Genomic DNA, 144179 nt, shown 5'->3' with positions numbered 1-144179 from the left:
AATTAAAAAATATACTTTAATAATAAAAAATTTATAAGATCTAATATTATTTTAATAAAGATAATTTATGATATTTATAAAATATAAAATTATATAATTTATTAATTTAAGTTATATCTCATGTAGTACCTGTTACAATTAGGGAGATACGTTTTTTTTTTTTTTCACTATATAAATGTTTATTAGGTCCTTTTGTGACTTTGATGAAATTAATAAAAGTTAAATTTTGTAGTACACTTTTTTTTTATTAATTTTATTAACTAATTTTGAAATGTATTTTCAAGGCTTTTTTTTTACATAAAATTATAAACATATGTTTTAAAATAATAAAAATCTATATATGAAAATTGAAGATATACTATTATTTTAATTAAAATAAAAATTTTAAAATATAAATAAATTAATATCTTAAAAATATAACAAATTAAATATCTTAAATTAATAAATTATATAATTTTATATTTTATTTATATATCATATAATTTTATGATTTTAAGTTCGTTAATTTATTAATAAATGAAATATTCACTTCTTCCCCAATTTTTTATTTTTTTCTTCTCCCACCCATTTTTCTTCGAAACTTTTTTCCTCTATTTTTTCCTTTCTTTTCCTCCACCATACCCGACTTCCAGAAAGATCCAAACTCGACTTCCTTTCCTTATCCCTTTTTATCTCATCTTCCTCTCATTCTTCATTTTTTCCACTTTATTTTCTTTTTCTTTTTATTATTATTATTATTTAAAAAAGCCATCAATCGCACACCCCCACCGGCAGGACCATCGGCTAGTCGCCGTTGAGGAGCCACTATCAGTCGATGACCTCTTCCTCTTTTCTCTCATTCCCTCGCTTTCCCATCACACCCATTTTATTATTATTATTATTTATTTTTCTTGATTTGATTTTAATAATAATTGTTGTTTGTGATATTTGAATTATTGAATTAATATGAAATTTGATCTAATTTATTGTTGGCTAATTAATTTAAAATTTGTTAATTTGGGCTAGATTAATTGATAATTTATATGGATGTACTCATTTGAATTATTTAATTTTAACATAATATAATATTGTGGTATATTTTGGATGTGGGTTTATATATTAAATTAGATTGATTTTGGTTATGGATTTAGGTTTGCATATTAAATTGGGTTTGGATTATGAGATATTAAATTTAGACCTAATGAGATTTATTTTAATTTATCATGTTTTGAGTTTTATTAATTAAGCTTATATTTTGGCTATTAATTTGTAACTTTAGGCCCATCTTGATTAACGAAATTTGTTGGACTAATTTGAAATTTGAATTTGGACTTAAATATTTATTTTGAATTTTATACATTTCTAAATATTTACATTTGAGTTATTTTTGTTTTTACATTGGTTCATTTCGTAATTCTGTTGGCTGAGTACGGATTTATGACATATGAAGTACGAAATTTCATGAAAGAAAGTAAAAATAAAAAAGTTGTAAGAAAACATTGAACTTGTTGTAAGCTTATTTTGGTACATGTTTTATTTCTCACTATTATTTAATTTTATTTTTATTAGTTTCTGTAAATATTTATTTATATATATTTATTAAATGTGTACAGAATTGAATATTGAACAAATAAAAAATTTTGTTTAAATAAGAGAGATAATTCAATAAATATGTTTTAATAAAATAATAATTTTAAAATATTCTTTTTAATAAAAGAAATTTTTTTTATTAAAAGAAAATCAGAAAAATGTTTTTAGAAAAAAAAATTGTTTTTAATAATAATTGTCCAAAAATTGTTTTGTAAATAAAGTTGTCCCAAAAATTAATTTTTAATTAAAAATTCTTTTGCAAATAAAGTTATATATATTTTTAATAATTTGTATAAGTCGCTTTTCTTAAATGAAAACAAATTGAAATAATTTTGTAAATAAAATTGTAAAAATTCATTCTTTTCTAGTAAAAGCAAGTAAAAATCATTTTTGTACCCAAATTAAAATTTGTAATAAATCTTTTTAATACAATAAGTGTAAATAACTTTTTTATTTATTTCAATAAATCATTTTGCATAATTCTCTTATTATTTATTTTGTGTATTCTTTTAATTAGATTTTATAATTATTTTTGTCTATATTGATTTTCACCATGACTTGTATATACTCATTTGCATGATTATTTTTCTTGATATTCATAATTAATTAATTAATTATCACGATTCCTTTAATTCGTTTAGTAGAAGTTGTACGTATACGGGCTTAGAGGGGTGCTATGGTTCATCACCGTACCTTCCCACTAGGTAACCTGGCTCCCGAACCTAGATTCGGTTTTTCACATACCTGTTTTTCCTTCAGGAGTTACACTTAGGGTTTTTATTTCTTATTTTGTTTTTCCCTTTAAAAATAAAATAAAAATAAGTGGCGACTCCACTATTTTTTAAAAAATCATATTTTTCATCAAATAAATAAAAAACGAGTCTCGCCGTCGAGTGGGAACGCACATGAAAAATGCGGGGTCTACAATCGAATATTGAATTGAAAATGTTATCGATTCAAGATTCACTAGTTGAATCGATAATCGAAACGGTGACGTCATAAATATATAATATATATTTTATTAAAATTAAAAATACTTTTAAAATATGTAAAGTATATATAATTAAAATTTAACAATATTTGTAATATTATTTATTCATTTTTATATAAATGTATTAATATTTTAAATTTATTAAAAATATATATACAATATTTAAATATAAAAATATATTGAAAATGAAAAAAAAATTGAATTATGTAATGATATATATATATATCCTAAGTAGCAGTATGCCTAGGAGCGCGAGCCCTGCCGGTTGAGCCGTTGTTAGCCATGGATAGGCGTTTGTTAGGCTGTAAGAGGGTTGTGGTGACGTCTCATAAGGTTTGTCAATCTGCTATTAGGCTCTAGATCAAAACCCTAAAATGAGTTCAATTTTCAGAACCATGTCTAGGAGATCTAGTGATTCTCATGATACTGTTGTAAACAGTGAAGAGATCAATTATCCTAAGATCCAAAATGATTTAGATGATTGGAAGTTACCTAAGGTGTCTAATCAAGAAATTTATAAGAAATGAACCTTTAAGTTCTTCACAGATTATACCATCAAGACCTCTGAAATGTCAGTCAGCTTGGAACAAGATGACCAAGTCATAAGACTTCTAGATAACAGATCCATTGAAAAACATAAGAGAGATGACTATAATTTCATACACTTTGGTATGATTCAAGTAGCAGTTAAGTCTTTGACAATATTAGGTTTAAACACCTCTATTGTCATATGTTTAAGGGATAATAGGCATCTCGAATATCGAGATTCTATTATAAGCGCAGTCCAAGCTGGATTGAATGATGGCCTAGTTTATTTCTAGTGTTATCCTAACTTCACAGTTAGAATAAGAGATGCAGACATCTTAGATTCCGTTGTCCTGCATATTAAGACCCATGGCTTTAAGATCAAACCAGGAAACAGTCCTGTTTCAATCATAACCAGGTTTGCCTATAAGAGCATGAACACAAGCGTTGGATCTGGGGCTCTTTACACCAGTCCTAAATGTGAGACCACTTACTTTCACTCAGATATGCTAGATAAGTCAGATTTCATCATCCCCAAGAAGATATTGTGGAAAGATGTTGAGTTTCCTGAAAATTGGCATTTTGCTAATGTTGTTCCAACCATTGCACAATGATCTGAAAGTATTGAACAAATTGTTCAATATCCTGATGGAGGAGGAGAACTGGTTTTCTCCAACTCTTTCAGACATTCTAGCAGCCCTAGAGTTTCTGTTTATGAACCCTCTAGAGCTTCAAGCTCTTCCATCCTAGTTAGAACCACTAGGGAAGAAGAAGGTTCCAGCTCAGGAAATCCTAAGAATATTAAGCTAACAGGTGTCACAGTCACACCAACGTGGCTAGGCCATTTTACACTGAGAAAAATGAGTCTACTCAGGAATCCCAACAAGATGAGTCTCCTGTAATGTCTCCTACCTATTCCCAGATGATTAACACAATAAGCCTAAGTGATGAGGACTTTGAGATCAACAAGGATCTCTTAAGAAATGACTTCTATTCTGATGACAATAAGCAAAGAAATGATTGGTTCTTTAGCACTATCCCTAAAGTCATTAGAGCCATTCACCAAGAAGAATTCTATGCCTACTTAGGACAAGAAAAGAAAAATATTAAGTTTTGGATTTGGTTTGAACTCTTCAAACAAGAGGATTATCCAGATTATCCTTATAAGCGTGTTAATAACACTAAGAGCACTGATAAAATTGAGTCCTTTGGATTTTCTAAGGGATTCTAGGAAAATCCCCAAATCAACCAGGCTTTTGTTGATAGGATTAATCAGAAGATTAAGGATAATCTTGTTGCCCCTTTGACTGTTCAACCTCATAAGAGAATCAATATGGTTAAAGGTGATATTAGTTCAGAAGAAGAAGCTGATGAACTAATTAAAATGTTTGAGGAACCCCATAATCAAATTATTTCAAAAGATATTAACAATTTAGAAACCTTTAAGACTAGGAATTACTATCCTAGACCTACATTTCCTGACATGCAGTTTGAGGAAAGAAATCAGTATACTCAAGCCTCATACACCAGTGGTACTATCTATGAATGGAACATAGACGGTATGACCGAGTATAACATACTCACTAAGCTTCAAGAAATGACCATGGTAAGTACAGCCTATAAGTTAAACAATAGACTGCCAAATCATGCTATAGCTCAGACCATTGTTGCTGGGTTTACAGGTCATCTTAAGGGTTGGTGGGATAATTATCTCACTTTTGATGATAGAAATAGTATCCTTAAAGCCTATAGGATTAATGAGAATAGTGAAGTTGTTAAGGACGAAGATGGCCAAGATATAGAGGATGCAGTGGCTACTCTAATCTACTCAATATCCAAGCACTTCATTGGAGATCCTACAAAAATTAAGGATAAAACTGCAGATCTCTTGACCAACCTTAAGTGTCCCAAAATTCATGATTTTAGGTGGTATAAGGAAGTCTTCCTAACCAAAGTCATGCTAAGATCAGATTGTAACCAGTCTTTTTGGAAAGAAAAATTCATCTCAGGATTACCCAAGCTTTTCTCTGAGAGAATTAGGATCAAAATAAGGGAACAATATAATGGTCAAATCCCTTATGATAAGCTAACCTATGGTGAGATTATAAGCATTGTCACAACTGAAGGGATTAAGTTGTGCAATGACTTCAAGCTTAAGCAACAAATGAAGAATGAACAAAAAATCTACAAGAATGAATTTGGATCATTCTGTAGCTAGTTTGGTTTCAGCCAAAAAGAAACTATGCCTCCCTCTAAGCAAAAATCAAGTAGGAAGCCTAGCAAAGATAAGTTTTACCACAGTAAGAGAGGTACCCATGACAACTATAGGATGAATGATACTAAGCAGTCAAGACACTTCCAAAGAAGGGTCAACAAAGATACCCAGAAAAAGGTAGAAACTCCTTTAGATGTCAAGCCAATTATCTGTTTTAAATGTGGCAAAGTTGGCCATTATAAAAAAGATTGTAGAGTTAAGCAAAAGATTAATAACTTAAGTGTCTCAGATGACCTAAAAAATATGTTTTGTAAGGTAATGTTAAACTCCACAGATTTTGAATCAAGGACTGATTCAGATAATGAAGATGACATTAATCAACTAGACAGTAGTGGTGAAGTTTCTAGCCAATCTTCTAGTGACCAAGCAGAATGTATTAAAGGTAATTGTAATTGTCGTCCTAAAACTATAAATGTCATAAGCCAAGATCAAGAATTTATCCTAGATACTTTAAGAAAAGTTGAAGATGAAAAGACTAAGCAAAATCTTTATGAAGTTTTTAAGAAATCTGTTGTTAAGGTAGAAGCCAAGAAGACTGTAAATCCTTATAACCTTAATGATATCTTAAATAGGTTTGACCAACAGTCTCCCAAGGAAATTAGCATTAAGGAACTTCATGATGAAGTTAGGCAGTATAAAAAGGAGATTAAGGGATTAAGACAATTCATAGATTTAGGTCTCTCTGATCTCCAAGAACAAATCAATAGAATTGTCAACCAAAGAAACCTTATGGATATTCCAGAATCTTCTCATGTTAATGATAATGAGATAGATACTTTTTTGAATACTATGAGTAGGGTTATCTTCCAGAGGTGGGAAGTCTCCCTTACTATAGTAGTCAAAGATAAATTTGTCCTTGATATTATTGCTTTGATTGATTTAGGAGCAGTTGAAAATTGCCTTCAAGAAGGTCTTGTACCTATTCCTTTATGTGAAGAGACTAGTCAATCTCTATTTGGAGCCAATGGCAAAAGACTTGCCATTAAGTATAAATTAACAGATGTTCATATCTGTAACCATGACATCTGTATTAAGCAAACCTTTATCCTTGTTAAGGATCTTAAGGAAAAAACCCTTCTAGGAATACCCTTCTTAAGCTCTATTTATCCCTTGTGGGTAGATAATCAAGGTATAAGAACAAAGCTTTTTGATAAAGAAATTCTTTTTGAATTTGCTAATCCTGTTGAAAACATCACTCTTTGTGATCAAGAAATTAATCTTGTTAGAATAGATGATCCACCTAAGATATTAGGTACCTAATTCATTCATAATCTCATTATAAATGATATTTTAAGCATTTCTTTATGCATTTCAAAATTTCAAACTGATATTTTGAACCAAGGAATTTTAAAAGTTGTTTTCACATCTGAGAAAACAATTAAGTATATAGCTTTTAAGTATAACTTAACTGATTGGATTATTTTAAACCCTAATTTTCAAATTAAGTTTATTAAAGGAAAAAGTTCAATTCCTAATCACTCAACTCGTGGAATTTGCAGGGTTCACGAGACCATGGCCCCTAAAAAGAATACCCAAGCTCCTAACCAGAAAACCCAACCCAGTCAAACTCCTTCTCCCCATAAAATGCTATGGAGCCAACAAGTTGAAGAAGAAGAAGCAAGGCTTCATTCTTCTAACCCTATGCCTAACAAGATGATGACCTTGTACTATGATCATTCTAATCCAGCTAATCCAGTCAAGGCCACCCAGTACCCAGTCATTTCAGGGTCCCAGACCTTCAAGCAAGTCACTAAGCCTAATCCCTCTCAAAAGGAATTAGCATCAAGCTCCTCTTTTTCAAACAAACAAATTGTGGTGGCTGCTAATCCCACGCCTCTTTCAACAAAATCAAGATATTGGCAAAATGATTTAAATCAATCTCTTTTGGTTATAGAAAGAGAATTTTTCTCTGAAAACCCCAGAGAGATTGCTATAAAAGCTTTTCAAGAAAATTTTCATTATCCCTCTGGTGATATTTTAAAAACAAGAGAGTTTTATGAAGCAGTCTTTACAGAAACTAGTTCTGTTAAAATTAAACATAATGCTGACAAATTCAGCAATATGGGTTTGACATTCTCCACCTACCATATCTATAAGATTCTTACTGTCAAGCAATGGGGTGGAAATCCTAATCTTTCAAGGGAATTTTCTGAACCATCAAAGCCAAGGTTTTTTAATTATTGGGATTATCAGAGAGCATGGTTTAATGATTTTTTGATCCAGAATAGGGACTTCCATCATTCATGGATGTTCTATTTTCCATCTAAGAATCAGCTTTCCTCTTTCCCATTTTGGTTCTACAGTTGGTGGACTTATTATGGTCTGACTATTAAGATTCTTCCTAAGCCCATCCTGGATGGCTTTCAGCTATTCAGAAGTTCTTTTGATATCCCCAGAGAACTTTCAGCTTTTCCCCATTTACTATTCTTCTTCAGCAAATTTGGCCTTGCTTGGATAGTCCAGTGAGACTATATTATCATTACAGATGAATCAACAACCTTTCCATATCTGGGAAGGACTTTTAAAACTAAATGGTGGGATGCCTTGAAAAATGATGCATCTATTGATGCAGTTAAGCAGTACTTCCTTAAGAACCCCACACAAGTCTCAGCCAGTGATGATATGTCTCAGTTTCTCCTCAAAAAGCAACAGTTACAAGCCATGCTCGCAACAACTAAGACCCCTTAAGATTTCCAGAAAATCCTTGAAGAAGGAAGCTCAAGCTTCTTCCAAGAAAATTCTTATGCAGAGTCTAATGATTCAACAAGCTACCTTCCAGACAATGGTGATGACTGTGAAGGAATCCTTCCTCTAATAAGAAGATCTAAGTAATCATCAGCCTTATGTCTTCTATCAAGAATATTTTACAAGCTTTGCAGTTTCTGCACCAAAAGCAGCAAGCATGTGACTACACAGTCTAAAGCAGCCTGTCAGAAGTCTTCTCAGTCGAAAGTAGGTTTTTCAGTGGATTTCGGTAGAAAAGTGAATTTTACTATTCACTATTCATGCACGAGATTACTATTCATCTTTTTGCCTATTTAAGGAGACTTGATCTCCATTTGTAAGCACGAATAATTTTATGCTCTCCCTTCTCTCTTCTTTCTCTCTCATCATGTAAGCCTTTCAAGCCCCAAGCTTTCCTCCCATTGTAAGATATTTATCCTTATGTATCTATGTTTTATGATTTACCTCCTATGATGGATGGTCTTTAAATTATGTAAATTTTCAAGTTTATTTTAAGTTTACCTCCTATCATGGATGGTTTATATATATCTATATATATATATATCTATATTATTTTTTAAAATAGCCTATGTAGTTGTTCGTTTCTACACAAGTAAAGGCATAGTACAGTGAGAAGATTATTCTATTGTAAACTTAAGGTTTATCGTTGTTCAAGCTCCCTTGTTGTAACAACAAAATTGATTTTTTCTTTAAAGCCCTTCACATTGATCTCACATCGAAAATGAGAGGAAAAATGAAGAGCTTTATATACCTCTTTCCATTTAACACAAATCAAACGGGCCATGGAGCTCAATATTAGGCCAGAATTGTTCATTTTGCAAGAATAGGAGTGGGTTGTGAGGGGGAATTTTGGCCCATTTTGCCAAAAAAAGAACATGTAAAAGGTGATGTCTTGACCCATCCGATTCTGCAAGAACCGCGTGAGCCCGGTTCACCAAAGTGCTTGAAAAAATGGTACAATATCTTTGATGGACGGGTCAAAAGGGGAACCACCTCAGTTTTTAAAACACAACTTTTAATTTATGAAAAATACAAAGCATTTTCACCTTTACCACCAAACCATTTTTCTTCTAACACGGTTTCCTTCCATTACCCTTTCACACGACAGGCCCCCGGAAATAACATATCATGCCAATAGGTGTTGGGAGAAGCAAACCCCACAATGCATTTTCTTTCAACTGATCTACTGGTCTAACGCGGTTTCCTTCTTTACTTCTATCCTTTGTTCTGCATTCCTTCTGCTTCTCCTACTACAAGAAGCGGAAACACTTATTTTTCCAGAATAAAACTGTAAGTTTTGGTTGAGGACTGAATTTATTTATTATCCCTCAGTCTCTTGGTCGGATCTCACAAGTAAAGGCATAGCACAGTGAGAAGATTATTCTATTGTAAACTTGAGGTTTACCGTTGTTCAAGCTCCCTTGTTGTAACAACAAACTTGATTTTTTTTTTAAAGCCCTTCACATTGATCTCACATCGAAAATGAGAGGAAAAATGAAGAGTTTTATATACCTCTTTCCATTCAACTCAAATCAAATGGGCCATGGGGCTCAATATTAGGCCATAATTCTCCATTTTGCAAGAATAGAAGTGGGCGGGCTGTGAGGGGGAACTTTGACCCATTTTGCCAAAAAAAGAACAGGTAAAAGGTGATGTCTTGACCCATCCGATTCTTCAACAACCGAGTGAGCTCGGTTCATCGGTCGAAGTGTCTGAACCAATGGTACAATATCTCAACGGGTACCACCCGGTGGTACAATACCTTCATTAAATTTATTAGATTTAGGCCCCACACATCCATTAAATTTATTTAATTTATTATTTCTTTAATTTTATATTACGTTTTCACCCTTAAATTAGATTTAGGCCATACACATCCATTAAATTTATTTAATTTATTATTTCTTTATTTTTAAATTACGTTTTCACCCCTAAATTAGATTTAGGCGCCACACATCCATCCAACCACGTTTAAGTCTTCAGGCATCATCAGGCATCATATTGTATGTAACCCTTAATTCCACCTTGGCTTACACATTAAGGATTTATGGATGCAAGGTACGAATCGGTGAGACATCTTTCAAGTCATGATGTTGCCAGGGAGCATGTGGCTTCAAAAGCAAAAGGCAACTGAGTGGAGGCACTTTCAAAGTAAACTACTTTTAATTTATGAAAAATACAAAGCATTTTCACCTTTACCACCAAACCATTTTTCTTCTAAGCCAACTTGACCGTTTTCTATTTTCTTTTTCTTTTTTTTTTTTTGTATTTTTTATTCTCTCTTGGCAGATTAACCCACTTCTGTAGTTGGTTTTACCTCTATTCTCATTTATATTAATTAATATATTTAATACAATACATCTAATTATAATTTTTTTTAAAGGAAATTGATATAAAACAAATAAATATTATCAAAAGATACAACTCAGAGTGTAGATGATGCTTATTGTTATTATTTTATTTTATGTTTGATTTGTCTTTGCATTAGTGATTCCACTAGCTAACACTGTAGGATGGATGCTATTGAATTAATATATTTGACATCTACTTTACAATTATTAAGTGGTGGGTGATTCTATTTTTTCTTAACTCTTTTGTTTCTTTCTGTCTTTCTATTTTTTTTTTTTTTGCTTTTTCTTATTTTTTTTCTCTTTTCATTTTTAAATTGAAGGTGGTCATTAGTGTTTTAAAAATCGAACCGATCATTGAATAAAAAAAATTATCATTTCACGGTTTAATAGTCAGACCGATTATTAAATCATAATTAAACCATTGACTTTATAAATATATAATTTATATATTTTTAAAATTAAAAATAATTATAAAAATTTTAATATATATATATATATATATATATATATATAAATTAAAAATTAATGATATTTATTTTTTATTTTTGATATTATCAAATTAAATCATACGTATAAATATATTAATATTTTAAATTTTATTAAATAAAATATATATATAATATTTAAATATATATTAGTATGTCATGAATCATAAATTAAAAGTAAAATTCAAGTTTATTATAACTATCAAATTCAAAATTCAAAAGTAAAATAAGATAAATCATTTTTCTTAATAACAAGCACATTCAAATACTATATATATTTATATCTTATACATTGAGAGTTAAATTAAGGGTTTGAATTTTCATATTATTATTAAATTCATGCTAAAATAATATTTCTTTTAACATCACATGAATCATAAATTAAAATAAAAATAACATGAAAATTAAGATTGGAGTTTATTATAGATTTCAAATTCATGCTTTAAAATAAATATTGAAATGGATCATTTTCTTTTAATAATAATCAATCATACTAAAACAATATTTTATTTCTTCAATGTCCCATAAACCATGAATAAAAATAGAATATTTAGGTCATTACAACTATTAAAACACACATTTTATAACATGAAATGAATTAATCTTTTAACAAGTATACAATTTATTTAAGTTCATAAAATATATATATATATATATATATATATATATCGGTCAAATGAGACCTTAACTTCCTTATAGGCACTTTAGGAAGATTCTACAACCCTGAAGAGTTTTTTATAAATTAAAAATAATCTAGAAATTCTTACATTAGTCTACATATAAAAATATGTACAAGATGACTTTTCTAAAAACACCTTATATTTAATCTCTTAACCAAGTGTAGTGATGAATGATATCTCTAACCTTTTTTTAAAAGCTCCCATACTCTTTCACCTTGTAGCTAAGTACAAGTGTTTTATGGGATCTCTATCTCTAGAAGCTTCATACCTCTTGTATAAACCCATGTGTGGGTTATTTGAAGCATTTTTGTCACGCTTCATGCTACAGCTCTATCTTTTGAGCTACCTAGACTGTCCCAGAACTGATCAACCAAATTACACACTCGTACCAGCCCATAACCCTATTACCCTAGATACATATAGCTGTAAAATATAACCTTGCAACAAGCCATGCGACCGCCAGTTTTGGCTGCCCATGACCACCTCTACACGCATACCATCAGCCGCCCTAGCAACCTTTCATATCAAACCCACTACCCTAGCATTCTGGCTACACTGCGTTAGCCATCCTCCAGCTGTTCTTCATTGCTTTTCTTCTGCCGAAACTCCATCCTAAGACCACCTAGACACAGCTCCCATCAGTTGTCTTTCCCTGCTATAGCCATACTCTTTTGGGCTGCCAAAGTTACACCAACCCGTCTACCAGCTGCCTTACCCACTGCATGCAAGCCATCAAACACCCCATACCCATCTTCTTCTCCTCCTCATGCACCTCGCTGGAGTTGTCTTCAGGTTCAGTTTTCCTCCTCACGTGCCTTTCCGAAGCTGTCTTCAGGTTCAGAGCTCCTACCTCAGCCCCGAACGCCTCTCCACACTGCCGACGATAACTAACACGTTGTCCTCTTCAACCGCGCACCATTAGCAGCTCCACCGAAACCCATTTCCAATGTGTTTACCAATAATACCACGTCTCCGTTCTGGTTCTGTCCAGATGTCGACGAAGATCTGTACAACCACTAGCTTGCGGCCTGGCCATGAAACGACGTAGTGGCTCTTAGCGTCGAGCGTTCTCATTTCTGGGGTGCAGGGGCCGCGCATACTGTCACCTCTTTTTATTGCATTGTAGTTTATATTTTGATTGGCATTCCTAAGTTACAAAAATGTCACACCGTAAAGAAATGGGCCATTTTCAAGAGGTGTATGTTAATTATTCGTTACTATTTTATTAAGTTTCAGGTCCTTTTCTTTCTTGATATCTCTAAGTTTTGGGGGTATTATGCATTCTAAGTATCATAGAAGTAGCTGAGGGGCGGGAGAATTGGTTGTAGTTAAGGCCTGTTTGGCCGGAAAATAGGTGGTGCCGGTTTTTGAGAAACATGATGTTTGCATTGAGTTGAAGTAGTGAGGTCACGTGAGGGGATCACCGACCTGTTTTCGAGGGGTTTCCAGAGGCGGTATAAAAACAGGAGAAACCGCCTCTGTTAAGAGTAGCGATTCTTTTTGACTGTGAGATTCTTCATTTCTTTTGAGAAAAGGGAGAGAGAAGGAAAGCTTAGAGTTTCGGGAGAAGGAAGTGGAGATTGAGAGCTCCAGCAGAAATTGTCATGCCATGGGGCTTAAGGCTATAGGATTTTGCATACTGCATCTTCTTTTCAGGTTCTAATTTCTTTAAATTTCTTCATGAATTCACGAAAATCAAGCATATGATTCTCTGTTTTTATGGTTCTTGTTTTTTTTTTTTTTTTGGAATTTTGGAATGAATTTTTGTGTGGTCTCTGTATTTTCTACCTTGATTCTGGTCATTTCTGTAGGATTCTAAGCTGTTATTTCTAGTAATCCTTATATGTCGATTTGGATCAGATTATTGGAAAGCAGATGATTGTATTTTGTTCGTTTATTTTATGATCGTTGCCTTGGAACACAGATGATTTTTTGCGGTCTCTGTTTTTCTATGATGAACTTGATCATTTCTTTTCTGGTGATTCTTTTTCTAATAACTAGATCAGCCTATTTTGAGGTTTTATTGATTGCGTTTGTTCGTTCATTATGATCTGTATTGCTCTGATAATCTTGAAACATTAGGATTTAATTATTTGTGGATTCTATTTTTTTTTGCACATTCTTATCACTCTTTTGGAACCTTGAAACATTATTTTTGACAAAGTTTTCATTGATTCCAAATTGTTTCTTTTGAGTTTCAGTTCGTTGAGAGCTGATTTAGGCAGTTTAGAATCCAGGATTGAGAAACTTTTTGATCGTCTGTAGCAGCTTAATTAAATTATATATTAGGTTCGTGATTTTCTTTAAATTCTTGTTAATTTCGAAAATACCTGGATTACTGTTATGAAATAATGGCTGTCGTGGTGAATCATACACAATTGGTTATAGTAATAGTGCTTTTTAGTTGCTTTTAATGGTGGGTAATGGTGTTTTAAATGGAATAAAATAATTTCAATGTGAATAAAGTTGCCATCCACGAATGAATGATATTGTGCCTAAATTTTTAAACATCCATGAATATTAGTGCTTGTATTTTAATTATATATTTATGTAGTTGTTCATGATGTAAATGGTCACATGCTTAAAATATTATGTGTTAATGACCCTGCTTAATAATCTTGTGTGGAATGCATGTTGTATATGTAATGACATTGTTGGTTGTGTACTAATTTTTTTGTTTTATGGAAGGGCTTAATAAATTAATAAATTATAAAGGTACGTTCTCCATTTTTTGTGATTATTGCTTATTGAATGTGCATGTTTTGATATATATATTTTAATCCAAAGTATCCATTGATTTACTTATTAATTTTTATAATTCTCTCAATTTATTTAATAGAGATCTAACTTTTAGTTTAGACGAGTGTTACGGTTCTTCACTGGATTTAATTTAGTTTTCATGGATTTGTCATTTTTTTTAAGAGTTACATCTAAGGTTTATCTTTCTTATTTTATTTGTATTTTAAAAAATAAAATAAAAATAAGTGACGATTCTAATATTTATAAATTTGTTTCGTACGGAAGTGAAATGCAGGAAATATCGACCACATCTAATAAGAAGAAGTGCCCACCTCGTAGTCCACTAGGGTATCTGTAGCAACTATGGTAGCATGTAAGGCTTCCATGCCTTGCCGTGTAGGTTTGGCTTAAGCCCACCTTGTAGGTCAAACATGAAGTTGAAGAGTTTACCTTTGTCGTGCATTTTTCTGATGCCGACTATCAAAAAACATTTTAAACTATTCCCAAAATGCCCAGAGGAAACATCACAATTTCACTTGAATGCATAATGATTTTTTTATTATGATATATATGTAAGTTTAAATTCCACTTGAATAGTCCATGTAAAGCTTCTTCCTCTTCAAGGGAAATTACCAATATACCAAAATATCACACTTAAATTTTAACCAAGTCGAGTTGGGCCACACGCTACCCATGAGTGTGAACCCGGGTGTTGTGTGTTGACTAAATGTAATAGCAATGTGTTGGTGGATGTTGTAAGCCTTCACCATACATAAGTAAAGTTAACCTTCTACTCTCTCGATTCTATTCACTTGTTTTCCTACTCTTTTTTTTTTCTTTTTCTTGACAAATAATGCCAAAAATGATGCTTGACATATTTTAGAACCAAGTACTTAATTTAATGTTGATACTAAAGATTCTAAATGTTAAAAATATTATTTCAGCTTAACAGATAAATATAATTTGCTTGTTGGATTAAGAAAATTGGAGATCTCAAAAATAATTTAATTATTTCGGTATAATAAATTAGTATTAATTATATAGCTGGACATACTCCCCAAAAGGCAAAAACATGAGTTAAAAATACATGATGATTTAAACAGTTTTATATTAAATTTTATTATTTTTCCACTTTATTTACTTCTCACAGTCATTACCCTTTCACACGGCATGCCCACAGAAATTACGCATCATGTCCAAAGTTGTTAGAAGCAAACCCCACAAAGCATTTACTTTCAACTGACCTACTGGTCTAGCGCGGTTTCAATCTCTACTGTTCTAACGCGGTTTCCTTCTCTGCTGGTCTAACGCGGTTTCCTTCCATTACCCTTTCACGCGGCAGGCCCCCAGAGATTACGTATCACGCCAATAGGTGTTGGGAGAAGCAAACCCCACAAAGCATTTCTTTCAACTGATCTACTGGTCTAACGCGGTTTCCTTCTTTACTTCTATCCTTTGTTCTGCATTCCTTCTGCTTCTCCTACTACAAGAAGCGGAAACACTTATTTTTCCAGAATAATACTGTAAGTTTTGGTTGAGGACTGAATTTATTTATTATCCCTCAGTCTCTTGGTCGGATCTCACAGTGTATTCTTCGATTTTTGCTATTTTTCATGTCTGTTGATGATACAAACAGCTAACACTCCTCCTACACAATCCAGGCAGCAGAAGCACTTCTTTGCCCAAAATACTCCAAGTTTTGCTGTGAGACTTGGCTCCAATTACATCAACAAGATCACCATCACTTGTCACTGTGTTTGGTTATTATTATTGGTTATTCTCTTGTTCAGATTTCTCACAGCTGTATTCTTCAATTATAGCTATGGTTTCATTTCAGATTTGCAATTAAGCAAATTTAGCTTTATTATTCAATTGTAGTTTATAACATTATCTCTCAGAATTTCTGTCGTTTGTTGATGGAGTTTTTGGAATTGTATAAATCAATTATGGACTTTTCTTTCCTACAGGATAATTTAGAATTCAGGACTCATATCTCAGACTTTGGGTCTCTAGTACTGCTGCAATGGCTTTTGCTTCTTCTTTCTTCTTCCTCAAGGGAGCTATGATGTGTTCTTGAGCTTTAGAGGAGAAGACACCCGCAATAACTTCACTGCCCATCTCTGTCAAGAGTTGCGCACTAAAGGAATCAACACTTTCAGAGATGATGACAAGCTTGAGAGAGGCTGGGTCATATCTCCTGCCCTTGTTACAGCTATTGAGAACTCCATGTTTTCCATCATTGTTTTATCAGAAAATTATGCATCTTCTAAATGGTGTCTGGAGGAGCTTGCAAAGATACTAGAGTGCATGAAAACCAGGGACAGAGGGTTCTCCCAATTTTCTATAATGTGGATCCCTCAGATGTGAGAAATCATAGGGGAAAATTTGGAGCAGCCTTAGCTGAACATGAGAAGAATTTGACAGAGAATATGGAGAGGGTGCAGATTTGGAAGGATGCTCTCACTCAAGTTGCAAATTTATCTGGTTGGGAATCAAGGAATAAGTAATTATCTAAAGCCTTTCACTCTTATTTTTATTTTTAATTTTTAGCATTTCCAATTTAATGCTCTTATTATTAATTCATCTAATATTTATTAAAATACAAAGGGTATAAGAATTCCATTTAATATTAATTATCCGATTTAAGGACCATGTTTATAGAATTCATAACTTTTTTATTAGTCTTTTGTAACCTTAGTGATAAGATCAACTATATCGGACAAATCTTCTCCTATTTGTTTTATTTTTATTATCTTTCTATGGCACTTAGACTTATTATGTGTTTATGCTTCAAATATGGCAGGAATGAGCTTCTACTAATCAAGGAAATCGTTAAGCATGTTTTCAATAAATTGATAAATATATGTAGTGGTGATACTGAGAAACTGGTTGGAATAGATGCTCGCATACAAGAAATAAAAATGCGATTATGTTTGGAATCGGATGATGTTGGTATGATAGGAATTTGGGGCATGGCGGAATAGGGAAAACAACCCTTGCTAGAGCTCTTTACAACGAAATCTCAAGACAATTGAAGCACACTCTTTTTTGGAAGATGTTGGAAAGTTTGGTAATAAGGTTTAATCAAATTACAACAAATATTTCTTTCTATCTATTGGAGGAAAAAGATCTAAATACAAAGGATCACATCTATAAAGGCTAGACTCCATTCAAAAAAGGCCCTTGTTGTTCTCGACAATGTGAATGATCCAAAATATTGGAATGCTTAGTTGGAAATTGGGATTGGTTTGGTCGAGGAAGCAGAATTATTATAACGGCTAGAGATAAATATTTGTTAATTTCACATGGTGTCTTTTGTTATGAGTTCCAGAATTTAATTATGATGAAGCTTATGAGTTCATTAAACGTCATTCGTTAAAACATGAACTTCTGATTGTGATTCTTGGAGCTTTCTACAAATGATAGATTATGCTCAAGCCTTCCGTTGGCTCTTAAAATTTTATTCTCTTTATTTGGCATGAGCAAAAAAGAACGGAGAAATCAGTTGACAAATTGAAAAGTACTCTTCATAAGAAAATTGAGGAAGTACTTAGAATCAGTTAGATGGGTTAGATGATAAAGAAAGAATATATTTTGGATATTGCATGTTTCTTTAAAGGAGAAGATCAAGATTATGTAATTGAAATATTGGACGGTTGTGGCTTTTTCCCATATGTGGAATAAGGACTCTCATTGATAAATGTTTGATAAGTATTTATGGAAATAAGTTTCAGATGCATGACTTAATACAAGAAATGGGTATGGACATTGTTCGCCAACAATCTCAAGAGCTCGGCAAACGTAGCAGATTGTGGTTCCATGAAGATATCTCTAATGTATTGAAAAAAAATACGGTAAGAGAAAAAGGAATGTGAAATTTATTTTATTTATCAAAGTTTAAGATTATAAATTAATGATTATTTTGGCTTAAGTGATCGTATGTGGATAAAATTATAGAAATTTGTATGCACTTTGCATGCTTTTAACTTAAATCTCTTTCTTGATTTGTAGGGAAGTGAAAAAATTGAAGGCATATTCCTCAATTCGTTTCATTTACAAGAGACAATAGACTTTACCACACAAGCCTTTGCAAGGATGAGTAAACTTAGATTGCTCAAAGTCTATCAATCTAACAAAATTTCAAAACTTTGAAGTTACCTTTAAGGAGGATTGTAAAGTTCGTTTCTCTTCGAATTTTAAATTTTGTTTTGATGAATTGAGGTACTTAGATTTGTATGGATACTCCTTGAAATCATTGCCTAATGATTTCAATGCAAAGAATCTTGTTCACCTCAGCATGCCTTGTAGCCGCATTGAACAACTTTGGAAAGGAATCAAGGTATGATTCTGATCTACTCATGTCATTTTTCTTTAAAGAGTGTATAATGTGTATGAAAGCTAATTTTAAGTCAAATCTCTTTTATGGCAGGTTCTTGAAAAGTTGAAATGCATGGATCTTAGTCACTCTAAGTACTTAATAGAAACCCCAAATCTCTCAAGAGTCACCAACCTGGAACGGTTAGTTTTAGAAGATTGTGTGTCTCTATGTAAGGTTCACCCATCACTTAAGATTTGAAGAATCTCAATTTTTGAGTTTGAAAAACTGGCAAATGTGCTCAAGAGTCTTCCAACTGGCCCTTATGACTTGAAATCCCTTGACAACATTGATTCTTTTCTGCTCCTCAAAAATTTGAACAATTTCCGGAGAAACTTTGGGAAATTAGAATGTTAAAGAACTTTAGCAGATGGAAACTGCACTAAGAGAACTACCCTCACTCTTTGTCTTCGTGAGAAACCTTGAGATATTATCTTTGAGGATGTAAGGGACCACCATCTGCCTCATGGTTGTTTCCAAGAAGAAGTTCCAATTCCACTGGTTTCATATTGCATAATTTGTCAGGCTTATGCTCTTTAAGAAAGCTAGACCTAAGCTACTGCAATTTGTCAGATGAAACAAACCTTAGTAGTCTTGTTTTCTTATCTTCATTGAAGTTTATATTTATGTGGGAACAACTTTGTTACGTTGCCCAAAACCTCAGTCGACTTTCACGCTTGGCAGTTGTTTGGTTGGAAAATTGCACAAGACTTCAAGAAACTGCCAGATCTCCCATCAAACATTGTTCAATGGAATGCAAAAAATTGCACATCATTGAAAAATGTCTCGGTTCCGAAATGTCCAGTCATTCCCTTCTAAAGGAATCGCTAATCAATGGGTAAATTTCCTCTATATCCCATATATCACAATTTAATTATAGAAAATGTTTATTTGTATATCATAACTGTACTCATCTTAAAATGGTTTTGTTAAAGTATTGAAATGCATGGACGCAATTTCTCATGTTTCCTCAATTTTTTTTTTACTTTTTGTTATCAGTTTAGAAAATATGCCTGTTTTGTAGAAGGAAGTTAAGATTTAGGTTGAGAAAAGAGTGTATTCAAATGATACTTCATTTAACTTAATTTGTGATAGAGGCAAAATAAATGTTTAATGAAGGGAAGCAATTTCTATCTCTCAACCCCTGATCATTTTCATTCTACAGTATTGAAATCTTCGACGTTTTGGATTAGAAATTTGACTCCTGGGAGTAGACTACCAGATTGGATAAGGTATCAGAGCTCAGGGAAGGAAGTAATAGCAGAGCTACCTCCAAATTGGTTTAATTCCAACTTCCTGGGTTTTTGGTTTGCAGCCGTCGTTCCCAATTTTAGTACCCTTCTTGGTTCTGGACACTGGGTAGACTGTTCCTTGTCCCTTTCAAGATCCAGTGACTTTACTCACGGCTTCACAGTCCTTCCTTATTCGTCTTTTGCGTGGTTAAATCGTCACATGCTAATGTTGGATCACGTACAACTGCTTTATGTACCACTTTCTTCCTTCAGCGATTGGGGTCACATCAATTGGCATCAAGTGACTCATATCAAGGCATCGTTCGGCCAATTTCTTGGCTAAAGCTTAAGCGGTATGGAATTGGTCTGGCGTTACAGTAATGAAGATGTGAATCACAAAACCCCCCAATGATCCAATTCGGCTCTATTTCCTCTGCTTCCTCTCTTCCTCCTAATAAGTCAACAGTTGTCCTTACAGAAATCCATGATGAGGAACCCAGTGGAAGTGTTGATGGCTCGGAATTGGATAATTCTGGGTACTATACTGCTGACGAGGGGGAACCAGCTGAAACTGCTTGCTCTAAGGATCCGTCTGAATCAGAGATGCAGCCACAGAAACGCTTGAAATGCAGCCATTTTCAGGACATCCCTTGACGAGGAGGAACCGGCAAGGAAAATGCGTGATATGCACCCAAATCTTCCCATAACATCTCTTGGTGAGTTGTTCGTTATTCAAGGATGAAGAATTTTGCTGAAAATATTAGACGAACGATTAAAATAACTGAGAAGGATTCACACTCTTTGATATATTTTCTGCTATGGTAATATATACAGGTGCTGGAAACAAATTACTTTGGCAGTGCAGATTCTGGTTTGCTGGAACTGGAAATTATTCTGGCTGTGCACTGATTCTGATTTGCTGGAAATTATGATGGCAGAGTTTTGGGACAAAATAGTATTTTCTTGTAAAAGAATATAAGTTTTGTCCCATTGCAAAATTTATGTTCAAAGTGGCCTTTTTATTGACACTGGGTATAATTTTATTTTATTTTTTTTTCAAAATTTAAGTTGAAGCATCAATTGGCTGATGCATCATTTATTTTTTTTACTTTAAAATTTATTTAAAAATATATGCTTTAATAATATAAAGTTTATAGGATTTAATATTATTTTAATAAAGATAATTTATGATATTTTTAAAATATAAGTTTATATAATTTATTAATTTAAGTTATGTCACATGCAGTATAGATATGTTTTTTTTTTTTTTTTTTCACTATATAAATGTTTGTTAGGTTTTTTTTGTGACTTTGATGAAACTATTAAAAGATAAATTTTGTAGTAGACTTTTGGTATTTTTTTTTACATAAAATTATAAACATACATTTTAAAATAATGAAAAATCTATATATGAAAATTTAAGATAATTGAAAGATAAAATTTTTAATATACAAATAAATTAATATCTTAAAAGTACAACAAATTAAATATTTTAAATTAATCAATTATATAATTTTATATTTTATTTATATATCATATAATTTTATATGATTTAAGTTGGTTAATTTATTAATAATTAAAGTATTTATTTATTATTATATTTATCAATTTATCTTTATTGAAATAATATTAGATCGTTACGTTTAAATATAAAATTTTTATTATTAAAGTATATATTTTTAATTTCAACAATAATTTATAATTTTATATTTTTAATTAAATTTTAAATTTAAAAATAAAAATAAAAAACAAAAAACTAAACCCCAATTGGCAATTGAGATTTCAGTTAAAAAATGAAATCTTAATTGTCAATTGAAATTTTAATTAAAAAATGAAATTTCAATTAACAATTGAGGTTTTAGTTTAAAAATAAAGTCTCAATTGCCAATTGAGGCTTCAACTTAAATCTTGAAAAAAAAATATGTCTTGGTGGTAAACAAAAAGGCTATTTTGAACATAAGTTTTACAATGAAATTAACCGATAATTCATATAACCATAAGACATAATATCATAACATTTTCAAATATCCAAATCCTAAAAATTCATACTCGTTAACAAGTTTTGCTCCATCTTTGCTTTTTCATTGCAAAAGTCAGACCACAAACATCATGTTATAATTTTAACCAAATAGAAGTAAGTGAGGTTAAGCTAGAGGGCTGAGATCAAGTAGGGATGATAGTAGTGTCGGGTTGGAAGTGATTCATCACAACCCTACCCTATTTATTCATAACTATTTTTATCACAACAAAAAAAAAAGAACAAAAGAGATGAAAAATTATACGGGGGAGGGGGGCATGTGCACTTAATTTTAATTATGTTTTATCTCTTTTGCACCTTTTAGATATGGTAAATATAAAAGAAAAAAAAAAATCTTAACCTCTATCTTCTTTTCTTTTCTAGGACCAATTTGAAAGAAAGAAAATAAAAGGAAAAAAAATATAAATTTATCCTCTTATTTAGTTGTCTAAAGAAAAGTTCAAAAGTTATTGGGAAAAATTTATTCAAGAATGTATTTTTTTGGGATTTTCTTCATCTTTTTTTAAAGGAAAATCTTTTATCATTTTCTGCAATTTTTCCTTGATATTTTTCCTTATCATTGTCTACAATATTCGGACATAAAAAACATAGAAATTATTCTCCTTAGAATTTTCATTTTTTTTCCTTAATTATTACTTTCTAAGAAGTAAACATACCTTAGACAAATTTATATAATACATATAATTTCAATTACATGGTTTTTGGATTAAAAACTTAAAAAGTATTTTCATTCTTATTACTTTCAAAAAATCGAACATATCGTAAGTGTTTATTTTGTAAAATAATTTTTTTTCCTTTTTCCTTTTTCAACACGTTACTCCCACTTTCATTTTTCAACACATTCTCTTGGTTGTTTTTTCCTCACTTTCTTTCTTTTGTTTTCTCATCCTCCAGATTTCACACACAACTCACTCTCGGATCTTCACACATAACATTACACACATCACACACTCCTCTCCACAGTACAAATGCACCATTTTTTTTTTATTTTGTTTTATTTTTCATCTTTCATTTTCCACCAACTATTTATATATTCAATCTTTACACACAACACTGCAAACATCGACCCTCTTTCCACTGCAAATGCATCTTTTATTATTATTTTATTTATTTTTCCATTGTTAAAGACATTTTCTAATAGACTATTTTTATTTTATTTTATTTATTTATTTATATATTTTTCATCATATTTCCATAAATTCAACACTTTCTTTTATTTTCTTTTTTCTTTTTTCTTTTTAATTTTATTTCATCTAAGATTTATGATTTTTTTTATTTTTTTATTTCATTGTTTAGATTTACTCATTTAAATATTTCAAACTCCCCATTTTCTATTAATAAATCAAACTACATTTATAAATTTTCAGTTTTTGATAAAAAAAAAATTATGAATATAAAATACTAATATAAAGATTAAAATCTTATTTGGAAATTTGATTTCAAACCATAAACCCCTAAATCTTCAATCCTATGTTGCTTTATGTTCTTTAATCATTTGATCTTTATGTAAAAGAGGTTTTCGTAAAGAGAAGATAAAAAATATCTAATTTAAATCTAAATATTTTAAATACAAAAACACTTTTTTACCAATGTTTTTAGAACCAAGTCGAACATTGAATCGAAAATGTTTTCGGTTTATGATTCACTAGTCGAACTAGTGACGTCATAAATATATAATTATATTTTATTAAAATTTAAAATAATTTTAAATATAAATATATATAATTAAATTTAATAATATTTGTAACATTATTTATTATTTTTATATAAATGTATTAATATTTTAAATTTATTATATATATATATATATAATATTTAAATATAAAAATAAAAATGAAAAAAAAAAAAATAATAAAAATAAAAATATTGAAAATGAAAAAAATTGTATTAAATATGAAACATATTGAAAATGAAAAAAAAAAGGAATATATATATATATATATATATATAATATAATTATATATATAATATATATATATATATTATTTTTGAATAGCCTATGTGGTTGTTCTTGTTAGGTTTCTACACAAGTAAAGGCATAGCACAATGAGAATATATATATTATTTTTTGAAATAGCCTATGTAGTTGTTCCTTTTTTGGTTTTTACACAAGTAAAGGCATAACACAGTGAGAAGATTATTCTATTGTAAACTTGAGGTTTACTGTTGTTCAAGCTCCCTTGTTGTAACAAACAAAATTGATTTTTTCTTTAAAGCCCTTCACATTGATCTCACATCGAAATGAGAGGAAAAATGAAGAGCTTTATATACCTCTTTCCATTCAACTCAAATCAAATGGGCCATGGGGCTCAATATTAGGCCATAATTGTCCATTTTGCAAGAATAGGAGTGGGCTGTGAGGGGGAATTTTGGCCCATTTTGCCAAGAAAAGAACAGGTAAAAGGTGATGTCGTGACCCACCGAGTGAGCCCGGTTCACCGGTCGAAGTGCCCCCAGAAATTACGTATCATGCCAATACGTGTTGGGAGAAGCAAACCCCACAAAGCATTTTCTTTCAACTGATCTACTGGTCTTTCCTTCTTTACTTCTATCCTTTGTTCTGCATTCCTTCTGCTTCTCCTACTACAGGAAGCGGAAACACTTATTTTTCCAGAATAATACTGTAAGTTTTGGTTGAGGACTGAATTTATTTATTATCCCTCAGTCTCTTGGTCGGATCTCACAGGTGTATTCTTCAATTTTTGCTATTTTTTCATGTCTGTTGATGATACAAACAGCTAACACTCCTCGTACACAATCCAGGCAGCAGAAGCACTTCTTTGCCCAAAATACTCCAAGTTTTGTTGTGAGACTTGGCTCCAATTACATCAACAACATCACCATCGTTTGTCACTGTGTTTGGTTATTATTATTGGTTATTCTCTTGTTCTGATTTCTCACAGCTGTATTCTTCAATTATAGCTATGGTTTCATTTCAGATTTGCAATTAAGCAAATTTAGCTTTATTATTCATTTGTAGTTTATAACACGCAAAGAGTTAACATTATCTCTCAGAATTTCTGTCGTTTTGTTGGAGTTTTTGGAATTGTATAAATCAATTATGGAACTTTTTCTTTCCTACAGGATAATTTAGAATTCAGGACTCATATCTCAGACTTTGGGTCTCTAGTACTGCTGCAATGGCTTTTGCTTCCTCTTCTTCTTCTTCTTCTTCTCAAGGGAGCTATGATGTGTTCTTGAGCTTTAGAGGAGAAGACACCCGCAATAACTTCACTGCCCATCTGTATCAGGAGTTGCGCACTAAAGGAATCAACACTTTCATAGATGATGACAAGCTTGAGAGAGGCCGGGTCATATCTCCTGCCCTTGTTACAGCAATTGAGAACTCCATGTTTTCCATCATTGTTTTATCAGAAAATTATGCATCTTCTAAATGGTGTCTGGAGGAGCTTGCAAAGATACTGGAGTGCATGAAAACCAGAGGACAGAGGGTTCTCCCAATTTTCTATAATGTGGATCCCTCAGATGTGAAAAAACAGAGGGGAAAATTTGGAGAAGCCTTAGCTAAACATGAAGAGAATTTGGAGAATTTGGAGAGGGTGCAGATTTGGAAGGATGCTCTCACTCAAGTTGCAAACTTATCTGGTTGGGATTCAAGGAATAAGTAATTATCTAAAGCCTTTTCACTCTTATTTTAATTTTTAATTTTTAGCATTTCCAATTTAATGTTAATATTAATTCGTCTAATATTTATTAAAGTACAAATGGTATAAGAATTCCATGTTAATATTAATTATCCGATTAAAGGATCATGTTTATAGAGTTCAAAACTTTTTTATTAGTCTTCTATAACCTTAGTTATAAGACCAACTATATCTTGACAAATCTTCTCCTATTTTGTTTTATTTTTATCATCTTTCTATGGACGACTTATTATGTATTTATGTTTCAAATATGGTAGGAATGAGCCTCTACTAATCAAGGAAATCGTTAAGCATATTTTGAATAAATTGTTAAATATATGCGTTGGTGATACTGATAAACTAGTTGGAATAAATGCTCGCATACGAAAAATAAAAATGCGATTATCTTTGGAATCAGATGACGTTTGTATGATAGGAATTTGGGGCATGGGCGGAATAGGGAAAACAACTGTTGCTAGAGCTCTTTACAACAAAATCTCAAGACAATTTGAAGCACACTCTTTTTTGGAAGATGTTGGAAAGGTTTTGGTTAATAAGGGTTTAATCAAATTACAACAAAAATTTCTTTCTCAACTATTGGAGGAAGAAAATCGAAATATGAAAGGACTCACATCTATAAAGGCTAGACTCCATTCAAAAAAGGTTCTTATTGTTCTCGACAATGTGAATGATTCAAGAATATTGGAATGCTTAATTGGAAATCGGGATTGGTTTGGTCGAGGAAGTAGAATTATTATAACGACTAGAGATAAATGTTTGTTAATTTCACATGGAGTCAATTATTATGAGGTTGAGAAATTCAATCATGACGAAGCCTATGAGTTCATTAGACATCATTCGTTAAAACATGAACTTCCTATTGGTGATTTCTTGGAGCTTTCAAAAGAAATGATAGATTATGCTCAAGGCCTTCCGTTGGCTCTTAAAGTTTTATGTTCTTCTTTATTTGGCATGAACAAAAAAGAATGGAGAAATCAGTTAGACAAATTGAAAAGTACTCTTAATAAGAAAATTGAGGAAGTACTTAGAATCAGTTATGATAGGTTAGATGATAAAGAAAAGAATATATTTTTGGACATTGCATGTTTCTTTAAAGAAGAAGATAAAGATTATGTAATTCAAATATTGGACGGTTGTGGCTTTTTCCCATTATGTGGAATAAGAACTCTCATTGATAAATCCTTGATAAGTATTTATGAGAATAAGCTTGAGATGCATGACTCAATACAAGCATTGGGTATGGAAATTGTTCGCCAACAATATCTTCAAGAGCTCGACAAATGTAGCAGATTGTGGTTCCATGAAGATATCTCTGATGTATTGAAAAAAAATACAGTAAGAGAAAAAGGAATATGAAATTTATTTTATTTAGCAAAGTTTAAGATTATAAATTAATGATTATTTCGGCTTAAGTGGTCATATGTGGATAAAATTATAGAAATTTTTATGCACTTTGCATGCTTTTAACTTAATCTCTTTCTTGATTTGTAGGGAAGTGAAAAAATTGAAGGCATATTCCTCAACTTGTTTCATTTACAAGAGACAATAGACTTTACCACACAAGCCTTTGCAAGGATGAGTAAATTTAGATTGCTCAAAGTCTATCAATCTAAAAAAATTTCAAGAAACTCTGAAGATACCTTTAAGAAGGAGAATTTTAAAGTTCGTTTCTCTTCGAATTTTAAATTTTGTTACGATGAATTGAGGTACTTAGATTTGTATGGACACTCCTTGAAATCATTGCCTAATGATTTCAATGCAAAGAATCTTGTTCACCTCAACATGCCTTGTAGCCACATTAAACAACTTTGGAAAGGAATCAAGGTAAGATTATGATCTACTCATGTTATTTTCTTTGAAGTGTGTATAATGTGTATGAAAGCTAATTTTAAGTCAAATCTCTTTTATGGCAGGTTCTTGAAAAGTTGAAATGCATGGATCTTAGTCACTCTAAGTACTTAATAGAAACCCCAAATCTCTCAAGAGTCACCAACCTGGAACGGTTAGTTTTAGAAGATTGTGTGTCTCTATGTAAGGTTCACCCATCACTTAGAGATTTGAAGAATCTCAAATTTTTGAGTTTGAAAAACTGCAAAATGCTCAAGAGTCTTCCAAGCAGCCCTTATGACTTGAAATCCCTTGAAACATTGATTCTTTCGGGCTGCTCAAAATTTGAACAATTTCTGGAGAACTTTGGGAACTTAGAAATGTTAAAGGAACTTTATGCAGATGGAACTGCACTAAGAGAACTACCTTACTCTTTTTCTTCGTTGAAAAACCTTGAGATATTATCTTTTGAGGGATGTAAGGGACCACCATCTGCCTCATGGTTGTTGCCAAGAAGAAGTTCCAATTCCACTGGTTTCATATTGCATAATTTGTCAGGCTTATGCTCTTTAAGATGGCTATACCTAAGAGACTGCAATTTGTCAGATGAAACAAACCTTAGTAGTCTTGGCTTCTTATCTTCATTGGAACGTTTATTTTTGGAAGGGAACAACTTTGTTACGTTGCCCAACATCAGTCGACTTTCCCGCTTGGAACTTCTTGGGTTGGCAAATTGTACAAGACTTAAAGAACTGCCAGATCTCCCACCAAACATTCTTGATGTGGATTTAAAATATTGCACATCATTGAAAATATCTTGCACCAAATACTCAAGTCATTGTTTCCAAAGATCAGGTTGGGGTATCCCAAATCAAAGGTAACTTTCCTTTATAACCCATATATCACAATTTTAATTATAAAAAAGTTTATTTTGTATATCGGAACGGTACTCATCTTAAAAAAAGGATTTTGTAATAAGTTTTATGGTTTATTTTTATAATTCATGTCATTTTTTTTTTTACTTTTTGTTATCAGTTTAGAAAATATGCCTGTTTTGTAGAAGGAAGTTAAGATTTAGGTTGAGAAAAGAGTGTATTCAAATGATACTTCATTTAACTTAATTTGTGATAGAGGCAAAATAAATGTTTAATGAAGGAAGATAGGAAGTGAGCAATTTCTCTCTCAACGCCCTGATCATTTTCATTCTACAGGAACGCACCGTTGAGGCATTTCAAGTGAGGATTCCTGGGAGTAGACTACCAGATTGGATAAGGTATCAGAGCTCAGGGAGGGAAGTAATAGCAGAGCTACCTCCAAATTGGTTTAATTCCAACTTCCTGGGTTTTGGGTTTTCTTTCGTCGTTGTTCCCGAGATTAGTTCTTATTTTTCCCTTATTCCTACATACAACGTACAGTGTTTGTTGTCCTATTCACGATCCAGTCACTTTACTCATGACTTCCTAGTCATGCCTCGTGCGTGGAACGATATTTCCATGATAAAGTCGGATCACGTATCCCTGCTTTTTGTACCACTTTCTTCCTTCAGCAATCCGTGTCTATGGGATCACATCAATTGGCATCAAGTGACTCGTATCAGGGCATCGTTCGGTGTAATTTCTGGGAGCTTTGCTAAAGCTAAGCGGTATGGAATTGGTCTGGTGTACAGTAATGAAGATGTGAATCACAACAACCCCCCAATGATCCAATTCGGCTCTATCTCCTCTCCTTCCTCTCCTCCTAATAGGTCAACTGTTGTCCTTACAGAAATCCATGAGGAGGAACCCAGTGGAAGTGTTGATGGCTCGGAATTGGATAATTCTGGGTACTATACTGCTGACGAGGGGGAACCAGCTGAAACTGCTTGCTCTAAGGATCCGTCTGAATCAGAGATGCAGCCACAGAAACGCTTGAAATGCAGCCATTTTCAGGACATCCCTTGACGAGGAGGAACCGGCCAGGAAAATGCGTGATATGCACCCAAATCTTCCCATAACATCTCTTGGCGAGTTGTTCATTATTCAAGGATGAAGAATTTTGCTGAAAATATTAGAAGAACGATTAAAATAACTGAGAAGGATTCACACTTTTTGATTTATTTTCTGCTATGGTAATATATACAGGTGCTGGAAACAAATTATTGTGGTTTGCTGGAACCGGAAGATATTCTGGTAGTGCTGATTCTGTTTTGCTGGAAAATATTCTGGTAATGCTGATTCTGGTTTGCTGGAACTGGAAAATTTTCTGGACTGATTCTGGTTTGTTAGAAATTATTATTGCAGCGTGGTAGTTTTGGTATCTCATCAAAGGACCACCCTTATTCGAATATTCTTAATGTAAGGATGGAGTCAGATCATATGTGGCTGTTTTATGTGTCACTTCCCCACTTCATTTGGAATATCCAGCTATGGTTGTTTTAGGAAAGGCAATCAAGGGGTGTGGAAGAATCACAAGCATGTGACTATGTTCTTACAGAAGAAACCCAGTGAGAGTGGGAGCTCTAATATTGATGGCTTGGAATGAGAAAATCCTGATTACCATACTCCTTATGAGGGAGAATCCAGTGCAACTAGCTGCCCATGTTGAGATGTGGCCAGAGTAACTCTTGGAATGCAGGCATTATCAGGACAATCCTTGATGAGGAGGAACCTGAAGAAAGGCATGATATGCATCCAAATCTTCCCATACCATCTCTTGGTGGGTTGTGTGTTTTTCTTCTTTTCTTTTCTAGTTTTACTTCTTAATTTGATTGAGTTGCTTGGCTTATGTAAATGACTTAAGATCATTTAGAACCGTTTAATCATTCTAGAATACTAGATTTACTGGTAGCTTCCAACAACTGTCAAAGAAAAAGATACGCTATTATCATTTTATGTCCATTTGAAAGGTCTGTGTCTGGGTTGATCATCTTCAGTAGATATGCCAATGCCTTCAAATTGACTTATACTAACTTGTTGCGGGATTCCTGCAAGGTTAGTTAATTCAGCAATGAAACTAACTGGTTTGATGAATTGATGAGGATGACTATTCTAGTGGAGGTGGCTGCTCTAGTGAAGGAGCAGAAATCAATTGAATTGGGCAATTGGTCCAATTATTCTTTCTTTTAGTTTCTTTTTTTCCTCTTACAATCCCAACTTCTCACCGATAATCCAAACTCATCCTTTATAATCCCAAATCATTCGACCATGTAAAAGTTGGTACAATCATGGTTTGAAATGTTACTAAACACGGATATATCGGTACTTGGAATTTACGGATATATCGAAAATATCGGTTGATATTTTAACAAAAATACCAGTGATGCTAAAATTATTTAAAATTCATGGAAATATTTAGAAAAACTCTAAAAAAATGATAAAATAAGTAAAAATATACATATTAAAGTTATTTTGTAAGTGTAATTAACATAGATATGGTTAAGGAGAAAAAAATCAATATGCAAGGATTATTGGTATTAATATATAATCTATTATTTATCTTATCAAAATATTAGAACTTTATTATTATTTTATATTTTAGTTTTTTTTAATTGCTTCTTATTTGGCCTATAGCTTACTTTGGAGCTCTTTGATCTAGATTTTCATATTGGAGAATCATTGAAAGCCCACTTGCAATTAGAATTTTGATCAACCTAGCTATTATCACCACATAATATTGTTATTCATTGATGTTAGGAAACTCAATTGGGTAAGGTTCTAGATGGATGCTTATGGAGATTATTGACCATTAAGGCGGGCTGGTCAATTAGACAGTCTAGCGGGATTAAGGGATGCTTAAGACCTTAATTATCTTCAAGGTTCTCGAGTCAAGGTCTTCATCATCTTCAAACTATTTTAGGGTATGGCGTATAATGCATGATCTAGGTGAGAAAATGACAGGCTTGGACCATGATTGAAGATGACATTAATAGGCCACGTTAGGTTTTTTTTTTTCAAACATTTACATGTAAATTTTCTAAATGGTGACCTTTTCCCCTTTTCCCGTTCCTAGTTTCTTGACACAGTCAATGTTTCATATGTTTTATTCAATGGTGGCTCTGACTTTTCAATTTTACAATGGGATTGCTTAAGTATACATAAAGTTTCAAAATGCTGACTTTTCAAAGATATTAAAAGACTTAAACGCTACAACTTTTGTCTAGAATTGTTGGCAATATATATATATATATATATATATATATATATATATATATATATATATATATATATATATATATAATTTCTCTTCATTTCATTGAAGAAATTCGGCCCATATATAGCCTGTAGGATAAGCTATGTTGCCCTTTATTGGAATTGAGAAATTTTTTTCTTATAGCCATCAAAATCATGTTAAGTACATAAGAGGAGAAACTTATGATTTGCTTATGAGTGTATGGTCTCCTTATAGGGCTACCTTTCATGTCAGGAAAATTCTAATCTAGTCACTCAACTATGGGGATTACACCGATCCTTGAGTCTAGTGAATTTGCATATTAAATATAACCTTTAAGATACTTTGGACCACAACGTATAATTGAGGTTGACAATGAAATGCCAGGCTTGGACCGTTATCAGTTTGGTATGTAGAACAGGATCAACAGAATAAAAATGGAAATTATATAATAGAAAAATAAAAATCCTTAGAAACGTGTATTTTGTTTTTAGTTTATGAAAATAAATATTTTTATTCTCATTTCTAATATGATATATGAACAAAAATTGAAATGTACTTGTGGTTTTCGTTCTCTTTTCCACCATTCCAAAGGTAAGAAAAAAAAAAAAAAAACATTCTTTGATATATTCTTGTTTCGCCTTCTAATGACCCTTCATAGTATCCTTCAGAATTTCCTCTATTTGTTTTTACAAACACAAAATGTTAGGATGAAGGGAACCAGTTAGACCATCCCCTTTCTAATGGTTAACTTAATAATGGAAGATCGAAAGAATTAATATATTTAGATCGATGATGGCGTTCACATGCCTACAGAAGAGGATTGTTTTTGATTTGTAGCTCTTCGTTAGTGAAATCATGTCTCCTGGATTGCTATCCATTACTGACGGTGTGAATGGCCAACCAGTATGTAATTAATGCACTAATTCCATTATATTTTTTTCTTCAAATGATTTAACATCTTTTTCTTTGTATAATCATAATCCAAAATTCGTCACTTCTGGCCTCATGAAATTTTTTTATTCAATTTACGATAAAAAGACAAAGTTATGATAAATATTTCCAAGTTCAAGCAAAAAACTCTTACCCCTCTTATTGGAGTACCAATAATTTGGTCATTTGGATGATGAGTGATATTATCTCTATTCTTTTGAAAGATTTTTATTTTTTTGCTCACTTTATTGTAGAGTTTTTTTTTCCCTTTATTTAAATATAATCAATCATTTGACTTTATGAATGTAAGTTGCTATAGAGGTTATTCATCATGGTGTCCTCAAGTGATGTCGTAGAAGGTCCGACTCACTAGAGACCATCTAGGGAAAGGATCAACCTAGGTGGTATTTCACTTTTAAGCAAATGCCCTTTAGGGTTTAGGTCGATGTTGACTATTCAGAAGGAGTTACCTTAGGGAGATACTCAACATGGTACCCTTAGGTTAATGCCCTTGAGAGTTTAGATGGTTAAGACATTTCTAAGCAACATGATACCCTTAGGAATTTTATAGTTAACTATTTCTTACTCTCCTTTGAAGGCTCAAAGTTGTTACATGGTCAACCCAAGATGACACAAGTATAGAAAAATTCGAGGAAAACTAATTTCATTAAACCATGGCATAAAGTCGATTTTAAGTTTTTAATGAAGGTAATTTTTTAATTAGTTAAATTAAAAACTAGACAAGTGCTCAAATGCTCAAACTTGGCACTCAAGCATTGTGCTCAAGCTTTTTTTTTTAAGCGCTTAAGCGTTTGAAGAAATTTTTTCTAAATTTTATATCCTAAATATTTGTTTTAATTCTTTCCAATTTATTTTTTAAATAGTTTTTGGATACTTTAGTATATGTCCATTAGATTTTCATCCTTATAAATACTATGCCTAAAAATCTATGATCTTAACATAAATTTCATGAAAAGATTAATCAGTCTTTCCCTCGTCCCAAAAGCTCTCAATTTTTTTAGGATTCTCATTCTTAAGTTTATGAGAGAGGACTGTATTTCCTTAAATGTTAAGGTACCCACTAGGGGCACATAAGGTGTTATGCCACAAACATGAAAACTAGTTTTAGTATTGGAAAGTAAGACTTAGCGGTAGCATCTATCAAGTAATATGTATATTTTTTTCTCGATAGTGGATTTGTGTTCTATGGTCTTTGACCCTATGATTTTTTTACATCTGTAAAGTCTTTAGAAGACTTTGTGAGTGACTTTCAATGTAAAATTGTTATGCCATGTACGATTGATTTCTTTTTTCTTCTTTTATAATTGTAAAAAAAATACAAATTACAAATTTGGAGTTAAAAGAACTAAATACCACTAGATGCACATGCGGTTCTACATCGTGAACATGAAGACTAGTAAGGTATTGGGGAGTAAGACTTAGAGATAACATCTACCAAGTAATATGGATGCTTTTCTTTTGATAGTAGATTTGTGCTTTATAGTATTTGATCTTGTGATTTTTTTACATCCACAAAACCTTTGGAAGACTTTGTGGGTGACTTTCCATGTAAAATCATTATATCATGTGCAATTGATTTATATTCTTCTTCTATAATTGTTAAAATAAAAATTACAAATTAAAAATTTGGAGTTAAAAGGACTAAATATCTATTCACGCAACCCCTCCAAGTATTCCATACGTAATGTCTACAACTTTCAAATATCATTAAAATATTCTATCAATGAATCATAAATCAATGTAATTATATTGTGAAGACACATTAAGCTACTCTTTGAACACTTTCACAACTTTCAAAAAAATACTAACTCTTGGCTTGTAGCTCAATTGATGGTTGGAGACTTGATAAACTTTATTTCAATTCTATAGTGGTATGTTTGATTATTTCTTTTTGAAAATTTATATAAGAATGTATCATGAATTATACAAAGAAAGAAGTAAAAAATATCCTAAAATTATGAAAATAAATATTATTTCCTAAATTAAGATAATAATATATTATTAATATTTGATTACTCTTGATTTATGGAAATATTGATTAGAGTAGATTCTTATCATTGTGTGCTTGATTCAATGTATCTCCTTCCATTATGTGTCCTACCATTAATCTATATCCTATCATTCTATGTCCTACCATTCTATATGTGTCCCGTGTCCTCTTTTATTCTTTCCTTTAATATGCCCCCTCAAATGGGAGTACGAATGAAAATGGATGTCCAACTTGTTTCGAAATATGGTGAAGACATCCTTTGGCAAAGGCTTGATATAAATATCAAATTCTTCATTTTTTATTTTTTATTTTTGTTGAGAATGATAACATGTAAGAAGGGTGAAGCTTCTTCCTCTCAAATTGAACATTTCTACCACCTCAAACATTTTGACCATGACAAGCTATGTTGTCTAAATAAAAACTTATGCATACTCTAAGAACATTTTCTATGCTCGTTTTTAGTAGTGAATGATTGTTTACATATTTGACGAGCTACTTGACTTGACTAAAGTAACCTTAAGGTGATTTAGTAAGCATAGTAAGTGGACAAAAAAAAATTCATATTTTTTATTCTAACTCATATGCGAATAGACAAACTTTGTGTGAGCCATGGTAATAATTATTTTATGGAAAATTGACAATGTGGCAGTAGCTATGTGGAGAAGTTAGAAAGCAAGTTGTAGAACTCTATTATAATAGAGTTCATTATTTTTTGTTTATTGGGGGTTTATCTGAGAGACTTGTAATTGAGCAACATATAAGCTCATTTTGGATGGTTTTTTTATAGAGTGATATAGAATATTGAAAAACCTCAAGAGAATTTTTTGAGGATTTGAAGAGAGAAAATTTGAGTGTGCTAGTTGGGGAAAATCTAACTTGTTTGGGAAAAATTTCTTGGAAAAATTGTTGTGTTCATTCTTGTAATCCTTTTGGTAGTGGAACAAGATTGCTAGTGGAACTCCCATGAATGTAGGATCATTGATCTCGAGCCACGTTAAATTTTGCCTATGAATGTATTAATGATACAATGAAAATTGTTCATCTTTGTTCTTTGTTCATAATTAGTATCAAAGCTGAGTTATTGTCTTCAAGATGAGTGTATCCAAGTTCAAGATGAAGATGTTCATCAGGAAAGGTGACTTTAGCTATGGCGTAAGATAATGAAAGCTATCCTTGTGCAACAAAAGGTGGTAGTGGCTCTTGAAAGTAAGAAAAATCTCCCTATAATAACGTTTGATGTTGAGAAAAAAAGAGTTACTAGAAATGACGTATAGTACAATCATTTCGTACTTGAGCGACAATGTAGTGAGGCAAGTAGATAAAACAACAATAATTGGAATTTGGTTAAGATAAGAAAGTCTTTAATGAATAGAATCTTTCATAAGATTAAACCCTTTGGGTTCAAGATGCAAGATGAAATAAGTCTTGATAAGAATCTTGATGAGTTCAATAAGATAGTGATTGATTTGAAAAATATAGGAAAAAAAAAGTGGATGATGTGAACCAAGTAGTTATTCTATAGTCAACTAAAAGACACTATCAAATGCAGTAAAGATTCACTTACCATGGAAAAATTGGAACCGGTGATTAGATCGAAAGTTTGGAACTACGGGTTGAAAAGAAGAATAGTACTGCTAGAAGTAGTAATGAAGGTCTAAATGTTGAAGGCAAATCTAAAAAAGGAGAAAACTACAAGAATAGAGGAAAACCATAATCAAAGTCAAAGAAAGTTGATAAGTCAAAGTTGAGATGTCATTATTGCAAGAAATTTGGGTATTTTAGATAAGAATGTCTTGAAAGAATGAAGTAGCATAATGAAAAAAAGGGACAAAAAATGGAGATGTTTTTGTTACATCTTATTAGTATGAATCAATTGAAGTTTTGGTGCATTCAATTGCAAAAACTAAAAAAGAATGGATTTTAGACTCAGGTTGCTCCTTTCATATGAGTCCTAATTAAGATTGGTTTCATACATTTGAATAAATCGATGAAGGGATAGTATTGCTTAGAAATATTAAGGCTTATAAGATTATGGGCATTGGCTCAAGGAATATCAAAATGTTTGATGGTTGTGATTGGTTTCCGAAAGAAGTGAGGTACATTATTAAGAAGAGAGTTAATCTCACTTGGAAGGCTAGATTCAATATACTAATCGTTAAGATTGAAAATGGTTTTTTGAAAGTAGTTAAAGGTGCAACGATTATTATGAAGGGATCAAATAATCTATATTCGGTTATTGGTGAAACTATTATTGAATTTTATAGTTGTTGTATTAGAAAAGAGAAGTAATAAGACAAAATTATGGCATAGGAGACTAGGTTATATTAGTGAAGGGGGTTTAAATGTGTTGTATAAACAAGGACTATTTGTAAAGAACAAGATCAGTGACCTAGACTTTTGTCAATCATGCGTGTGTGGGGAAAGTTGTAGGGTTAAGTTCAATAGATTAGTTCATACAACTAAAGAAATCCTTGATTATGTGCATGTTGGTCTATGGGGCCATCAAAAGTTCCATCACATGGTAGGGAAAGGTATTTTTTTGTCTATAGTGGATGATTTCTTTAGGAAACTCTAGATATACATATTAAAGATCAAAGATGAAGTTTTTGACTAATTCAAATTATAGAAAGCCATGGTGGAAAAACAAACAAACAAACAAAAAGGTCAAGAAGTTTAGAACTAATAATGGACTTGAATTTTATTCTGACATGTTTGGGCAATGTTGTGGAAATGAAGGATTAGCAAGGCGCAAAACTAATGTGAACACTCCATTAGGAACCTTGGACCGCTTTATTCTCATACCCTAGATCAAATAGGTAGATGCAAATCTACCCTAAGCTTCTCTAGAAACTAATCTAAGCAGAAACATGGTTTTTGAAAAACCATTTAAATTAATAAAACATGAGAAGAAACATTCATAGCCGGATCTAAATGTTCTTATATTAGTTTTTTGTGGTGAAAAAGAAGCTTAAAGAGTCTAGAGGTCTTGTACATCCAAAATCTTCCACTCAATGACTTGAACCACGATCTTAGCACTCCAATATGTGGGCTTTAAAAAGGAGGATTCCTAAGCTCTCTCTTTCTCTCTCATTCTTTGAATGTGGAAGACAACTACCAAAAGCCTTGGAAACCCCTTACCCCTAAGGAGGTATTTATAGGGTTCCTTTATTGGGTTGAAGTGACTTAAGTCCATCAAGGCTTAGGTCACTTAATTTAACCTAAAACGGGTCCTAATTGATTAATTAATCACACATGGTCATTTAATTAATCAATTAGTTCAATCTAGAGACTTTATTCACTATTCCCTATGCAACCTTACATAATTGCCAAAACGCCTTTACATAAAAGTGAACCTAGAGCCAATTCAACCTTAAAAAAACCTTGTCATCATGGAATACGAGTTCAGAGCAAGGACCATTAGGACCCATAGAAGTATTGACTCCCTCAAAATCCAGTTCTGAAGTTGATTCAATATTCCACTAAAGATAGTTAATTGCATTCTATGTAAATAACAATAAGACGAAGCTTGAGTTTGTAACCTATAATCTACTACATGCAAATTCTCCATGAACTAGTATTCGTACTCTAACAAGGTAATGTTATCACTTATCAAAATTACCTCTTCAATCCTTGAATTACATATCTTACTTATTATATAACTAATTAACATATTTTAACTTTAAGAAACATATGTTAAATTTCCACTAAAAGAAATATTATGTCTATACTTTTTTTTATCACATATTTTTTGGATCATCCAATGGGACACACTGTCTCAATCCATGAGATATTATTGTGTCTCTATTGAGAATCCTTATTGTCACTAGTCTCCATTAATAATGACCTAATCTATAGGGATATATGACCATATATGGTCTCTCACCCATAGGTCAAAGCCTCTTATTAACTTTGGCACAAGTTCAATATCCTTTTAAAGTTGAGAGTCCATGCAATACAGTAACTTGGTGGATCATAACAAATGATTGTCTTACGTCATGATTCACCTTATGTCCTATCTAGTTTGCATCACATACACTAATGCACTCATCATAGGAAAACCATCCCAATAGCCAAGTCAAGGCATCCCCCCAATTAGGAGGTAGTGCACTACAGTCTTAGATAGATTGTCAAAATCCATGAATCGACTGTGAACTACTCATCACTCTACAAGGAATCCATAACTTAGATCTTTTGTGCAACTCTTAATGCATTCAAATAATGTACAATGCAAGTGATGTGCGGCGTTTATGTTCAAATAACTAATTAATGCAAAATGGAATAAAATAGGAAAACCAATAAACATAAATAAATAAATTTATAAGAGAATTTTTATCTATTACATCATGTCATGTTTTTTAAGGCTCAATTCCAACACACTCCATAAGAGAATAGTCTTGCAGAACAAGTGAGTAGAACCATTCTTAAAAGAGTGAGGTGTATGTTAGTAATAGCTAGGCTACTAAGACAATTTTAGGCAAAAGTTGTTATGACAACTAGCTATTTCATAAACAAGTGTCTTTCTATAGCAATTAGACTAAAAACTCCTCAAGAAATGTGGTATAATGAATTGTCTGATTACTTTAATTTGAGGGTATTTGGTCGTACAACATGAGTTCATGCAAGGCAACACAAGCTTGAGCCTTGTGTAAGGAAATGCTTGTTTCTTGCATACCCAAAAGGGGTGAAAGGGTTCAAATTATAGTGCATAGAACCTAGTTAGAAAAATTGTTTAATTACTAAGGATATGGTGTTTTGTAAAAATGAATTCCCTAATTTGAAATCAAAAAATGCACCTAAGATAATCGATTCAAGAAGGAATGACAATTTTGAAATTTGAGGTGGAGTCCTTATGAGCTAAAAATTATTGAAATTGAATTAGGGACTAAGGAAACTATTGGAAATCAAATTGAACAAACTTTGGAAGACATTAATTATGGAAATCAACAAAGAAGCAATGGTAACTATCAATTGGCAAGAAACCAAGTTAAAAGAATTATAAGACCACCAAACAAGTATGAATATGCTAATATTACAACATTGGACTTGGCAACAACTAGTCATACGATGTATCATGAACCTAAAGCTTACTCTCAAGTTGTGATGTGTGATGAGAGTGATAACTGGAAGGTTGCTATGAAAGAGAAGATTGATTCATTACACAAGAATAATAATCAGGTTATTGTTGATGAACCGAAAGGTAAGATACTTGTTGATTGCAAATGGATCTATAAGCATAAAAAAAATTCGAAGGATAAAGAAAGCAAGGTATAAAGTCAAATTGATTACAAAAAGTTTCACACAGAAAGTGAGTGAAGATTATAATGAAATCTTCACACTCATAGTGAACCACATTTCTATAATAATTCAACTTGTTATGGTTGTAGAATTTGACATGGAAATGGATCAAATGGATTTAAAAATAGTTTTCTTGCATGGAACCATTGAAGAAACCATCTACATGAAGCAACCTAAAGGCTTTGAGGATAGTAGGAGAGAGATCAAGTATGTCTTTCGAATAAGGCATTGTATGGCTTGAAACAATCTCCTAAACAATGGTATAAACATTTTGATGACTTCATACCTCAAAATGGATTTGACAAAAACAAGTTTGACAGTTATATTTATGTGAAGAAGAAGTCTAAAATGATGGAAATTTACTTGTTATTATATGTGGATGATGTGTTACTAGTCAATAGGGATGGAGTTGGAATTGAAAGACGTGAAAGTTAGTTCAACAACATGTTTGAAATGGAAGATTTAGGTCCTGCAAAGAAAATCCTCGAAATGGAAATATTAAAGAATAAACAAGATGGAACTTTATTTTTATCTCAAGAAGGATATATTAAAATGGAACTTGATAGGTTAGGAATAACAAATGCAAAACCTATAATTACTCCTATAGATCAACACTGCAAGCTCATAATAATAAGGCCTGAAGAAAAAGAAGAAAAAAACTGAAAAAAAGAAGTTTGTTCCTTGTTCAAATGAAGTGGGTAGCATTATGTATGCTATAGTTTGCAGCATACCAAATTTGGCATATGTTGCTAGAGTAATTAGCATGTTTATGTCTAAACCAAGAAGAGGGCATTGAGAAGCTATCAAATGGGTTATTAGGTACTTGAAGAGGCCTACTAGAGTTGATTTATTATTTGGAAAGAGTAAAAAAAAGTGTGGAATGAGGCATTGGATATGTAGATCTAATTATGCAAGGTATTTAGATAGTAGTAAGTCCTTGATTGGTTATGTATTTGAATTATTTGAAGTGCAGTGAGTTGGAAAGTCAATCTTCAACATGTAGTTGCATCGTCTTCAATGGAAGTAGAGTATATAGCTATGATTGAAGTAGTTAAGGAAACTTTATGGATTGAAGGCATGCTAAATAAGTTAGGGATGAGGCAAGAAGTTCTAACGGTTCATTGTGACAACAAAAGTGCTATACATTTGACCAAAAATCAAATGTTTCATGAAAGAACTAAACACATTGATGTGAGATTGAATTTTGTGAAAAACATTCTTACAAAGGGTGAGATTCAAGTGGTAAAAATTCACATTGAAGATAACCTAGTTGATATGCTCACTAAACCAATTATAGTGTCCAAGTTCAAGCATTGCTTGGATTTGGTCCAAGTCAAAAACTTGTGAGGTCCCTTTAAGGACATGGAGTGTAGCAATCTTAGTACAACTAGATTCAAAACCAAGGTGGAGGATTGTGAGTTATGGTTATAATTCTATTATGAAAAAGTGATGATGTGGCAACAACTATGTGGAAAAATTAAAAAGCAAGTTGTAAAACTCTGTTATAACAAAGTTAGTTATTTTTCTATTAGTTAAGGATTTGTCTGAGAGATTTGTAATTGAGTAATATATAAGCTCATTTGGGTGGGTTTTTTTTTTCATAAAAATATAGAATCTTAAAAATCCTTGAGAGAATTTTCTAAGAATTTGAAGAGAAAAGATTTGAGTGAAATAGGTGGGGAAAATCTGACTTGTTTGGGAAAACTTTCTTGGAAAAGTTGTATTCATCTTCTAATTCTTTTGGTTATAGAATAAGACTGTTGTTGGGATGTAGGCTCATTAATGTCGAACCACGTAAAATCTTGTTTGTGAATGTGTTAATGATACAATAATTTGTGTTAATGTTATATTGACCTTTGTTATTAATATATGGATTGTTGTTGAATATTCGTGCAGGATATTCTTGGAGAGGTCTTGGTTGAAGATTGTTCATCTTTGTTTTTTGTTCACACTTTGTCTTCGTCTAAAATTGGTCTTTGATTACAACAAGATTGTCACATATATTATAAGTCTTTTAAATATTCTTCAAGAGATCATGATTGACCCTCTCCCATTTCTTTCTTTTTTTAGTCATCAACATATTTTTCACATATTTTTCAGTTTTCTTTTTCAACTATACGTAACAAGGAGCAATTGATCTTTAAAAAGGTTCATACCTCATATATCATATTAACACCAAAGATTATATTTAAAAACACCTTCTTTCATTGTTCCAGGAACTCATGAAATGATAAATATGTCATTGTGGATTGATAACTAATCCGAATAGGACTTTTACTTCCCTCAACATCCTTAATTCCTTCAACAAGTTTTTCTTCACCCAAGAAATATTGAAGAAAACCAATGCCATGAACTAAGGGGATGATTTGATTTCACCACAGTATGGAATTTGTGATGTTTATGTTAATTGAAATCAACCTAAAAAGAACACTAGTGGAAGGCTAAAATATTGAGGATGATTTTTTTTGTTTTAAAAAAAAAAGGTAGACATGGTTTCTAAGGGTTGAGTCTTTTATGGCATTCAACTACTTTTGGGGAATATCAAGTTTGATAATTTTGTAATGGAAGTGATGTATTTTATTATTTCTTAAATTAAGAAAATAAAATATTATTAATATTTAATTTCTTTTGATTTATAAATATTGACTAAAGCAAATTCTTATCTATATATCTCCTATTATTCTTTGTCCTATCATTGTGTATCTTAATAATTCTGTGTGTATGTTTCTTCATTTATTTATTTTTCCCTTAATTGATTTTACCCATTAAGTAACAATATTTTATTTATTTATGGATAACTTCATGGCTTAACATGATATTTTAATGTCAAATTATGATAGGTTTTAGATTTTCATTACATGCTTAATATATATTTTTAATGAATATCTAATCATTTAAGTTTTTGAGTTGGTAAGATAGAATACTTTGAATTAGTTAAGAATTCTAAAGTATTTTCATTTATAACGATTTGTTATCAAGAGATTCAATAATTAGTAGGTAAAATTATACATCACATTAAAAGGTATGTATATATATCATATATAGAAAAATACCTTTGAAGAACTCATTTTCTTTTTAAAAAAAAATGGGAGATAGAAAATCCAGATGGTTGTTTTAAAAATAATAATTAATTCTTAGTTTAATGAAAAATATTGAAAAGAATAAAAAGTAAAAAATAAAAAAAGAATTGTAGGGGATGATAATAAAGATGAAAATATGGGTTTTTTTCGGATGTATCGATGATTTGATTTTACGGATATATTAGGGTATATCGAAAAATATCGATGAAAATTTTGATATAAAGTATTGGTGACATAAATATTGATCAAAATTTATAAAATACTAGAAAAAAAAACTTGAAAAAATGACATAAGAAATAATAATAGACATATTAAGATTTCATTGTTGAAGAAATTCATACATGCATAATATAATTTATAATATTCAACAATAATGTTTATAACTTGAAAGTGTATTTTATACACATCTACCTAATTTAGATATATACAACCACGTAGACGAAATGATAATACATATATAAATATTTTTTTATTAAAATGTTGATAATATTATTTATTAATTTATATTTATTTTATAGTTTGTAATAATTAAAATAATTTATTTATAATAATTTGATTCTAATTAATTTATGATATTTATATACAAAAAAACATATATTAATTTAAAAATCTATAATTTATAATATATATGTATATATAAGTATTAAAGATATTAAATTTTTGAAGGGGAAAATTGAAATGCAATCCCACATCGGAATCAAATAGCACCCAAAATGGTGAGAAGCGGCAAGCAGCACTCATGTGACTAGCGCGTGCAGCGTGCTGGGCTGCCTATGACCACGGCCCACAAACCAATTTTAAGCAACACTCATTTGACCAGTGCGTGCGGCGTGTCAAAGAGGACTGTGATCTGGGCCCACAAACCAATTTTCTGAAAATTCTGTGAGGTGGCGCCGACATGCCTCGAAATGTCGAGAAATATCGCTCTATTGCTGATAAAGAATTGAATGAAAGAACCGCGTACAGAATAAGATATTAACAATTGGCCTTCAGTCACATGTCCTCGCGCGTGCCACTCACACACTTTCTGGAACAAATATTATTAGTAAGAAAATACTATCATTTTCCATAATTTTCATTTTTTTTTCCTATGGTACAACGTAATTGCTTGGTTCCAATAAAAAATAGTCACGACCAAACAAAAAAAAAAAAAAAATCATTTTATTAATATTTACCAAATAATACAAAAAAATAAAATTAAATGTTTAATTTACTTTTGTTAATTAAAAAATAGATTTCATTTAAAAAATTTTAAAAATAAAAAATTACATTGAAGTGTAAATTGCTTTTGTTATTCTCCGTTTTACCACATAGTAAAAAAAAAGTTAAATTTATATTGAATGCTTCTCTATAATTTTATAAAATTAAATTTATATTAAATTTATTTTTTAAATAAACACGTTCTATAATTTTTATATTAATCATTTATCAAAAAAATTAAATTTATACCAAAAGTATCTCTTGAAGAAAAACTTTTTAATATAAATTTAATTTTATAGAATTGTGAAATGTGTAGAAATTTTTAATATAAATTTAATTTTTTTTGAATATATATTATTGATATAAAAATGATAATAGATGTTTTTTTAAGAGACATTTATGAGAGTGTCGTAGATTTAGAAATATTTTTGTATTTTAAAAAATTAATCTTAAATTGACCGTACAATTATCAAAAATCCCCCCAAATGGTGAGCACCGGCGACCAGCACTCATGTGACTAGCGAGTGCAGCGTTCTGGCCCTGCGTGTGATCAGGGCCCACAAACCAATTTTAGGCAACACTCATGTGACCAGCGCGCGTGCAGCGTGTCAAAGCGGACTGTGTCTGGGCCCACAAACCAAATTTCTGAATATTCTGTGAGGTGGCGCCGACACGCCTCGAAATGTCGAGAAATATCGCTCTATTGTCGATAAAGAATTGGATGAAAGAAACGCGTACAGAATAAGATATTAACAATTGGCCTTCAGTCGCATGTCCTCGCGCGTGCCACTCACACACTTTCTGGAACAAATGTTATTACTTATTAGTAAGAAAATATTATCATTTTCCATAATTTTCATTTTTTTTTCTATGGTACAACGTAATTGCTTGGTTCCAATAACAAAAATGGTCACGACCAAACAAACAAACAAAAAAAATCTTATTTTATTAATATTGACCAAATAATACAATTTTTTTTTAATGTGTAATTTACTTTTGTTAATTAAAAAAATAGATTTCATTTAATTTTTTTTAAAAATAAAAAATTATGACTAGACTAAAGAGTGATGAAATGTACACATCATATTTATTTTGAATAATTTTCTTAAAAAAATATTTTTTTTATGACTTGTTCTAAAAAGTGTTCCCACTTAGAAAGTATCAAATTATGGTATCGATCATATGATTGTATAAAGATGAAAATGACTTACCATATTGATCACACTGCTTTTTGTTTACATTTCTAATGAACCATTCATATGGGTCACATTATTTAGGATTACTTTACCACATGCTTTATATATTATATATACATTTTATGTGTGAACCAATTTAAAGCAAATTAAATAAATTGACTTTTGTCTTATGAGAAACAATCAATGTGTGTCATTAACCTTTCCCAATGCATCTTTCTCCATTTTTGAGGAATCCTCTTTCCCACACCTAATTAAATGTGGGTATTATGTATTTTTTTATGAACTTTTTTTTTATTGATTTATTCTATATGGAATTTTAAAAACACATTGAAACCTCCTACCATCTCAAAAAGTTTAAGTTTAAAATTTGTTTATATGTATATATAACAAGAAAATTTGAATTTGATTAATTTAACTTATAATATTTTAGAACGATTAGAAAATTATAAAAATGAAACCACTCATTTTGAACAATAAAGAGTGATCAATCAAGTCGATGAGTTTTGCAACAAGTCTTACAAAGAGTTTTATGAACTATCAATAGTTGTTTGAATAAAGAATTATATTTACGTATTATCAGTGCTAGTATTGACATGTTTGAGTTTATGAAATAAATATAAATAATTGATTAGTTTTTACTATCGTAGACATTATTTTTTTCCTTTTCAAAAAAGAATTAATAAATATTCATAAAAACCGTTCGAACTGATGAAATTAGTATTATTATTTGTGATTACATTTAACAATATAATACAGAAGTAAAGATTGTAAATATTGGTATCCTACTTCAAGTAGGACATAACATTACCCGTATTTATGGTCATGATGAAGTAATGGTAGGTGAATGAGTTGAATTTGAAAAATGTACAAATACAATATGCATTGGTTTGAATATATACATGGTTGTTGAGGGAAAAGACAGGTGGTCATGCACATTGATGGTATTAAAGAAGTTTGGCAAGCAAAGAATGGATCGTTTCAACATCAATCCTTTGTTCCTTTCACACTAATTCTTGTATATATTAATTCATTGGCATTTCCAAAGATGTCACTGACAGTTTGTATGCCAGTTCCCAAAACTTTGCTCTCTTAGGAACCAACCTTTTGGCATAGCCATTTGTAACGTGTCTTCAATCTAAAGCCAAGCACAAGCAGTTGGGTAGATAGATCTCTAAAAGAGTGGCTATTCTAAAGTATGTTTCACATCATCTAGAATCATTCATGGGGCTCTCATAAATCTTTATTTGTATACTTTTGATAGCAATTTTCTATAGGTGGGTGTGGGGTTGAATTTGGATTTGAGGATTTGTATGTCATCCTCAAATGTCAACCCTAAAATTCAAATTCCTTGACAATTATTTTTATGGTTAATATAGTTTGAGAAGCAATTCTTTAACAACTATTTTTATGGCTGATGTAGTTTGGAAAAAAAAAAAAAAATGAGAGGAAATGTGAAGAGAACGAGGAATTAAGGAAAGAAATTCAGACAGAATAAGATGGGTAAAAGTAAGATATTAACGATCAATGTTTATCCTAAAATTATGTGTATCATAACTCTATTTACTTGAATTAAGAAACATTTATCCTATAGAGTCAATAAATCGGAGATGATTTGAAAGAGTGACAAGTATTTCTTAATACTTCAAAACATTTTTTTCAAAAGCATTTTCCTTATAATAATTATTCATTGGAAAATATAGAAAATTCTAACTTTATTATTACTTTGTCAAAGCATTCAAATGAAATGTAGATGTCATTGCATATTTAAAGAAATTGTAATATTGAAAAATAAGAATATTTAAATTAATGTAATGTTCCAAGATGTGAATATTCTATTTGGGTTCTATTTGAAAGCCATTTCCATATAATTGAGAAAACAACCAAAAAGTCAAAGTTTTGTCTAAGAGATAGTTCCATTTTCAATTGGTTGTTCGTGGGAAAAGACAAAAAAAACTAATTGAAGCTTTCATAATCACTAAACAACTTTCCCATGCAAAAGATCAAATTTCAAATGAATCAAAATTGAAATACTCATTCTTTCTCACCTTTCTTATATGTTTCCATTGAGAATGCCAAGGTGCCATGAATTTTATGGCAATCTAAAAACTTAAATACATAGTTGGGTGGGTAGCAAGAAGAACATTCTAAAGTCATGGTTGTTTGATATCCCTTGGGAGTAAGCAAATTGGTATGGGGTTCCTAATGAATTTGAGGTTGAATTAGGGTTGGGAAAGTTGGAGAATTGAAATTGCATAGAAGGTTCTTAACAAATCATATCATAAATGTACATGGTCTATAAAGCAAATCGAAGATTCCTACCCTAATGACATCATTTAATTTGGAAAAGGATTTAGAATAATAAGTCTTAATTGCTCATCACAATGGAAAAGGTACTTTAGAAGACCTTGTATAAGAAATTTTGAGCTTTATTAACTCAGAAACTCAAGAAATCTTGTTCAAAATTTTAAATTTTTGGTGCAAAATATTAGGGTTTTTTTTTAACTAATATTTTAACAATACTATTAAAAGGAAACTAATAGCATAAAAAAATAGGAACTGATCATGTTTGTCATACGATTAGGTGAATCATACCCTAACTAATTTAAATTAATGAATCACAATTCCTATCACAAATAGGGATGATAAAAAGACAGATTACCCTCACCCTAACTAGTCTCATTTATTCAAAATAATTTTCATCTTTATCTCATTTAAAAAATTAAATGAGATGGGGTGGATGAGATAGATATGCAAATTTCTCATACCCACCTTTCAAGGGTATCAATACTATCACATGAATTGCAAATACATGAATGTGATGCACCAAAAAATTTATTATTCCTAATCAAATCGGCAATAAAACTACTTTGCCTAATCAATTTATTTAAATTCCAAACTTGTCCCATTAAAAATGGGGTAGGACAAGTATCCAAAAAAACTCATCAAATTACCATCCCTAATCACAAAGTCAAATTAAGAAATTAATCCCTATATTATAACATACTTTGAAATTGGATGCAAATCATATCTACCTAATACTAAATTACATAATGCATGATGCAATTGTTTTTCTAATCTTAATTGGCCTATCAATAAATTATAAGTTGATGACCCAATGTTATGCCAAACAATCATTAAGGAAAAAAATTACTAGAACTATCAAATCTAAATTTTATTTTTCATAATTATGTGTTTGGGAAAGTGATTAGTAGATGTTGTTGTTAAAGAAAAAAAATTTAAATGTTTATTTTTTAATTTTCTTATAAACTTTATTAGTGGAGGCATTAGAATGAAGATATAAAGCCATGGCATTTATAAAATAGTAAAATACTATTTTGTATAGATTGGACTTTGGCAAAGCCAAAAGTGGGCAGACCAATTTTCCCATAAAAGAAAGAATCACTAAGTCAAATATTATGTCTTGGTCTTTCTTGGTAATGAGTAATTAATCAACCTTAATAGAGAAATTTCCCATGCAAAAGAACAAAGCTTCACGTGGATCAATTCAACAATCATGCTTTCTCACTTTTTTAGGTATGTCTCCTTTGACAATTTTGCCCATGGGGTTCCATTGATCATACACCAACTTCTGCAAATTAAGTCATTTGCCACAAATTTTGAATCAAAGCCAACCGCATGCCTCATATTATTTAAAATCATTCATGTATAGATGTTTGGTAGAAAAAAAGGAGAAAATAAATTCAAATTCAATATTTCTTTCTTTTATTATTAATTATATTTATTTTCCTATTCTATTTTGTATAAACTTAAAAATTAATTTTTAATATCTTTATAATAAATCAAATAAAAAATGGTAACTATCAATTGGACAAACTTTGGAAGACATTGATTTTGGAAATCAACAAAGGAGCAATGATAACTATCAATTGGCAAGAAACCAAGTTAAAAGAATTATTAGACCACCAAATAAGTAAGGATATGTTGATATTACAACATTTGCCTTGGTAGTAGCTAGTCATATGATGTATCATGAACTTGAAACTTACCCTCAAGTTGTGATGTGTGATGAGAGTGATAAATGGAAGGTTGCTATGAAGGAGGAGATTGATTCATTACACAAGAATAATACTTAGGTTATTATTGATAAACCAAAAGGTAAGAAACTTGTTGATTGCAAATAGATCTATAAGCATAAAAAAGAAATTACAAGGGTAGAGAAAGCAAGGTATAAAGTCAGATGGTCGCTCACACAAAAAGAGGGTGAAGATAATAATAAAATCTTGTTACTTGTAGTGAAGCACAGTTCCATAAGAATTCTTCTACTCGTTATGGTTGTAGAATTTGATATGGAAATGGATCAAATGGATGTAAAAACAGTTTTCTTGCATGGAACCATTGAAGAAATTGTCTACATGAAGAGACCTAAAGGCTTTGAGGATACTAGGAAGAGAGATCCGGTATGTCTTTTGAAAAAGGCATTGTATGGCTTGAAACAATCTCCTAAACAATGGTATAAATGTTTTGATGACTTCATACCTAAAAATGGATTTGAAAAAAGCAAAGTTTGATAGTTGTATTTATGTGAAAATCAAATTTGAAATGATGGAAATTTACTTGTTATAAGTGGATGATATGTTACTGGTCAACAGGGATGGAGTTGAAATTGAAAGAGTTAAAATTTAGCTCAAGAATAGGTTTGAAATGAAACATTTAGGTCTAGCAAAGAAAATCCTTAGAATGGAAATATCCAGGAATAGGCGAGATGGAATTTTACTTTTGTCTCAAGAAGGATATATCAAAAGGGCACTTGATATGTTTGGTATAATAGATGCAAAACCTATAAGTACTCTTATAGCTCAACACTTCAAGCTTAGAATAATAAGGCCCGAAGAAAATAAAGAATAAGCTATAAAAATGAAGTTTATTCCTTATTCAAATGTAGTGGGTAGCATTATGTATGCTATAGTTTGCAACATACCAAATTTGGCATATGTTGCTAGTGTAATAAGCGTGTTTATGTCTAAACCAAGAAGAGAACATTGAAAAGCTATCAAATGGACTATTAGGTACTTGAAGAGGCCTACTAGAGTTGATTTATTATTTGGAAAGAGTAAAAAGAGTGTGGAATGAGGTGTTGGATATGTAAATTTTAACTATGTTAAGATGTTTAGATAGTAGGAAGTCCTTGATTGGTTATGGATTTGAATTATTTGAAGTGCAATGAGTTGGAAAGTCAAAACTTCAACATATAGTTGCATCGTCTTCAATGGAAGTAGAGTGTATAGTTATGACTAAAGCAGTTAAGGAAGCTTTATGAATTCAAGGCATGTTGAATAAGTTAGGGATGAGGCGGGATGTTCTAATGGTTCATTGTGACAACCAAAGTGCTATACATTTGACCAAAAATCAAATGTTTCATGAAAGAACTAAACACATTGATGTGAGATTGCATTTTGTGAGAAAAATTCTTACAAACGACAAGATTCAAGTGGCAAAAATTCACATTGAAGATAACCTAGCCGATATGCTCACTAAACCAGTTATAGTGGCTAAGTTCAAGCATTGCTTGGATTTGGTCCAAGTCAAAAACTTGTGAGGTCCCTTCAAGGAGATGGAGTGTAGCAAGCTCAGTACAACTAGATTCAAAACCAAGGTGGAGAATTGTGAGCTATGGTTATGATTCTATTATTAAAAAATGATGATGTGGCAGCAACTATGTGGAGAAGTTAGAAAGCAAGTTGTAGAACTCTGTTTTAACATAGATAGTTATTTTTCTATTAGTTGGAAGGTTAATATATAAGCTCATTTGGGTGGGTTTGTTCATAAAAATATAGAATCTTAAAAAACCTTGAGAGAATATTTTGGGAATTTGAAGAGAAGATCTAAGTGAACTAGCTGGGGAAAATCCAACTTGTTTAAGAAAACTTTCTTGGAAAAATTGTCGTATTCATCTTCTAATTCTTTTGGTTATAAAATAAGATTGTTGTTGGAATTCCCATGGATGTAGGCTCATTAATGACAAACCATGTGAAATCTTGTTTGTGAATGTGTTAATGATACAATAATTTGTCTTAATGTTGTATTGACCTTTATTGTTAATATATTGATTGTTGTTGAATATTTGTGGAGAACATTCTTGGAGAGGTCTTGGTTAAAGATTGTTCATCTTTGTTCACACTTTGTCTTCATTTAAAATTGGTCTTTGATTACAACAAGATTATCACATATATTTTTAAAGTCTTTTAAATATTTCTCAAGAGATCATGACTAGCCCTTTCCTTTTCCCCTCTTTTTTTTAGTCATCAACATATTTTTCAAGTTTTTTTTTTTCAACTATAACAAGGAGCAATTGCTCTTCAAAAGAAGTTCATACCTCATATATCATATTAACACCGAAGATCATATTTAAAACATATTCTTTCATTGTTCCAAGAACTCATGAAGTGATAAATATGTCATTGTCAATTGATAATGGATCCGGATAGGACTTTTGTTTTCCTTATCATGCTTAATTTCTTCAACCAGTTTTTCTTCACCCAAAAGATATTGGAGAAAATATATGTTATGAAGTAAGGGGATGATTTGATTTCACTACTGGACGAAATTCATGGTGTTTAGGTTAATTGAAATCAAACTAAAAAGAACACTGATGGAAGGCTAGAACATTGAGGATGATTTTATTATTATTATTATTATTATTAGGTTAAGTCTTTTATAGCATTCTACCACTTTTGGAGAATATCAAGTTTTAGAATTTTGCAATGGAAGAGATGTATTTTATTATTTCTTAAATTAAGAAAATAAAATAATATTAATATTTAATTACTCTTGATTTATGGAAATATTGACCGGAGCATAACCTAATCTATGTGTCTCCTATGATTCTTTGTCTTATCATTGTGTATCTTATCATTTGTGTGTCATGTGTCTTCGTTTTTTTTTTCTCCTTGATAGATTTTGCCCATTAAGTAACTATGGATTACTGCATAGCTTAACATGATATTTTAATATCACTTTATGATAGGTTTTAGATTTTCATTACATGCTTGATATATATTTTTAATGAATATCTAATCATTTAAGTTTTTGAGTTGGTAATATAGAATACTTTGAATTACTTAAGAAGTCTAAATTGTTTTCATTTATAACAATTTGTTATCAAGAAATTCAATAATTAGCTTGTAAAATTATATATCACCTTAAAAGGTATATATATATAGATAAACACATTTGAGTTACGTTTGGTTGATAGAATAGGATAAGATATAATATATATATCCTAAGATATCATATCCCATTGGATAGAGTATGCATATCTTATGGACATAATATTTTAAGGTAACATATTTAATGAGATATGTTATATCATATTTATATTTAATTTGTGAAATAAATAAAAAAAATAATATGAAATATATATTATTTTCAATGTTTAAAATAAAAATTATATCATAATCAAATATTTTTTATTTAAAAAAATGAAAATTTTGTTATATTTAATAATATTCATGATTAAAATATTTAAACTTTACAAATAATTTTTTTTATATTATGTTATTTAATATACAAAAATAATTTATATATTATATATTAATATTATTTTATAGATAATTTTTTAGTTTTTCTTTTTTAATCATAAAATTAATTTATAATAAAAAAATTATTTTGTAAAATGAGTATATTAAAAAATAAAAAATTGATAAAAAATGAATTTTTGATACATGAGATATGTATATTTCATATTTTACCATGAGATTAACATATCCTATGTGAAAGAGATGAAAAAAAAAGGGCAGATGATATATCCCAATACTTATTATATCCTATGGTTGAACATAAGATAAATAATGAAAATATCGGTTTTTACGAATATATCGATTATTTGATTTTACAAATATACCCGGATAAATCGAAAAATGTCGATGAAAATTTTGACATAAAATATCAGTGATATAAATATTGATCAAAATTTATGAAAACACTAGAAAAAAAACTTGAAAAATGATATAAGAAATAATAACAAACATATTAAGGTTGTTTTGTTGAAGAAATTGATACATACATAATATAATTTATAATATTCAACAATAATATTTATAACTTGAAGATATATTTTATACACATCTATTTAATTTAGATATATACAACGACTTTATAAACGTTTTTTATTAAAATATTGATAATATTATTATTAATTTATATTTATTTTGTATTCAGTTATTATAGAAATACATGATAATTAAAATTAATTTATTTATACTAATTTGATTCTAATTAATTTGTGATATTTATATAAAAAAAAACATAAATTAATTTATAAAAGTATTAAGACATTAAATTTTTGAAGGTGAAAATTGAAATGCAATCCCACATCGGAATCAAATAGCACCCAAAACAGTGACAAGCGGCAAGCAGCGCTCATGCGACCAGCGCGTGCAGCGTGCTGGGGCAGACGGCGGAGGTCAAAGCTGCCTGTGACCAGGGCCCACCAACCAAATTTAAGCAACACTCATGTGACCAGCGCGTGCGACGTGTAAAAGGGAAATGTGACTGGGCCCCGCAAACCAAATTTCTGAAAATCAGAAGGAAAAAATCGGTGACGTGGCGCCGACATGCCTTATAATAAATTATTTTTTTATGACTTGTTCTAAAAGGTGTTCCCACTTAGAAAGTATCAAATTATGATATTGACCATATGATTGTATAAAGTTGAAAATGACTTTGCCACATGCTTTATATTTTATATATACATTTTATGTGTGAACCAATTTAAATCAAACTAAATAAATTGACTTTTGTCTTATGAGAAACATTAATCAATATGTGTCATTAACATTTCCCAATGCATGTTTCTCCACTTTTGAGGAATCCTCTTTCCCACATCTAATTAAATGTGGGTTATTTTATTATTATTATTATTATTATTATTATTATTGAAAAAGGATTAGTAAGATGACAAAATGTTTGAATTATTTTCTTTTCTATTTTTCTTATTCTTTGTTAATATAATATTTTATGTGATCCAAAGCATTTTTATAAATCTTTTAGGCTATGTTTGTTCTCAAAAAATTTGAAGCAAAATATGAGGGAAAGAAATAGAAAGAAAAAATGTAGGAAAAAAAATTAATTCAATAAATTATTTTTATATGTTTCTTTAAAGTCATTTTACTTATTTCACTTTATTATATAAAGATTAAATAATTTAAAAATATATAAATTTTAATTATATTTGATTTTCTTTTGTATTTTTAATAGTAAAAGCAATCATGAAAAAAATCATTTTTCTTAATTTTTTTTTACTTTCCGAGAACGAAACAAAGTCTTAAGATTTATAATAAGATCTTATTTCTTTCTCTTTAATTTCGTAGTTTACAATCTTCTAACCAAAATGCATGGCTAAAAAACAACATTTCCTCAAAGCATTTTGTATTTTTTATGTACTTTTTTTATTAATTTATTCTATATGAAATTTTAAACACTAGAACTTCCAACCATCTGAAAAAGTTTATTCGAGAAAAATTAAATTTGATTAATTCAACTTATAATACTTTGAAATAACTAGAAAATTATAAAAATGAAACCACTTATTTTGAACAACAAAGAACGATTAATTAAGTTTGGCACCAAACTTTGCAACAGGCCTTATAAGGAGTTTTAGCAATTATCAATAGTTATTTGAACAAAGAATTATATTTACGTATTATTGCTGCTAATATTGATATGCTTATGTCAATGAAAAAAATAAGAAATAATTGATTAGTCCTTATTAGTGCAGACATTATTTTTTTTCTTTTAAAAAAAGAATTAATGAATATTCATGGAAACTATTAGAGCCAATGAAATTAATATTATTATCCGTGAATGCATTAAATAATATATAGAAAGTAAAGATTGTAAATATTAGTACCGTACATCAAATAGGTTATGTAATAGATACAGGTGAATGAGCAGAATTTGAAAAAGGTACAAATACAATATGCATTGCTTTGAGATATATGTATATGTATATGTATGTATGTATACGTATATGTATATGTATATATATATATGGGGTTGTTGAGGTGAAAGACAGGTGGCCATGTACATTGATAGTTATTAAAGAAGTTTGGCAAGCAAAGAATGGATCATTTTGAACATCTGTTCCTTTCACAATAATTCTTGTATATATTAAGATGTCACTGGCATTTTGTATGCCAGTTCCCAAAACTTTGCTCTCTTAGGAACCAACCTTTCGGCATAGCCATTTGTACCATATCTTCAATCTAAAGCCAGGCACATGCAGTTGGGTAGATAGATCTATAAAAGAGTGGCAATTCTAAAGTATGTTTCACATCATCTAGAATCATTCATGGGGCTCTCATAATTCTTTATTTGTATGCTTATGATAGCAATTTTCAATAGGTCGGTTGTGGGCCGGGGTTGAATTTGGATTTGAGGATTTGAATTTCAACCCTTGAATTCAAATTCTTTGACAACTATTTTTATGGCCGATATAGTTTGAGAAAAAAGGTAGGAGAGGAAAGGAGAAGCAAACAAGGAAATAAATTCACGATAAAATAAGATAAATAAAAGTAAGACATTAACTATTTATGTTTACCCTTAAATTATGTGTATCATAATTCTATTTATTTGGATTTAAAAACATTTATCTCGTAAAATCAATAAATTGGAGATGATTTGAAAGAGTTACAAACATTTCTCAATACTTGAAACGTTTTTTTGGTACCGAAAACATTTTCCTTATAATAATTATTCATTGAAAAATGTAGAAAATTCTAAGTCATAATTACTTTGTGAAAGCATTCAAATGAAATGTAAATGTCATTGTATAAAGAAATTATAATATTGAAAAATAATAATATTTAAAGTAACGTAATGTTCTAAGGTGTGAGTGTTCTATTTGGATTCTATTTGAAAACCATTTCCATATAATTGAAAAAACAACCAAAAAGTCAAGTTTTGTCTAGGAGATTGTTCCATTTTCAATTGGTTGTTCATGGGAAAAGACAAAAATGCTAGTTGAAGCTTTCATCATCACTAACAACTTTCCCATGCAAAAGATCAAATTTCAAATGAATCAAAATTCAAATACTCATGCTTTCTCACCCTTCTTATATGTTTCCATTGAGAATGCCTAAGCTGCCATGAATTTTATGGCAATCTAGAAACTTAAATGCATAGTTGGGTAGGTAGCAAGAAGAACATTCTAAAGTCATGGTCGCTTCGTATTCTTTGGAAGCAAGCAAATTAGGGTTGGGAAAGTTGGGGGAATTGAAATTGCATAGAAGGTTCTTAACAAATCATATGGTAAAGGTACACGATAAAGCAAATAGAAGATTCCTACCCTAATGAAATCATTTAATTTGGAAAAGGATTTAGAATAATAAGTTTTAATTGCTCATTACAATGGAAAAGGTACTTTAGAAAACCTTGTTTAAGAAATTTTGAGCTTTATTATTAACTTAGAAACTTGAGAAATTGTGTCCAAATTTTTAAATTTTGGTGGAAAATATTGGGTTTTTTTAAACTAATATTTTAACAATACTTTTAAAAAGAAAATGATAGCATTAAAAAAAAATTAGGAACTGATCATGTTTGTCATACAATTAGTTGAATCATATATTAATTAATTTAAATTAATGAATCATGATTCCTACCAGAAATAGGGATTACAACGGGGTGAGTCACCCCCATCCCAACTTATTTTATTTATTCAAAATAATTTTCATCTTTGTCTCATTTAAAAAATTAAACAAGATGAGGTAGGTGGGATAAGTATGCGAATTTTTTTACTACCAGAAATAGGGATGGCAATGGGGTGAGTCACCCCCATCCCAACTTATTTTATTTATTCAAAATAATTTTCATCTCTGTCTCATTTAAAAAATTAAACGAGATGAGGTAGGTGGGATCAGTATGCAATAGACAACTATATGCAAATATATATTAAACTAATATAAAAATAATTACATATAATGTAAAAGAGTAAGGAAGGGAGAATGCAAACACAAGATTTTTATGATGGTTCAGCGCAACCCGACCCACATCCACTCTTCTCTACCTTCAATCCCAAGCTTAAGTTTCCACTATTTCAAGACTTCCAAACCAAGCTTTCAAGCAATACAATTGGATTATGGTTCTATTCCACCTTTTTGGACTTTTAACTCCAAGCACCCTTTTCAAACCTTAAGAGATACCTCACTCTTGAATAACCCCTCAAGTGATACCCCACATTTAAGAATCCTTAATTGATACCTCACACTTAGATTCTTCCTCTCAAATATTTACAAATGAAAATAGTAAATGATCTCACAAAATTCCAGTACAAAACTTTAAGGCTCAAATGATATAAGAAAACTGGGATTGAAAAGTGCACTAATGATATGTAAGTTTTAGAACAATGGTGTACTAAAAAATACTCTCCCAAAGCTTAAATATATTTAAGAAAAGTTTAGGAAGGTTAAGCACATGAAAAAATAAAGATTAAAGTCTTTTTATAGAGGAAAACAACCAAACTAGCCGTTGGGGATTAAACCGGTCGAGCTGGAGGTCGACGGTGACTAGCTGTTAGCATTTAATGTTTGGTAGGTACCCTTTGGACCTCGACTGCCCCTTGATCGAACCTCGATCGGTTGAAGCTCAACTTCGACCGGTTGACGCTCAACTTCGACCGGTTGAGGTTCAACTTCAACCGATTGAGGTTCAACTTTAACTGGTTGAGTTTCAACCTTAACTGGTTGAACAATCGTTGTGGAAGATAGATAAAGTTTTTTGTAACCCCTCGACTGGTTAAGGTGGGGGTCAACCGGTTCCTCATCTGGTTCAATCGGTTGAGCTGTTTTTTGCCCGAATATTCTCCTATGGTTATGGTAGTAGTTAGGGCCGAAATAGATGAACTAAAAGTTTGAATTGGCTTATTCCATACCGGTTTAGGGTTGTGTATTCAATTTCGAGTATTGTTTTCTCAATAATCTTTGATAGTTCCTTAAAAAGGATTTTAAAACCATATTTACATCGATCATATATCGCATGCCATATAAAAAACTTTTCGCATCTTTTTTTCTTGCATGTAAACTAGTCGACATGAAACTCGCTAGTGTGGATCCCATAATGGGGAACTATCCTTTTCAACTTAAAACCTTTTAAACAAAATTGGAAAGCATTTGACACAAGGTTTTAGTTGAAAACATGAAATCATCCAATTTTAAAAAATTTAAAACAAAATAACTCTTGAATGATTTTGATGCATAAGTAAATGATGTAATGCATAAAAAACCTAGTGCACCAACAACCTTACAAAAAGATCCTATAAAGCTTAGGTCTTGAAAATAACTTCTCTTTAAGACCTTTTTCTTCATATTGATTTCTCTTTTGCTTGATTTTATCTTTGTAATTGCCACATTGAAAATCTTCTTGTCTAATCACACTTGAAATATAATCATTAGTTTCAAACCTTATTTTGTTATCATCAAAATCAAGATTAATCAAACATTGGTTTCACAATATCTACCTATTACTAAATTACATCATGCATGATGCAATTGTTTTTCTAATCTTAATTGGTCTATCAATAAATTATATGTTGATGATCTAATGTTTTGCTAAACAATCATAAAGGAAAAAAATTACTAGAACTATCAAATCTAAATTTTATTTTTCATAATTATGTGTTTGGGGACGTGATTAGCATATGTTGTTGTTAAAGAAAAAAATTCAAATATTTATTTTTTAATTTTCTTATAAACCTTATTAATGGAGGCATTAGAATGAAGATATAAAGCCATGACATTTATAAAATAATAAAATACTATTTTGTATAGATTGGACTTTGGCAAAGCCAAAAGTGGGCGGGCCAATTTTCCTATAAAAGAAAGAAGCACTAAGTCAAATATTATGTCTTGGTCTTTCTTGGTAATGAGTAATTAATCAACCTTAATATAGAAATTTACCATGCAAAAGAACAAAGTTTCACATGGACCAATTCAACAATCATGCTTTCTTACCTTTTTGGTATGTCTCCTTTGACAATTTTGCATGTGGGTTCCATTGATTCTACACCAACTTCGCCACACAAATTTTGAATCAAAGCCAACCACATGCCTCATATCATTTAGAATAATTCATTTATAGATGTTTGGTAGAAAAAAAATAAGAAAATAAATTCAAATTCAAATTTTTTTTTCTTTTATTATTTTATATTTTTTCCTCTTTTATTTTGTATGAACTTAAAAATTAATTTTTAATATTTTTATAATAAATCAAATAAAAAATGGAAAATAAAAACTAACCCAATAAAATCCTTTTTTTTGGAAACAAATAAAAACTCTTAAATCCACATTAATATATAGAGAAAAGAGGAAAAAATTTCCACAAATTTCAATCTAAAATGCTTAAAAAAATGTATTAATTTTAAAAATGAATCTTCTAGAAGAATGTATATATATTTAAAAGAAAACAATCACATAAAAAATAAGACCTTGGTGACCTTTGTTTGCATTCCAATTAGGTGTACCATAATCTAATGACTCAAATCAAGAAAATCTCTCCCCATTACAAAGTCATGAAACTACCTAGGTGCACATCTCATCTCTCTCGCTCTCTCTCTCCATCTCTCTCCATCTCTCCCTCCTCTCTCTCTCTCTCTCTCTCTCTCTCTATATATATTATATATATATATATATATTATTGTTTTGGCTTAATATGTTGTGATTATTGAGAACATGTGAGGACAAGTAAATATGGATAGATTTTTTCAATATGAAAAAGGACCACCATGTTGGTTTTTGTCTTCTATTAAGTATGGTTCCCTTTGGACTTGGTCTGGGAATCAATTGATTATTCATAGATGAAAGAGACAAGGGAATACAATAAGGTTTCAAAACAATTTCCAGTCCCATTTTTTTTTTCTAAGAATAAAAATGATGGGCATTGTTTAATTTGTTGGACAGTGAAATGAGTATGAGTTTTTTACTTTTAAAGATATAAAAGTGAAAATAATCCAAAAATAAAAAAAGTACAAAAAATCATTTTTAAAAATGAGTTTTCCATAAAAATTAAAATCTTATTACTACACATTTATTAAAGTAGGATCATAATTTAATTATGGCATGTTTGGGAATGATTATGGTAAAAATTTTCTTTTAGTAGTGATTTTATCAATAGCCGTAGGGTAGTGGGTTTTTTTTACTTAATGTTAAATAGAACTTAAAATTAAATAGTAATTAATAGTGTTAAATATTAAGTTATTTTTTTCTAATATTTTATTTATATTAAGTATTAAAAATTAAAGAAAAATCAATATATTACTTTTAACATTCAGAAAAATTCAATTTTAAAAAATTTAAGAAATAAGTAATAAGTCAACAAAGAATAAAAAAACAAACTATTTGAAATAGGAAAATAAATTGTTTTCAATAAAAAATTTTAAAATAAACATCACCTAAATTTATGAAAAAAAAAAAATAACAGATATAACAAAGTGATTTTTGAAAGAGTACGCATCAATAGTTAATCCAAGAACCATTTAATTTTCTACCTATTAAAAAATAATTTTTTAAAAATTTTTTAGCCTAATTTTTTTGGGAGTGTATATACTTTTAAATATCATAAACTATTTCTAACATTTTCATAATCACTCAAAAATAAGAAACTTTAAGAAATTAAAGTCCTAAGCCTCACATTAAAGCTTAAATATTTGAAAAAATTGAAGTAAAAAATAAAATCATATTTTTAAAATATTTATAAAAAATTTATTGAATATTAAATAACTTCCCACAAAAGCCAAAATAAAGTTTTTACTATAAGTAACTTTTTTTTTTTTACTTTTATATTAATTTTTTTTAAATCATAATTTTTTTTAAATACCAATTAAAACCGTTTTCTATATTACTCAAAATGCAAAAATAAAAAAATAAAAAATAAAAAATTTGAACAATAATGGAAAGCGAAGAAAGATTGCATTTGAGGTGGGTCATTATTGACTATGTCAAGCTAAATCTTTTGTTAATATTGGAAAAGGTTTTTTTTTTAAAAAAAAAAAAAATCTTAAAATGGATTAAAGATTTAAGTTTGTTAGGTGAAAAAGAATAAATTAAAATTTCAACGAATTAGGGAGGGAAGAAAATGATGTTTAATGAAGCAACCCAGTCAAATGAGCTATGACTCTTTGTTCCACTCTAAGGTTTGACTCAAGTTACAAATACTAATTCAACACTAATATAATAGCCGAAATTTGAATTTCATTTGGGCTCATTTGGCTACAATCCCATCTATGTATTTGAGCTTTGAATCAAGATTTGTAAGGTAGACGGTGATATTCAATTTTTGAAAAACGCAGAAAAAAAAAAATCAAAAACATTGGTCCGACCCTTAGACCGAGATAACTTATCTTATCGTACCTTAATTATATTATACTATCATATAAGTATAAAATTTTTTTAAAACACCCAAAAATTAAATAAATTTAAATTAAATAAATATAAAATAAAATAAAATAAAAATGTCAAGTGCGGGCGTGTGATTAAGCCGATGGTTGAAGTTGGACCCGGCGTTTGTTTACCTCTCCTCTTGACCACACGTTCTAATGTTCGACCTGAGATGCTATAACCTCTTCAAATCCGACTTGGTCTTGGTCATCAAAAAATAGCTGTTCCCCCAAACCGCGTTTCCTCTTTTGATTCTTCCTTTCCCCAAAAGCCCCACACCCCTTAAAAATCCCCCAGAACCCACATTAGATTCAATCAAACCAGCAGTACTACCATCATCCTCTCTCTTCTTCTCTCTTCTCTCTTCTCCCACCATGAGATTATCACTTCCACTGCTCAACAACACAGGTATCTTCTATGGCTTCTCCCTCTAAGTTCTTGCTTCTCCTCACCCTCTCCTGCCTCACTTGTCTTCCATTCATTTCTTCCCTCTCCTCTGTCTCAATATCTGAGACCTCTAACCAGACACTCATCTGTGCGTTACTGGAGTCCTCTCGTCTCAACTGTACTAGCTTTCCCACCGGAATTCAGATTCCCAGTGTTAATAGATCATTTTCCGGGATTGTGGCTGGAGACGGTTTCCAATGTGTTTTAAGTTTCCCCTCCGCTACAATCATGCTCTGCTATAGGTTCTCTGCTAATGGTACTAATATGTACTCTAAACGACTCTACTACAACGACTCAGCTCTCACTGAAGTTGCTGCAGGAAACACCCATGTTTGCGGCCTTGTCAATGGTACTAATATCCTTCACTGCTGGCAATGGCGAGGTTTCAATCCCAGCGTACAGTCAGACTTTTCGGGTATTGCCGTGGGAGAGGATTTCGTATGTGGGTTATCCAGCAGCGGAAGGATTACATGCATAGGAACTAATTCCAGTTCTAGTTCTACCATCCGCGATCGTGTGCCTAGTGGGAGCTTTCAGAAGGTTGCGGCAGGGTTCCGCCACGCTTGTGCCATCTATAGGAATCAAAGTTTGGTTTGTTGGGGAGAGACGGTTGGTGAGGAACCACAGGGTGAGTTCGTGTCACTGGCCTTGGGAGAGAATCGGAGCTGTGCTATGAGGGGGAATGGAACAGTTGTTTGTTGGGGGGAGAATGGTTTCAGTTTGCCGGAGAGTTTGCGAGAGACGGTTTTTATGACGATTGAAGCAAAGCGCAGTGTTTTCTGTGGAGTGGACCAATATAACTTTTCATTGCTGTGTTGGGGGAATGAGATCTTTGACTCAAATTCTATGGTTTTCCCGAAGGTATTGCCAGGCTCATGTACAAGCAGTGAATGTCCGAATGGTGTAGTGCCAGGTTCTGGCAGCATGTGTGGACGAGGACATATCTGCAACGCTTACCAGAACCTAACCGTGGTAGAAGGTCCATCACAACCTCCATCACCGCCTCCAGAAGTGCGGAACAGAAGTGGTTGGAATGATAAAATGGTCGCCTTTCTGGTGGTGGGGTGTGTTGGGTCGGCCTCGTTTTTGGCTGTGATTTGTTTCTTTCTATTCCGGTATTGCAAGGGTAGGGGATGCAGCAAGGTCCATGATTCGGGTCGTTTGGATGAGGCCGGGATGCCACCAGAGCACGGTCTAAGCCAAGGACAGACAGTACAAGCTCCGCGGGCAGCACCTGTCTTAGAGAAGCGGCTGAGTCAGTTGGTTAGCTTAGGAAATGGGGGTCGCTTGGAGGAATTCTCTCTGCAAGAGCTACGCCAAGCTACAAATGATTTCTCACAGGAACACAGAATCGGAACAGGTAGCTTTGGCTGTGTCTACCGTGCCACCCTGGAGGATGGGAAAGAAGTTGCCATCAAGCGAGCTGAAGTATCAACTACTTCATCAAATGCAGTTGGCACCAGACGCCAGGAAGACAAGGACACTGCCTTCGTTAGTGAGCTAGATTCTCTGTCCCGACTCAATCATCGAAACCTTGTCCGACTATTAGGATATTGCGAAGACTACAATGAGAAGATACCAGCCTACGAGCGCATCCTAGTCTATGAGTACATGAACAATGGCACCCTCCATGACCATCTTCACAAGCTCCACAGCTCGCCTCTAATGTCATGGACCAACAGGCTCAGAGTGGCACTAGATGCGGCTAGGGGGATCGAGTACCTACACATGTATGCAGTCCCCCAAATCATACACCGTGATATCAAGTCATCAAACATATTGCTTGATGAGTCATTGACAGCCAAGGTTTCTGATTTTGGACTATCTCTGATGGGCCCTGAGGATGAGGATTCACACCTTTCTCTCCATGCCGCTGGCACAGTTGGCTACATGGATCCTGAGTACTATAGGCTTCAACAGTTGACCCCTAAGAGTGATGTGTATAGCTTTGGAGTACTACTGCTTGAGTTATTGTCAGGGCACAAAGCGATACATAAGAACGAGAATGGGGTGCCTAGAAATGTAGTGGATCTTGTTGTTCCCTACATTGTTCAAGATGAAATACACAGGGTGTTGGACCCCAATGTGCCTCCCCCAACCCCATATGAGATAGAGGCAGTTACATACATAGGGTACATAGCAGCAGATTGTGTAACGCTAGAAGGTAGGGACCGGCCATCAATGACTGATATTGTACATAGCCTGGAAAGAGCCCTGGCTGCATGTTTCACACCACCATCTCCAATACCGTCGCCGCCAATTTCGCGGTCCACAACTGGGTCTTTGACGTAGCCGTGCAGCCAAACGCTCAGCTGCCCTGTCCACACCTAGAAAGCATACAATTTTGTTTATACATTCTATTTTTCTTCTCCATTTGTTAATATTGAAATTCAAGGCAAAAAAGTGTAATGATATTGTACCTACCACAAAGAAAAAGAAACAAAATATGCTTCACAGCTCATGATTTTGACCCTGTGACTTTCTTTCAAATTCAGTTTTGTTTTTGTTCCTCAGGTGGGGTTGCCTCCCTATAACAGCAACCACCCAATTCATTTCCAAGATTTGACCTTTATTTGGCATTTGAACGTGCAGGTCTAAGCATCAAAATTTCCCAGGGTTGACCGCTACACCAATACTTGATGATTTAGCTCTAACCATGCAAATCTCTAAGGGGAATTTTAACTTGCACTAATCCATAAGCATTAATAAGAAGAGAGAAAAGTAGCATCTAATGTTTTAATCATAAGACAAAATGCATAATACATGTGCACTATGCATTGTAAAAAGAACCCCAGCAAAGAATTCAATCAGAAATAACAACATTACTTTTCTAAACAAAATGGAAGTTGCTTCGAAAAGGATGAAAAATAAGTAATCAAAAAACAAAAAATTCCCGAAAAATATATGCAATTTAATTCAATATCTTAAATTCCTTGGTCGATGTTTGTGGTATGTTCTTGACAATATAAATAAATCTAATTGTAATATATTCATGTGATTGGGTGTGTGCATATTGTTTTAAACCTAAAACAGCATATATCATCAAACTTTGTCTTAGTATTTTCCCAAATTGCTAGCAATAGTGCATGAAAGAAGGTAAATGTAAGGTACTGGGAACTAATGTTAGGCTTAAGACAGATCTCAAGATCACATGTATTAATTCTAACAATGAAGGATTAACTACCTAATTTTTGTGTCAAATTAGATAATAATGATAACAAGCATAATACCAAGAAGAAGAAGAAAAAGAAAAAGAAGAAATATGAGTCAAAGTCAAAATGTTAGGTGTTCTGAAGGGGACGCAAGCGGATAAGTCAAGTAATTTGCAAGGCAAGAAACGTGTAATTAGTTCCAATTATTGAATGGTCCTGGTCTAGCCAGAGAAACAAAATGATTCAAAATGTAAAGCCAGAAGCTTCCAGAATTGGGGAAGATTGGTGGAAAATTCTTGAGTGAGACTAGGCAACTAGACTGGAGATCGGTGTTATCAGTATTTTCTCATTTCACTTCTGGTACTTTCCATTACAAAAATCTCCCTTATTTATAAATATATTGAGGCTATTGCACTGATTTTATAAAGTAGATTCACAAAAATTACCCAAAGCTAAAGGAGATAATGATACCTGGCCTACCTGAAGAATATGGAAATATGGGCTGAAATCAACTGCTTCACACACTTCCTTTTTCAGTGATTTCTCCATGCTGGGTTTCTGATAGCCGTTTGTCAATGGGCCCATGATCGATGACATCCAGTTGCTAATTGTTGATTCTTCTGTTCTGTCTCTAGATCTGCATCTGGTTTTTGAGCCCATCCATGATATATACTAGGTTAGTAAGCAGAGTATAAATGTAAGAAAACTTTAAGTGTACAGTATACCTTTGAGATCTTTACATAACAATTTTATTAGGAATATAGAGTTCTAATAACAATCAGGGATACAGAACATTTGAAATCAATTCAGCAGCAGATGGGAAAAGTAATTTTTGCTTGAAATTGCTTCATAAAATACCCTTACTGACTAAGGAGGGAAAATGATGTGACAACAGAAGTAACAAAAGGATTTCTAAGAAGAAAAAGATGAGACACTGAATAGAAAGGCTATTTATTACACAATCCCATTAATACACCAACATCCAAATGTAAGTAAAATAATCATGCCAGTTGCAGCAAATCCCTGAAGCAGCAACTTTCTACTTCATTGTTCTGTTACATCTTCTATATTGCTACAGGTCCTGCAGTAGCCTTCTTTTGCTTGACAAGTTTTTCCAGAGCACTGTCAATTTGGGCAAACACTTCTTCTTTTGAAACACCTCCATTGACCTGCAGCAAAAGATAATGGTCCTCAACTCAGATGTCATAGAAGAAAAATAGAGTTGGAATCAGTATAATTATGTCAAGCCAAGAAACTAGCAGAACAAGCTTTAGATTCATGGATGCAATTGCCTGTATGAAACCAAGTTCAGTCAGGGCATGAGCAACATGTATAGGATGTTGATTAATAATGAATAAGTTTAAAGTATAAACAAATAGCTGTGGTCATAAATAAACAAAAAGTGCCTTCTTTTTTTTTTTTTTTGTTTGAGGTGGTTTTGCTTATTGTATTGGCACTCTTTCCATACCTCCTGTGTACTTAAGAGTGCGCCCCCTGCTATTTGATTGGCGTCTATCAAAAAAATAATCAACATAAGTCTTTCATCCTTAGATAGGTATTGAAGCTTCCACATAAGAAGCCTTTCGTCGAACCTACCACATCCTAAACTGCTGATAACTTATAAGAGGCTCCCAATGGAATCCAAGGTTAAACCATCAATTGAAGAACAGAATTGAATAATGAGTGTTCCTTTGCATGTGTGTGTGTGTCAGTGTAACTCATGAATATTCTTGATGTACATCTTTTTTAAAAAAGTGTGAGTGCATTTTTTGGTCTTGCACAACTAGTGCTTCCTTAAGCTTTCTCCATTTGGAAGAGAGGTGGATTAAAAATGAAAGTTAATGGATAGGGACAAGCCAATGTTTAATGCAGTTGGGAGCAAAGGAAGAGGAAAGTCTGGAACCCCTAATTCAATTTCAGTTGAAAGACACAATCAACTTTAGGTTGCTATTCCAAGCAAAAGAAGAATTTTTAAAAGAACTTAAAAGGCAAAGGCAAATTTCCTTGATCATCGAAAGTACCTTCTAATGCTTTCATAACTCTATTTATAAGAATGAAAAACCCTTGCACCCTACAAACATATCATCTTGGTGCTTACAAATCTTGTTCAAGTACATTCATAACACACAGAAAAGACAACAAAGGACAAAGAACCTTATTAGACCTAGATGAGCAGCATAAACAGTATTCGACAGTATCATGCCACAAGAAATGGCACAGTATTTTATGATCACTGCTAAAACAGTAACCTTAACAACAACTGCTCTTGCATCAGATTTACCAGTTTGGTAAAATCTCACGTTCCAGTTTGGATCTCGCTCTTCAAATAATCAAGAGATCACATATTAGCCTTAACTCACCCATAAGGAACTCATACTCATTACTTGCTCCTTGTTAATTAGATACATACAAAAAATGTTTTAGAAACATATATCTGCTAAAAGCTTTGTCAAGTTCAATCCTATTCTTATCCGCTTATCCATCTTCAAATTGATTCATGTACCACGCCTTCCCAGATATGATCAAGTTCCACTTCCTCCCCATTGGGATAAAAAAGAAATATTCCATGATTTGAATATTTACCAATTAATGGACTACCTTTATTATCCAAGAAGCCACCATGCATAAAAGGAAAACAACTTCTGGCTGAAACCACTATTCAGATATTCATCAAACATTAGTGGACCTCTAAATCTTTTTTTTTTTTTTTTTTTGATAAGAGAGAAAAACTGTATTAAAAAACCCACCAAGACAGTGGCTGAAAGTATACAAAGAAGAAGAAAACACCCCCCACTCCTCAGCTGGAACAAATCAGCTACCAAGAACGGAGGTGCAAAAGGAACCCCACCCTCAACAGGTTCCCACCCAATCAATAAAATCAACTAAAGTTGAAGGACCATCTTTTATGAACAATTTTGTCTCTGACCAAAGGAAATAAACAAAAGAACTCTCAAGTCTTTGGATTGATAGGACTTCTTCCTCAAACGCTATTTTGTTCCTTGTCTTCCAAACCGTCCAAAAAACACACAAAGGGCCTACTCTCCAAACTTCCTTTATCTTTTTTCCCACAAAAGACCCGTCCCAGCCCAGAAGCGTCGCCTTGACAGTGGCTGGCAACACCCACTGCACCCCAAAAAGAGATAAAAACATTGCCCAAAGAGTCCTTATCTTGGCACAATGGAGCAAAATGTGGTCTATAGATTCTTCATGCATTTGGCAAAGGTAGCATCTATTTGTTAAAGGCTAATGGACCTCTAAATCATTAAAGATGGTTTGATCATCAATATCCAAACAGTGGCTCATAAGACATTTTTGCCAAAAAATACATGAGCATCTGGATATTTAATCATTCAATTCTCAAGAAGAGATAAAGTGTCCCACATCATTATCACTTAGCATTGTCAAAATTTTGGTTGACATGGGATGGCATGCGGCTTCGGTAGAAAATTTTCATTGATCATAAAAATTTCCTTGCAATGCCCATATATCTTCTACATACAAACCATAACACCTGACTAACAGATTATCTTTGCCCTTATTAAACTAATTCCTTTTTTTATGGACAAATAAGGAGTATACAAATGTTCCAAAACAAAAATAAGTAGAAGAGTAACAAAAGGCACCTCCCTCCTATCAAAAAGTGCTCAACCAATCAACAAAATCTAAAATAGACATAATAGATCCTACATCTGAAAACTTCCTTACTCAAAGCCAAAGATAAAGACAGCCTAAGAAAGAGATTTTGAGAGCTTGACTCATCTGTTCCACATTGACAAATGTTCTATAGTTCCTCCCTCCCCAAATGGTCCAAAATAAGTATGAAGGGGCAACCCTTCATACTTTCCCACACTTGTTCCCCACAAAGGTACCCTACTGACTTGATAAAGTTTCTCCAACCATAAAAGGCAAGACCCACTTGACTTCAAACAGTGAGAATAAAATGTGCCACAAAATCCTCATTTTAGCATATTGAAGGACATGGCCAGTTGATTCCTCCCCAATTTTATGAAGATTACATTTATTCATCAAAATCCATCCCTTTTCTTTTAACTCATCCAACATCAAATTCTCTCTCAAATAGCTTCCCAAGCAACAAAATCCTACTTTTGCTGACAACCAAGGATTCCAAACTACAATTACAAGAAAAGTTCTACATTCATTGTAAAAATAGATTTACTTAACTTCCAACATGACCTTTGACAACAAGAATGTACCTTTTCATATAGAATTATTTTACCTCTCTCTCCCTTTTATAATCAATTTATAACCTTATCATACATTTTAAATAATTAATATAATAATTCTTTTAAGAAAAAATATGTTTGAATTTGATTTTTCTTAATGAAAAATAGTTAGAAGTGTATGTATCATTGCATCATTATATCTCATATCATATTGTACATGATATGATACACTGTCTTATTAAAATAGATATGTATAGCAATTCATATCATCTCTTAAGTGTATCACAATTCATAACAAGCTGCAATACAATGATGGAAGGAAGAGTACTTTTATAAAAGCTAGATGAAGATTACTTATGCTTTTCTTATTATTATTTTTTTACTAATTCTCATCAAATACTACAAAATCTAGAATTTGAAGCCTTCCTTCCTTATTCCAAATTGTTCTCCAAATCCTGCACTCAATGCTACATCAATGATCTAGGATTTCTCCCAAAAGCAAAGTTAAAAACTTAGGGCCAATTCGGGAACATTTTGCGAAAACAATTCTCAAAAAACAGTTTTTTAAAATAATTATTGAAAACAATTCACTTGAATTGTTTTTAAGAACAAAATTCTATTGAGGAACTTAAATATGAAAAACAGTTTTCTAAGCTTATTCTACATAAAGGTATTCTACACTTCCAATGTAAAAGTTCCCAAAGTATTCTCCATATTTTCAATTGTTTCTCAATACATTGTACATTAATAATAATAATTAAAAAAAAAAAAACAATTTGAGATTCAAACCAAATTTTCAAAAAACTTTTTTCTATCATAAGTTTGCTAAATGTGTTTTCTAAGTTAGAAAACTATTTTCAAGAATAGTTTTCAAATAAGGCCTTAGTCATTGAAAACACAAATATATGCAAACATTGAGGATGGCAGTTAAGAGGACAAATCAAAGACAACAAAAATGAAAAATAATAGTCTGCATAATGGCATCATTAATTGCAGCCATTTTTTACAATTTTAAAAAGATTTCTTTTAAACTTACAAGCATTGCATATGCACTTAGCACTCAGTCAAAATTCATAATGTATACAGTGTGTGCTCGTGTGTGTCTCAGAGAGAGAGCATGCCTTGATTGTTATGTCTTCATACAATGAAAGTACTGCCTCCACATTTTGATGATGAGTACGCAATCGTAACTTTACCTAAACGTGATCAGAAGAGAAAGTGAATGAAGGCTATCAATTAAAGACCAAAATGGCTGAAAACAAGCACAAAATAAGATCGAGATGCAGGACAAGAAACAATAAGAAAGCAGCATATAATAACCAAGGACCACAAGGCAATGAATTTAAAGCAATCACAATGATTTAGAACATGCCTTTTCCTCAGTATCATCAAAGCGTTGAGTAAGCCTAGCAGCAATTTCTTCATTCTCAGGGGGAGAATACTTCAAGTGGTATATCCTCCCAGTGACAGGATCTAGCCTCCTTCCAACCACTCTTTCGACCAGAATTTCTTCAGGGACCTGCAGACATAAGTTGGCCTACATAAGAAGAGTTCTGGATAGCTGACTTCTATTAGTTACTGACTGTCTATTCAATAAACAGAAATTCAAAAACAAAACAAAAATCAATGAGAATATAAAGAATTACTGCTCACTGCTACAACACAACACTAAAGTTTTTACTAGTATGAATTTTCATAGTCTACAAAAATGTCAGAAATTCAATCACGAGAGACTTAGGTGGCAGCATGTAGTTCAACTTGTCCTCTTCCCAATCTGGTGCCTCAATGTAATTGAATAACTATAAAATACCAATAACAAACAGCAACAAAAGAAGAAATCCTTACTTCTAGGAGAATGAAAAGGTCAGGCTCAAACCCAAATTCCTTGAGAGCAGTAGCTTGAGATTGGCTCCTAGGGTATCCATCTAAAAGCCATCCCTTTTCTTGAGAATCAGGCTGCAATAGACGGTCCCTGACCATCTACATGAACGTACCGCACAATTAAATTTAAATCACCAACAACAGAGTGATCATGTGCCATAAAATGAAATAAATTGAACCCACCATGACAACTATTTCATTTGGCACTAGCTTCCCTTTTTCCATGAACTTCTTCGCTCGCCTCCCATTTTCACTACCAGCTGCAACTTCTGCCCTCAATAAATCTCCAGCAGCGATATGCATCAAATCATACTGCATATATGAGGATGACTTGATTCAATCTGTTTTTCTTCACGAGGCAATTCCAAATGAGAAATTTATGCAGTAATACCAGTAACTTATGCAAGTAATACCATAAAGCCATTGGGGAAAAATAAGTAATAAACAGGAAGAATATCCAACAAATGAATGGCTGATCATCTAGTTAAAAATACTATAAATGCAATAATAGCCACTGTTCTTCTTTCTTTTTGAATCCTATACTTTATGTGTGTATCCTTGGTGGTGACAGGACAAAAGGGTATTATTTGTAAAAGCAATGGAACACCAAAGCCTTACAAATAGAGATCTCCCCCATAGAATTACAATAAGACCTTAAGACAGATTGGATAGTCATTACTATCAGGGGCAGACCATTTAATCTTCCAACCAAAATTGCTTTGAATGCCAATAACCTAAAGATCTAAAAAATGGGTCAATTCAAACAATCCTGAAAAATATTTCTTTCGCACCCACAGTTTTATTTGTTTCTGACCTAGAACCTTTTTTTAACTCTAACTCTTGTCCCCACTTCAAGCTTTTCGTGGACACTGGAAGGCCTAGATTAGTTGCTAACCACAAAAAAATCAGCAAGGTGTTTCTTGCCTACCTATAAACCATACATACAGTTGATGAGCTTTCAACTTATAAAACCATCCATAAACTCTACAAACACTTTCTGAACTTTACAAACCTTGATCCTGTTAACTATAGGAACCATAACTGACAGGATTAGGGATTTCTTTACCCCACAAGGTAGTAATGGTCACATTTCAGGATAAACCAACTAGCAGTGAATTTTTTGAATGGGGATTGGCAATAGAATAGACTAGTAGGGTAAACATGCCACTCTTAATGGAACTGTGACTAGGGATAGGGGTGTTTTTGAAAATTATCAAGAAATCAACTTTTTTCTTTGGTTGTTGTCAATGTTGTGAAAATGAAGCCAAGCACTGTATTGGTTGTGGAATTTTTGGATTGCTCATCATCATCTTATTGAGTGGATCATTTTATGTAAAATTAACTTCCCATTCTTTCTAACCCAAAACTAAGCATCCAATGCCCACCCCCCACAGAAAACACACCAAAACAAGTAAATAAATAAACAAAACAAACAAACCACAACAACATCAAATTGGACATTGCCTATAAAAAAATTGAATATCATATAAGGTCATAAGGGAGATATAGGCAGTTCAATACAATTTAATCAAAGTTTTAAAGCTACAGAAAATGAAAGGTTGGATTAGTCAAGCCTCTTTCTGGATTGGTTGAAACATCATTTTTAGATCAATGAGCAGTAGAAACTTGAATTGATTGAGCAATACAAATTGCATTAATTGAACTCTTAACTTAATCAATCAAAGGTATAAATATTTGCAGGTCCTTACTTCAACCTGGCTTCTAATTTTGGTCAACTAGGGTTTCTACATCCTTTATTAAAAGCATTTTCTGGTGAGATTGAGTATATCTAAGTGGAAACTAACCTGTGGATTCAAGAGTTTGATTCAATGCAATTAGAGTCATGATCAGGTCCAGTCTAAATAGGTTCATGAACACTATGGATGGTGGATTTGGTAAAGAGATGAATGCAGATTCCGTAACATTGGACATCAGTATCAACTTTTGAATTCTAACTCTCATATGGCAATTTTTGCACCTGAACCTAAGCTATTGGTTTTTTTCCAAAGAGTATTCCATGCTAAAAGATGTAGTATGTCATATTTTGATCAATTGTCTTTGGATTTGATTTTAGGGTTTGATTAAATAGTCAGCCTGAATATATCCTTTGTTTTTTATGTATTCACCTATGTTGGTTAGTCTAGTACCATCTATTTGTTTTCAATTAAAATTTTCCATTATTGATCATTGACCTTTGTTATTCGAATGCTTTTAGAATAGTTTCAAATTGAAATTTTGCAACCATTTTGAGTTAGACCTATTCATGCTACTCAAGCTCTAATGAGCAGTAACCTCAGAATCTAAATAATCATCACCAATATCAATTTGTAGTAGAAGAAACTAGTACCACAATTAAAATTGAGATTTAAAAGTTAAAAACATGTCATCAATTCTATCATCATATGCATTGTTTACATCAGTTATTATCAATGAGATAGCAATTGGAAAGGGAAGAAGCTCTCAGATAATAAAAAAAACTTACCTTTTTAGTAATGAGCTCGCATTGTGTCCCTTTACCAGAAGCAGGAGCACCAGATATCATAATCTTCAGAGAATTGGGATTAGCAGATGCCACTACCTGTACAATTGCTCAGTAATCCAAAACAAGGGTACCTCCCATATCATACATGTCCAGCATAACATATTTAAATCATCAGCAAGAGACTCTATATGATAAAGATAACTATTTGGTCTCCTAGAAAGCCAAGCAAGAAAAATGTTGAATTCTTATGTCTCTGCAATTTGGTTCCCAATAAAATCAAATGATCAATCCAATTCAACCAAATAACAGTACAGGACCAAAAAGATATTCAATTTGTTTACTTTAAAATCAAAAGGGGAAAAAAGAAGAAAAAAAGAAGAAGAAGAAGAAGAAGAAGAAGAAGAAGAATCATCCCTCCAATTAGTTTCTGAGAAATCTACGTACAAGAAATTAAATAAAAAATGAATCTTAAAATTTTAAGACAAACTAGCGGCATTATGAAATCGAATTAATTTCATTATTTACTTCAAAAATCAAAACTATACGTATACTCTCTGTGTGAACCGTTTGGTTGCTGAGAACGAGGGGAAAAGGGAAAAAAGAAAATGAAATATTCATCTCATGCTTTTATATTGTTTAACATAAGCACTGAAATTTTCTGAGCATATAAACAGATGAGTAAAGGTCAGAAATTTTCTCCGAACTTTCCCAACGTCGAAACAAAAGCAGAAAAAGGAAGGAATCGAGACAAATCAAAATTGACAAAGTGGAATACAGCCACACATACCACGAGAGTTGGAGATACGCTGGGAGCGCGGCCTCCGAAACGACGTAGTATTAGGGTTTGATTGCAGCGAAGCGAGAGGGGAGAAGGGGAGAGAGATGAGAATTGCGAAGAAAAATGAAGCTTGGTGGATATTGAGGATTGAGAGAGAGAAGCAGAGGCTTTAAGATTAGGATTAGGGTTGGGGTTTGGGCTTGAAATCATTGGTAGATTTGCAAAGCAAGCCATTTGCTCTCTCCCCTTCTCTCTCTCTCTCTCTCTCTCTCTTGTGCTCCTCTACAGTGAAGGTGATAATAGCCCCTGCAGCTAAGATTCGCGGCACTGAAGCTGTTAGGCTTCTTAGAAACGGCGTCGTTTGCTTCGTTTTTAATTTCTGTATTTAGAGTATTGCCGCACATTTTTGGTGTTTTCATTTAAAACGGTGTCGTTTAGATTTTTTCCTTAATATTTTTAGCAAATTCGTCTTTTTCTATTCCTTATTTGTTTTAAGAAAATTATGGAAAAATATTACAATAATAATAATAATTCTTAAAAAAAAGATAATAAAATATCCATCTCTTAAAAATGTCTACAACACTTTTCTTCTTTTTCATATTTTCACTTATAAGAGTAGGAAGAGTTGGAAGATAAATGGTTAATTAATTTAAATGATATTTTTTTTAAAAAAAAGAAGAAAATTTAAATGGACTTGAATTTAACTTAAATATTAATATAGACCTCAATTTAACTTAAATCTTAATGGAACGTTGTTCATGTTTTTTTAAATGGTTTACTTTTATTAATATTGAAATATTATTAAGTGTAAAATCTATTTATTTTTATGCATTTTTATAATTATACAAAATATATTTTTAAATATCCTAAAATATCATAATAAAAAAATTTATAATAATTAATTATATAATTAGCAGTAATTGACATTTGGATAGTAAATAACACTTTAATTATACTTAGTTGTTAAGGAAATATCAAAAGTTTTTTAAAGTTAATACTTGTTTTTATGTAGTATATTTTTTCCTTATAAATTGTAATTGTAATTGTAATTGAAATTAATTCATTAATTTTGCATTTATTGATTTAATGGTCACTATAAAGGGTCAACCACACATTAGCATCTTATGATATTACAACAAAACAAAATTCAGATTTGTGGCTTACAATCCATTGCATATAGACTCCCTATGAGTGAGTGTTTGTAATTTAACAAGCTATATGTTATCATTTTTACAAGATTACATCTTCAATTCTTGAGTTATATATCATTTTATTATGTGATCAACTTGCATAACTCACAAAAAGTATTTGTCAAATTCTAGTTAGGAATTACTACAACTATAGTTTATTTGATCACAAGTCCTTATGATCACCCAAAGGAACATACTGTCTTATCACATGAGATACAATGGAGACTTTATCGAGGATATCTATTGTCATCAACTTTCATCAATAATGACTTAATTCATAGAGAATATATGACCAGATAAGGGTTTCACCCATATGTAAAACTTCACATTGATTTCAAGAAAACTTAATATACTCTCAAAGTTGAGAGTTCATATAGTATAGTAGTTTGTTGAATCATGGCTACCCTATAGCTAATGTTATGATTCACCATAGGTTTTGTTTAGTATGTAACTACATACACTAATACACTTACCATGGGAAAACTATTCTGATTACTAAGATAAATTATCCTTCAAATTAAGAGGTAATGCACTATAACCTCCAATGGATTACCTAAATCCATGAACCGACCATAAATAACTTATCATCTTTCAAGGACCCCATGACTTGAATTTTCTATATAACTTCTAATACATCTATGTCATGTACAATGCAAGTGATAAGGGTGTGAATGCTACAAATATAATTCATGCTAACAAGGATAATAAAGGCAACCAAAATCATAATAAATAAATTTATTAATGAAACTAAAATCCAATACATCATATCATGCTTTCTAAGGCTCTATCGTTACACTTTTACTCAATCACTCTTTTCATGGATCTCTTGTAAAAGAGAAAGGTGGTATTCTCTGGAGGGGAGCTAGGGTTTTCTTTTCTTTAATCTAGAAGACAATAGTTAAAAGTGAAGCTCTAAGCTCCTAAGTAAGTCTATATAGGTTTCCATATGGGTTTATGTGACTTGAGTCTAAAGTGGGCTAATCACTTAATCTAACTCATGATTTATGTTGAATTTAAATACTAAAGCCTAAATACCTGATAACTCTAACTAAGAAAAACCAAAGATAGAGTTACCACAATTTTGTAATATTCTAAGTTGTCGTCCTCTAAGATTAACTCTAAGTATTTTTTTGTTTTTATATTAAAAGGATTAATTATTTGCTAAAGATAATGAAATTTTAAATTAAATAGATAGGAATAAAATATAAATAAAGATTTCTTAAAATATTTAATTAAATAAATCAAACAAAAGAAAAATTGTTTCGAAGAGTTTTACAATTCAATGTCAAATCTTTAGAAATAGAGAAAACATTATAAAATTTAAGGTTTAGGGTCAAAGCAATTCAAGACTAAATTAAATCTTAAGACTAATATTGCATCGAAAACCTTTTTCCTTTTTAAAACAAATTCTTAAAACTATTAAGTGAATGAAATTAATTACTAGTTAAAGGTAACTTTTTAACCTTTTATACTCATTGTAACTTTGTTTTGGGAAAAATAACGATAGGGAAAACTAGGATAACTAATAATCAAAAGTTACCAAGAATCACTAGTATCGAATAATAATTTACCGTATTATTCCCTAATAAAACTCACGAGGGTAGGACTAAAGATTCATAATTTGTAACCCAACCATTTATTAATCTCATTGTTATAATTCTCAAACCAATTAGATATAACGGTTAATTTTTATTTTCAAATTTATTCAATTAAAAGTACATATCTATCTTTATAAATTTGATCCTTAGATTTATTAATCAAATTATAATAACTAGTGATCAAGATCTTCCTAAGAATCACTTATATATTCATAATAACCCTTTATAATTTATTTTGGGTGATCTAACATAGAGGATTTATTCTTACCAATTAAAAGTCGAAAACATAACCAAATCATTCAATACATCATCGTTTCTTTGTGCTCTTTTTTGGATTCTTCACTTTCATGTTAGCATTTTCAGATCAATCCAGTTAACTAAACATGGTGGAGGATTTCTTCTCACAACCCATGTTTAGTTTACCAAGAAAATAAAATGGAAAGATTGAAAAAGAAGATAAAATAAAACCTAAAACTTTATTAAAGAATTTTAAGAAAAGAGATCAATCTTCTTACCTATGTTCCTTCTCTTCTCCCCTCTTCTCTCATAAACCTAGAATGAAAAGAGTTTGTGAAACCAAGGTTTGGTTAATCTTGATTTTGATGATAACAAAACAAGGTTTAGAACTAATAATCATATTTCAAGTGTGATTAGGCAAGATGATTTCCAAAGTGGCAATCACAAAAACAAATCAAACCAAAGGAGAAATCATGAAGAAGAATACCACCTCAAAGAGAAGAGTTCTTCAAGACCAAAGCTTCATAAGATCTCTTTGTAAGGTTGTTGGTGCACTAGGACTTTTATGCATTTCATTCTTTATTTATGCACCAAAATCATCCAAGAGTAATATTGTTTTAAATATCTTAAGAATTGGATGATTTCATGTTTTCAACTAAAACCTTGTGTTAAATGATTTTCAAACTTGTGTTAAAAGGTTTTAAGTTGAAAAATGTTGGGTGTTGAGCCAAAAAATGGCTCAATCGGTTCAATCGGTCGACCGGTTGTGCTCGTCCTGTCGAGGACCGGTTGAGGGAGGCCAAAAAGTTTCTCTCTCTCCTAGTGGCCTTCTCTTCCCAGTTAAGATTGAACCTCAACTGGTTGAGGTCCGGTCGAGGTCCGGTTGAGACCCAATGGTCACTTTCCCTAACGGCTAGTCAACCGGTTGACCCCTAGCTCGACCGGTCGAACCCCCAACGGCTAGTTTGACTTTTTTCTTCTATAAAAAGGCTCCAATTTTCATTGTTTCAAAAGCTTAACCTTCCCAAATCATTCTTGATTATATTTGAGCCTTGGAAGAGTGTTTTTGAGTGCACCATTGTTTCATAACTTGCATATCTTTAGTGCACCATTCAATTCTAGTTTTTCTTGTATCATTTGAGCTTAAAGTTCTTGTACTAGGATTTTGAGAGATTCAAAATTTGTATATCTTTGAGAGGAATTTTCTCAAGTGTGGGGTATCACTTGAGGGGTTATTCAAGAGTGGGATATCTCTTGAGAAGTGTAAAGGGTGCTTGGAGCCAAAAGTCTAAGAGGCTGAATTGGAACCATAATCCAATTGTAAAGAGATTGGAAGTTTGGTTGAAGCTTCAAGATAGTGGAACCCTTACTCGGTTAGGAGGTTGAGGAAAGTGGACGTAGGCAAGGAAGTGTCGAACCACTATAAACTCTCGTGTTTGCACTCTCTCTTCCCTAACTCTTTTAAATTATATGCAATTGTTTTATTTTGTTTATTATATACTTGTATATAATTGTCTCTTATTTTTGCATAGTTTAAATTTGTGAAAAAGAGACCATCACCCTATTTACCGAATTTAATAACCTCACATGTGACACTCTTCCACTGGCCACTTATTAGAAAGAAAAGTCATAAATAACCTAGAAGACTTAAAATATTATGAGTTCTAAGTGAGTATCATGAATTTTGACCTAGATAAAGCTATTTGGAACTTGTTTTGACATATTTCAAAGCCTAAAACTTGATAACCAATGGCTAAATTTGAAATTGAGAGGAGTTCCAAATCAATTTTGAACTCATAAATGGAAGAAAGATGACCAATTCAAAATCACCATGGTGAGTTCAAAATTCACTATGAATTTCAAACTCACCCACTACTCATTCAAGTTTACCGTATTTTCAAGTTTGAAATGCATATCTCTTGCTCGAAGTAAGTAAGGGGGTTTGAACTCAAGCTCTGCCAAAAATTTCATTGCATTTCTTTGAGTTCTAAATAGTAAAAAACCATTTTGAATTCAAGTTAACAATTTCGAACTTAGCATTATTCTCTGCCCAATTCGCTTCAAATATGCATAATTCCTTTTTTTAACTCCAATTTGCACATCGTTTGAAGTGTTGGATTGATGACTTCTTGATCTTTGAAACAATATATAATAAGACCAAAAATGACACTAGAAAGTGCTCCAAATTTCCCCTCAAATTCAAAGTACATGTTGTTGCCAGATTTCGAGTTCCAAATTTCCATGTGAACTTGATTGCATTTACTTTAAACCTCCTCCATTATGGTTGCTGCACTCTATCTCACTCCATGATATCCGTTGCTAATATTTCATGTCAATGACTTGCTCGTTATACCTTTGCTTAGACTTTTTCATGGTTTATAAGCCTCGAGTCTCTCGATTTTGCATGTTTAACCTCTTTTACTTCCTTGATTGATAATGAGTTTTTCACTTATCATTTTTTTCATCTCTTAAACCTAGAATTAGGCTTAAAATAGAATTTAGATTCATAACTAACATCTTCTAATCAATTTGATTTAAGTTGGATGATTTGAACCTTTTATATTGCATAAATCATGTCATATATGTGTCATTGGAGCATATATTTTGGCTCCAATCATCCAACTTAGGTCCTAATTGATTTATTAATTAGTTATATTGGGTTTTAATTAATTAACTAGCTTAACTCAAAAATATCATTCATAAAATCTAGTGCAACCTTGTGTCTTTACCAAAACATCTTTATGCACACTTATAAATTACAAATCAATACTTCCCTCAAATAAATGTGCCACTATAAATTAGGAGCTCAAACAGGGATCGCTAGGACGTATAGAAAAATACTAGCTTCCTCAAAATCTAATTTTGAAGCTAACCCAACATGCCACTACACAAAGTAAACTTCATTATCCTATGATATTACAATAACACAAAGTTTGAGTTTGTGACCTACTATCTACTACATGTAGACTCCCTAGGAATTGGTATTTGTAATCTAACGAGGTATGTACTATCATCATCTCAAGATTGTCTTTCCATTCCTTGAGTTACAAATCCTCCTATTATGTGATCAACTCGCATATGTTAGCTTACAAAGAGAATATGTCAAATTCCTCACAACCGTAATTTTCCTAAGCACATGTCATTTGGATCATACCAAGGGGACACACTATCTCAATCTTATTAGTTATCATGGTGCCTTTATTATGACTACTTATAGCTATTGTTTTTTATCAACAATAACCCAGTTTATAAAGAATATATAACCGCCTTAAGATCTTACCCATAGGTTAAAACCTCTTATTAATTTGAGCATAAACTTAATATCCTATCAAAGTTAAGAATCTATGCAGTATAGTAGCTTAGTGAATCATGATTACCCTATAACCAATGTCATAATTCACTATAAATTATGTCTAATGTGTAATTAGACATACTAGTGTATTCAACATAGGAAAATCATCTTGATGATCAAGACAAGTCATCTCTTTAATTAAGAGGTAATGCACTGTTGTCTTTGATGGATTACCCTAATCCATAAATTGACTTTGAACAACTTATCATCTTGCAAGAGAATCATGACTTGAATCTTTTATACAACTCTTAATGCATCCAAGTCATGTACAATGCAAGTAATAAGGGTGTGAATGCTCAAAAGATAATTAATGTCAATAAGGATAAATAAAGGCAATCAAAGTCATAATAAATAAAAAAATTAAATACACTTTACCCCTCGACCTATCCTGTGTTTTGCACATTGCCTTCTTAGGTTTAAAATTGAATACATTGCACCCCAAGCTTCCTAAATTGTGGCACTTTGCCTTTTTCATTGGATGGTGTTATTTTAAGTGGACAAATATATCACATGTTGTACACGTGATTGATTAATGAATGGTAGATTTGTAAATTCCCAAACCCAAAAAGCCCCAAACAACTCTCCCTCCTTATGAACCTTTGGATCTAAGTTTTTAATATGCTCTTGCTTCTGCTTGTTAGATCTAAAGATCCCTAAAAAAATTTTGTTATGCACCTTAATGATCCAAGGCTAGGAATGGAGATATCTAAGTATTCTCAACAACTCTTCAATAGTATACTCTTTGGCATTGATCCCCCCTTCTATATCTAACTCATACCGTGTAGAAAAGTTTCAAAAATAACATCTTTAAGTGAAAGAAAATTTTCACCTTTATTGCCCAAAGCGTCTCATCCCTCTAACCCCTAAACCCGTAATTGTAATCCAAACTCTTAAACGCAAAGAATGGAAATGCTATGTGTGAAAAGCTTTATATATGCACTTGTTTTAAATGGTATATGAGAGTTAATTCCTTGTGAAACTCATCAAAATGTCATTAGTTGTAAATAGGTCTTTCGGATAAAATGAAATCTCAATGGTAGCATTGCTCAATACATGACTCACCTTTTTGCCAAGGGTTTTCATGAATGACCTAACCTAGATTATCATGAGACATTTACTCTTGTAATATAGCCTACAACAATTCAAATTATACTCTTTATTACTCTTTCTTATAGATGGGAAGTGCATCAATTAGATGTTAATAATGCATCTTTCTATGGACATTTTCATGAAGAAGTTTTATGTCACAACATTTTCTTTATTGATCAATCTTGACCTAATCATGTCTATTGCTTTCACAAGCCAGCTTAAAGCTTGAAGTAAGGACCTCAGACTTGGTTCACTTAACTCAAGACCTTTATTTTATCTTTAGGATTTGTGAATTCTTGCTACAACTTTGATTTATATGGGTGACTTGTAAAGTTTAGGGAACTTTCTATAGTTTATCCGACATGTTAATACCACTCTCTTCAATCAATTCTCAATCAAATATCACATTCATCTTCATTTTTGTCTTGGTGTGAAGGTAAGTTTGTTGTAGTATGTAGCTCATATTTGAGCGAAAAGACATATGGAGAAAAATGGGCAAAATTCCATAGCGAAGCGGAGTGGAACGAGAGTGTAGTGACTACATTTGCCATTCAGGCTTGTACTTATTTTGTTGTGGGGCAAACGATAGGTTGGGGGGGTGCGGGGGTAACGCCTCCCATGGTATGGTTTAAGGGTATTTTTGGAATTTCAATCCTAAGGGTTAGTATAAATACCCTTTTATGTAAACCCTAATTTTAACATAGTGAATATCATTTTTCCTTATTCTCGTGGACGTAGGCAATTAGCCGAACCATGTTAAATCTCCATGTTTTTCTTTCTTGTTTTTTTTTAATTTTTCGCCATTAATCGTTGCATGGATTCCAATTGTTATGCCAACGAAAGCTTTGATGTTAACAATGTTAGTTCAAGAACACAAAGATAAAATAATCACACATACGATACACGAGGTTTTAACGTGGTTCGGTCAACCATGCCTACGTTCACGGATGAGAGAGAATGATTTCACTATACAATAGAGAATATTACAGATGACAAAATCAAATACAACTATTGGGTTCCCGAAACATCCCATGTTTCCCCACTCCTTGTATTCATAACATACTATGAGCCCTCTCGCTCCACCGAGTATCTCCCGTTCTTCCTCACATCTCTATTTACCTCGTATAGTCTCTACGAGTCCACCTACATTTCATAACTTTTTCCACTCATAACCTAAAATATTTATAGAGATATTTCCAGTAACCTTCCTTATTCTATAAGGAAGTCTAATATTACAATAATATATCAACCTAGAAATATTCTATATAATATTCTTTACAAAAAAAAAAATCTATACTAATTAGGAATTTGGGACACTTCCTAATAAAGTCTTTCAACATCTAGGCTATTCCTCTCTAAAAAAATATATGACAATGACCTCCTTACAATATTTAAATTGGAGCTATCATGATCAAAGAATATGTCACTCCACTTAGTTCAACCGCTTAACTTGCTCAAAATGATGGCTCTTTGCAAGTTGATGCCTCTAAGTACCATAGTCTAATCGGAAGCATGCAATACTTCTCTATATCTAAACTTGACATCGCTTATGGCATTGACAAATTGGCACAATACATGCCTGCTCCAAATCAAACCCACTAGACTATGGCTAAATTTCTCCTATGATACCTCATATATATACACTTTGGACTATGGTCTCCTTCTTCGTTGTATCTAACCACTACACTTGAATGGCTATTCAAATACTGATTAGACAGGCCATCATGATAATTGTACTTCTATTTCAGCATATGTTCTTTTCCTTAGGGGAAATCCAATTTCTTAGTGCTCTAAAAGTAACGGATTGTTGCTCACTCTCTACTAAAACCAATTATCATTCTATTGCCTCAGTGGCTATTGAAATCACATGGATCATCAATCTTCTCCATGAGTTAAGTATCCCTCCTTTTCCAAGCCTCCTCACCTTCTTTGTGGTAACATGCATTAACATTACGTACTTGTGTCCAAATGCCGTATTTCATTCAAAAAATGAAGCATATTTCTTTTGACTATCATTTTATGTGAGACATTGTTACTATTGGTTCTCTCCATGTTACTCACATGTCCACTAACAATCAATTTGTTGATGTACCTACCAAACTATTGTTGAAGTCCCGTTTTGCCATTCTTGTGTCCATGATTGGTGTTTCGGAGAAAAGCACCATCTTGTAAAGGTATTTTAAGAAAGCCTCAATCTCACCCACAAATTAAGAGCAATCAACTATCAAACCTTATGTGTAGGAGTAATCTAGGTAGTCCTATACTTCTACATTAATATATGCACATCTTTTGCCAATCATTTTCTGTCTCAATGTAGGGGGATAAGAGGATGAAACTTTGGAGTTGCAATTTATCTTTCATATTATTTTATTTTATTACTCTATCATTTTACCATTTTTTGTAAATTATAAATTGTCATAAAGTAGTGGGGAGACCAAACGTCTTGTTGGCTTTATAAAGCGCACGTTCAAAAAGTTAGAAAGATATATTTGATGTGAAATATGGATGGAGAGCACTTGAAAATTTAGGGTTGTGGGAATTTGACCTGAGTGGAAATTTGTAGTGATTGCAGAGAGGTGGCTTTGAAGAGATTTAAACCTTGTACTTAGGGTTTTGAAGGGTTTTCATTCATCTAAAGGCTTCACTGGTATCAGTTTTATTTGGAGCTTGACTCCATCATGTTTTGGATCATTTCAAGGATGGCTAATTGTGTTTCATTTTTCTTTTAAGGGTTGCAATATATCCCCTTCTTTTATTTTATTTTTTATTTTATTTTTTTTCTTTGCCTTTATGAAAAGTAGGTAATCAAAAAGACCATGGCAATTTATTAAAAAATTAAGAAATAAATAGATTGACTGATGGAAATAAAGCAAACATGAACTTTTTGTCACATATATGTCTTCACTCTAATGGCTACTTAAACTAGAGGTATATCAAAAGAAAAAAAAAAGGTTAAGAGTGGAAAGAAACATATTGTTTCATCTTTAGTACAATTCTCTCTGCTTTCCATAAAATCTGGTTAAAATTGAGTAGAAAATGAAGTACAAACCTAGTCATTATTTCCAAGTGTGGGGCATTGTACACTACTATGGAATTTATGAAGGTCAGAGAGTTAATTATTAGAAGGTGAATGCCTGCGAATAATGGTTTAGCTTTGTACATATATATGTATATATATTGGCCAATGAGGCAACTGAAGAACAAGCTCCATTATTTGTCTAGAGCTAGAGAGCAGGATTTCATTTTGTGCTTCATATCCTTGATCTTTTAGTGATTAAAAGTTATAATATTTGAAGTTTTTGCTTAGATGGACGATGATGGACGGGCAAGAACAGGTATTTTTCATTTCATTATCGTTTTTTTTCTTGGAAATTACTTTGAACCAATTATAAATATTCTTGCAATTTCATAGTTTAATGCTTTCATGGTGTGCTTCATACAATTCATTCATTCCATTTTTTTCATAGCATCTAAAGAACCGGAGAAAATGATCTTGTCTTTCTATCCTTCTGTTTTGTTTCGTTTTTTCTTTTTCTCTTCTTATTATTAGCTAAGAGATATACTTGGGCAAAAGTTTGTGTGTGGTTGGGAATAAAACATGATTTTTCATTATAATTATTCATTACAAGGATCTAGTTTGATGTTAGTAATACTTGAGATTCATTTCTTTCTGTTAATATTTGTTTTTTTTTTTTGGTGTTTTTTTTTTTTTTAGAATTTGAATCTTAGGGTCTCTTAGACAATTATTTTTAAAAACAGTTTTCTATTTTTCAAAACAAAAAAATAGGAAAATATATTTAACAATTAGAAAGCTATTTTTTTATGTTATGTTTTTAAATGTAGATAACTAGACGTTTTCAAAAAACATTTTTTAATTGTTTTAACTTGTTTTCTAAAGACTGTTTTAGAAAATAATTATATATGTAAAATAATTAAAAATAAAATAGTATATATAAAAATTATTTTTAAAATATATTTAAAAATAGATTAAAAATATTTTAGGTTTATAAATAGACTTTTTGTTTTATAAAACATTAGAGACCAATTTTTGAAAAATTGATTTTCAAAATTATTTTTGAAAACAACTATCAAACAAATCTTAATCTCTTTTCTAACTTGTGAAATTAAACTGGCCTTTAAAAAAAATAAATAAATCTTCATAATAGCATAAACAGAATCTTCAATTTGGTTGTTTTAATATCTTTTGATCACACCATCTATAGCTTTTACATGTCAGGATCTCTACACTTGAAAAAGAAGCTTATTGAACCACACCATAAATTTTCAATCATTTGTATATATATATATATATATATATATATATATATATATATTTTTTTTTTTTTCTAAATTGAATAAAATTATATGTACGATGAGCACATCCACGACAAGCCTGGGAACAAAGCTTAAACAATTATTGTACTGAAAAGTGAAGTCGAATGCTCAATGTCACAATAATGAAGCTCATGACTTGGTCCACTATTTATGTAAAAAGAAAAAGAAATTTGTCATTTCCATGGCCAAAACCTTTTTTTTTTAATATTTTTTAGTTTGAAAAGGAAAAACATACAAAAGTACCTAGTTTTGAATCACATTCAATTACTAAAGCATGATTAAAAAAATTATTTCAGCATTAAAAATTATTTGTTTCAAAAAACATTAGATTTTATTTGATTTCGTTGAGTATTAAAGAAAGATACAAAATGCTAAAAAAAAATGAATTTTTAAAGAAAATCAAATATAATTCAAATTGGTTAGAAATTTATTTATTTTTCTATTATTTAATCTTTATAAAAAAGATTTAAAATAAGTAAGATAAATTTGAAATAATATATAAAAATAATTTATTAATTTTAAATTATTTTTTTTCCTATTTTTCTTCTTTGTTTTCTTTCTTTTGTGTTTTCCCTCAAGATTTTCAAGAACGAAGCCTTTTTAACAACTATATATATATATATATATATATATTGCGTTATTTTAAATGTGAGACTATGTCCAATAATTTTCAATTGTTTGAAAAAGTACATTTTACTAAATATGTTTTACATTTAAAAAAAAATTAGCTATCATATAAAATAGAAGATAATATCCAACAACTTTAGTATTTTTTATTTTTTATTTTTGCATTAATTGAAGACATAGGTAAACTTGGGATGAAGAAAGAAACCCTAAAGTGGAATGGCTTGGTCCATGTGACAATTAATAAAGTAGATAATGATTTAGTCCATTATAAATTGCCCAATAACTTTGGAGTCTAAATGGTGATCATGTCCCACCCACTTGGACCAAACAGCACATGTTGGTACTTGCCCACAACACCTACAAAATTATCTCATAAAATATGAAAAAAATAATTAAAAATCACCTTCTTCTTTTATATATTGTAATCTTTTTGCAACTTCTTCCTCTCAAAATATGGTAGAATTTAAATTTTAATTAAAAATAAATACGAAGAAAAGAAATCTAAGGATTATTTATTTAAAATATTAGGAAGCTTATCACTAAAAATTTCTATAATTTCAATATTGAGATTCTACCACCATTGGCAACTAAGTTGGTAGATATTTCAAACCAGAGGCAACAAGAAAAATGACTTGGGTAGACTTTAATAGATCAAAAAAAAAAAGAAAAAAAAAAAAAGACACCTTTAGTCTATAGAACATTTTAAAAGAAAACATAACAAGAAAAATAACTTTAGCTAGACATTTAAAAGAAAAAGAAAAAGGAAACAAGGAAGGCGACTTTAATCAATCAAACATTTCGAAAGAAACATACTAACAAAAATGTCTTTTAAGTGGAGGAGACATTTGAAAGAAAAGAGAATAACACAATGACTTTATTAATCAGTGGAAAACATCATCCCTCAAAGAAAAACTTTAATCAGTAATCCTTTATAAGAAAAGATAAGAAGAAAAATGACTTTTAACTTGAGTAGACATGTAAAAGATCAAAAACAAACAAGGAAGATAACCTCAATCGATAAGTGGAATGCACCACCCCAAAGCACATAATACTGTTAAATCATTAAGTTTTAAATTATTTTTAAACATTATTTTACTCGTCGACTACATTTACTAACTTTCCTATGGCACAGCTTGTTAATACATAGGTATAAGTTGCTTACATAGGTATATACAAAAGTATATATATATAGAAAAGTAACTTAGATTATGTTTGATAATAATTATCGGAAGCATTTTTAGTATTTTTTGTATTTGAAATATAAAAATTTTCAAGTATTAAAAATGTTAAAAACGCTTCCTAAAATAACTATCAAACGAAAGTTTAGTTGATATTTTGAATAGAAATTTAGGTTTTGTTTGATTCGAAAAACACTAAAAAAAAAAGAAATATTAGCAAAATGATTTTTCTTTTATTTGGTTTTACTATAAAAAAATATAAAAGAAAGTTAAATATAATTAAAATAAGTGAGAAACTTTTATATTTTTTAATTATTTAATTTTTATATAAAAGAAAATAAGTCAAATAAGTTTGAAATTCGATATAAAAATAAATTTTTTATTTTTTATTTTTATTTATTTTTTTTCCTATTTTTCTTTTCTATTATCTTTCTCTTACATTTCTTCTCAATTTTTTTTTTCGAAATTAGACATAAAATGTGTTTGACGGTGTTTCTACTAAAAATGTTTTTAATGAAAGTGTTTTTAGAATAATTACCTATCAAGTATTTCTCTAAAAAACATTACAAGTGATTTTCTAACATTAAAAGTAATTTTTCATATTTTTAAAAGTATTTCTTAAATTTTGCCAAACATTTAATTTTTTCTAAAGACATTTTAAAGCTAAAAACGCTTCCTAGGAAAAAGTTGCACCATCATGAAAAACATATAGACTAATCCCTAAAACCTTAACTACCTGCGTTCAAAATAGTTAATTAATAAAAAAAATATCCTTTAACTTCACATAAAATTCTAATGATATATGGTTAAATTACATTACAAATAAATAAATTTTTTCCAAGAATAATCAGTCATCATTGGACCAACGCATGCATAAATTAAGCAGTGTCCTAGTAACAATCACTGATTCCTTATTTTTGTAAAATGGTGTGTTTTACAGGGACAGTGTGGACAGCTGCAGCTCATGCAGTGGCAGCAGTGATAGGATCAGGAGTGTTGGCTGTGCCGTGGAGTGTGGCTCAGATGGGATGGCTTTTTGGTCCCCTTGCCCTCTTCACCTTTGCTGTTGTTACTTACTACACTGCTCGTATGCTTGCGGATTGTTATAGAACTCCTGACCCTGTTCATGGTTCAAGGAACTACACCTACAGTGATGCTGTAAGAGCATGCTTAGGTATTTATATCACCATGCATATGCATTACTTCATGTACGGGTTAAAAACAAATTTTCGGTTATTGACCAATGTTTGAAATCCCAAATTTGCATGACAACATGTTATATACACTTGTTGGGATGTGGTATAATCGTTTTTAAGTTTAAGGATGAGTCAACCAAATGATGACTTTTAGAACAAATATAGGAATGGCTATGGGGTGGGTCTTTTCAGGTACCCGCCCCGCCCCACCTCTAATGGGACGGGATTTAATTTTAATAAACAGGTTTGGAATGAGTTTGAAAATTTTTTTAATAACCCGGGGTGGGTTTCGGTATTGCCCCACCCCGCCCCAATTATATATCTAATTAATTTAATTTTTATTTTAATTTTTTAATATATAGATAATAATAAAATAAATTATAAAATATATAATAATTTAATTAGTTATAAAATATACTTATTTTAATATAATTAAAAATTTTAAAAGTAATTTTTTTTTAGAAAAATTAAAATTTTAAAAAAAGTTAAACGGGCGGGTATGAGAATTTATCATACCCTCTCGTCCCGCCCCTTTTAATTTTTTAAATGGGATGGGGATGAGAATTGTTTCGAATAAACGGGACGGGGTTGGGATGGGGATGACCCGTCCTAAACTCGCCCCGTTGCCATCCCTAAATAAATCCATGTGATGTGATGAAATGGATCATCCAAATGATGACTTTTAAAACAACTCATGTGATGTGATGTTGAATGTCATAAAAAATTTGACTTACCTTCATTAAACACCAATTATTTTTAATATAAGATGCTCCAAACCCGATTCAATAACATTTTTCTTGATAGTTTAATATATATATATAAAAGACTTTTTCCCTTTTTATTTTTATTTTTATTGATTCTTTTATATAATTAATTTTTGTACGTCTTTTTTCTTCATCAGGAACAAGATATGTCTACATTTGTGGCATTATTCAATACATCCTTCTTTGGGGTACCATGGTTGGATATGTGATAACTGCTGCTACAAGCATGGCGTGAGTTTCTTCTCTTTGAATTACTACCTGCAAAAGTCCGAGGCCATGGCTTCTATATCATTACATTTCATACTACATACTGTTGATTTTTAAAATCCCATAAATGATCATACAAAATTCTTCAGATTGAGAGTCATAGCATTGCAGATACTGGGCTTTTGTTTGATTTTTGAAAAGTTTGAGGGAAAATACAATGGAAAATAAAAATAAAAATGTATGTATATAAACACTAAAGATTATTTTATTTTTGCATTTGAATTAATTTATTATAAAAAATATAAAAACATAATTTTCCCCTTTTTTGTATATAATCTATATATTTATCAAATAAAAAAAATATACATGTTTTATTATTTATTTGATATAATTGAATACATTTAAATTAAAATAGGTTTTAATTTTACTATTAAATATATTTTAAAATTAAACATATTATCATATTATTATTGTAAAATAATATTATGCAACTTAATAATAAATGTATACTTATAAAATTTATAATTTTTAAAAATATTTTTAAAATATCTATTTTTTTATCTTATATATTTTTTTAGAGTATTTCTTATTGAGTCTAGTAAAAATAAACAAAAGTCTATATCGTTGAATACATTTAAATTAAATTGGATAATAATTTTAATATTAATTATATTTTAAAATTAAACATGTTATCATATTATTATTTTAAAATAATATTATATAACTTAATAATAAATATACACTTATAAAATTTATATTTTTTATCAACACATATAATATTATCATCAAATATGATAAATTATATCATCCATATATCAAAATTTTCAATAAAATAAATTTAAAATATCTATTATATTTTTAATTACATTTCTATAATGTTTTACTTATATTTTCATGAGTTTTGATCAATTTTAAACCTACAAATTTTTTTTTCAATATATTCGTAAAATCGAAATACCGATATATTCGTAATTATCAATATTTTCATCCTTACTCTTAACTATATAAATGTGTTTTATAGTTGTGAGGGACCTGTTGGGTTCAAAGTAGACAATGCTAATAGGGTTGGGTGTGGGTTATTACAAATGGTATCAAAACCGATCTCCGACCCTAATATGTAGGTTTGTTTGACCTTGTAAGGGGTGTATGTCCATTTGGTTCTACAATCTCGTGGGATACACTAAGAACATAATTGTATTAGAGGTTGATTGTAATATTTCACATCGGATAGACAAGAAAGTTTTTAACACCATATAAATGTGGGTTCCTCTTAATTATATAACCTTGTTTTTAAGTCATAAGAACTCAATTGGATTTTTTTTTTATTGATTATTGTTCAATAATTAATATATTTTCACTGGCTCTATGTTTGTTTGTTGTATTAGTTCTATCAAAAGAACGAATTGTTTCCACCAGAAGGAGCCAAATGCCGATTGCAAAGCCAAAGTGTCGGGGAATTTGTTTATGCTAATTTATGGGGGAGTAGAAATTTTATTGTCTCAATTTCCAAGCCTTGAGAAAATAACAATACTTTCAGTTGTTGCAGCTACAATGTCATTTGGCTACTCATTCATCGCCTTGTATTTATGCATTGAGAAATTTGCTTCACACCATGACTTGAAAGCCAGCAATTTAACTGGAGTGGATGTGGGAAAAAATGACATATCTCAATCCACTAAAGTTTGGCAATCTTTCCAAGCTCTGGGAAACATTGCCTTTGCTTACACCTTTGCCAATATCTTGATTGAAATTCAGGTACATTTGGGAAATGGGGACTATGATTTATACTGAGAAATGTATTTTACTTGAGCTTTGTTTGGATCTTGAAGTGAAAATGAAGGAGTCTTAGGGCTTATTTGGTAGTAAAATGCATGTTGATTTTTTGCAAGTGAAAACAATGAGCATATTCATTTGTGAATTTCTTTCAAATATTTTTTATGTTTTTGAAGTATTTGTTGGATTGTGAAACCTAAATTAGTTTTATTGTGCTTTACTCGAGATGCTAGGGGTTGAGCTAGTAGGGATCGAGCCATTCGATCAACTCGCAGGGATTGAAGACCATTTTATGTTTTAGAGTTTTTTTTTTTTTTAGTATGAGGTCACAATTGAGAGGTTTTTTCAAGAGTTTCATCATTTTAACCCTTCTCATTTCTTTTGATTAGTGTATTCTTGAGTGTTTATGCACTCTATGGATGTAAGGATTATAAGGATCGCATTGATTGTCAAACCACATTAAAAATCTTGTTTTCTCTATATTTTCTACTCGTGTGGATGCATTGTTTGATTAATAGTATTACCCATTTTCCTAAAATGTTTCTAAAAACATTTTTTTTGTTTTTTTTTTTTGTTTTCCTTATTTCCATTCTCTACTTTCTTGTTTTTTTTTCTTTGTTTTGTTTTTCTCCATGGTTTCCCATATTTAAATGAAGGGTTTGTATATAGTAATCGGCATAATTGCTAACACCTTGTTTTTTAATATCTATATGAAGGATACATTGAAATCACCTCCAGCAGAAAACAAAACAATGAAGAGAGCAACACTATATGGCATTGGAGTGACAACAGCATTTTATCTGTCCATTGGGGTCATGGGTTATATGGCCTTTGGAAATGATGCTCCTGGAAATGTTCTTACTGGATTCCATGAACCCTTTTGGCTTGTTGATCTTGCTAATTTTGCTGTCATTATACATTTAAGTGGATCTTTCCAGGTACTACTCCATTTCACCTTCCCCTATCCATAATTTTGAAAATAGAAAACCGTTTTTAAAAAACATTTTTTGAAAACGGTTTTTCAGAAACAACTTTCTTTTGTATCCTAGAACAAAAGTTTGTTTTAAGAACTTTGAATATTTGCAATTTATTTTTTGTGCCTAGTTTATTTCCTAAGGATGTTCATCATCTAACTATTTTTCAGGTATTTGCACAACCAATCTTTACAGTATATGAGAAGTGGATAGCATCAAGATGGCCACCTACAAGCTTCTTTCTCCATGTCTATACAATAAAGCTTCCATTCCCCAGACCATGTCTCTTCCAATTCACCCTCTGCAAGCTTCTTCTCCGCACCCTTTTCATCATCCTGACCACAACCATTGCTATGATGCTTCCATTCTTCAATGCAGTTCTGGGTTTTCTAGGAGCCATTTCATTTTGGCCATTGACGGTGTATTTCCCAGTGACCATGCATCTGTCCCAATCAAAGGTGAAGAGAAGAAGCCGTGAATGGATGATGTTGCAGAGCTTGAGCATGGTTTCACTACTAGTTTCAGCCATCGCTACTGTTGGTTCAATTATTGATATCGTCCATAGACTAGAGCATACTAAACTATTTAGTGCAAAATTGTAGGCATGCAAGCTTCCATTTTCATCACACTGGTTTTTGCTTATATTTGTTCATAAGTTGTCGAGCTGTATGTTATGCTGGCAGCAAGCGACTATGGATCCACCAAAACTCTGAAATTGTTATCCCCTCGTTGTAATAAGTTCTATATTCTTATTTCAATTAAGAATTTGATAAGAGCATTTAGAGATTAATGCTAGATTGTGAAGAGTGAATCAATCTTGTTAAGCCATTAAATTTTGTAGAGAAACCAATCAAATAGTTGATTATTTAGTTAAGAAAGAAATATGCAACTCAAAGCAATGTTTCTTCGGACCCCTTCCGTAGTGGAGGGTCTGTGCAAATCCTGAAAGGATCGAATCAGGGAGGGCTCGACCTCTCAAATTTCATGTTAGAGGGCATATTCCTGTGCCTGGTTCTCTGTGATACCTGCTAAATTCCTTTTAACTACCAACCGATTCAATCTAGCTCCAAGCAAGATTTCTTGTATGATATTCAAAAATTAACCCTTGAACAAGGTTACAACTACTTGAACAACAGCGTTCCAGAGTTTTCCTGCCACTGGGTGTGGACAAAGCTGGAGTTCCTATGAAGAATAAATCACCCATACAGCATGAGCGGCCCATAGATTCCTCAAAAATGATACTCTCCTTTAACTCTAGTCTCTATTTCTGGGCCTTTTGATGCTGTGAATTACATAACCTAAGACACCCACAACATACTCGATTAGTTGCAGAAGGGCACAACAACCTAAACAGAAGGCAAAGGCAACCCTCATGATCAAGTACCCAGCTTATCATGACTATGGACCTATCAGTTTAGATTAGCTTAGCCTGAAAGGATTCCTGCATCAGAGCCAACACTCTGTAGAAAAGATGTAGCTGCATTTGATTTTTTGATTTCATCATAATCTCTGAGAGTTGCAACTGCTTATTTTTATTGATGATCATCATATACCCTACCCAACTCCCTATTTCTACAAGAATTTTAGTCGAACGGGCATCTTAATTTTTCATCTCTTTCCCACCCAAGATATATACTTGAACCTCAGCCATGACAAACTTCCCTCACCCTCTGTTGAAATTGGAACAAGAGAAACCTCATGCAGTTTTCCTCAGACAACTGACGGAACCTACTGCTACAAACAATATGTTGGAGACCAACTTTCATAACCAAATTTATACCAACAAATATATCCAAAACCAATTTGCGAAATTCTGAATCTAATCTATCTACGTTCCCTCTTTTATACTTACGTTTTTTTTCCCTGATTTTCCATTTGTCATCTCCACCTGTGGGGCATACTCAACACAATTCAAACCAGTTTCCTGAACCATCCTACTTCATATAAGACACATTCTATACCTAGACCAGAGGACACATTAATAGCAAAAGCATGAACAGAACTCCTCATCTCCATCATTTAAACTGTCTAGCACACGGTGTATGTGACAATCATAACGGAACCTTACCTACATTTTCAACTAAGTAATTCCAAACCATATTTATAATCTAAATCCTCCTACGTTTGGGAAAATTTCTTTTATTTCTCTCCTTTCTTTCTTTTTTTTTTTTTTTTTTTTTTTCCAAATTTGAGACTAAGCAGAAACTCTACTATCAATGACACCATTTTTGTCTAAAGAACTGAAAGAGCAATACTGAAGAACTAGACTTTCATCAAGCACAAACTGAACATATACCAACTTCAAAATTTCAAAAATGATAGAATCTGTCGAATTTTCTCTGTAGACTCCATTTGGTTCTCAGGAAAGAAAAGAAAATGCTTGGAACTATGCAACAATAATATGTTTCTCAACCATTTTCAGCCCATTTTCATTCCTTCATTCTTTTCAATATTCAACATTCAATGGAAATGACCAAACCTATATAGAATTCAATCATTCGAAAAGAGAACATAGAATTTTTCACCTGGAGAGCTTCAAATTTTCACCTTAATTGAAATAAAAAGAAGCTAATGCACAGAAAACAGCTTCAAAAAGAACCTCAAGAGTATTTCAATGTGAAAAACCAAACACCATGTAACACTCCAATCCTACAACTCACATCTTCCTCATAGAATATCTAAATGAAACCCAAAATTTCAGAAAACAGTTCATGAAAGCAATCCATTTTAAAGCAAATTTCACAATTTACCCTCCTTTTTCCACACTCTTTCCTGAGACCCAAACAGAGCCCTACCAAAACTTATCTGTGTGTACAGATAGAATCCAATTCAACCCTAGTCCCCTCAATTGGAGTTTAAGCCTCCATTTGAACAACAAAAAGAACACAAAATGCCCACAAACATTTAAGCAATAAATCCAATTTTAATCAATATTGACCATTTTCCCTCTCGAGACCACACGGAACCCTAAAACCTTACCCACATTGACATACTGGATATAGACACCTAAATTAAATCAGAAAACTTCAAAGTTTCCCCTCAATCGAAGGCATAAGGCTCCATTTGGATCTCAAAAAAAAAAAAAATAAAAAAAAAATCCCAAATTCTGATAATCCAGGAAAGCAATTTCATTTCAATCCATACTCCCACTTTCCCTCCTTTTTCCGAGGTCCAAACGGAGCTCTAAAATCTCCAACAGACTGGGAAGAGAAAATTTTCCCTCGATCAAAGACTGAGGGCCCATTTGGATCTCAAAAACCCCCCCAAAAAATCTGAAAAGCTAAAAGAACCAATTTATTTTGAATCAATAATTCCCACTTTTCCTACCTTGCCGGAAACCTAAAAATCTTACCTCGTCACATCCAAAACACAATCTGTTTACAAATATAAGAAGAAGTATTCGATTTTTACACTTATAACAAAACCAAAACCAAATTAATAAAGAAATCAAAGACCACCGCACCCACTGGAGCCAGCCTCACCAGATTGATTTCCGGCGTCGGATTTGCGACAGCCATGATCATGATGGTGATGATGGTGGTCGTCGTCATCGCTATCGTCCTCGTCAAAGGGCTTCTCTTTGTGGAAGATGCAGCACTTCTTGGAGCTCTTCCTCTGGAGGAACTCGTTGTCGACAGTGCCCTCCTTCCATGTCACCTTCTTCTTGGGATTCAGCCGCAGCACCAGCGTCGTTTGCTGCTGCTGCTGCTGCTGCTGTTGGGGTTGTTGAGGTTGCGATGGAGATGGGTTTTCTAGGGTTAGGGTCGTGGTGATGGTGGAGGAGGAGGATGGTGGCCTTGGCCTTGTCCTTGTCCTTGTGGGTCGAGCCATGGTTGTGGTGGTTAGGGTATCAACGGCGGAAACAGAGACATATAGCGGCCAATGATGAAGAATGTGCCGCGAATCTTCTTTCCACCTTCAAGAATGGCTTTGTTTATTTATTTATTTATTTAAGTAAATAATTATATTTTTAAAACTTTATTAAAATTGTGTTTTTAAAATACAATTTTTTAAAACACCATTTTTCTAATATATATATATTTTAATCATAAAAATTATATTTTTAAATAACTATTTTAGTACAAATTTCTAAATTCTAGTCCGAGTAAAATAGTTTGTTTAAAAAATTAATTTAGGTGAAATAATCACCAAAATTTTTAATATAATCCATCTCATTTTTTTTATTGAAAAATAACACATTTTGACATAAATATCCTTCCACCATTTTGATTATTTACACTAAGGTTTTACAAAAGATTGTTATTTTTTACAAAAAAAAATAAAAATAAATAAGGTTTTTTTTTTTGTCAAAAAGAGATCAAAAAATAATACACGGCATAATAAAATTAAGGAAGTCCTAGAAATCGATTCTCATATCCATTACTCATTCTATTATCCATCATGCATGCAACAAATAGAGAAAATAATCTTCCGACTTAAGATTGGATAGTTGAGTATTGACCATTATTAAATATTCAAAATTTTCAACATATTTATAAGAAAAGTTGATAAATATATAAAACCAATGTATGTTGATACATCACAAGAATGACCTTAATAAAACTTCTTGTATGCTGATGGGACCCTTTGTTTTTTTTCTTCTATTGCTAATTAAAATCATTTGTAGTAAATTAAAGGCAGAGTTAATTTTATTAATTCTTTCATCCAAGCTAGAAATGACACAATTTTTGTTCTCAACTAGATATAGGTATTGAACATGTTAGAACTCAAAAACCTCAAAATAACACTATAATGGAAATTATTCTAAACATATTGCAAATCTCATAAATTAAATTTACTTAAAAAGTGGATTATTATTTTTTTTTTATAACTATTTTCAACATTTTTCTCTTTCTTGTTATACCTTCTGATATTGATCAACAAAACCTAATTACTATAAGGATGAATATCTCTTCATGACAGAGCATGATTTTTAATAGAGCATTATGACAGAGCACCTCTTCATGAGGCCAAAATTGAGCATCTCCTCTTATCCCTTTCTTCTTTAAGCCCAATGCTGATTTTGGAATTTTTAACATAATGTTATTATCAATATTAGATAGATTATCAGGTTTTCAAAATAATCTTCTGCCATATGTTGCCCCTTTTCCTTCCATATTCCATAACTCAATAAGATAAGGGCTAGAAATTATACTTCAATCTATTCCATTGCTTCTCCATTCTCAAGTTATTTTATTTGTGTCACTTGCTTCTCTTTCGTTTCAACCAGTTGGTAAGACTCGAGATCAAAAGACACCATCATTTTCCTCAATTTGTTGGAGTTTCAATTAACGAGCAATAAAATTCCCAGAAGCATTACATTATTTAGTAATAAATTACCAAATACACTAATCTTTTAAAATTGTAGATCAAATAGATAGAAGCCTAATAGATCTGGGTAGTCTATTTGGTTCAGGCAAGTGTCACTTAGAGAAAGAGATCTCCTTTGATTCTAAGAGTATCAAGGCATAGATAAGAAAAACCTTCTAAATCCACAATCTCTTATTGGAAATATAAGCTAATTTGAGTTGGGATGACAATACATCATTCTCTTAGAAACCATATGACGTAGTGGGAAACCCTAACAATATGCAAGATAATCATCATACATTTGATTAATGGAAATGTCATACCTGGAAGCCATAATCCTCTACTTGAAACCCTAACAATTCAAAACCATGGAAAACCATGTGGTAGGCGAGAAATAAGAAACCAAAGAATGAAATAAGAAAAAATAAAATAAAATGATATTTGGTTGAAAGAATAATGAGTGAATCAAAAGGAAAGACCAAGCAAGTAGAAATGTAGGACTCTCAATCTCACATTGGCACCAACAATGGGTTTGGCAAACAAATAGAAATGGTTTTACAATGGGGGTGAGCAAAATGGGTTTGGTAGTAGGATGAACGAGAGAAAAATGTGGGGAGTATATATAGTGATGTTATGGTAGCAAGTCCACTAAGCCATATATAATAGCGACCACCTTTGTCCCACCCCAAAAGTGGATTTTATAGCTGCTTCTAATTACTCCCGCAGCCATAGTTTATGCCATTACCTACAACTTTATTAACCCACAATCATAGGCTGGACGAGAAATTCTTTTCATTGCAATTTAATTATTCACGCAACTATAGGACTCATACCACATTTCATTAGTTGTAGCTCAAAAAATATATAAAAACCAAGACTAGTCCTTTTCTTGAAAAGAGAAAAATGCTCGAAGATTAACACAATTTTTAAGATTGTTTGGATACAAATTTTTCTCCTAAGCTCCATATTTTCCAAGTTATTTGTATTTTTCAAAGGGAAATATATATATTTTCACCTAAACAAGATGTATAAAATAAATTTTAGTTAATTAAAATTTTAAATAAAATTATTTTTAAAACACAAATTCCAAAAATAGAACTTCTATCTCTTATATACATTTGAATCCTATCCCCAAAATACTTATTAATCAAAGAAGGAAAAATATTGTTTTAAAACAATGGGCCCAACTATCATCATAAATGAAAAGGCTAAACCAATCTAACAAGAAAAACGTTTCATAAGACTATAATTGGGTAGTAATTACCTTTATTTTTATCTCTTATATTTGAATACTATCCCCAAAACACTTAAAATTAAAGAAGGAAAAGTATCATTTTAAAACAATGTGCACATGTGTCATTACAAATCAAAAGGCAAAACCAATCCGATAAGCCAAACAATGGATAAGTTTCTTAGTTAGACACTCCATCGATGAAATACATAGTGACAACCATAAGGCTTATTACTCTTATAGGGTGTCATGACATATGTTTTATTTGTATCTTGAGGAGGGAAACATGTTTTTACTTAAACGAGTAGCATAAAATAAATTTTCATTTAATTGAAATTTTCAATAAAAGTATTTTTAAAATACAAATTCCAAAAATAAAATTTAATATTTTAGATAGTAATTAATTTTACTTCTATCTCTTATATTTGAATCTCATCCCTAAAACAATTATAAATCAAACAAGGAAAACTACCATGTTTAATACAATGGGCTCATGTGTCATTACAAATTAAAAGGAAAAACCAATATGATAAGCAAAACAATGGGCTCATGTTTTTTCAACCTTTCACCAACCCTTATAGTCTCTATTGACACACATCAACTTTCTCTCACTTTAGATACACCTTTTCTTCTATAAAAAAAGGAGCAAATATTCTCTTATCACCACCTTCTACACAAATTAAGAAATTTTCTTTAGACATTACTTTTAATTTAAAGGTGGCTCAGGCTTTATCTTCTTTTAGTCTAGCAGTTGTTAGATGAAGAGAGGAAATTGTTTTTCATCATCTCCAATGGAGGAAGAGAAGATGTCTCTTTTCATCATCTTCAACGGATTTATTGAGAGCCATTCCCCAATTTTTGGGGTTTTTCCTAGGTAAGCATTTGAAAGATTTTATCAACTGTAGGAAAAAAAATTTTGATGTAGGAGAAAGTAATTGACATGCCATCCTAACATATTTGATTCCTATTTTATGGCAAATTTTGGCCTCAAATCATGAAATTGATGCTAGTTTGAGGCATTTGCACTACACTCAACACTTCTATTAATGTTAGAATCCCCTTTGTTTATATTTATTATCTAGGTTTTCTTTGGATTTTAAAAAGCTTGAGGGATTCATTAGCATCTTAAAAAATATGAGAAAATAAAGAGAGAAAGTCAAAATAGAATACCCATTCTTTAATGTCTACTTATGACAAGAAAAAGGTAAGGATGAAAGATATACAATGAGTAGTAGTGAGTAGTAGTTCATACATTTTCAAACTCTTAGATTTTATATTTAAAGTGAATAATCATGTAGGAAAGGTGGATGAAAACTTTATTGGCTCAAATTTGTTTTCCTCTTTCTTTCTTTTCTTAACTATTTTTTTTTTCAATTTTTATGATCAAATTTGACCATAAAGTTTCTCTATGGTTTTCTTTGCTTTCCTCATTTTTTTTTTGGTTTTCCCTTGTTTATTAGGTTTTTCCCAACCATTTGTAAAGTCAAAACAAATGCCACATTTTTTTGTCATTTTTTTTCCATTTTCATATCATCCATGGAAAGTATAGAATCACTTAGTTCTTTGTATGTTACAAAATATTTCCTAATATGTTCTGATTCTTTTTTCCTCTTCATTATTATGAGATTTGTTAAATGGTTATAACTATTATTATATATATATATTTTTATTTTCCTCTTCTTTTTCTCACCTTATTATTTATTTGCATTGTATTAATTTCATAATGATACATGCGCAGGAGAGCAGAAAGGGACCCCATTATTTGGTAAGATGGTGTTTGAGCTATTGGTCCTACCTGTTTGATTCCAGGTAGAAATGAAGTTAAATTTATCATCAATGGGAGATCCATTTGGTGCAAAAAGTGTCAAACCAAGGAAGAGTAAGCATGAAGATGAGGATAAATGGTGCAGTCTTGGTTGTTGTTGTATATGAGTAGTGTGAACTTATTGTGTGATAGATATCAAATTAAGAGTCTGTTTGGTAGTGATTTTAGAAAACATTTTAAATATTTTTAATACTTAAATTTTTTTATTATTTAAGTGTTAAAAATGCTATAAACACTTTCTAGAATTACTCCTAAACACACTCTAAGTTAGTTGTATATTTGATAATGAGATCATAAACTTAGGCTATGTGAGATAATAATAATTTGAATTCATATCCATGATTTGGTACCATTTGATATGCAACTATGACATGAAGATTATACACTTCTTCAATGAGAATGCCATGTAGAAATGCATTATGACACCCATTCGATGGATTTGCCATCCATGACTTGAAGCAAACTAAAAGCACCATTCTGATTGTTTAGGGCTTAACAAGAAGGCTGAAGGTATCATCATGGTGATGTCATCCTTTGGTGACAAGTTAGGTCTTATAGAGCGCGATACTACCATCTGGGTTACACTTAATCTTTAATAGATCCACTTATAACCCATCGCATTTTAATTTGGAGGAGAATGAACCAGTCCTCATGTTTCACCATTAAGAGCATCGAATTCAATTGACATTGTTGATCAATTCACTTTGGGTCAAGAAAGACAACAAATTAAACCGCAAAACACAATCCGCCACATTGCAAGGACAAGGCCAAGTGGACCATGTTCTTCTTCTTGCAACTTCTGCTACATTTGCTTACCCGCAAATTAGGCCAAAACACAATGTTTACAGAACGTTGAGGTTGATCAATGAAGGAAGGTGACTCATGTCTGTCTAATCACTTGCAGCTGGGCTGCCAAAGGAAGTAAAAGCCTAAGGGAAGAGCATGGTCATAGACCACCTGATCTTAAACCGCCCTACCTTAGTAGTTCCAAAAGATGCTTTCAACCACATCATATTAAAAAGCAATGAAGAGTAGCACACAATGTCAAGTGCTAGCAATATTCTTTACTTGTCCAAAATTTATTAAAATCAAATAACATAATTTCATTATACCTAGAGTTCAATATGGAATATCTTTGCATGCCTAAGATTCTGGGAGATATCAGCAACTGAACCAATAACAGAAACAAGAGAAACAATCAAACACACAAAACTTAGAACATAAAAGACCATCCAGGTAGGACTTCCCTTCTTGATCTTTGCCTGAATCATATACATGTGCATTGGGAAGTACACTGTTATCGGCCAGAAGGAAATTGAGCCAAGAATGGACAGGATTGCATTGAAGAATGGAAATATCATGGCAACCAAAGTTGTTAAAATGACGAAAACCGTTCGCATGAGAAGCCTGCTGAATGAAAAGTGAAAGGATCTGTTCCTTATGAATGAAAACCTTATGGTATAAGTTCTATTAAAGAATGATGTTGACAATCTTGATGTGAGCAACCTCTCATTTGTAGCAAAAATTACTTGACCAAACACCTGAGAATATGTAAGAATTTGAAAAAAGGGTATATACAGATGTTAGATTCGCTGATTCAACATCAGAAAAAATAAATAAAAATAAGCTAAAATCTCAACTCATCACCAAATGACAAATATCATGATATATAAACCACTGCTTAGTAACATGCATTAATTATGACATCAAAAGTTACATTGACCATTCTGAAATGAACTAATTAATAGGATGCTTTAATCACTTAGTTGATTTCCATAAAAATGCCCTCTTTAGTTTAAGTCCTCAAAATTTTATGATGTATGGTAAGATGGTCTCCAATAACCATATTAAGGGTTTGAAATGCAAAATTTCACTGATTCTGCCCTCTGACATAGAATATGCAGAGGGCTTTTGTAATTCTTTGCATCAAATCTAAACTTCTGTTGTTGCAAATTCACACCAGAGCAGCATTATCAAACGTCAGACAAGAGCACCATTATCAAATGTTCATACTAACAGAGAGCTCACAAAGAGAGAGAGAGAGAGAGAGAGAGAGAGAGAGGACCTGATAACCTCCAATCAAATGAATGATCACAGCAATGTTGCCAACATCAACAAGCCAAACTGGTTCATCAAATCCTGTAAGAATATTTCCTGGAGCATCACTTCCAAATGCTGCATAACCTATGAATCCCAAAGAACAATAAAAGATTGCTGTCCCAAGAATGGTATAGAAGGAGACTTTCTTCATCACTTTATTCTCTGGTGGTGGTGACTTTAAGGTATCCTTCACAAAGTTCAAAACCATTCTTAGAATAAAAACTAATGTCATATATCACAGTTGAAATTCCTCAAATTGCTTATTCCAAAACATAAAACAACAAATTAGGTTGATAAAAAATTACCTGAATTTCTAGCAGCAGCCATGCATAAGTGTAAGCAAATGCAACATTTCCAAGAGCTTGAAAAACATGCCAATATTTGGTTGATGTAGCAATATCCTTTCCCACATGAGCCACCATTATAGTACCTTTGAGCTTATGGGTTGTGGAAAGTTTTGCAATAGATAGACCCAACGCAATAAGTGAATATATAAATGAAGTCACGGTTGCAATCACTGACAGAAACGTAACTTTTTCTAGGTTTGGAAACTGGGACAAAACAATTTCCATTGCTCCAAACGCCATCATATATACATTTCCTTGTACATCACATCTTGACATATGTTGATGGAAACAAATGGATCTCTTCACAGTCCTACGTAGTTCAAAGGAGAAAAAAGGTAAAATAATCGCGAATTTGACTGATCACTAGTGTTAAATGTGATTATGATTAAGTTAGATTTTACTACTGATGTGTATAATGTAATGTGAGTTGCTGCCAAAAAATCTGTCAACACAATTGCTTAACAAAAATTAGGGATTCCTTCACTATAAATTTCATTTTCTTGGATGAGTTTTTATAGAAAAAACTCACGCAATACTAATGGTGGCGGTAATCGTGTACCCAATCATCGTGCCCCACAGTGCTGAATATTGCAAGATGCCACAGATAAGTACATTTCTTTCACCTGCACACATGACATTGATGATAATTTTTTTTGGTGTTAGAACACTGCATTGAAGAGGTTTTCATCATCTACATGATGGAAAGGCTACAGGTGGTGGCTACATAACACCACATGATAAACTTGAAACCAAAGTTTCCATTAACATTATACACATAAGAGGATAGTAGGGTTCACATATCATACCTAAAAATACTCTTACAGCATCCATGTATGTGCGGTTTCTTTTTCCTTTTATCTGGTCAGGAGTTCGATAACAGTCACAGAGAAGTGAAGCAAAGTAATATGTGATTGCCGCAAAGAAGACAATAACAAAGGGTCCAACAATCCAACCCAATTGAGCAAGGGTCCATGGCAATGCCAAAATACCAGAGCCAACAATAGAGGTAAAAGCATGAGGCATTGTTCTCCAGAAGGTCCCTGGATGACAGTCACACAGTTAATCCATTACCTTAAAAAAATACTCAACTGAAGACAAGAATTTTATGATGTCTAACAAATTTATTGTCTTAATATTAATCATTGATCTTGGTGTTTTGGCCCTTATATTATTGATGTTTTCAATAACTATTTTTACAAAAAATGTGGGAAAATCTTCTTAAATATTGATGAAGTTGATTGTTAGGAAAATATGTTTTGGTTTTTTTTTTTTTTTTTTTCGCTTGAAATTTAGAGAGTATTTTTTTTTTAAATTTTTTGCTGAAAGCAATTTGCTTTCAAACTTTAAATTATTTGTTATTTTTTCATTACTTATTATAATTTTTTTACTAAATAGAAAAAATTAAAATATTTGATTTTTTTATAAATGAAAAAAAGTAACTTATTAGTTTTTCTTTACTTTTTAATAATTAAAAAAAATTATAAAAACAAACAACTTAATACTTAACTATATTAAATACTATTTTATTTTAACTTAAGTAAACAAAAAAACAAAAAAAAACAAAAAACCAAACACCACCTTAAAAAGATACTTAAAATGACATAAGGTATCTATATATAGAATGAGGGGAATTGGGGAAAGGAAGAGTTGATGAAGCTGTAAACTTCTATTTCACTTAGTTTGAAAGTTCAAAAAATTTAAAATAATTGGATGAAAATTTTCATTTACAAAATCTTTTGTCTTCTTTTGGTTTTAGTCCAAAAGCTGCCCTATAAATTAGTTCATTGTCCTTTTTTCTATTTTCTATGTTTACCTTCCTATATAACATGCTTTCATGAAGGTTATTAACATTTATTAAGTATTAACTATTGTTTCACAATTTCCTTTATTATGTATATTATTAATAATTAATTTCACCCCTTATGGTTCTTGTCATATCTATTAATAATTTATAATTAAAGAAACGATCAAAGGATATTTACTATTTTACATTTTATAAATGTTAACTAACTTAGGGAATTTTTTTATTTTTTTATTTATGTCTAATTCATCTAGACATTACAAAATTGTATGCTTTATAATTTTTTGCAAAATAAAAATTTAGATGCATTTGATCTTAGCAAATGTCCAATTCCAAGAATCTAAACAACAAATGGCAGTTAGTCATCCTAATTTACTCTTCAAATGACTTACCTATTAATGTCTAACAATATTTTTTACAAAATAATATTTTATTACAATTATATTTTAATAAAATTAAGAATATTTTTATATTATCTATATATGAACACTTCTAGAAGCAAGGCCCGGTTCTTCTCAAAGAAAAATATTGCATTCATCATTTAATTTACTGAACATGAAAAATTGGTGACATCCAATTTCTTCGCTTCTAATCACAACCCCACCTATAAGATACGGCTAAAATTGTAGAAAATATGATTTCATACTACCAAGACCCTTAACCTAGCTAAATCTCCGAATTCATCCTTAGATCCACCTATATAATATTTTTATCAAAGATCTTTTCTTGACATAAACATGAATGCATTAAATTTATATGTATATTGCTAGGAAAATTAATTGTATCCAACTCTAATAACACAAATATAATGAGAATTACCTGTCCTGGCATGACCATCATCTCCTGTGTCCATTAATTGCTAGCTCTTGTTACGAATCTCCTTTGGTATAGAAAAAGAGTAGAGAGAGAGAGAGAGAGAGAGAGAGTTGAATGAGAAGCTCTTGAAGCACAGGAGTTTCAAGGCCCTATGGGAGAGAGAAGTTGTGTACTAGACACATTTATATGTACTAGCCTTATTATACCAATTTAAGGCCCACTTTTTTTCCTAAAAATCAAGTGAAAATCTTCTATGATTTTGGTGAGGTCAATCTCCATTAATGCATTAATGCAATGACAAGTAAAGGATTGTCTTATTATCTCTTTTAATTTAATGCAATTTCTTTATTTGCTAATAAAATAGGAGACCTCACATCAATTGTATAATTGACATTGTATAAAATTAAGGCAATACAGTAAAATTTGAAGTCTCTTTTAATGCAGTTAGTTATTAGCTATAATATGATGGTTGACCTTGTACATAGTAATGTTAATATAATATATAGAGTTATTTGCTTTGGCATTTGGTTTTCTATGGCTAAATAAATAGGAAGTGATTAAAGGTAGGAGATTGAAAAACTAGCACCCTTCAACCATTTAAGACAAGCTAGTTTTAACTTTTAAGAACAAAGTTAAGGTCACTTGACAGAAAAGTGTTGAATTGGGAACCCTATGGACCTAGATTGGACGTAAGAGAAATTAAACTAATGTTTGGTATTTATATACCCTCATTTTGATTTGGGTGAATTAGTTTCAGACTATGAAGATGCATTTGATACACTTGAATAGGCTACAAGAGTAGAGTAGGAATTAACATGCATTAAAACACCATGTGAAAGAGAGAAATGATCAGATCCTTACAAGAATAAGTTTTGATTTATACGATATTAATGATTTGTTATTTCCATCTTATTTATAATGTGTGGTCCAAATCTAGTAATGAATGACAAATAAAATGAATTTCCTACTTTTATTCTTCATATACCAAATAGATCTTGAGAGTTCTACAATTTTTTCCCAAACACTCCTATTTTGGTTTTTCAAATATACAAAACTACCAATTGTACATTTTCTTTTGACTTGCAACAAATTGTTCATCATTGCATGTTAGTATTATTATGTGATTAAGTATATATGATCTAAATAAGTGCTTTGTTTTTAAATCTTCAAGTGAAATGAAAACAAACATTAAAAATTAAATGAAAAAAATATCCTATTCACTCTCCTAGATCTAGGTGCAATCTATGCTACATAGGGTTCAACACTGATGTAATGAAGGTAATGAGATCCAGGGTCGACTGAGATTTCTGAAATTAGTTTTCGGACTAATATCTAATGATCATATACAAATATCCCAGCTAATACAATGTTTATAAAACTTGGTCTTATCAATCATATCATATTAACTAAAAAACTATGAAGAACATAATGTCAATTGGTAGCATTCGTAACTTAGTAACATAAGTCATTACAACTAGAGTTCAATATGAAATATTTTTGCATGCCTAAGAGTCTGGGAGATATCAGCAACTGAACCAACGATAGCAACAAGGGAAACAACCAAACAAACAAAGCTTAGAACATATAAGACTGTCCAAGTAGGAGTTCCCTTCTCGATCTTTGCTTGAATCATGTACATTTGCATGGGGAAGTAGACTGTTATTGGCCAGAAGGAAATTGAGCCAAGAATTGATAGGATTGCATTGAAGAATGGAAATATCATGGCAGCCAAAGTTGTGAAAATAACAAAGATTGTGCGCATGAGAAGCCTGCTTAATGAGAACTGAAAGGATCCATTTCTTATGCCTGGAAATCTTATGTTGCAAGTTCGATTAAAAACCGATGTTGTGGAGCATCTGGATGTGAGTAGCCTCTCGTTTGTAGCAAAAACTACTTGACCAAACACCTGAGAAAATGTCATAGGTAAAGATAATTTGATGAAAACCCAGATGTATGATTCATTTCAACATTCAAAGAGAACAATAGAATAAAATAAATAGAAGACTTGGTAAATGACTAACATCACAACAGCTCTTTACATCTCATTCATTTGTGACTAATCGTTGTAAGGAAATTGATTGTACTTTAGATACCTTTTCACACTCTTGAAAAAATTAGTAATTGTAGTAATTAGACTGCCAGTTCGATGCATTTGATAATGCACAATTACTCTCCACTAAAATAATTTTGCTGCTTGAATATTAAATATTGAATACAGTGATGGTTTTCAAAATTATATAGATACACAAAGAAAGAGAGAGAGCGAACCTGATAAGCTCCAATTAAATGTATGATCACAGAAATGTGGCCAATGTCAACAAGCCAAAATGGTTCACCAAATCCTGTGAGAACATTTCCAGGAGCATGACTTCCAAATGCTGCATAACCTATGAATCCCAAAGATGAATAAAAAATTGATGTTCCAGCAATTGTATACAAGGAGATTTTCTTCATTACTTGATTCTCTGGTGGTGGTGACTTTAATGTATCCTTCATAAAGTTGAATATATGCAGAGTTAGCAATCATTCTTAAAATAAAATCCAATCTGCATTAGTTAAAATTTCCAAATTGCTTCTCTGATTATGTTTAAAGCACTTCCATAGTATGCCATTGTTTAATACACCAGAGAAGCCATTTCGAGAAACATTTACCAAGATCATATTCCAAAAGTAAAAGAACATATTGAATTGATGATAACAACATACCTGAATTTCTAATAGCAGCCAGGAGTAAGTATAAGCAAAAGCAATATTTCCAAGAGCTTGGAAAACATGCCAAACCTTGGTTAATGAAGCAATATCCTCTCCCACATTAGCCACCAGTGTACTTCCTCTAAGCTCATGGTGTGTAGAGAGTTTTGCAACAGATAGACCCAATGCAACAAGTGAATAAATAAATGATGTAGCTGTTGCAATTACTGAAAGAATTGTCACTTTTTCTAAGTTTGGAAACTGAGATAGAACAATTTCCATTGCTCCAAATGCCATCATATATAAATTTCCTTGTACATCACATCTTGCATCATGTCTATGGAAGCAAATTGATCTCTTCACAGATCTATTCAGTTTAAAAAAACGAAACACAGTAAGTAAATCAATGACATTTGTGATTAGCTAGAGAATAATATGAATTTGTAAGAAGTATAAAGTTCCATTTTTCTTGATTAACCATCAGTGTCCTTAATTAGAAAGGCTTGAGATCCACTTTTCTTCACTGACATTTATAGAAGTACTCACGCGATACTAATGGCAGTCGTAATTGTGTAACCGATCATCGTCCCCCACAGTGCTGCATATTGCAAGACACCACATATAACGACATTTCTTTCACCTGCACAAATGTTATTACATTTATTATTATTTTTTTCCTATAAGAACACTACATTAATGAGTTTTTAATCTTCTAAGTGGTGGAAAGGCCATTAGTTAAAATGTTGCTGAGCCAATATTAATAACTATTATATACAAGGTATAAGTCGATAGCTATAATGTGAAAGTAAGAGAATAATAGGGTGCATATGCTATACCTAAAAATGCTCTCACAGCATCCATATATGTGCGATTTCTTCTTCCCTTGATCGGGTCAGGAGTTCTATAACAGTCGCAGAGAAGCGCCGCATAATAATATGTAATTACTGGAAATGCAAGTATAGCAACTGGTCCAACAATCCAACCCAATTGTGAAATACTCCATGGCAAAGCCAAAATACAAGTACCAACCATAGAAGTAAAAGCATGAGGGATTGTACTCCAGAAGGTCCCTAGTGACAGTCACACAGTTACTTAATCTTTGTGTTGAAAATGAACAAAATCCAGTGTTGAATAAATGAATACATTGATGAGATATATCAATGGAAAATGTCTAATTCACAGTTCAACTTGAAGTATTAAAGACATTCACTCTTTTAGAATCCTCATAATCCTCATTTTCTTGCCACCATAAATTGCTAATTCAAAGTGATATGAGCCAGAATTACCATATTAATTTCCTTGTTAGATCATTGATATTTTTGTTTTATAGTTTTGACTTCAATTTTTTTACATACTTGGGAAAAACTTTTACTTGGGGAACTTCAATTTTTATTATTTTTTTCTTTCAATGAGGGAATTATTTTATGCCAATGTAATTAACCTAGCTATCACATATGATATATTAATAAAATCCTATATCAAGAACACACAGAGTGAGCAAAAGGAAAGGTTTCAGTTGAATCTTATTTCCATTCATTGTTTAGGATTTTGGAACCTAATCCTTTTCAGGTGGATACATGTTTGAATCCAGATGACAATTAGTGGAATTTGGGGCAATTCAGTCTGATGGTTTGAAAAAGTCTCTATTCACATCTCTACTACTAATTTTGCTAGTATTTACTTTCAATTTTATATATATACTAACCTTCATTTCTCTTACAATTAGGGTTTTATACACAGTTGATGCTTCTCATACCTTATAATGGTTTGTAATCAAAGCAAAGGATTGAACTGAGGGTAGAAGACAGAGATGCAAAGGAGAGAAAAAGATGATTATTTTTTATGGGCTTTTATCTTTTTTCACAAGCCTAGGAACTGATCCTACTAACATTTACAATCTAATTATATGAATAACACATCTGCAAGAACATGACTAAATTTTAGTAATAGAATGTCTGGGTATGAATCTGTAGTATATATCTCCTTGTATAAATTTTCACAAGGTGAAATGCTTGAAAATAAGACATGTAAAGCTCCAAATTTCAGCCATATATAATAAAGATTACCTGTTCTTACGACCCCATCATCTCCTAAAGCCATTGCTCCTGCTGAGCTCTGTGTAGACTCTTCTTCAACCCAAAGTCTCCTTATAAACCCTAAATAGGTGTTTGACATATATGACAAATAATTCATTCACTTTATTTAATTTTAATATTTATTGCTATAATTGTGACATTAATTTCTTTCTTTTTGATATCTTTTGTAAGAGATAAGTCTCAACATTAATTGCAATATTTATTTTGATGAATAGCTTTAAATTTTAATTTCTTTCTTCTGAATTTCCTTTCCACGCATAATTATAAACCTTTAATTATTTTTTAAAATATATTTGTAAAAATTAATTAATTTGCAGAACTGTTCTTACATTCTTATATCATCAAGGACATGGTAGTGTGTAATGATGCTAGTAGCATCAATTTGCATCAAAATTTCAATTTTATTACACTTCTGTTTTTTTTTTTTTTTCCTTACATGTATAATTGTTAAAATCTATTCATGCACGAATATCTTAAATAGTTTGTTTTTCTTTCTTTCTTTCTCAGTGTTTATTCCCATGTACAACTGCTAGCATTTTCTTGGTTTTTATGATTGATAACATGAGGGCATGACAAGAAGGGCCATGCTTGACACCTAAACTCATTCACATTCTTAACCATTTAGGTTGTCTTTTTCAAAGATGTATTTCATTGATTCAACTTTCTTTAACTTAAAATGATTTGCTGATAAGATATTCAACATTCCGACATAGCGCATTTGAAAGCAATTTATTCTTAGGTTATGAAATTTAATTACCAAAAGTAACAAGCCGGTTCTTATTTAATCAATTTTTTTTTGCTTATATTTTATCCTGTGACTGGATTGCAACATTTTATTGCTCGATTAAAATCCAGCTTTGCGAACTTCTAATGAGGCAACCAAAGTTTACAGAATTGAGAAGAGTGAAAGAGATTTACTTGTAGAAATGGCTTGCTAAAATGATGCAATTTTTACTCAAGAAAGCAAGCAGTGACCATCCTCTAAAGCTAAAATTCTTTTAAGATGAATGTGAGTGAGATATATGAAGTGTCCATTTAGAAGTACATTTTGTTTTCTATTTTTAAAAATAGAAAATAATGGTAATTTTTTATATAAAATACAAGAACTACAAGCTCCAATGGAATATATGATACCTCCAAATTAGTCCATTGGTGGATGAATTGATGAAGCTTGAACTTCGATGGATGAATTTATTGCAGTAGAGTGTTGGAGCCTCCTTTTGTAGATCTCCTTTGAGACACTATTTAATATAATTGGATGCCACTCTCGTATAAAACCACCAAATCACTTGGAAAACACATTCAATGCCTTATTGTGCTTTCAATTTTCCCTTTCGATAATTTCTCCTTGTGGGCTCTAAGATCGAATGATGTGTCATTCAAAGGGCACATGTTACTCCAAACATGAATGGTTTTGGGCGACTAGCTAGGGAATGGTTGCATGGTCAACCCCCATTCATAGATGACCCTATACACAAAAATGGTTGCATTTAATGTGATGAGACACACTTCTAATGTAATTGAGAGCTGCCCACATAATTACTATATGCGAAGAGTCTAACCCCTAAATTGAGAAAAATATAATAATTGTATGATTGGACATTAACAAGGCATGATCTAGTTTCATTCAACCATTGGTATGATCTTTGCACCTAATTGACCTAATCCTAACACTTTATAAGCCAACAATAATTACATGTAGGGGCTAAGCTCTCTCTCTCTCTTTCATTTATCTATACATGTGTACCTCCACAATGCTACCATTTGTAGAACCAAGGAGCAACAAACAAGTACCATATTGATGATTTTAAATTTTGTGTTGTGAACTAGATTCATCTATGCTTCGTCCACATCCTTCTTTAGTGTCATACGAAGTGTATTGGCAACCAAATTTGTATAAGCCCACCCCTTTTGACTACATTATTCTATCTCATCATGATATTTTAATCAAACTATACTCGTATTCTTGTGATGCGTTTTCTTCACCATTAAGATATTGTAAATTTATTACTTATCAAGTACTACTCAAAAAGCACATAATTCAAGTATTGATTGACGTATATTTCACGCCTTTTGGGTAGTAACCAGGCTAAAAATGACATTCAATTAACATATTAATCGTTACTCTTGTAATGACCATTAATATTGGTTTTATTTGAGTTGTGTAGTGATCATTTCAAATGCCAAATTTTTTAAACAAGGAAGATGAACCTAGCTATAAGAAGATGGCAAAATTAATGTTTGCAATAGACAAAATGAGGAAAAATATAATTCAAGGCTGCTAGGCATATGGATAGCCCATGAAAAGTCTGGTTGAGGCGTTTTGGAAATGGGGACAAGGTTTGGCTTGAGGATATATGGGTATGTTCATTGGAGGAAGAGCGGATGCACTTGAGATTGTTTAAACGTGTATGCGGATTTCTAAGAGAGTCACCTGGTTGGATCATTTAGAGTGCATTTGGAGATGATGTGCATGGTTAGAGCTTGTTCACAGTTGAAAGAAAGAAAGAAAGGAGTTGATCTATTGTTGGTGTTCACTTGTACATATAGCTGGTACAAGTCCTAATCCATGCCAAAGATGATTTGTATTTCACGCCATGCAACAATTCCAAGAGGCAAAATTTGGCACTTTTTGGAAGCCATCTTGCCGGCATATTCCAAGTGCTCAAGTTTTCTTCAAGAGGCAAACTTTGGACTCTAATGCAAAGCTTGTTTTCAAGAGGTGATTTTTGTCTTTTGTGGAAGTGTTATCTCCATGCCATCCCTACAAATACTATGGGAAAATGATTGTTTGTTCTTCAAAATTTACACCACCTCTCTTCTCCATTGAAGTGTCAGCCTCCACTCCACTTTCCCACAGCTGTGCGTGCGGGTTTTGGAATAACCATTCCAAGCTTCACACCAAGGCTTCAATCGCAGCTGCGTTTTTACGTTATATGCGTATGTCTATGCCAAAATTCGAAGATCCATGCAAACCGAGCCAGCGAAGTGAAAATTCTACTGCACTTTTTACTCTAATTCGTAGGGCAATTCCAACCCATATATTCTCCAACCATTTGGAAATACGTCCTGATCTTAATGGGAACCCTCGACAGTTGAATTTGAGGAGCCTTTTCATGGATGGGATCTCGTTTTGGATGTACACAAGTTTCCACTTTTGTAAATGAGAGTTACAAATTCTCATTTGGAATCTTTTTATTGACTTTGGGAACTTTCATCAATTTTCATACTTTGGCAACTTTGTTACTCTCTCTAGTTCTCCTTTTTTTTTTTTTTTTTTTAATCCTTTTTTTTTTTACTAGTCAAGGATATTGTGCAGAGTTGATAATACAACTATAAGCAGCCAGATTTTATTTCTTGAAGAAAGGACCATAGAAACTTTTTTTTACGGTGTTTTAGAGAAATCTACTTTTCAATTGTCTTTGATGACCAATACCATGTGCAATGGATAGATTCATTAAATTCTTTAAGTTAAATTTAATAAAATTGAATAGTTACATCGTAGGATGCAATGGAAAATAATTTAAGATAAATTAAGTACATAGTTTGAATTGATCAATTGAATTAGATCACTTCAATTGAATAGAAATTTGATACAAACTTAATGAGGCATCGAAAATCATGTTAAATGAGAGTTTGAGTTTGTATCTAGCTTGATGAATGCTAAATCTTATTACTTACTCATAATAAAGATTAGTTTCTCGAGAATTCTAAATCCGAGAGTTTTCTCATATTAATAAATTTTCAATTTGTATTTTTACCAATGTGAATTTCTTTATTTTGAATTCAACTTCATCACAAGTTTTCATATCACTTTCTTTCATTTTTTGCCTTCAATTATCACGATAATATGTTATCATCCCAATAAACAATAATCCATGTACTTATACTATCGTAGTTTATTTTTAAAAACTGTTTCAATCGATCGAGCACAAATTACATAAGAATATTTGTATCAAGTTATAAATTTCATTAATGTTGATTTTAGATTAAACACTTATGCAGAATATATATTTTGGGCTGTTGGAACACATTTTATTGATGAAGAGTGTCGAATTTATACATGAGCTTGTAATTGAAATGACATTAGAATAGCATAAAATCAAGCTACTAGATGATGAACAACTACTTCTTATAAAATTGAAACCAAATCTTGACCAAATAAAAACAAGAAAATATTTGGATGTTGCAGATTTTGTGCAAGACTCCTGCTGCAATATTTAACTTCAAAAATTCAAATTCCAGTAGATACTAAGGCAAAATTCAAAATTCAACACTCCTCCTTGACTTAGTAGATGCAAACTCCAAGTCTTCCACGTAGAAACTCAAACCTTGCTTTAGTAAGAGGTTTAGTGAATATATCAGCATTTTGACTCTCTGTGTTGCAATAGACTAGTTGTGCATCTCCTTTCTTTTGCACCTCTCTCAGAAAGTATAGTTTAATTTTGAAGTGTTTTGCTTTGCCATGAAAAACTGGGTCATTAGCAATAGATATAGCAGCTTGGTTATTAACAAACACTTGAGTACTCATTTCTTACTTCATGTCTAGATTTGTTAGCAACTTCCTAACCCATAAAACTTGATTTACAGCAACAGTAGCAGCAACATACTCTGCCTCAGTTGTGGATTGAGCCACAACTTCTTGTTTCTTTGAACTCCAAGAAAATATACCAAAACCAAAACTAAAACAGTAGCTTGAAGTACTTCGCATATCATTAACACATCCAGTCCAATCGCTATCAGAATATCCATGAAGAATTAAATTTTTAACTTGACTGAACTTAATACCATAATCAATTGTACCTTTAAAGTTCAGGCACACGTTTTGTTGCCTGAAAATGAATTTCACTTGCACAATGCATGTACCTCGAAAGTAAACTTACGACGTACATTATATCCGGTCTTGTTGTAGTCAAGTACATTAGGCATCCGATCATGCTTCTAAAAAGTCCTTCATCAGCCTTTTCGGCACCATTTTCCTTACAAAACTTCTCTTTTTGGTTCATAGGAGTTGATGTAGGCTTGCATTCTTCCTTTCTGAATTTCTTCAATATTTCTTTTACATATTTTTTCTAATAGATGAAAATATCATGTTGTTGTCGATATACTTCTATTCCCAAGAAATAAGTCATCTCTCTAAGGTTTGTCATTTAGAGGACTTGCTTCATTTAAGCCTTGAACTCATTGACCAACCCCACATTGTTTCCTATTACAAGCAAGTCATCAACATACAAAGAAACAATCAGAATATCTTCTTTAATCTTCTTGATGTAGAGAGTAAATTCACTCCAACTCTTCTGAAAGCCTAAGGTTAGCAGATGAGCATCAATTCGGCTATACCAAGCTCTTGGGGCTTGTTTCAAGCCATACAAGGCCTTTTTTATAAGGTAGACTTTATCTTCTTTTCCCTTGACATAAAATCCTTATGGTTGTTCAACAAAAATCTTCTCCTCTAGATAGCCATTTAGAAAGGCTGACTTCACATCCAGCTGATAAATCCTCCATTCTTTTTGTGCTGCAATTGCCAACAACATTCTAATTGTGTCCAAACGAGCTACCGGTGCAAAAGTTTCAAAAAAATCCACACCAAACATTTGTTCATAACCTTTAACAACCAACCTTGCCTTATACTTGTTTATAGAACCATCAAGATTGAGTTTGGTTCTATAAACCCATTTAACTCCAATAGGCTTTTTGTGTAAAGGTCTATCCACCAGCTCCCACGTGTTGTTTTTCTCAATCATATTTAGCTCATCTTGCATTGCAACCCACCATTTTTCATCTTTGATTGCTTCTTCAAACCCTGCTTGTTCAAGGACAACAACATTACAATAAATATTAGAGAGTTTTCGGGTACCTTTAATTGGAAGCTCATCAACATTTTCATCATTATACTGTTGCATCTTTTCATCCCAGCTCCTTTGATCTATTTCCAAAAACTTGACATCTCTCTACTCACCACAATTTTATTAGTTTGTGGTAAGTAAATTCTCTAAGCCTTTGAAGTGTCACTGTATCCAATGAAAATTCCCATCTCTGATTGTTTATCCAACTTGTCCTTTTTCACCTTAGGAACGAAAGAGAAACATAAGCAACCAAATGTTTTCAAATTCATTACTTTAGGTTGAGAACCAAACCAAGCTTCGAAAGGGGTCTGCTTCTTTAACACTTTTGTTGGCAATCTGTTCAGCAAATATACTATTATACTTGCAACTTCAGCGCAAAATTTTTTAGGCAGATTTTTTTCATGTAGAAGGCATCTTGTCATCTTTAAAATCGTTATATTTTTCCTCTCCATGACTCCATTTTTTTGTGGATTATATGGTGCAGTGAGCTAGTAAACAATGCCTGCATCTTCACAGAATTTGTTAAATTTCTTTTATGTGTATTCCGCACCATTATCTGACCTTATAACCTTGATTTTGCATTCCCTTTGGTTTTCAACCATAACCTTATATCTCCAAAATACATAAGCTACATCAGACTTGGTGGTTAGAAAATAAATCCAACAAAATCTAGTGAAGTCATCAATAAGTGCAATGTAGTACTTACTCTCTTTCAAGGATGGCGTCTTTGAGGTCCACCAACATCAGTATGCACCAGTTGCAGTTTTTGGGTTGCTCTCCAAGATGTTTTCTTTGGAAAGGGAAGTTTAGTTTGCTTCCCATATTGACAAGTAGCACATATAGGAAGATCTTTTTCTAAGTCGGGAAGTTCTTCAACTATTTGATTTTTCTTCATGTAGAGCACAATATCATGATGAAAGTGCCCAAGCCTTCTATGCCAAAGCATTGTTGTGCTATCTTGTTGTAAAACAGCAGCATGCTCATCTTCCAATAAATTCAAGGCAAAACTCTTGCCCTTCATTTTTATGTTAAACACCTTTTTGCCTTCAGCATCCTTGATAATGCAATTCCTATCTTCAAAATAAACTTTAAATCCTTTCTCAACGGGTTGTCCAACATTGAGTAAGTTTTGGTCAATGTCAGGCACAAACAAAACATTAGAAATGAGTTTCAAACCTATTTGGCTTTCGATAGCAACAGTTCCTTTGCCCTTCACTGGAATATGCTCACCATTTCCAATTCTGACTTTGGAAATAGTCGTTCTATCAAGTTCTCTAAAAAGATCTTGATCATTTGTCATGTGATTTTTACAACCACTATCCACAAGCAAGCTTTTAATGGTGCTTTTATTAGCAAAACACGTTGTTGCAAATAATTGCTCCTCCTGGCATTGGTCAACTGATGCACTAGTTTCTTCCTACTGTTGATTTTTGCAAATCCTCTCCACATGTCCTTGTTTACCACACTTGTAGCATTTCACATCTGGTCTCCACCAACATTTTTGTGAAGAATGATTTGTCTTCTTGCAATGAGGACAAGGTGGAAAAACTCCATTTTTTTGGTTGTTGCTGTTTGGCTTGTTGTTGTTCTTCTTGTTTTTTTTTTTTTTTTTTTCCTTTATATGGTCTGCATTTTTCTGGATTCTTGCTTAAAATGCTCCTTCTATAGTATCTCTTTGTCTCATGAGTCTTCTTTGTTCCACAACCTCCAAGGAATGTAATAATTCTGTCAAGCTAATAGTTGACAGATCCTTTGAATTCTCCAAAAAGGAAATTGTAGCTTCATATTTCTCAAGAAGTGTAACTGATATCTTTTGAAAAATCTTCTCATTGGAAAATTCTTTTCCAAGCAGCCTAACTTTGTCTGCTATTGAAAAAAGTTATGCAGCATAGTCTTTAACAGCATCAGACTCCTTCATTTTCTTCATTTCAAATTCTTGAATCAAGTTCATTACCTGCATGCTCTTGATTCTTTCATCTCATTTGTATTCCTCCTTGAGATACTCTCAAATTTCTGCAGCTGAATCAATTTTCATGATTTTGATGAGAATTGATGGTGAAACTGTAGCAAACAAGCAAGCCTTCACTTTAGCATTTTTCTTGTCTTTCTTTCTTTATGCAACTTCATTTGAGCCATAGTTGGATTGGCTCCCAATGGAGGAACTTCATAATTTTCTTCCATTGCTACCCAAACATCAAGTGCTTGTAGATGAACTATCATTCTAACAGCCCAAGTTTCATAATTGTCTCCATCAAGAATTGATGGTGCAGTTGTGAGACTTGACTCCTCCATTGCTAGATGATTTAGAAGGTGTTTGGGTTCACTCATGGTGTTTTGGGTTCACTCACCTCATGAGTCTTTAGGTGTTTAGGCACTCTCAAGGTATTCAGGCTCACTTAACTCACTGGCCCCTCAAGATAACTTCTGCTCTGATACCACAATGTTGATCTTAGATTAAACACTTATGCAAAATATATATTTTGGGCTGCTGGAACACACATTTTATTGATGAAGAGTGTCAAATTTATACATGAGCTTGTAACTAAAATGACATTAGAATAGCAGAAAATCAAGCTACCAGATGATGAACAACTATTTCCTATAAAATAGAAACCAAATCTTGACCAAATAAAAACAAGAAAATATTTGGATGTTGCAGATTGTGGTATTAGAGCAAAAGTTATCTTTAGGTGTTTAGGCTCTCAAGGTATTCAGACTCACTTAACTCACTGGCCCCTCAAGATAACTTTTGCTCTGATACCACAATTAAGATGACAAGCATCAACAATCACTTATTGAACTTTGTTTTTGGAAACGCTAGCTCAAACTCCATCTTTTCCCTCTTAACAGACTTTTGTTTCTCTTAAACCACTTTTTCCTTAGAGTTGACAAAGCAAATGCATCAAAATTACATCTCTTTTAACAAGAAACTTACACTATATTTGGTTCCAATAAAGTATTCGGAAAAGAAAAAGAAATGTTAAAAAATAATAATAATAATTTTCCCCTATTTTATTTTTTATGAAAAATAAGAAAAAAAATCAAATATAATTAAAAATTAGTTAGAAACTTAGGGTCTATTTAGCAATGTTTACTAAAACTTATTTTAACAAATTATTTTTAAGTTGAAGAATAAAAAATAAGTTTCTAATGCTTTATAAAAAATAAGTGTCCAGAAAAAAAAAATTTCTTAAAAATAAGAAACAAAAAACTTGTTTGGATAAAAAATAATAATATTTTTGTTTTGGTTTTGTAAACCCATTGCAAATTCAATTTATATAATATAAATTAAATTTAATCCAGGTATTACTACAAATGAAATAGTTTTATAATTTCAAAAAAATTAAAATAAATAGTTTTATGTTAAATATAAATAATAATATTATGATAAAATCATAAATTATATTTTTTTATTAAAAAATATATTGTTTTAGTATATGTTAGAAAGATAAGGATATTAACATATTAATATTTGTTTGATTAAAAATGAATAATAATAATTTAAAATAATAATTTTTAACAATATGTTATTTAAAATGAATAATGGATAAAGTTTAACATTTTTAACATGAAAATAAGTCAAGTTTTTTATTTCATGTGCACATTTAGTACTGAATTACCAACATAATATTTTATAATATTTTGATTTAATTTGTGATTAGTTATATTGGTTTTTTAAATTCAAAATTAATCTTAAGAATTAAAATTTTCATTAAAATATTAAATTATTAATTATGTCTTAATTAATTTATAATTTATTTACCTAAATTCAAAAAATATATTTATGTGTATAGGAAAAACAATAAAGTCATGACATATAATATATCAATTTTGATCTGTTATTTTTTTTAATGATTAGATCTACTTTTTTAGTTCCAAATTATTTTAAAAAATTGTTGAACTCTTTGATAAATTCAATATAAAGTGTCACTTAATTTGAAGTTCATTTGGATAATGAGAAAATTTATAAAAACATAATTATATGTAGAAAAATAATAATAGAGGCATTATGAACCAAATTTTATCCATAATTTCTTTTTGTATTAGTGAGTTTATTATTTGAATTTTGAATTATTTTTAAAAATTACTAAATTATTATTAAATCCAACACATTAAGTCTTGTTTAATTTGAAACTTATTTGCCTAGTTAAAAAAAAAAATAGAAAATAATTATTCTATATAGAAGAGAAATAATAGTCATTTTACACAAATTTTTGTTTATAAATTTTTAGTATCGATTGAATCATTATTTGAGCTTTAAATTATTTTTAAAAATTACTAAACTCATTAATGAATCTAACTTATTAAGTCTTGTTTAATTTGGGATTCATTGGCCTAGTGAGAAAAATTAGAAAATAATGATTCTATGTAAATAAATAAAATAATAATAATAAAGGAAAAAAACAATAAAGTTGTTCAAGACCAATTTTTGTCTATAAATTTTTTATATTAATTGGTACACTATTTGATTTTTTTTTTTAAATTACAAAACTTGGTAATGAATCCAAGGCATTAAGTCTTGCTTAATTTGGAGTTTATTTATCTAATAAAAAATTTATACATATATATATATAAAAATAACCTAAGCATTTAAAATAAATTTGGCCTATAACTTACTAATGTTATTGAGTTCCATAACTTTTTAATATAATATTAATCATGAAAAGGGAAAGAAAATAATATCATATTCAATTTTGTTTGTTTTTTTATGGTTGTTTTAAATTTTCTATGTTTTCCTTTTGTTTCTAAAAATTAATAAAAACAATTTCTACTTGTTTTCTAAAAACTATTCACTATTTCATTTTGTTTTTAAAAATTGTTTATAAAGAATAACGATCAAACGGTATTAGAAATTTTTAAAAATAATTTTTTGTTTTTAAGAACAAAAAATTGTTTTAAAATGATGTAGTCAAACAAGCTCTTAGAAGTGTTTTTTAAAGGCATTACCCATGTGTGAAGATGAAACATATACCTTCACCAACATGCAACTAATCAAGTGACCCAAATATAAGACACAATCATTATGTTATATCCAATATAATTGATTTTCCTACTAAGTTAAAGAGAATCAATTTCATATTCTTATTTGAAGCTTTTTAGTTACTTAGAATGGGACAATACTGACTGTTGCAAATACTTGAAAGCCCTACTGCAGCCATTACCACTCCATGAGGGTAAAAAATATTTATCTAGCTATATTGGCGTTAGTGGGGTTCATAAAATATAATATTTGGTATCTTATTTCCCCTTTTTGTTATTGCAAATGCCTTTCAAAGGGGAAAATCATCTTAAGCTCGGGTATCATAGACTTCTAACAAAATTTTAAGTACAAGGACCATGAATTATAAAGAATCTGTTCAGTCATCTAATTAATTAAAAATATGATATCCACATCAAATAGGAGAAAAAGTTTTTGAGATTATATATGTATGGATTTATCTTAACCTTATAGATGTATTTTGAAGTTATGAAGGCTCATTGGGTTTAAAACGGATAATATTTATATGATTGGAAAAAGTTTATTATAAATAGTATTAGAATCGATCATCAATCTTAGTGTGGGAGTTTATTTGACCTCATGAGTGGTGTCTGTCTATTTGACCCCACAATCCTATAAGACACAACAAGGACGTTGTATCTTTAAAAATGTGATTGTAATATCTCATGATATCAGATTATGTATAAGTTTTGTTTTGTTTTTTTGTTTTTTTTTTTTTTTTTAAGTCTTGGGGGCATAGGTCCAAAGTGAACAATATCTACACAATTGAAAATAGATCATTACAAAAAAAAAAAAAAAAAAAAAAGTTTTCTATTTCTTAAAATAGAAACTATTTTTAAAGGATTCATAAGATTGTTTGGTTGTTATTCTTTACTTTCAATTTTTAAAAATAAAGAACAATTTTAAAAGAATAAATAGGAATTGTTTTTACTATTTTTTAAAAAAAATAAAAAAATTGATGAATTAAAATAAAATATAAAAAATACATAAAATTGAACATGATAATCTAAATCTTCAATATATAATATTCTTTTAAATTATACATGCTTTTATGAATTTCTTTTAACTTAATAAAAAATTTTCATTAATCAATAAGTTTCAAATCAAACTATACTTTATATATAAAATTTGTTGATTTTTAAAAATAATTTAAAACACAAAAATTAATTTAATTAGTATTAAAACGTCATGAATCCCGACTAATAACATTAGAAAGTCATAGACCAAAATTCACTTTTAATGTCTTAGCTAGTTTCTTCATCGCATATAATCATATTTTTACAAATTTTTCATTAGACAAATAAACTTCAAATTAAGTAAGACTTAATGTGTTGAATTTATTAATAAGTTTAATAATTTTTAAAATAATTTAAAACTCAAATAATGATCCAATTAATAGAAGAAATTTATGGATAAAAATTGGTTCAAAATTACTATTATTTCTCTTATACATAAAATTATATTTTTTTTATTTCTTTTCACTAAACAAATAGACTCAAAATTAAATAAAACTTATTATGTTGGATTCATTAATAAGTCTTGTAATTTCTAAATATAACTTGAAATTTAAAGAGTAATTCTATTAATACAAAAAAAAAAAATTATAGACAAAAATTGGTTTAGAACAACTCTATTATTTCTCTATAGAATCATTTTTTTTTTCACTAAACAAATAAAATCTAAATAAAACAAGACTTGGTGTTTTTGATTCATTAATGAGTTTATTAATTTTTAAAAAATAATTTAAAACTGAAATAGTGAAACCATTAATACCAAAAACTTTTGGATTAAAATTGGTTTATAAAAACTCTATTATTTTTTCTACGTATAGTCATATTTTTATAAATTTTCTTACTAGAGAAATAAGATTCAAATGAAGCGAAACTTTGTATTGAATTTATTAATAGATTTAGAAAAATTTAGATATAAGTTGGAACTCAAAAAATATCTAATCACAACTAAAAATAATAGATGAAAACTAATATATAATAAGTCATGACTTTATTATTTCTTTTATATACACAACTATGTTTTTAAAATTTTATAAGTAAGTAGATTCTAAACTAAGCAAGGTATAATTAATAATTTAAATTCTTTAACGAGTCTTTCAATTTTTAAGAATAAATTGAAATTCAAAACAATTGATTTAATTAATTATATTTTAAGTCAAAACATTTCAAAATACTGTATGTGTAATTGAGTATTAAATATCTATATGCGATGAAAAATTTGACTCATTTATATTTTTAAAAATTTTAAATTTTATTTATTGTTCATTTTAAATAAATATTATAAACAATTCTTGTTTTTAAATTATTATTATTCATTTTTTACCAAAAAGAAATCAATTACGTCTTTGCAAAGATGATAATATCTATTTTCTTTTTAACATATACTAAAATAGTATATTTTTTATAAAATAAAATATAATTTAATTTTATTATAATATTAGTATTCACATTTTACTAAAAACTATTTTTTAAAAAATTTATTTGTAACTACAAAACTAATTTCTTTTTTAAAATCAAAATAGAAAAATTGCTTTTAAAAATAACTTCTCCAAACAATCTTTTTATTGTTCATTTTTAAAAACTTGTCAAGCACTCTTATTTTTATAAAATTCTAAAAATTTGTTTTTGTTCTTTAACTTAAAAACAACTTTTAAAAAATAGACATAAAAAACATGACCAAACGGGCTAAAAAATTTTAGTTATATTTGATAATTATTTTCAAGAACAATTTTTATTTTCTTCTTATTTTGAGAACAAAAATAGAAAAAAAAAACAAGTTTAGATATCAGTTGTTTCCACAATAGGTTTTCAAGAATTGTTCATTTTTTTTAATAACATATTTTAATTATTTTTACTTTTTAAAAAACAATTACTCAAATATAAAGAATAATTGAAAATAAAATAGTATAGATAAAATTTATTTCTAACAAATATTTAAAATACAACAAATAAATTAAAAACATTTCTGAGTTATCAAATAAATTTTTATTTTAAAAAACATCGGACAATAAATCTTTATTAGAATTTAGAAAACATGATAGAACTGTTTTGAAAATGTTCCTAAACCATTGTCATAGAATTTTATCCTATGGGCTTTTCTATTTTAAGCTTTCAAGTTTTATTTCAAACAGAGAGAGCAAGAAGAAAAGGAAAAATTGACTATCCCTGTATTCCACAAGCATTTCATTTACCTATTAAGAAATGAGAAGAGTTAAACACTTTTGGAGCTGAAAACTAGAGGCTTGAACTATTATGAAATTTTAATATACATAGATTCAGCTTCCGAAAACTATACAGATACCAGCAAACCGGTGAAGATTTGAAGGAAGCCATTTGTAGAGAGAGAACTTGCTTCACAGGAAGGCATACTAAGAGTTTCTGCCCACCTTCTATATCTTTAGCCGCTATACACCATGTACATCTGCTTCTTTTTTTCTATTTCTCTGGCACCCAAAAAGAAAACAGGACTGAAGACTATAACGGAAAATCCTAAAGCTAACCAGGCACCATCATATCCTATACACTCCAGACAGGAGGAAAATGTTGTAAAACTCGGTCAGTTCAAATGTTGTTGCATTCCATCACTTGCTCTCGGTGAAGTCTGCATCGATAACATCTCCATCAGGTTTGCTGTCAGTTGATCCAGCCGCTCCAGCTCCAGCCCCAGCACCAGGTGCACCAGCCTGGCTGTAGAGTGATTGCCCAATCTGCATGACCTCTTGGTTCAGTGCAGCCATTGCGTCCTTGATAGTTTGGGTTGACCCACTGGAGATGGCATCCTTGAGCTCCTTTAGTTTAGCCTCCACCTTGCCCTTGACTGGAGCAGGTACTTTGTCTCCCAGTTCTTTTAGCTGCTTTTCGGTTTGGTACACAACAGAATCAGCCTGGTTCTTTGTGTCTATTGCATCCCTCTTCTCCTTGTCCTCCTTTGCAAATTTTTCAGCTTCTTTCACCATTCTATCCACCTACAACATATTCATTTTATCCCAACAATAAGAACCCAAATGGATTGGCAGGTTGCAACATGAAGCAGTATTAATAACATCAAATGCATGATATACAAGGGAAAATGATGGTTTCATTTTTTTTTGGGGGGCAACACATAGGCCTGGTACCTATTTTTACTCAAGGGCAACACATGTATATGTAGGTAGTCAGGGACAACCAGAAAGAAGCTCTTTATCTGAGAAATTGTTGTTTATAATGACAACCAAAACCAAAGTAATATTAATCGAATCTCCTAAAAACGACTCTTAGATAAAACTAGGAATCTATTATATGTAAAGAGTATCATTCTGAAAATGAACTTGATTGGAAACCTTTTGAATCAGTCCCGCATAGCTGGAAAAATTATGCTACCAAACAACCAGAGAACTGCAGCTGCACAGCTTACAACCAGATTACACAGGAGGGCAAAGACTGATGGAATGACAGAGTAGAGGTGTTTAACCCCTAAAGCAAGATGATACTCTTAAATATGTTCCCGCAAGCCCTAAAGCAAGATGGTTCTGTGAAGTTTTACTTGTAGTTTGCAATTTTCGTAACTTTCAATATTTCTTTAGCTATATTAGTCCTATATATATATATAGATTGGAAAAGGAATGAGAATATACAAATGCAGGGTTCAGGTTTACATTTCCCAACCCATTATTTGCCTTCAAATTAATCAAAAGCCTTGTGACAAACAGCTCCAAACCACCATACCTACTTGGAATTGAACATTGCCAGCCCTAGGCTTCCATCTAGATCTTAAAATGTTGTTTTACTCTTTTGTATGTTCAAGTTTTCATGGCAGAATTCCAACATAATTATAGATTCTGAAAAAAACATACCTCATCATTGGGCAAGGTGCTAGCACCAGTTATGGTGATGTCCTGCTTCTTTCCAGTTCCCTTGTCAACTGCCGTGACTGAAAGGATACCATTGGCATCAATATCAAATTTGACTTCAATCTGGGGAACTCCACGGGGAGCTGGAGGAATCCCATCCAAACGGAAGCTACCCAGAGATTTGTTGTCCCTCACAAACTCTCTCTCACCCTGGAGGACATTGATCTCAACACTGGTTTGCCCATCTGCTGCCGTAGAGAAAACCTCAGATTTGGAAGTTGGTAAAGTTGTGTTCCTTGGTATGATCTTTGTCATGACACCACCCAGGGTTTCCAAACCCAGAGACAATGGTGTCACATCCAATAGCACAATGTTACTAACATCTCCAGATAAAACACCAGCCTGAAATATAAAAATGTGAATGCAAGACAATAACCAAACAGAGGAAAACTAGATCTTTATCCACAACAACCATCAACAATGTAGCTAAGGACTTCAGAACATGCAAACAAGTTTATAATAAGAAAAGGAAAAAAGAGCACCAACCTGAACTGCAGCACCAAGTGCAACAACTTCATCAGGATTAACTGAAACATTGGGTTCTTTTCCAGTCATCTTCCTTACAAGATCCTGAACAGCTGGGATACGCGTTGAACCACCAACAAGGATAACTTCATCCAAATCTTTGAAAGAGAGTTTTGCATCCCTCAATGCAGTTTCAACAGGTGTACGCAGCCTGCAGGAAATAAATTGCAAATATAAGCTGCTAAACTTAAACAGCAAGTATCTTTAAATTTTTTACACTGAGAATTGCCAAAAAAAAGCATGGAGGACTAAGCCTGTAAGCAGTAATTATGGAGCAGAAACAAAGAACAACCAGAGGGCGATAAATGTTAAAGCATTCCCCCATATCCAAATGTACACTAACCAAGAAAACTAATTAATAGGTAATTAAAATACAAGTACATACCGGTCTAGCAAGTCTGAACATAATTCTTCAAACTTGGCTCTTGTAAGGGTGGTTTCAATGTGTTTAGGCCCTTCCGAAGTGGCAGTAATGAATGGTAAACTGGAAAAACAGAGGTTCCATTAGAGAGAGATATCTAAATATCATTTAAAAGATGACTTAAAGGATACTGCCATACCTAATATTAGTCTGAGTTAAAGATGAAAGCTCAATCTTTGCTTTCTCGGCAGTCTCTGTGAGCCGCTGAAGAGCTTGCTTGTCTTTCAGAAGATCTATACCTTCATCTCTCTTAAAGTTTTGTGCTAGCCAATCAACAATTCTCTATTCCATTTACAAGTGTAAACATTATTCAGCGACATCTCTTCACAAAAAAATAAATTAATAAATTAACTGGATCATAAAAAATAAAAATAAAAAATAAAAAACATCCAACCAATTCCAACCTTGTCAAAGTCATCACCTCCCAAATGTGTATCACCTGAGGTAGAAAGCACCTCAAACACTCCATCTCCAACCTCAAGCACTGCACAGAAAAATTAACATAAGATGAGTGAAAACAACAAAGTGTGAACAAACATTTGATTTCATTGTAAATAGTGTTTTAAATGCTCTAAATTAAACATATTGCATTGTTTCAGGGTTTTTTTTTTCATAGAATTGATTGCTTTTGATCGTGCTTCATCATTTGTGAGATCCAAGATCTGCATCTAAGCACCATGTTCACAGAAGCAAATCAAAGAGAAAGCACTATGCAAGTACATGTGCAACTGCAAGGAAGGGCTCATAGGACATTTGCCCTAATTAAAAAAAAAAAAAAAGTTGAATTAATGCCCACACTAAGCACAGGATCCACCTCAATTCCCTCCAAAATTTTACCAGGAAAGCAAAATTTTTGTGATGTCTATACTTTCAAGATTCCTCAATCTCCAATTTGTGGAAATAATCTAGAAACACCAGCACAATAAACAGTGTAATGTAATTTTCAAGAGTGCATACCAGCAAAATGTTAAGATTGTGTCCTCCATCATCCCTTTTCTCCTTCCCCTCTCTGAAACTGACTTAAACACAGGGATAGTCTTGGTCCCTTGTGTGGGTGGACAGCTTGCATAATTTATGTATAGAAAGAGAGAAGAAAGGAGATAGATTTTTCTCCTTTTTCTACTGTGAAGATATTAGTAACATAAACTAAGGTGATTCATTAACGTCCCCAAGCAAGCCAACCATACCAAGAAACTATCTTACATGGTAGGACTGATAGTTTTGTTCCTTTCAGTGGAGAATGCTAATCTACTCCACCAGGTGAAGAGTTTTCATATTTTATGACAATGAGACGGAGGGAGATTTTTATTTGTTTCTTGTTTTCTATATCCTTTTCCATGGAAGTTGTGCCCAAGGCATTGAGGGAATCATCAAAGAAATAACAAGAAGCTGCTCTACACCTAGACTCACAATTGAAGTATATCCCTGATCAAGAAATTGAGCATATTGATATTTGTCAATTCACAACCAGAAATTGAGCCTCATCCGAGATTCAGGAAGTTAAAATTGCAATTTTGACGAGATGGCATAAAAATTAACAAACTTATTTCCTTAAAAGGTCTCAGAATCGATTCCACCTGATTTGGATGAAAATGAGCTTAAAATGGTTCTCATACCTGAAACATCAAATGTACCACCTCCAAGATCAAATACAAGAATTGTTTCATTATTCTTCTTTTCAAAACCATATGCCAGTGAAGCTGCAGTAGGTTCATTTATGATCCGAAGGACTTCTAGACCAGCAATACGACCGGCATCTTTTGTTGCTGTCCTTTGAGAATCATTAAAATATGCTGGCACTGTAACCACAGCTTTGGTAACTTTATCATTCAAAAACTTTGAAGCATCATCAGCAAGCTTTCTCAAAACCTGAAACCAAAATAACAATACATCGGGTAAAATGAAATGAATAGTTCTGCCCAGAACAGAGATCACTATTCTCTTCCATCAGATTTTAAAACACTTTAGGATCCATTTGAATCTTGGAAACTAAGAAGGAAAGAATTGCGGACCAAGAAAGGAAAGGAAAATAAAAATACAAGTTTCAGTTTAGTGAAAGCAAAATGCAGAGAATAGCCCTGTGAATAATTTTGAAATTTTCCTTTTCTTTCCTTCCGTTACCCGTCCTCAAATTAAACAACATTATCAAAAGATTCCAGAGACTGGCAATAAGTGAGGAATAACATCGAATTGCATATAAATGAGACAAAATTTAGTCATTTCTCTTTAAACACATTATAAATGAGAAAGAATCCATTTAGATTGAATAGCTTTAAAAATACTATAATGAAGTCTATTCAAGCCCACTGAAGCAAACGACACTGCCACAAAACAATGTAAAACCGAACCGCAAGAGAGAATATAAAACCAAAGCAAAGCACATATGCCTACTGAATCAAAATAGAATAAAATAAAATCCACTCAACCTTGATTTGTAAGGCTATATGACAATAAGAACTTCATTCTTCTCCTTCGTTACAAGGAGCTTTTCCAAAGAATATAATAATGATCACTTCTGATTAAAAGGACGTGTTTTCCAGATGTCACTGAACATCCTTACGATTAATAAAATGTTTCTTCTCATATTTAGCTGATTAGCTCAATGTATTTTGCTAGCAGTTAAATTTCAGTTGGTTTTAAGGAAAAATCTCAGATACCATAACTGACTTTCAAAGTGAGAGAGGCCATAGATCTATCTTCTAAGCTTATTGAATTTCCGCATAAAGTTCTTCCAACAAATATTTTCCGGGGAAACAAACAGTTTTCTGTACAGAGAAATATTTTAAAAAACAGTTCTTTTAACATGTTACAGCCTGATTATTATTTTTCCTGTTTTCCAAAAGGTAAGTAATTCTTATTTCCCTACCAATTTCAATTGGAAACAGTTGTCTCTTCTAATCCAATTGCAGACACTCTGTAATCCTAATTTCCAGGACAAAATTTCCCTGACAAATATTTTCCAGAGAACCAAACACAAATAGTTCATTTAATTTCAGTTCTAAAGAATTCAATTTTCTAAGCTAATTCAACACACTTGTAGACTTCCCCAAAAACCTCACATCACAGTAAAATTTAATTTTTCCCAAGAAACAAGCAGTATTATACCTGTGCAGAAATTTCCTCAGCCGCGAACAGCTTAGCAAGAACCGGACACTCCAACTTAACATTCCCATTTTCATCCCTCACAACCTTATAAGAAACCTGCTTTGCTTCCTCACCCACCTCGTCCATCTTCCGCCCGATGAACCGCTTCACAGAGAAGAAGGTGTTCTCTGGATTCACCACCGCCTGCCGCTTAGCGATCTGCCCTACCAGCATATCCCCATTCTTCGTATACGCCACCACCGATGGCGTCGTCCTCTGCCCCTCCGCGTTAGTCACGATCGTCGGCTTCCCTCCCTCCATCGCCGCCACGGCAGAGTTCGTCGTCCCCAAATCGATTCCCACCACCTTCTCATTCACCACATGAAACGACGCCTTCTTACGGACCTGTTTACAGAGTCTCTGAGAATCAGAATTCAATCTCAAAGTCTGCCCTAAGAATGGTTTCCATGTTCTTGCGTTTGGTTTGTTTGGTTCATGGGAAAAGGTAAGAAAGTTGCCGAGAACGTGTGCTGAAGAAGCCATACTGTTGCTTAATCGTCCTCAAAAGCTGAGAAAGTTGTGAGAGAATGAAGAGAGTTTATAGAGAAGGAGAAAGAGACTGACACTCTCCAGAAGGGGAGCGGAGCTTCTGTTGCCAGAAGGTTCCGGAAGCTCTCCAGACTCTTGACGGTTTATCCTTTCTTTCTTTCTTTTTTATTTTATTTTATTTTATATATATATATATATATATATAATTAGCTTGTCCGAATTATTTCACCATTAGTAATTATTTAAGTAGCCATGTTACCCATTTATTCAAATTGGGGCAAAATAGCAAACTATAAGTATTAGTAGCATAACAAAAATACGTTCCTTGTCATTAATATGTTCTCTCACGGTAATTGTGGTCTCTCGTGAAAATCAATTATTGCATTTTTTATGCATTGTTAGTACTAGTACATCTGAGAATTCCTAATTAGTTAGTTATAAATAAGCCTAGGACTATGGAACAAATGATTATTTTGGACCTACATTGAGATATTGACAATGATTCTCAAATATTATAAAACAAAATATGATACAATGAGATAGAATGTAATAGAAATAAGGATAGGAACAGGTTACCTACTCTTAATAGTCAAAATGAATCAGATCTCCCTACCACTGAGCTATTGAGGAACAATGGGACACAAAATTTAATCAACTAATTTTTTTCATTATTTATCATTTAAAAATAAGAAATTTCAAGGTAGTTTGGAAAGAAATTTAATGTCTAGCATTGATATAATGAAACTCATTAAAGGTTGTGAATAAATAGTCCATCAATTACTACTCAAATGTTATTGTTTATTACTTATTTAGTCCGTCTTTCTAGATCAAATTTTTAATGAGTTTTTAATTGCACTTGAAATATAACAAAAAAAATTACCTACCAATCTATTAGGTGTAAAAATTATAAGTGATCACTCAATTACAAATGATTTATTAAATATTAGAAGATGATACGTAGTTTTAATTGACCAAATACACCTATTTCCTTGAGTTTTAAATCAATAGCATTTATACTTATCTTCCATGTCTCCCATGCAATACTAGAACTAGACCCTTTATTGAATTCCTTAAAGGCCTTATTGATATCAAACCGATTCAAGTCCAAATCTTTGTTGAAGCCAATATGTAATTTCAAAAGGGATCTTAAAAGGTTTAAGAATTAGAAAACTAAGCCGTGCAAAGAAAAATTCCTCTCTTAGGTCATGTTTGGTTTACGAGAATGAACAGTGATAATGAACATCTCATTCATATATTTTATTCATTCTCATGTTAACAAACAAACAAATAAATAAATAACCCCAAATGATAATTGAAATGAAACAAAAAATCATTCCATCGAAAATAAAATCTCACTCATAAGTGGAATTGCAATTAATCTTAACAGGAGGTATTTTGATTCCCTTAATTCAAGAAATGGTATCGAATATGTTAAAATTATTATTTTACCCCTTTATTTCTATTTTATTTGTATGACTTTTTATAGTTAATTTTTATTTACCAAATAAATATTCTTTTTCTTAGTTTTTGGGTCTATTTGATTATCTTCATTTATACTTGTTTTTTTATACTTATTTTTAAGTTAAAGAACAAAAAAGAGCAATCTTTTAATATATTATAAAAATAAGGGCGTTTGACATAATGTTTTTAGTAACACATTTAAAAAAATAATAAATCAAAAATGGTGTGTGGATAAATTGTTTTTAAAAATAATTTTTTATTTTGATTTTTTAAAAAGTTTTAAATTCATTTATATAATATTTACTAAATTTAATTCTAGACTTATTAAAAATAAAAATAATTTTTTGATTAAAAATAAATAGTTTTTAATAAAATATGAATAGTAATATTATAATAAAATTATACCTTATATTTAATATATATATATATATATATATATATATATATGGGTATCAACGTACTCTTAAAAGCATAATGGTTTTACCTTTTAAAAAATAAATAATAATAATTTAAAATTACTAATTGTTAATAATATTTTATTTACAATAAATTGAAAAACAAATAAAACTAAATTTTATATATATAGCTTTACAGACAAAATATTATGAAACTTTTGATTTAGTCTATAATTAATTAATTAGTTTTTTAATTTCAAATTATTCTTATTAAAAGATTCATTAAAGAATTTAAAGTATTAATTATGTATTGTTAATTTAAAATTTATTTAGCTAACAAGAAAATTCAAAAAATATAATTGTGTATAGGATAAATGGTATAATCATGATTCAAAATGTTTTAGTTTTGGTCTATTATTTGTAATAGTGATTATATGTATTTTTTTGTTTTAAATTATTTTTAAAAATTATTAATCTGCTTAATAAATTCAATACAAAATTTCACTTGATTTGAAATACATTTTTCTAGTGAGAAAATTTATAAAAAATATAATTATATGTAAAAAAAAAAAAAAATTCACATACAAACAATAAAGTCATTTAAAACCAATTTTATTCATAAATTTATGGCATTAATTAGATCACAATTTGAGCCTCAAATTATATTTAAATATTATTAAAATTATTAATGAATTGAAGACATTAAGTCTTGCTTGATTTAAAGTATTTTTCTAATGAAAAAAAAAATTTTAATATGGTTTTATGCAAAAAAGAAACAATGGAGTCATTTTTGACCATTTTTTGTCCATAAATTTTTTATATTTATTGATTCACTATTTGAGTTTCAAATAATTTTTAAAAATTACAACACTTGTTCATGAATTTAATGCATTAAATTTTGCTTAATTTGGTTTTTATTTAAATGGTGAAAAACTTCACAAAATTATTGTTGGAATACTTGGAAAAACCATTCCAAATTAACCTTGGATTACAAGGGTGCATGAATTTAATCTTTTTAAAGATCTAGATCTAAGTACAACAACAGCTTTTGTTGAGAAAACCCTTGGTGTATGACTTAAAAATTTACCTTTGGATCTAGATGTTTCTATATCCTACTTCAATTAATGCAGATGATTTCAAAAACCCATGGAGCTTCCACCCAATGACTGTCTTCTAGGGCTTGGTACTAGCGAAGGGTGTAGTATCTTTTAATGGGGATGGTATTGAGATATACCTAGATTTCTCCATCCTAGTCCTTGGACCAATTATGGTGCATGCTATTTTTCCTAGGCCTTTAGATCTTAACAACAAAAACATATATGACATAAAAAAAAATATTCAAGATCTAAAGTTTAGTGTTATACTTGAGATTTGGACATTCCTAGATCAAATCCTATCAATGAAGAGAAGTGTTGAAGGCATGACAATTGTTGTAAATCTCACAAACCCACCAATCTTCTATCATTATGAATTTGATCTTGAATCTTAACTCTAGAGTGGAATCCTCTTTGGGTTTAGTGGCTAGAGCTCTCTTTTTCTCTTGAAGTGAATATGATGTAAGATTGAAGCCCTAACCTTTAAGGAGGGTTTATATAGGCTTCTCGTAGGCTTAAGTGACTTGAGCCCATGTTGGGCTTGGGTCACTTAAACTAGTACACTTGGGTTTTAATTAATTAATTAGCTTAGTTGGACTCCAATTAATCATTTAACCCAATTTAGAGAGATCATTCACAAGTTCTTGTGCAACCTTATGTATTTATCAAAATACTCTTATGCACACAAGTGAACTAAGAACCCAATCAACCCTTATAAACCGTCATTAAGGAATACGAGCTTGAACATGGACCATTAGGACCTATAAGCAAATACTAGTCCCTTTAAAATCCAATTATGAAGCTGACTTGAGATCTAACTATAGAAAGTTAGTTACACTCCAGTATCCTACGTATATTACAACTAGATATAAGTGTTTAGGTTCGTGACCTACTATCCATTGTATGAGGGCTCCCTATGAATTGGTTTTCGTAATCTAACAAAGTGAATGCTATTAATCTCTTAAGATTACCTGTACAACCCTTGAATCTCATATTTTTATATTATGTGATCAACAGATATACTCCGACTCACAAAGAGAACCTATGTTAAGTTCTTGTTAAGGAACTACTCTAACCACAGTTTTCCTTAACACACTTCCTTACGATTACCCAAGGTGACACACTATCTCAATTTTCATGAGATATTATTGTGTCTCTATTAAGAATATCTGTTGTCACAAACTTCCATAAACAGTTACCCAATTCATAGTGAATATATGACCACTTTAGGATCTCACTTGTAGGTTAAAGTTACCATAAACTTTGGCACAAGTTTAGTATTCTCTCAATGTTAAAAGACCATGTAATATAATGGATTGGTAAAGTCATGACTACTTGATAATCATATGTTATGACTCACCATAATTCCTATCCAATATGTAACCATACACATTAATGCACACATCATGACAACTTCATCACGATAACCAAGACTAGTAATAACTTCAATTAGGAGGTAGTACACTATTTTCTCAAATGAATTACCAAAGTGTTCATAAACTAGCTACGATCAAATCATCTACCTATAAGAAACTCATGACTTAGATATTTCATGTAACTCCTAATGCACATAAGTCATATACAATGTAAAAAAAATGTCAAATAAGAATATTCATAAAGTATAATGCATGGAATGGATAGAAAGAATGAGAAATTAGAACCTTTATTAAATAAATAATAAATCGACACATGTTACATTGTGTCAAACCCTAAACCCCTTAGGGTTATTTACTTCTTTGTGCACTTAAATAATTTAAACTCATATTGGGCTTAAATCACTTAATTTAGTCTACTGAGTCCTAATTAGTTAATTAGTCTTAGTGAGTTCCAATTAATTAATTAACCCAAGTGTGTTTCAATTAATTAATTAGCTCAATCTAGAAAGACCATTGATAACCTTATGCACAACCTTGCATTTTTACTAAAACATCCTTATGTATACTTGTACATAAGAAACCCATAAATCCCTAAAATAATGTGTCATGAAGGAACGCAAGCTCAAGCAAAAACCATTGGAACCCATGGGAAAATATTGACTTCCTCATAATTCAATTATGAAGTTGACGCAACATCTCATTACAAAGAGTCAACTATACTATAGCATCTTATAACAATTATATCAAAAGACGTTTCCCATGAGCTATGATAGTGTCGCCTTCCCTAGGCATTGGCACAATTATCATGAAGATGTTGAGCCAAGGGTAAATTTAGTAGTGGTCACTCAATCTATTATGCTAGCGGTTGAAAACTTTGTAGATATCCATGTTTGAAATGATGATGTTAATGTAGAATTATTTGATGAAGATGAAGACATTGGGGATGATGAGAATGATATCACTAATGAGCCTCCCGAAAATAAGGCATCCTGGGTTTGGGAAGCAAGGAGAAAATCAATTGAAAAGATTTTTGGCGATTAGGATGAATCTTACCATATTCTACCTAAATGGTTGAATATCCGTAAACCTACTAACCTTGGACAAAGATTGTTTGGAGACATCACTATTAGGATTCATCAAAGGAAATATACATTTCATGCATGTACTTTGGTCATTTGAAGATAGTATTAAAGGGTTTAAAATTTGCAGAACTTTCCTATATGGCAAGTACAAGGCAAAACTTTTGATCACAACATCCATTAATGCTAATGGACATATATTTCCTCTTACCTTTGTAATTTTTTAGGAGGAATCTATAAATAGTTGATCTTAGTTTCTCACTACATTAAGAACACATGTCACTTAAAGAAAAGAAATATGTTTGATTTCTTATCGTTATGTAGGAATAACTACTGTTATAAGAAATTCTTCTAGTGGATGGAACCTACCTTATTTGCACCATCATTATTGCCTTAGACATGTGGTAAGCAATTTTAATGAGAAATACAGGAACAAAGTCTTATAAAACTTAAAGTCGAGTGTCAACATTAACCACATATATATGAATGGTGTGTGTGGAAGAGTTAAAATGGTTGAATGACAAATGGGTTGAATGGTTTGCAAAGATGGATACTAACAAGTGGACTTAATGACATGATGGGAGATATCAATATGGGTTGATGACTACAAATATTGTTGAATATGATGAATTGAATCCTATTGACACTCTTATGGGAGAAGGGGCAACTAAGGTTATCAAGGATATGGAACAAAATAGATTAAAAGAAACCAACCACCAAAATTCGATGTTGAAATATGCAAACAAGAGGGACAATCACTTAAAATGTTCCAGTATAATTGAAGGACAATCCTCCAATACTATTGGATGAATGACCTTAGAATATTTGGCTTATACTTTTTTTAGTTTATTATGAGATGTTTAATTCGTTGACATTTTTAGTATCCATCTATCAATTATTTGGCAATTGGGTGTTATATGATAATTATGTTTTGATTGAATATTTAATCAAACAATGAATGTTTTAATTTTAGCCTAATTAATTAACTATTATAATAATTATAATTAATTAATGAAAATTTATTTAATTAATTATTTATTATGTTACTTACGATATTATGTTTTGTTATTCATATGCACGTGTCAAGACATATCCTTATATTATGGATTAGATCCATCAGATACTTGTATCCTACATGGTCAAGAAACACATATATAATCTTTAGTATAGATTGGGTCTAATTCTGAAGAGCTTTGATTTCGATTTCAATGTCGAGGGACAATCTTTCATCACACTATAAAAAGACTAATAGTGGGTTTAGGAAATCCCACCTTTCTTGATTGTTGCCAAGCATTTTGTAATAGACCAAAACAGAGTGTTGAAATGTAAAACCAACCTACGGGAGGGAATTTGTCTCTTCAATGCAAAAGTATGCCTTCACAAATTTAAAATTGGACAAACATCATTTTTCTGACTGCTAGCTTGGTATTAATTCATCTGTAAAAGCTTATTCATGCCTGAGCAAACTTGAATTTGGCCCCAAAAAAAAGGGCCCTTTTGCTTCTGAAGTAAATGGCTTACCGTGCATTTGCAGTTAGGCAGAAGAAATGCAACAAAGAAACGTAGGATAGAGAACATGACTTCATATTATTTTCACTTTCAATGTTGTAAAACAGATCAAGGTACAGAAGTGTAGTTATAGAATTAGCAACTGAAAAGCAGGCCTTTAGTTTGACTGTGATGCTCCATGACACCTCCTGATATTCATCTTTCATGGATTTGAAACATGGTAAATGCGTTCTAGCTCTCTGTATCTCTGTTTCTCCTTTGATTAATTTTCCTTTTTCGGGTTTTAATGCATCCGGTCAAGGCCTCAATGCCACTCAATTGCAAAAATACAACCAAAAGGAGAAGCTAATGTCATTAGACCCTCAGTTCAAGAGAATCGGTAATTCTGAAGATCAAGCAGGATTACTCACGAAGGTTAGAGCGTTTGACCATTACAACTCGGCGTTTTTTCCCCAACCAAGTACTTGTCCATGGCGGATCTCCTGAGACAACTGAATAGCCTGCATTTGAGTACAGTTTTCGAGCACCCAAATCATCTTCATAAGCTCTCAAGACCAGGTACTCAAAGCCCCATAGAATAGAGAGCATGTCACAAGCTTTCAGCAAAGCTGTGGCTACCTTTTGCCTCCTGTTAGGTAACAAAATGCAGGCTAGAATCACAAACTCAGGAGCAAAGAGTAGTAACTAACACAGAATAGAAGCAATCTTAACCTGAAATCGTTCAAAACCGCTATCCCAGACACATAAAGATATTCTTCAGCTCCTCCAAGATGCTGAAGTACAGCTTCATCTCTCAATGCTGTGACATCCACCACCCCCACAACCTCCTGCTGTGTCTCAGCAGCAGGCTCAGCAACCAGGCATGCATACCTATTTGATAATTATGAGTATTAACAAAGACTAATCTATAGAGAAAAAAAAGAGGGGAGGGGGCAGTCTCTTGTAGAATGGAAGTTGTTATGAATGATCCATATTTTGTGGTGCCAATAGGCCCTGAAGCTCCAAGATCCTCAAATTTTGCTTCAATCACAAACTCAAAATAATGCTCTATTTTCCAAATATAGTCCATTTTTACCTGTCTGGAGGTGAGTTCCTAAGTTTGTAAACAAGCCCAGAAAGCACTTCAGCCTGTATTTTCCATGAAACAGCGAAAAATGAGAGCTGATCACAGAGGGAAATACAGCTACATGGTGCCCCAAATGGGAGGAGATGAAATATACCAAGTAGAAGCCCCCCCAAAAAAAAGAAGGAATGAAAGAAAGGAAAAAGAAGACTAAACCTGAAAGAACTCGAAGAATAGATCATTGAAGAGGGCCACAGGCACATGAAAAGCTTGGGCTTGAACCTGAGCTACCTTTCTCATCTCACCATCCTCCTCAACCAATCTCCTCACCTTCCAGCCATACTCATTCACCAAACAGCCAAACTGGTCCTTACCATACTCCGGTTTTTCGCGTAACCCAACCTTCCCAACCAGCCTCAATACCCTTTGATCCTCAGCTGATGGGGTTGAAGAAGAGCTGCAGCATTGCACCACAGACCCTCTTCCTCCCTTGAAAAGCCTTGTTTTCCCTATGTTGATTCTCCAACTTTTGCCACAACCTTTGATTCCAATTCTACCATCGTTGATTCCTGTGTATCTACATGAAGGTTCTGTGTAGTGTTTTTGAAATACTGGGGCAGTTTTGCTGTGAAAACTAGCCATGGCACTGTGCATTCCTCTCTTTTGTTTCTCTCTGAATCCCAGGGAGAAAGAACTATATTATAACTGCCATCATCCTTTCCCATTTTCTTTTTCCTGTCTCCTCACATGAAATTTATGAAAAATAGTTAATGCTTTCTTAAAAATGAAAATTTAATTAAAATTAAATGGTGGTAAATAATAGCAAAGATGTAGACCACAATTTATTGTTTAAATATCATCCTCATAAAATTTGAGTCAAATGGTGTATGGAGATGACAAAAAAAAATAATAATAATAATTTTAAAGAAAATTAATTAATCAATAATAAAAATAATAATAATAGAAATTTTATTAACAATCATGTAAGTTATTTAATTTTTTTTAAGTTTTACTATTAAATACTTGTTTTATATTATTATATTATAATAATTATTATTATTATTACCTTTGAAAAGAAATATTTTTGTCCTATTTCAAGATAAGATGTAGAGATGAGTGGCCAAGAATGTAGGATAATAATTCTCAGAGAATGTGATGCCACGTGCAAACATGTCAACCTAACACCTGGATTTCCAAAGTAGCCATATCTCTACACTGTGGTGAGTGGTCCAACTCACAATTGCTCTTAAAATTATATATTTTTTTCAAATAAAATAAATTTTTGAGCCACAATTTTAGTTTGTGGACCTCACACAACCTTCTATTTGTTGAGAGCAATGCTACACAGTTTTTATTTGGCTAACTTGTTTTTTTTTTTTTTTAACATAAAAATAAAATTTTAAAATTAATTAATTAATTAAAAGGAATGAAATAATCTTCATATTTATGATTTTAATATCTTTCATATTTGTCCTTAAAAAGTAAACAATTTTTTATATAATTGTCTTTTATTATTTGAAACATTTACATGTTTTTTAAAAAATAATTATTTTTACAATAAAAAATGAGGGTATTTTAGTCCAAAATGTGGCTAAAAAATTAATGAAGAGTTAGATTTTCAAAATTGGGTTTTGAACTGCTCTTTTAATCAAATAACCCAAAATTTTATGCAATTTTTTTTTTTTTTTTTTTTTTGTATAATACAATTAGAGAGATTTGTTTTGATTTTTTTTTGGACTTCTTCCTCTTATCTCCTAAATATTTGCATATGGTATAATAATATAAAAATGATTTTCTTTTCTAAACTTTTTTTTCTTATTGATCTTCCAAAAGTGCCTTTTCAAAATTATGAAAAGAACGATATATTTTAGATTGATGTATAGTGTGGCTTGTCAGATATATTGGTGCAATTTCTTTTCTGATGATACATCATGCAATTTATACTTCAATTTCTTTTGTATTTGCTCAATTCATAATTGATAAATTTGTAGAGAGGTCAATGGACCTCCAATAATTTATTTATTTTTTTCATTTTTTGTTTTAACTATGGCTTTATCTCATACATCCTCCTCATCCTCCATCATAGAAACAATAAGATTAAATATTGTTATAGTCAAATGAGGTGAAACTAATTATTCCTTGTAGCAAAGTCAGTTTGTTCTTATTATTCTTGTAGCTAATGATTTCAATGGATACATATGCACACTTGTGGTTCCATCACTAAGCCTCATCTGTTTGACTTGTACAAGGCCATCCTCCAACAAGTTCTTAGGTAACATGAGTCTAATCGAAAACCATCCCTAAGGCTATGTTTGGTTGTCATAAAATATTAATCATGTTATATTTAATTTAGGAAAGGTTTTGAAAAAGGAAAAACAAAATATTATAAATAAAAAATTAAGAAAATAAATATTATTATTGGATCGAGTTATTAAAATAAAATATATTATTAACAGTATGATTTATTATTATAATAATCAGGGTTTTAAAAATAGAAGAGAAGTTAGATCGGTGTTGAACCGTTCAAATCAGTGGTTGGGCTGTCGAACCCAGTGGCCGTTCCCTTGAGAATTGACTGGTTAATATTGGGCTCCCAGTCTTCTAGGCCCAGTATTACTTACAACCCAACCCATCACTTCTTGCTACAGCACAGAACTTGAGTCACAAACCAGTAATTATAAAAATAAGGATTGCATCACTGAACTAAGCAACCTTTTCATTTAATATTGTTGTAAACTAAAATATATGGTGATATTAGGGACAAGTTTAAGAATTTTTTTTTTAAAAAACTGGGATGGGTTCAAGGTGAGGTTTGGGTATTGCCTTGTCCCATCCCACCTCGCTCTATTATATATAAAAATAATTTTAAAATTTAATTCAATTTAATTTAATTTTTATTTTCCTACCTCACATATACTTTTCAATAAAATAAGTTATAAAAAATTATAATATTTTAATTATTTATTTCAATATAACAAAAATAAATTTTAAAAAAAAATTAGTTAAGCAAGGTGGGCCAGGTAAGGGAAATTCGCATATCCGCCCGCCCTATTTAATTTTTTAATGGAATGAAGATGATAATTATTTTGAATAAAAGGGGTGTGGTTGTAATGTGGCGACTCGTCCCGAACTTACCCGTTGTCATCCCCATATATAATAATAAGTATGAAAATAACATGAATTAATTAATATAATAATTTTTTAAATTTTAAAGTAATAAAATACAAAGATATGGGGATAAAATTAGATATTATAATTTTCTTTTCATCTTAAATATATCAACTATTGAACCTTGAATTCATAACTTTTTTAATTAAATGATCGATCCAATTATGAAAACATTGAATAATAATTATTATTTTTTCCTCATAGGATTATTATATTTTGGGTTTGGGTAATAGAAAGTTTGTCACACATAACCCATTCATCTTGTCATTGATAATAAGTTAACAAAACAAGGAAGTATGTTTTAACATTCTTAATGCATAAAAAAAGGCAATGAAGATGGAAAAGTTGATGGATATTTGAAAAAGACGGACCTTTTGAGTGTTATATAAAATATTATAAATAATAAAAAATAAATATAATTATTGAGTTCCGAAACATTTCATATTTGTGAGTTTTTACTTCACCAAATATCTTTCACTCTTCCTTGCATTACTATCTATTACTATGGACTTTACATTTCATCTTCATGTGATAACTTTTTTCTCTTATGTTCTATAATATATTATATGAAATTTAGTTAATAATTTTCTTTATTCAACAAGAATATCTAATTTTATATATAAAAAATCAATATATAAAATACTAAAAACAATATCTTTTACAATTATATTTTAAGCATTCTAATTGTGATGTTCCACATCAAATCAGGAAGAAAATTCATGATGTTATATGTGCATGAGTTCCTCTTAACCTTGTAATTAGACGCATTTTAAAGTCGTAATAACCTATTTGGGCACAAAACGAATACTATCTATATGATTGAGTGTGAGTTGTTATACTAATAACATATAATAGACCTAAAAGATATAAAACTATCTTTCTTACTTGATAGATGATGTCATTATGTGAAAAAGGAAAATTGGATTAGAGAGGATCTTTTATAGTCTGAAATCCATGATCGCATGATCAATTATTTTGATTTACTGTTACGCTCATGAAGGCACGTTCTCTAATCATGCGCTCTAATGACATGTTCATCTTCATGTGCTTGGAATTATACAACGCCACTTACTGCAAGGCCCACACTTTGGATGCTGTCGAATGCCGAATGCCGAATGTTGTCTCCGACTGGATGCTTTTTTAGGATGCCTCTACTAGGCTATGAAACGAATGGGGTATTATCAAAATGGATAGAAATATCGGTATACACAATAATATTTTGTAAAAATAGATAAATAAGAGTATAAAACAAACAAAAGAAATTAAAAACAAGCTTCTTCTTATTAATGATAACTCAACTCCAACA

The 144179-nt window shown here is 31.3% G+C and overlaps 12 protein-coding genes and 1 long non-coding RNA gene across 18 annotated transcripts in view; 6 read left to right on the top strand and 7 right to left on the bottom strand.

Moving 5' to 3' along the window:
• LOC117907782 (disease resistance protein RPV1-like) overlaps nt 1–21015 on the top strand; it is a 26930-nt gene extending 5915 nt beyond the window's left edge. The window contains exons 6-7 of one of the 2 annotated variants that reach the window (XR_004650055.1): nt 20613–20683; nt 20802–21015. Coding sequence is in view for 1 of the 2 variants with exons in the window: in XM_034821433.1 (XP_034677324.1) it covers nt 20613–20621 (9 nt within the window). In the remaining variant the exon portion in view is untranslated. Of the gene's footprint in view, nt 1–20612 lie in introns of both variants that reach the window. The other variant, XM_034821433.1, reaches the window with a different exon arrangement.
• LOC117907786 lies at nt 12202–16205 on the top strand. 4 transcript variants are annotated; one of them, XR_004650057.1, is made up of 3 exons: nt 12202–13277; nt 15541–15883; nt 16022–16205. It is a non-coding gene; the product is annotated as an uncharacterized LOC117907786 (long non-coding RNA). The 4 variants fall into 4 exon arrangements; XR_004650058.1 differs by having other exon boundaries at nt 12214–13277; nt 15703–15883; XR_004650056.1 differs by lacking the exon at nt 12202–13277 and having other exon boundaries at nt 15177–15883.
• LOC117907785 (putative disease resistance protein At4g11170) lies at nt 16551–18570 on the top strand. Of its 2 annotated transcripts, none has more exons than XM_034821444.1 (2): nt 16551–16863; nt 18372–18570. In XM_034821444.1, exons 1-2 carry the CDS (start codon nt 16631–16633, stop codon nt 18427–18429), a joined length of 291 nt encoding a protein of 96 aa, XP_034677335.1. In that variant the 5' UTR covers nt 16551–16630; the 3' UTR covers nt 18430–18570. The 2 variants fall into 2 exon arrangements, with proteins under 2 accessions (XP_034677335.1, XP_034677334.1); XM_034821443.1 differs by lacking the exon at nt 18372–18570 and adding an exon at nt 17164–17381.
• A 3619-nt stretch (nt 21016–24634) lies between the features above and the next one.
• On the top strand, nt 24635–27245 carry LOC117907784 (disease resistance protein RUN1-like). The gene is made up of 3 exons (XM_034821442.1): nt 24635–24880; nt 25090–25630; nt 27162–27245. The coding sequence occupies exons 2-3, from the start codon at nt 25146–25148 to the stop codon at nt 27217–27219; spliced, it is 543 nt and encodes a 180-aa protein (XP_034677333.1). The 5' UTR covers nt 24635–24880; nt 25090–25145; the 3' UTR covers nt 27220–27245.
• Nucleotides 27246–62067: 34822 nt separating this feature from the next.
• LOC117906758 (serine/threonine-protein kinase-like protein CCR4) lies at nt 62068–64680 on the top strand. The gene has a single exon (XM_034819936.1). The coding sequence runs from the start codon at nt 62161–62163 to the stop codon at nt 64480–64482; it is 2322 nt and encodes a 773-aa protein (XP_034675827.1). The 5' UTR covers nt 62068–62160; the 3' UTR covers nt 64483–64680.
• Nucleotides 64681–66077: 1397 nt separating this feature from the next.
• On the bottom strand, nt 66078–74953 carry LOC117906759 (adenylate kinase, chloroplastic). Its single transcript, XM_034819937.1, has 7 exons — nt 74677–74953; nt 73890–73985; nt 71591–71719; nt 71372–71506; nt 70899–71045; nt 70648–70722; nt 66078–66511 (listed from the first exon to the last, which is right to left on the bottom strand). The coding sequence occupies exons 1-7, from the start codon at nt 74899–74901 to the stop codon at nt 66407–66409; spliced, it is 912 nt and encodes a 303-aa protein (XP_034675828.1). The 5' UTR covers nt 74902–74953; the 3' UTR covers nt 66078–66406.
• A 10320-nt stretch (nt 74954–85273) lies between these two features.
• LOC117906424 (amino acid permease 8-like) lies at nt 85274–93993 on the top strand. The gene is made up of 6 exons (XM_034819439.1): nt 85274–85468; nt 89214–89447; nt 90371–90464; nt 91826–92195; nt 92930–93151; nt 93358–93993. The coding sequence occupies exons 1-6, from the start codon at nt 85441–85443 to the stop codon at nt 93787–93789; spliced, it is 1380 nt and encodes a 459-aa protein (XP_034675330.1). The 5' UTR covers nt 85274–85440; the 3' UTR covers nt 93790–93993.
• A 2475-nt stretch (nt 93994–96468) lies between these two features.
• LOC117906275 (protein phosphatase 1 regulatory subunit INH3-like) lies at nt 96469–97103 on the bottom strand. Its single transcript, XM_034819254.1, has one exon. It carries the CDS (start codon nt 97016–97018, stop codon nt 96635–96637), a length of 384 nt encoding a protein of 127 aa, XP_034675145.1. The 5' UTR covers nt 97019–97103; the 3' UTR covers nt 96469–96634.
• A 5562-nt stretch (nt 97104–102665) lies between these two features.
• LOC117905729 (amino acid permease 8-like) lies at nt 102666–106654 on the bottom strand. Its single transcript, XM_034818609.1, has 6 exons — nt 106621–106654; nt 104807–105040; nt 104530–104623; nt 103959–104310; nt 103619–103840; nt 102666–103094 (listed from the first exon to the last, which is right to left on the bottom strand). Exons 1-6 carry the CDS (start codon nt 106652–106654, stop codon nt 102666–102668), a joined length of 1365 nt encoding a protein of 454 aa, XP_034674500.1.
• Nucleotides 106655–108091: 1437 nt separating this feature from the next.
• On the bottom strand, nt 108092–111408 carry LOC117905728 (amino acid permease 2-like). Its single transcript, XM_034818608.1, has 6 exons — nt 111375–111408; nt 110145–110378; nt 109855–109948; nt 109324–109675; nt 108886–109107; nt 108092–108523 (listed from the first exon to the last, which is right to left on the bottom strand). Exons 1-6 carry the CDS (start codon nt 111406–111408, stop codon nt 108092–108094), a joined length of 1368 nt encoding a protein of 455 aa, XP_034674499.1.
• A 5419-nt stretch (nt 111409–116827) lies between these two features.
• Nucleotides 116828–117307, bottom strand: LOC117905726 (uncharacterized mitochondrial protein AtMg00820-like). Its single transcript, XM_034818607.1, has 2 exons — nt 117262–117307; nt 116828–117207 (listed from the first exon to the last, which is right to left on the bottom strand). Exons 1-2 carry the CDS (start codon nt 117305–117307, stop codon nt 116828–116830), a joined length of 426 nt encoding a protein of 141 aa, XP_034674498.1.
• An 8167-nt stretch (nt 117308–125474) lies between these two features.
• Nucleotides 125475–131850, bottom strand: LOC117907484 (stromal 70 kDa heat shock-related protein, chloroplastic-like). Its single transcript, XM_034821033.1, has 8 exons — nt 131201–131850; nt 129712–129964; nt 128500–128579; nt 128235–128377; nt 128060–128158; nt 127636–127825; nt 127093–127491; nt 125475–126225 (listed from the first exon to the last, which is right to left on the bottom strand). Exons 1-8 carry the CDS (start codon nt 131720–131722, stop codon nt 125842–125844), a joined length of 2070 nt encoding a protein of 689 aa, XP_034676924.1. The 5' UTR covers nt 131723–131850; the 3' UTR covers nt 125475–125841.
• Nucleotides 131851–138696: 6846 nt separating this feature from the next.
• Nucleotides 138697–140439, bottom strand: LOC117906149. The gene is made up of 5 exons (XM_034819108.1): nt 139922–140439; nt 139718–139770; nt 139354–139512; nt 139053–139270; nt 138697–138955 (listed from the first exon to the last, which is right to left on the bottom strand). Exons 1-5 carry the CDS (start codon nt 140357–140359, stop codon nt 138939–138941), a joined length of 885 nt encoding a protein of 294 aa, XP_034674999.1. The 5' UTR covers nt 140360–140439; the 3' UTR covers nt 138697–138938.
• Nucleotides 140440–144179: the final 3740 nt, after the last annotated feature.

Source organism: Vitis riparia, chromosome 18, assembly GCF_004353265.1.
Source record: "Vitis riparia cultivar Riparia Gloire de Montpellier isolate 1030 chromosome 18, EGFV_Vit.rip_1.0, whole genome shotgun sequence".
NCBI lineage: Eukaryota > Viridiplantae > Streptophyta > Magnoliopsida > Vitales > Vitaceae > Vitis > Vitis riparia.
This window is presented reverse-complemented; position numbering and strand designations above follow the sequence as displayed.

Bases quoted from the DNA above. Each gene is read 5' to 3' on its own strand.
- LOC117907785 (XM_034821443.1), top strand. From the start codon at position 16,631: ATGGTGTCTGGAGGAGCTTGCAAAGATACTAGAGTGCATGAAAACCAG. The intron at 16,864-17,163 runs GTAATTATCTAA...CAAATATGGCAG, and splicing joins GGTTGGGAATCAAGGAATAA to GAATGAGCTTCTACTAATCA.
- LOC117907784 (XM_034821442.1), top strand. From the start codon at position 25,146: ATGGCTTTTGCTTCCTCTTCTTCTTCTTCTTCTTCTCAAGGGAGCTAT. The intron at 25,631-27,161 runs GTAATTATCTAA...CTTGATTTGTAG, and splicing joins GGTTGGGATTCAAGGAATAA to GGAAGTGAAAAAATTGAAGG.
- LOC117906758 (XM_034819936.1), top strand. From the start codon at position 62,161: ATGGCTTCTCCCTCTAAGTTCTTGCTTCTCCTCACCCTCTCCTGCCTC.
- LOC117906759 (XM_034819937.1), bottom strand. From the start codon at position 74,901: ATGGCTTGCTTTGCAAATCTACCAATGATTTCAAGCCCAAACCCCAAC. The intron at 71,507-71,590 runs GTGGGTTCAATT...ACGTTCATGTAG, and splicing joins CAAATGAAATAGTTGTCATG to ATGGTCAGGGACCGTCTATT. The intron at 71,046-71,371 runs GTAAGGATTTCT...TTATGTCTGCAG, and splicing joins ACCTTTTCATTCTCCTAGAA to GTCCCTGAAGAAATTCTGGT.
- LOC117906424 (XM_034819439.1), top strand. From the start codon at position 85,441: ATGGACGATGATGGACGGGCAAGAACAG. The intron at 92,196-92,929 runs GTACATTTGGGA...ATCTATATGAAG, and splicing joins ATATCTTGATTGAAATTCAG to GATACATTGAAATCACCTCC. The intron at 93,152-93,357 runs GTACTACTCCAT...ACTATTTTTCAG, and splicing joins ATTTAAGTGGATCTTTCCAG to GTATTTGCACAACCAATCTT.
- LOC117906275 (XM_034819254.1), bottom strand. From the start codon at position 97,018: ATGGCTCGACCCACAAGGACAAGGACAAGGCCAAGGCCACCATCCTCC.
- LOC117905729 (XM_034818609.1), bottom strand. From the start codon at position 106,654: ATGGACACAGGAGATGATGGTCATGCCAGGACAG. The intron at 105,041-106,620 runs GTAATTCTCATT...ACTGTCATCCAG, and splicing joins TGATGGTCATGCCAGGACAG to GGACCTTCTGGAGAACAATG. The intron at 104,311-104,529 runs GTGAGTTTTTTC...TGAACTACGTAG, and splicing joins ACCGCCACCATTAGTATTGC to GACTGTGAAGAGATCCATTT.
- LOC117905728 (XM_034818608.1), bottom strand. From the start codon at position 111,408: ATGGCTTTAGGAGATGATGGGGTCGTAAGAACAG. The intron at 110,379-111,374 runs GTAATCTTTATT...GACTGTCACTAG, and splicing joins TGATGGGGTCGTAAGAACAG to GGACCTTCTGGAGTACAATC. The intron at 108,524-108,885 runs GTTCGCTCTCTC...ACATTTTCTCAG, and splicing joins ATTTAATTGGAGCTTATCAG to GTGTTTGGTCAAGTAGTTTT.
- LOC117905726 (XM_034818607.1), bottom strand. From the start codon at position 117,307: ATGCAACAGTATAATGATGAAAATGTTGATGAGCTTCCAATTAAAG. The intron at 117,208-117,261 runs GTACCCGAAAAC...TTGAACAAGCAG, and splicing joins TGATGAGCTTCCAATTAAAG to GGTTTGAAGAAGCAATCAAA.
- LOC117907484 (XM_034821033.1), bottom strand. From the start codon at position 131,722: ATGGCTTCTTCAGCACACGTTCTCGGCAACTTTCTTACCTTTTCCCAT. The intron at 128,159-128,234 runs GTATGGCAGTAT...CTGTTTTTCCAG, and splicing joins TTAACTCAGACTAATATTAG to TTTACCATTCATTACTGCCA. The intron at 127,826-128,059 runs GTATGTACTTGT...TATTTCCTGCAG, and splicing joins TGTTCAGACTTGCTAGACCG to GCTGCGTACACCTGTTGAAA.
- LOC117906149 (XM_034819108.1), bottom strand. From the start codon at position 140,359: ATGCACAGTGCCATGGCTAGTTTTCACAGCAAAACTGCCCCAGTATTT. The intron at 139,771-139,921 runs GTTTAGTCTTCT...TGGAAAATACAG, and splicing joins TATTCTTCGAGTTCTTTCAG to GCTGAAGTGCTTTCTGGGCT. The intron at 139,271-139,353 runs GTTAAGATTGCT...GTTACCTAACAG, and splicing joins GCGGTTTTGAACGATTTCAG to GAGGCAAAAGGTAGCCACAG.